The 144,179-nt window shown below is 39.0% G+C and overlaps 2 protein-coding genes across 2 annotated transcripts in view; both read right to left on the bottom strand.

Annotated features, from left to right (window-relative positions):
• The window catches only part of MTMR12 (myotubularin related protein 12), a 66,594-nt gene extending 20,794 nt beyond the window's left edge, over positions 1-45,800 (bottom strand). Inside the window, exons 1-8 of the mRNA XM_019737255.2 lie at positions 45,578-45,800; positions 20,636-20,696; positions 17,947-18,089; positions 16,926-16,998; positions 15,956-16,086; positions 14,590-14,683; positions 11,299-11,428; positions 4,299-4,374 (exon numbers count right to left, since the gene is read on the bottom strand). Of these exons, the coding sequence (XP_019592814.2) occupies positions 4,299-4,374; positions 11,299-11,428; positions 14,590-14,683; positions 15,956-16,086; positions 16,926-16,998; positions 17,947-18,089; positions 20,636-20,696; positions 45,578-45,658 (789 nt within the window). The 5' untranslated portion in view covers positions 45,659-45,800. The remainder of the gene's footprint in view (positions 1-4,298; positions 4,375-11,298; positions 11,429-14,589; positions 14,684-15,955; positions 16,087-16,925; positions 16,999-17,946; positions 18,090-20,635; positions 20,697-45,577) is intronic.
• Positions 45,801-63,256: 17,456 nt separating this feature from the next.
• On the bottom strand, positions 63,257-132,365 carry ZFR (zinc finger RNA binding protein). The gene is made up of 24 exons (XM_074329220.1): positions 132,210-132,365; positions 131,823-131,922; positions 131,201-131,284; positions 122,474-122,522; positions 118,687-118,791; positions 116,108-116,253; positions 114,851-114,941; positions 112,703-112,847; positions 110,543-110,761; positions 103,257-103,504; positions 100,093-100,284; positions 99,282-99,573; positions 97,362-97,555; positions 95,773-95,892; positions 94,786-94,928; positions 90,916-91,078; positions 89,817-90,022; positions 88,978-89,128; positions 87,281-87,422; positions 82,520-82,617; positions 81,564-81,659; positions 67,032-67,143; positions 66,828-66,925; positions 63,257-64,863 (listed from the first exon to the last, which is right to left on the bottom strand). The coding sequence occupies exons 1-24, from the start codon at positions 132,244-132,246 to the stop codon at positions 64,684-64,686; spliced, it is 3,411 nt and encodes a 1,136-aa protein (XP_074185321.1). The 5' UTR covers positions 132,247-132,365; the 3' UTR covers positions 63,257-64,683.
• Positions 132,366-144,179: the final 11,814 nt, after the last annotated feature.

Here is a 144,179-nt window from a genome sequence, read left to right as displayed (position 1 = left end):
ATGTTATAGTAAAATAAAACTGGGTCTTATATTAATTTTTGCGCCAAAAGATGCATTAGAGCTGATTGTCTGGCTAGGTCTTATTTTCGGGGAAACACGGTAGGTATATATAGTCATGGGATGTGGAGTACAACATATGGAAGCTAGTCAATGGTATTGTAACAACTATGTAAGATGTCAGAGGGGTAGTAGCTTGGAATGGGTGGGTCATCACTTTATGAGGGGTTTAAATGTTTTAACTATTACGTTCCTTTGTACACCTGAAACAAACTGGAAGAAAAAAAAAAAGGAAAACCAGCAAAATTCTTAGTCAAACAGACTTCTCATAGGAATTTAGCAAAAAGCACGTCTTCTCCTGCTGTAATATGTACAATTTCCATCTGGGAAAGGGCCACAGGGTTCTCAGTATGAATGACTTGCCAACAGAGAAGAATCGTAGTTCGTTGATCCTGTTTATCTAAAAAAGGGGGGAATTATTCATTATTTCATACATCTTACAGTGTCTCTCTTAATACAGCTAAAGACAGAGCTTTAGGGGAACATGTACAACTGGAGGCTAGAAAGCAGTGTAAGTAAAGAAAGGAACTACTAATGGGGTGAGAAGACCAAGAAAACACAGTGTTTTCCAAGCCAACACAGGAATTTAAAAGGCAAAAGAGGGAGACAGTCATCAGTGATGGTATGGAGAACTGGGGCCGTGAAGGCTGTGCCTGCTGGCGGTCAATCAGCAGAATGGAGGAGCAGAAGTCATGATGCAAGAAGAAAGGAGTCGGGGCCAGTAGAGAAAATCAGTAGACTCTTTAAATATGTTTGGCAGTGGAGGGAAGGAGAGCAAGACAGTAGTTTGACTCTTAAGGAAGGGCTTTTTCAGGTTAGCAGAGACTTTATTATGTCTTCAAAAGCAGAATACGCAGAAAGATACACGCGGAAGGGAGAAGACTGATGGAGGCAGGTTCCAGAGAGAGCAGGGCAGATGAGACCAAGAGCTCAGGCAGGGGCTTGGATTCAAGATGAAGGAAACAGGCACTCAGAAAGAAGGGGGTGGAAAAGAAGGAGGTCTTGAGGGAGGTCTTCTCACTTGCTTTCCAAGATCCCAGTAAAAGGGGAAAGAGTGTTCCTGAGAGTAAGAGAGCTAAAAATAACAAATTCAAGAGAATGAAAAGAATGTTTACAGCAGCTCCAAGGAAGAATGGTATCGGAACCAAGAGGAGTTACACAAATAATAGATTGCTGAGCAGAACAAAGACCCAACAAGGCAAGGCAACAGTTTTCATGTATCCCATCAAGTATGCTGTTCTGTTTAGTGTGAATAATCTAGAGCAATGTTCATTAGCCCCACAGTGAAAAAAGGTAAATACTCCGGGTCTGAGAACCGGTTGGAGGCCAAATCTAGAATGACAGCAAGAGCATGACTGAAATTATAAACAATGGAGGTTTCCCTGAAGACGAGTAAGTGAAGGCAGGAAAGAGAAGACTAGGTGAAAACTCAGGGTGAAAAACCACAGAGATAATGTTCTGGAATGAGATAGAGGTAATGGTTACACAACATTGTGAATATATTAAACGTCACTAGTCGTAAATTTTATGCATGTTGAGAGCTCTGTGTTCCCTGAGTAAATGCATAAATTCCATCTTTTAGTGTTTTTCTGCTGTCCATTTGTGCCAACTCCACTAATGACTCAGGACATAAAGGCCGATGACCTAATAAAGTGAGAACATGTTCCTACAATTTCTATCAAAGTTATGCTGCTGACTCATCACCTAGGTTTTAGAACATTTTCTACCTCTCAGCCCAAGGCCTGGCTAGAACACAGAATATCAAAATTCCATACGCTGCTGACAAAGAGGCAGCCTACACCCACATGTGTACACAATTCGTCTCTGTGTATTCTCGCAGAGCATACCCTCTTTTCCTAGATTCACCTATGAAAGACTGAAGGACGAAGACCCTCATTTTTATTCTTCTACAATAGCAATTCTCTAAATGCAGTCTACAGATGCAAAGAGGGGAACTTAATACCGTTTCGGGTATTCTAATAACACTAAGATGTAATTTGTCTTTTTCTCTGCATGGACAGTTGCACTGATGGTGCAGTACCCTGGTAGATGAAATTATGGGTGCTTCGGCACCAGTTAAGACACTGCTACCAAATAGCACTGGTGGCCACTGCATTCTTCACTGCCACACACTTGCAGAAAACACGTTCTGTTTCACCTGACAACATCCTTAATGGGGACTAAAAATTATTAATTGTATTAACCTTGACCATTACATGTCTTTTTAGTATTCTGTGTGATGGAATGGGAGGTAAGCACTGTGAAATACAATGTTTGTCTCAAGAAAAAGCACTTATGTGACTGAGTTTACTGAACTAGCTGGAATTGAAAGAATGACAGGCAAACTACAAGCATTCAGACTTTGGTAACTGGCAGATATTTATTCTCAAAAAAAATAATGAAGTGAGCCTATCACTTCAAGGAAAACAACTGAAAAGTTAGTGCCAATGATGAAAATTGAACTTTCAAGTAAAAATTAGAATTTTGGAAAACAAGTCTCGGCCTCTTTAGCTGGACAGCTTCCCAATATTTAAAGTCTTATCTGATGAGACAGGGGTGATGTTAATGAATGTTATTTTTATATTATATAAGGAAACATGTCAATATTTGGATGATCTATATTGTCTAGTGAACTAATATTTTCCAAATGACCAATGTATAATGTTATAAATCATGCATATTTTAAGATCTATTCAAAGAGAGACCAATGGATTTCAAGAGAATTAAGTTTGTTGATTATGTTTTCAGATTCCTTACTGCAATTAACCTTTATGAAACTATCACATCAATTTTTTCATGTACCATCAAAGAACAATATTCTCAATTATTGGAAAAGGCTATTAAATATTCCTCCCTTTCCCAAATACGTATCTGTGTGAGGCTGGTTTTTCTTCATGTACTTCAACTAAACCCCAACATACCATAACAGATTGAATGAAAGAAGCAGATAGGAGAGAATTCAGTCTTCTATTTTTAAAAATATAAAAACAGTGCTATTCTTTTTTTTTTTTTTTTGACAATATAGTTATTTTTCATAGAAATGTTATTTATGTTAACATGCAATGACTTTATTACTAAAATAAAAAAATTTTTTTATTAGTTTCCGGTGCACAAAACAATGTAATAGTTAGACATTTATCATTTATATCCCTCACACTGTGTCAACCTCCCTCAAAAATTTTTAATGGTTCAATTTTTAAAATGGCAAATACTAATAGATACAACCACATAAACACAAACTCTTTGAGATCCTCAATAATTTTTAACAGTGTGAAGAGTTCTGAGACCAGAAAATGTGACAACCACTGCTCTAACTCAATGGTTGCAAGCTGGTGGGACATGAGCCAACCTGGGTCCGAAGACATGTTTTTTTAAACGTTTGAATCAAATGCGTACATTTAGAAATCAGGAAAACTCACATAAAAATCCGTATCTCTGGCCGCTCCTAAGAAATCAGGACATCTGGCAAGACCAGGCCCAAATTTCCACATAGCACAAGCCTGCTAACCCCAAGGCGCAGCCCCCTCCCCACTCAACCAGACAGAGGGTCTCTGGTTCACTGAAAGGGCCATGCTCATTACTAGCTTGGCCTCCACATGATTCTGGGCATCTGACCCCCTGCACATCTCACCTCCCATACAGGAGTGAACTTTTTGGTGAATCAGCCATACACACAGCATAGCACTGATCTGTAATTCTCATTCCTCACTGAATTCCTGCAAGCTTGGCAACTCCCAACCACCCACTAGAAACTGGAGTAACTGCCAGTCTTGCTTTCTTTGATCAGTGACACATTAAATATGGCTCCCAACCCAGTCTATTCTGTGAAAACTCAGTAAGCTCTCCATGTTGTCTCTGGGAAAAAACACAACCACGCCCATTCAAAGATTAATGGTGCAGGCCTAAAAGAACCTTAAACCCTACTAGCTTTGGAGTGCTCGGCTCAGCCTCAAAATGATTTGGGGGTTAAATGAGGCTGGCTTTCAACACCAGACATACCTGAAATCCTCTTAAAGCTTTTTAAAGATGTCTCTGCTAAGAACCCCAGTGCCTCTGTGCAAACATCAGAACTCTGTCCCAGAAAGCCTCATGGCTAAGAGACTCCTCTAGGGAGTCCCTAAGATATTTTTGGATTACTCTTGGACTGGGGACAAACTCTTTAGTACCAAAGCCACGGGCTTTAAGTAGAACAATTTGCCAAGACGGGCCGATGAGCTGTTAGGGTTTCCAAATGCACTTACTGGTATGCCGTGACCCTGAAAGCGTGACACATTCTCTTCAGGAAGAGGATCAGGGACAACAAAGTATGCTGGCAACCTAGAAGGAAAAGATGTCATCAGTTTTAGTACTCGAGTTAATTCACTAAATATGAAAGCTCAACTTTAATGAACACAGGAAACTAAGTAGCATGGTAGGAAATGGACCATATTTCCCTGTTAAGAACCAGTGCAGATGAACTCTCTCTGGCCAAATTACTTGGGAATCCGAGTTCAAATCCTAGCCATGCCTCTGATTCTGTGTAACCGTAGGTAACTTACCCCACCTCTCTGGCTCTGTTCCCTCATCCGCAGAATGAGGAGACTGAAATATGTGATATCTAAAATTATATGAATTCCAAAATTGGGAGTGATCCTTCTCATCATATTGTAACAACATAAGCACTCGTGTTGCTTTCGGTCAGACTGATAGGAACACCAGCAATTATGACAACTACAGCCCACTTTATCAAGTGCTCTGACAACATTTAAGTGCTTATTGCATGCCATATTCTTCAAATACTTCACACGAATTATTCATTTAATCCTCCCAACAATACTATGAGGTGTGTACTATTATTGTTTTCACTTTACAGATGAAGAAACTAGACACAGCACTACTGAGGCCCTTCCCAGGGTACACAACTATTAAGTGGAGCTGGGCCTGACCCCAAGCAGTAAGACTTCAGTTTCTCCATGAGAAAATCTAGGTTCTAAAAATAACAAACCTGTTAAAAAGGGACATAAATAGGTTTTCAGAGTTGCAGAGATCGGAGATATGCTGGGACACCATCTCTTCCTGTAGTCAGCAGGTGCAGGTTTCTATTAATCTTAACCCACTTAAGTTCTATCACTGAGAAGCTGTAAAGATCTTTCACTTAAAGGGTTTGAAAATAAAGCCTCAAGGGAAATAAGAACGTGCTTATGGTGTAAGAACTACAATGAAAATAATCAGATGGTGTTTGTATGCGTGCTGCATATTTGAAGTAAATCTCTTACGTATTAGTCATGGGGAAAGATGAATTTTCCTCGTTGAAACGATCATAATTTGGATGCGATCGAGCCAATAGATCAAATCAATTCATAGGGGATGAAGCAACATTTTAAACACCAACATTTAAATAGCACATTGTGATCTGCTCATCAAAATCCAGACTGGGAAACTCAATCAGACAAATGGCCTGGTTTCTTCACATAAATTACAGAAATAACGATGGTGTGAGAATCTATAGATTAAGAAGAGACTTCAGAAACCTATCAATTGCAAGATCTCTCTCTCATTGAATCTTGATGAATGATAAAACAGATAAAAATATGAAAAGTAAATTGTTTTAACGATTTACATATAAAACAATGGGGGAATTTTGACACTGGATACTGAATGATATTAAGGGGCTAATGCTACATTTGAAAGTTTTAATAATGGTTTTATGTTTATAAAAAGAGTCCTTAATTCCTGGAGGTGTACACTGAAATATTTATGAATGAAATGTGAGGAGCTCTGGGATTATTTCAAAACAATCCAGAGGAAGAGCAGAGAAAGCAGGATGAGGCTTGAGTTAATAACTGTTGACGCGCGGTGATGGGGAAAGGGAATTCGTCATATTTACATTTCTTTTACATTGCTTGAAATTTTCCATTAGAAATACTTTCAAGGTAATTAGAAGAAAAAAGCTCCCATGATATTGTGATGTACATCCAGGTTTGGGAACCACTGGTCAAGGCTAAGATACCTCAAAAAGCATCAAAATGTAGAAGAGTTATTTGGCTTTGAGTTTTTGAAGTGCTGGGAGTATTTTCACATACGTCTGCTTGCGTGGGTAGGTGGTAAGACATGCCTTCTTTACGTGTTGTAACTGAAGTAAAAACCTCTTCACACATTAATGGCTCTCAAACTCAGGCTGCCCATTTAAATCACATGGGAGGACTTTATTAAAAACTCCAACTGTCCAGGCTCCATACCAGAACTATTAAATCTCAGGAGCTTAGAAGCTCTCTGGGTGTGCAACCAGCATGAAAGCTGTTGTTCTAGAATATCCTGCTACTCAAAGTATGCAGCAGCATCACCTGGCTGCCTAGAAGGAAAGCAGGTTCTCAAGCCCAACCCCACAACTACAGAATCAGAATCTGCATTTTAAGAAACTCCCCAGGTGACTTAGCTGAACAAGAAACTGAGAAGCACTGCTTAGGAATAGATGGCAACTTACAAACAGATCAGAGTTTCTCAGCCTTAACAAGCGAATCACCTGTGGGCTTTGTTTCAGTCAAGATTCCAGGCTCCTTCCCCAGAGGCTCACATGGGACGCAGTGTGTGATTTCTCTACAAAGCTGGGGTGGGGCCACGTTGCTTTAAAAAATTCACATGTCTTCCCTTACTAGTAAAGATGAAATATTTCACAATGTTGGTTAACCAGTTGATTTTCTTTTTATGTGTTTCAGCGAAGGGGTCAAAAATACATCAGAACCAAGTGCATCAGCGTATGTACCACGCAGTCACTCAAGGAGCTCGCAAAGATGGACAGGAGGGGAGTTGGGCACATCCTCTCCTGTCTCACTGAACTGAGGTGGCTCTAAGGAGTCTCTGTGTGAGACTCCCAATGTCTACAAGCAAGTAACCATCCCCCCTTAGACAGCAGTCATTTTAGTTACTTGAGTTCAGAATACAAAGTAAACAGTCCCTCCAAATACAAGACAACTTGATGCAAAGAAAGTTGTATGATCTACTCAGGGACAGCCTTAGTTAGGGTTAGGGAACCCCCAGAGCAACACCAGACTAGCAATTTCTTCCCGTAGCAGCATCAGTCAATTCCTAGGTTCCTCTGTTATACATCCTACAGGGTTAAGACCACCCCACGCCTTCACAGGGAGATGGGATGAGAGAAAGGCTTTTCAGGAGAAGGGACAGACTGTGGGACTGGAACAGCCAGGTCTGACCTTGGGGAAGGTGAAGTACAGTCAGTTTCTTATTCTTATCCAAACTGATTTGAGACCCCTCTAACTACTGATAGGGCTTTCATTCGTGTATTCATTCTGTCTCCTATTTACTGAGTCCCTCTTGAAACCAGGCACTGCACTTGGTTTTAAGGGTATAATGATGAATGGAAACAGTGTCCTTGACTCCCCAGAGCTGACAGGTGGCAGAAACAAACAATCAAATGCTGAGACAGAGAAAAATAAACTCACAATCGCAGGAAGTGCTGTGAAGAGAGGCATGTAGTGCAAGGAAAGCTCGCAGAAGGAGACCCGACCTAGTCTTGGGAAGGTTACCTGTAAGTGACACCTGAGCTGAGATCTGACAGATGAAGTGGAGGTAACTCACTGGTGCAGCTGGAAGCAAATGAGCATTCCAGACACGAGACTGCACAGCAGGACCTAGAGTGGGGGTCAGTGTGGCTAGAGGGGTATGTATACACAACGTTGGAGAGGCAGGCAGGAGTCAGACCATGAAGGCACTCAGCACTCATTCGGTTTTGTTCTATCTGCCAAGAGCAGCAGGGAACCACTGAATCAGGAGACAAGGGAATCAGATGATCCTTAGCGGATCCACACTGGACATGCTCTCTCGGCCCACTACGTAGAGAATGGATGCAGGGGGGCCAGAGTGGGTGGGGGAGTCCATGTAGGCAGCTACCATAATGGTCCAGCTGAGAAACAAAGCACAGCTTTTCCTGTATCACCCCCGAGAGACAGAAAAGCGTGGGAGTGGAAAGCTGGGCAAGTCCAAGGGGAGTGTGTCTGCACTGAGCCCTCTGAGCACGAAATCCTGCTAACGCTCCATTCTCCCCATTTTGACCACTAATTTTGAGCCCCTGCTATATTTTTGATGTGCTGACATCTATGCAACTATCGATGAATTTAATCAGTACGTGGCAGGATTTTTTCTAAACAATTCTGGGAATAGGCGTGCCTTCTATTAGTACCAAAATCACATTACAATCTATCACATCCTAGGAGCAGAGGTTTCTAACCGCTTTCTCAGTATGAGCTAGCTTTCCCTTTTCAAGCTTTGTGACTGTAAAATGGTAGGAGGAGCTGAGGGGGGGGCGGTGATACAACATTAGCCCTGCAGGCCCCTCCCCACTGTCACCCCAATTCCCGCTGCGACAGAAGGGCTAACCTTACAAATGTCTGAGACTGATAAACTTCAAAACTGATCTGCTGAAGAGGCCCGTGACAACCATGAATACAAAATGCTCTACAAAATACAGCAGCCCCATGAATCCCCACCGGATATATTCCAGACCCCCAGTGGATGCCTGAAACCACAGACAGTACGAAACCCTATATATACAATGTTTTTTCCTACATATACACACATACCTATGCCAAAGTTTAATTTAAAAATTAGACACAGAGAGAAATTAATAATAGAACAATTATAATAATATACTGTAATAAGAGTTATGTGAATGCAGTTTTTCTCTCTCAAAGTATCTTATTGTACTGTATCACCTTTTCACTTATAGGAAGCAGTTTAGGGTTTCTCTCTGGCATATCTGAATTGCCAGCATCGCTCCTCGTGCACTTCGAGGCCATTATTAAGTAAAATAAGTGCTTTTGAACAAAAGCACTGTGAGACCACGACAGTCGGTCTGAAAACCAAACAGCTACTCTACTCAGTGGGTGGGTGGCATCCACAGCAAGGACAAAGGGATAACTCGCGCCCCACGTGGGACGCAGTGTGCGATTTCATCACACTACTCAGAACAGCACCCAATTTAAAACTTAAGAATTGTTTAGTTCTGGAATTTTCCATTTAATACTTTTGGACTGCAGTTGACCGCAGGTAACCAAAAGCAGGGAAAGCAAAACCGCAGATAAGGGCAGACTACTAAACAAATTTTATGAAACTGTTAGCAGGATGCTCAGGAGTATGTTCCAAAATAGTAAGATTCACGTTTCTCAAAGAGGGTTGATTATGCAGAGTCATCTTTTAAAATGTAGGTCGGATCCCATGACGCCACTGCTCAAACTCCTCACTGAACTAGAAATTCTCCCGAAAGCCTCCCAGCCGGTTCCCATCCAGCTGCCCCTCTCCTCCCAGACCTCCCCTCCTGCCATTGCGCCCCTGGACTCCACACTGCCCCTCACTGCCAGACACGATTCCACCTCAGGGCCTTTGCTCCTGCTGCTCCTGCTGCCTGAGCAACGCTCCCCACCAATGCTCCCTAACCTCATGCCCGATCTATTTTTCTCCATAGCACTTATCACTTTTTTTGTGTGTACAAAAATACATATATTGTTCAACAGTTACATCATTACATTTCCTCAATAACATTTTCAGCAATAGTCTGGAATTTAAAACAAGTGTTTGCATTAATGATTCTTGCAAGCACCCTCATACCATCCCAGGGATGGAATTGGAATTCACTAAGGAAAGCAATTTGCCTAAGTCTCCATATCTAAAAAAACTAGTATTCATGGAAGATAAACTTAAAACATTAATAACTTAAATAAGATTAACATTACATAAGGCATCATGTTTCATACCAATAAACAAAATTCATGCTCTTTCAAAAGAGAATAAAATATTATCAGAGGGCATTTAGGGAAAGCTACAAGAAAATCAACTAGGTTCGGACTCCTGGGCTGTGGAGTGAGTGTTCAAGCTCTGGAGTTTGGGTTTTCTTGTCAAGGTGCTGCCTGGAATCTGGGACGCACGTCCTTCCGCTCGGGCTCAGCACAGACCTCCTTGGCCGGTTTGGTCCTAATGATCCAGGGCTTCTTTGGGACACTTGCTGCTGGCGATGCTTCTGAAGCTCGCCAACGTCTGCATTGGGATTCCTTACTGGGGAGCGTAGAGCAGAAGGTGACTGGGGGACTAAGTGCATGTGGCCGAGCCAGCACCTGGCCGCTGCGGTAGCAGGCACAGAAGGGTGCGGAGACCTTCATGTGGAGCGTGAGACGTGAGCGTCAGCGTGAGACTTCTCATTTCTGAGTTAGTCTCAGCCTCTGTGCCACGCTTACTACCTCTTGCTATCCTATAAATGCTCACTTATTCTATCATCTTCCCCCACTATAAAGACCGCTCCAGGAGGGCAGGGATTTCCAGGCTCTCGGTTTCCTGCTGTACCTTCAGTAGCTATGTGCCAGACACTGCCTGGCACATAGTAGGCACTCAAAAATTTTTACTGAATGAATAAATGAAATGAAGTGTCAGATAAAAGGGAAGCAAATACACGATATAAATTCAGAAATGGCTCTAAAAATTTTAGATTTAGATTACAGATACATTAATGGGAAAAAGACATAAATTCACTTTCGAATGTTTTAACTTTAAGGGTTTCTTAAAAAAGCATAGTGTCAATGTGGAGAAACGGGAACCCTCTTCTCCCTCTTCTACTGCTGAAGGAAATGTAAAATGGAATACTCGCTGTGGTAAACAGTCTGGCAGTTCCTCCAAAAGTTAAACGCAGACTTACTATATGGCCTAGCAATTCACTCCTGGGTATACACCCAAGAGAAATGAAAACATACATCCACACAAAACCCTGTGCCCAAATGTTCATCGCAGCATTATTCAAAAATAACCCAAAAGTCCATCAACTAATGAATGGATACATAAAATGCAGTATCTATACCACGGAATATTATTCAACAACAAAAAAGCATGAAATTCTGATGCCCGCTACCACACGGGTGAGCCTCAGCAACATTCTGCTAAGTGAAAGAAGCCAAGCATAAAGCCACGTGTTACATGCATCCATTTACATGAAATGGCCCGAATAGGCAAATCTAAAGGAACAAAGAGTAGATTAGTGGTTGCCGAGGGCGGGGCGTGTTGTGGGTACATGGGCAGAGACTACTAATGGGTATGGAGTTTCTTTTGGGGATGATGAGAATGTTCTAGAACTGACTGTGGTAATGGCTGCACAACTGTGAGAATACATATTAAAACACGGCACATTTCCAATGGGTGAGACATATGGCACGTGAATTCAATCCAACAAAGCCGTCTTCTTAAAGCACTGCACCGAAAGCTTACCTTTCGCAGACCTTGTAGCCTTCGTTGACCTTCACTGCTTTGTAATTCACGCTGCCTTTGGTCCGCTCTAATTCCCAGGACCAGTCCTCAAGTGTGTCGAACATTACGGTGTGGTTGTTGGGATCGGTGGCTAACGACATAAATTTAAACGACAATAAAATCTTGTCATGAAGAGCTGGAATTTTAAGGATGTAGAGGTGAACCCTCAGCCCCCAATGTCCTCTACTAAGCCCACTGGCATCCAAGCAGAATGAATTCACTGCTTCGTCCGAACCTTGTTCCTTTTTTTGTCATTAAGCCAAAATTATGACTGAGGCTCTGTCTTTTTATACTGGAGGAAAGGAGTTATTCTAGTTCCATTCCTTGCAAAAGTAATTATAGCTCCACTTTCAGTCATCTGACCATGAGATAATTTATATAACATAAAAAGAGAGGCACTAAAACTCAGGCTTAGCAAATACTAAAATATTATTTTTAGCCCTACCAATATGCACATAGGATGACAAACTCATTTAAATAGCATGTCAGATTCTTGAATGTGAGTCCTCTTTCGACATGAAGATAACACTACCAACAAGAGGATTTTCCAGTGTGACATCTGGTTACTGAAGGCCTTAAGCCAATCAGACAGCCATGGTGAGGGTCGGGTCTGCTAGCCAACGGCTGCCTCCCAGTGACGGGTACTTGGGCCCCTAACCCTGCCCTGCCTGGGGGAAACGCCTGCCCTTACAGCCCAACAGAGGTGTCCTCGGCCTTCTCCAAACCACAGCACTGCTTGCTGGGGTGACAGTAGTCTTGGGATGTGCACAAGCCACTGCATATCTAAAAACACAAATCTTCTGGGGAAAATAACGTGCTTGCTAAAACTTTCACCTGCTATTTTTAATATCACCAGATCACTGCACAAAGAATGAGAATAATGATAAAAACAGTAGTTAAACTTACACAGCACTTAGTATGTGCCAGGAACTGTTCTGAGCATATTATAATTATTAACTCAATCCTTATAACCCTGTAAGTTAGGTGACACTATTTCCTCCATTTTACAGATCTGGCACAGAAAGGTCAAGTAACTTGCACAAGGTCACAGAGCCAGGCAATGGCAGAACTGGAATTCAAACCTAGGAAGCTATAAAGGAAATTTCCATTAAGTAATAAATGCAAACAAAAAAATTTCCCCATGGACATATATAATACTCCAATTCAAGCATAGCAGATCATTTTCTTAGCAATGACAGATAGGTCTTCCCCTAAAGTTCCATTTTATAAGCATTTAGGACCTTTCAGCCAAAGCACACTTGTAAACTATTAAGCCTGGGAATAATTAAAGATGTTCAGATTACAAGGCACCAACCTCCACAAACTCCTACTCAATGAAAAAGTCAATTAGTCAATTCACATTTATCTGTTATAACCTTTAGTATCAGCAATCGGGGGGTAAGAGAAAAGAAGGATGGACTTAAAATAGCATAAAAGATGCTTCATATCCTAGGCCTTCTGGCACAAAAAGCCACCACAAGGTAATGAAACTGCCAGGTCAGTCAAGGTAAGGGGTTTGGCGCACACTGACATATGGCGGCCGGATGAGACCCTGTCCTACGCTGGGTCCACACCAAGAATCAGGATATAAAGAAGAGGCAGAGCTCCTAAAAATAGAGGATGGTTTCTCAAATGTCAGCCCAATAAGTGTTTACATAAATTATAGTAATCAACAAACTCGTATTTTGTATGTCTCATATCGCAACAAGCTGCTGTAAGCCAGCAGCCAGTTAATCAGCACTTGTACATCTAGCTACAGTGAAAAGATCTGTCACTCACAAAGACGAACTTACTGAATTAAGGAACAAATTTTATGTGCAGCCTAATAATAGCGCTAAGTATATTTTACATCAACATAATTCTCTCAACATAATCAGTCCTGAGTAACATGCAGTTACACTCTCAATTAACCCTCATTTAATGACTGCACCGTGTGTGTCATACATTTAGTAATTTATAATCTTCACCAGACTTCAAGGGAAGCATTAACACTATTGTTTTTAAAATGAGAAAACAGAGGCCCAAGATTTAAGTGCCATCCCCAGGACCACACACACAGCTACTAAGCAGCTGGGCAAGGATTTGAGGTGAGGTGGGACCCCGAAATTCATACCTTTTGTACTACATCACCATTGTTTGCAAAATGCAGCCTGCTGTCAGATATCCACATCTCTGCATGTGTTAATCCTCTACCTGAATTCTCCTCTGTGCCTACCAGACACTCCCACACCCTCCACAGCAGCTCGGCACAGCTGCGCCCTCTGACAGCCCTTCCTCTCCCAGCGTGGCCCGGACTTCCTCCTCCTGCTCCCATGGCCCCTTCCACCAGAGGACACATAACTCAGCTGCCTCTGTGTGACGTGATGCTCTAAGAGGCCCTGTTCCCCGCCATATCCCCACAGCGCCTGACCCACAGCAAGCATTCCACACGTGTCTACCAAATGAGCAGTTGGTGACAAAGCAACTCTGCATTCCAGAAAGCCTGATACATGCCATTAAACTAACATGCCACTTTCCTGACGAAAAGCACACAGCACACAGGATCACTAAACATCAACTTCATGTTAAGCGGAATGGGCAGAGCAAGGGAATAGACCGAGGAGAGATACCTAGAGAAGGAAGCAGACAGACATCTGTGGGAACCCTGTACAATGCCAGTCATTACTAACAGCTAATTCAGATGACCAAAGTTTCTTAGTTAAAAGATTGCTCTCTTTTGCAGCAAACTGAATGGAAAACATTTGGAATCCTAAGTTTGCTAATAATGTAGTTAGTTTTCTGATAATGTTCTCTTACGTACAACTGTTCCATTTCCCCCAAAATATTTGCTATAAAGCATGTTCTGGTTGTTTCTAGAATGCAAGACATTCTCTAGAGTCTTATGAAATAAAGTATATTAAAGTGGAAATAAGAACTCAGGGACAAATGGGGCTATTTTAAATTTGTCTCAATTTTGTTGCATAGTCTCACATTCCCAGTTATAATACATTACTTTCATCTTTCATAAGAAATAATCAAACCAATAATCCCTCACAAAAAGCAAACAAACCTAAAAGATAAGTTAAAGAAACAAAGATCACAGGGAATAAATATAGAAACCGTTTTCTCTAGAAACCTGAATGAGACACCCAAGAAAACCTGAGCAATTTCTAGGGAAGAGGAGAAAACCTCATGGATGGATTTTCTCCCACTACTTTCAGGTAGGAATTGGAAGGTCCGCCTACCCCCAGTTACAACCCAGAACACACTTACCTGTGTTGTTTTGTACAGCAGTTGCGTAGGAAAACAGAAACAATCGTTTAAGCAGTTTAGGAGCCAGGGTATGATGAATTATGCCACTGACAATCTAGAAAATAACCAAGCAATGGATACAGTCATGCTTTTGGCAGGAAAATGCTGAGTTGTCTAGGTTTTCAGTCATGCCAACAGGCTCCCCTGGGGCAGCACACTCACTCTCACTGGGGCCTGCATCTATGATGTCATCTCTCGGAATAATGCCAAATCAAGAAACGCTAACTCAACGCTGTGTCAGGTTTTCTAAGAGCTTTGAATTTCTAGGGAAATTTTTAAAACATAAGTCTAACTTCTCAAAAAACTAAGTGTTAAAAAAACTCAAGTGCTATATTCAGATACTCTAAAAATCTGACATTAAAGTTATACAACTGATATCAGATAAAAACCAAAACACTTAGCTATTCTGATCCACTTGTGGCCTTTACAACTTTCTTCTAGAAGATTAGAAAAAGAAATCAACCCATTGTGCTTTTTGTTTGAAGTTCCAAACAAAAGTATGTTTGGATACATGACAAAAATCATCATTCAAAATGAAGGTTCTGGCTCCTCAGGGAATTTTCCATGTCTACACCACTCTTCTGTTCAGAACAGAGCCTGGAGTCATGTTCATTATCCTAACTGAACTTCCACACTACCTGAAAGAACATCAAGGACCGGCTGGAAGTGTGCGTAACTCACTGTACCCAAAGACAACAGATGAACTGAACTCTCGCCAGGTCGCCCCTGATGTATACACGAGAGTGGCCATTTGAAATCTTCAATATCTCGGTAAGAGAAATCTTGGACGTCACAACGACCACGATAACCAGTTCACCAGTTATACAGCTCAATTTGCTGCAGCGACCAGGTTAAGTTTACTCAAGTGTCCAAAAGCACAGACTCATTTGGTGATTTGGCTTTGCCCATCTGACTCGTGTACCCCTCCTCCTTCCACACACTTCCGCTACCTCCCAGACATGAACTCATTCATCCAGGAGTTGGGAGGTCACGACTACTGCCTCTCGGAAAGGCTGTCAGAGGCAAGGGAAAAGGGTTATTCTAGCTGCTCCATCCTTCCCTTCCCCCACTGCCTCCTGCCCCTGGGTTACCACCTCCCAACCTGGAGAGGCTCCAGGAATAAAAACACTATGTACTGAAGGATAATACACAGGCATGCTTTACCAAATTCTCTCTCAATTCTAATCAAAGCATATGGGATTACAACCAATTTGAACTTTACAGAGTAAAAGGCTCCCCTTAACCTTCATGCAATGTAAGCAAAAAATGGAGTCAGTGGGGAAAACCTGATGGGAAATAAAACCTAAAAACACATGCAACTAGTTACCCTTTTGACTTCCTCTTCTTTTGTGTACCTCAGACAAAAGTGGAATACCCGGAGGTCTTTGCAATGGATGATGAGTTTCTCAGGGTATTTCTTCAGTTGTCCAAAGAGAGTTTTTTTTTTCTCATCAAACACTGCACATCAACAATGAAATCAGGGAGGGAAATTATGTTATAAAGCACAACAAACTAATGCTAAAGAAATAAGGCACACTGTTAACTCCTAAGCACACTTCTCGAAAGTGGGAAGAAAGGTGCTACCTTCTAAGTAACTGTCAGCAGGGGCCCTGGCTCTATGAGAACTGTCAGGGTTCTTCATTTCTCCGGAGAAAGCCCAAGACCAAAATGGACTGGCCATTGTCAGCAGAACTGATCCCACCAACCTGCAGAAAACCCCGCTCTGAAAGCTGACATTATAAAAAATGGACCGGAGACCACTAGGGACATGCTTTTGGGACAGTCAACTACTGGGTTTATGACTCGGGGCCCCTCCTGCCACCTCCCTCCCTGTCCTAGAGAGTGGACCATGCAGCACCTACTGATGTTAGGAACATCATAAATGACTACTGGATGATTTCTGAGCAAGCCCTGTCTACAAAAATAGAGAAGTAGAGCAGAGAGAGGCTTGAAAGCAGAAAAGACACCCAAGTGCAACACAAAAGACCTTTATCAGATTAGCCTTTAAAGTAAAACCTACAAGGCTAACACTGACAGCAAAAAGTATGATCAAAAGCTAATACATAATGGCAGGGTGGGGTAGCAAAAAGAACAGATTCCAAGTCTGAGTCCAAGGTCCTCCAGCTAAGTGACCCCAAACAAGCCACTTCATACCTCAATTATACCATCCACAAAACTGATCTAAACAAGATAAATATGTGAAGAAACTTTTGTAAACTATGAAAGCCCATAAAAACATTATCATTATCAGCTATACTTTCAAAAGCTGGCAACAGCCCGGGGAAAACAGTACTTACCTCCATAAATCTGGTCAACACAGTGGAGTGTAATATCATTTTCTCCTAGAATCTTGTTCTTAAATTGGATTTCCTAAAAGATTCAAAAGGAAACAACTGTGACTCCTTTCTATGCACTGTCAGACATTTACAGACAGAGCAAATCACCATCCTCCTCTTTCACATTAAGAAAAACAGGGAAATGCAGCCACATCCCTAGGAAAGGGATGACGAAATATGCAAGCCTGGTGGTCACCGGGGTTTCACACGCAGGCAGAACATGCCATTCCTGGCTGCTCCCAGGCAAACATACCAGGCCACTCACGAGGACTTTGGGAAGCGCTGGGAGGTGGCTGCAGGTTAAGATTTCTCCACACAAATGCAAGTAGGTAAGTGACAGTTAATGGAGGAAGAAAACACCAGGAAACTCAAGTTCCTGTAAATGCTGTCTTTGTCCAGGACTGGGAACCAGGCCACGACGCAGCCAGTGGCCAGCAGACCACGCTCTGAGATGGCAATGGTGCTGCTGTGTAAGAAGCAAGGGTGGGCCAGGCGGCTGGGTGCCCTCCAAGTGGGGTGGGCAGTTCTTTGCTCATTCTTCGTAAGTACAGATGAGTCTACAAGGACACCGGTACGCGGTGCAGAGCAAATATAAAGTAAATCCAAATTCAAGTGCTGCGTTCAGTTCCAGAACTGAACTCAGTTCCTGAATTTAAGAAGAGTTTAGTACGAGAAAACAGGGGGAACGAGTATATTTGGGAGATCTGATTCCAATGAATGATGTACACTGTGATGAAATACAGAAGAAAGACAGATGTCAAACGCAAGTCAGTGTGAGATGAGGCAAGGGTGGGAAATTTTAGGATGGTCTGACCACGGGAAGGAGACCCTGAAGGACAGACAGCAGACCAGTGGTGAGAAGGACGTCTGTCCTTTGGGTTTGTGTATGCTGGGGGTGGAGTAACAGAGAAGCGCGGGAAAAGGACACGGGGGCCACACTGTGCTGCCTCCCCAAACGCAGCCAAACGCAGCTCATACATACATCAGTATCCAGTGCAGATTCATCGTCACCCAGGAAAGCGATCTTGAAGTCTGTGCAGACAAGTTTCCCACAGATGCCACGCTGACAGGAATCTTCCTGGACATACTTCACCACTGTGTTGGCTTCACAAAGCAGCTGCTCACCTGGTCAAAACCGAAACAAGTCCTCCTTAGAGTCCGCAGGGAGCACACGCACGCACACAGTGAAAGCTTTCCCAGCTCTTCCACGTAAAGACCAACACAAAATATAGCAAGGCACCTCAGACGTTTACACGTTCCAACACGGGAGAAGCTGCAAAACTTAGGGGAGAAGATGAAGCAGAGTGCGGACCACAGGTCAGTGAAATCGAAATGTCTCAGATACACCTTCACACAGGGCATTTCTCTATTTTCTAACTGTGAATAACAGAAGTTTCCAAAGGGATGGAAATAATCTCAGCTACACTTGCAAGCAAAAGATCTGAGTGTTTTTATTACTTGGACCCAAGAAGATGCTCCACAGAAGTGATACCCTAAATGAGCAAAGCCCAAAAGGCTCACCAGCATGCTCTGCAACGCAGATCTCAAGCCCGCTTTCCGGTGAAAGTGGGCCATTTGTCACCCTGGCCACAGGGCTTTCAGGCAGCTTCCTCAGACACAGAGGTTGCAGCAGGACCACATTCATTCTGGCTCCACAGACAAGGATGGGAGGAAAAGGGAGGCCAGAGGGTTATGGGAAAAAAAGTGTTTCCTCTCTTTCTTAGTGGAGAGTATTTCCTCCCAGTGCGTCAGCTTTCCTGCTCTATCTGCAGGCACCCGGCCCACATGAGAAGCTGTGTTTCCTGAAGGTAGAGTACTCATCTTTACAGTCCAAATAATTAGGATTTAGAGATACATAAGCATTCTGTGCTCCTGGAAGTAGAGAAGCTCACGAGGGCTGGATGTCTGGGTGAAGGCACGGGAAAAAGGAGAATATGGGGGAAATAAAAAAACTAACTGTAAATACTTTGCAACAAAAAAGAAAAGGAATTTTCTTCTCCAACAGACAAACATCTTCCCCTCAGAATCTTCCTCTGGATATTTCCTTCAATGTCTTTAAAATTCTTTTTTGTTAGAAATTCATTTAGTCTAACCTTCAATATGTAAACAAAAAAGTTTTAGATACTAAGACTATCAAGGGACACATATTATGGTATGTTTTTCCATCTTCCAAGGAGTGAACTACTAAGGAAATGCTGGACGATGGCTCAGTCAGTAGGTCAGCCTCTAGAGAGACCACAAAGCTTGAAGAAAACAATGAAGTCAGAGCCTCATTAGGGTTTAAAATAGTCCCAGAAAAAGCGCCTCAGCTAAGTCCCAGGTGGAAGACATGTGAGCGAGGCTTCTGTGCTTTCAACTCCCAGTGTACAGCAGCTTTAACAGCCCATCTCTCCCCAGGAGCAGGCCAGGCCAGCGTCATCCGTCTGGGGTCGTGCTCTGGAGCTGGAAGTTGGTGTGCAGAGGCAACCACGGCAGCCAGGCGAGGCTGCAAGGCGTGGCATGCTGAGCAGCTGTTATCCACTCGTGTACAGAGTCCTGAGTGCCGGGGGCAGGAGCCAGAAAAGACCCTGGTCTAGTCTAGGAAACGGGCGCTCAGAACAGCGAAGTGTGAGCTCACAGCAGCACACCTAGAGGAGACCATCAGGTAATCCAGGGGACGGGAGAAGGTACACTAACACTAAGCCAAAAATAAAGTGAATTTCAGAATCTACAACCCAAGAAAAGGAAAGCACTAGGGAATACAGATTAAGGTTTAGGCCATTATTATAGGAAAAATCCTTGAAACTTAAAAACATTTTTAAAGAGTTACAGCATTCTGATATATTTCCCAAAGGTGGACCAGTCAGAAGCTTGCACATATTCATATCCTCCCAATAAAATGGAACAATATAAAAAGCACCAGAACGAAGTCCCAATTTTTTTGATAAAATGCTCCTTAAAAAAGCAAAACCAAAACTATTTGGGGTTAGAAAAAGCAAAGTGGAAGAAGAACTGAATGCACAGGAGAGCCCCACAAATGGGGAGGATACGCCACCAAGTAGTTTCTGTTTCTGAATTCAGAAATGATTAAGGCTTGATTTAAGCTATAGAGTCACTCTCCCCCATCTCAAAAATACCCCACCAATCCAGGCTCCTTGGTGATGCCCACAGAGCGCAGCCCTGGCAACCCTGGGATGGGGATGGTAAACCCCAGCACACCTGGCACTCATGCTCAAATGCACACACAACAGGCGAGGCCACCCACCAACGCGTGCCCAAGAGGCCCAAGCAGCTGCTCTAGCCAAGGGCAGCTACACTTGGGCAGCAGGAAGAGGCTGTGGGGTGTAGGGCTTTGTGGGGGACCCAGGATTTTCCTGAGGACTAGAATACTGGATGGGGCCAAGGAAAGCAACCTGAAGAAGGCCTCATTTGCTTGTGAAAGAGCTGAGAATTCCCCGAGTTTATTTTTATCAACTTGGGGAGGTGAAAAGAAAAATTCTTTGCGGAATGTTGTAATACTCGGACCCAGGTGTGTAATTACTGAACTAAAGACCTTGATATTTTGTCCAACTCATTACTCTTACATGCCGTCTGGTTGAAAACAAAGGTGTTTATATATAGTGATACTAGGGATGACAATTTATGATTGGCTTTGAGTTACACATGAGGTATGATGCTAACATGGCTGTTACCTGGCAACAAGTGAAGAGTTACTTCCTTCTCTGTAACTTCCTTTTCGTTTATGTGAATTTCCTAAAAGAGAAGAGCAAAGGGTAATATTTTTGTTTAAGGGCTCAAAATAAATTAAATCCGTACTTTCAGAATACACATGAAAACATCATATACCCACAGGAGTTTTTGGTTTATTTGACAAGCTATCTACTTTTTTAAAAAGTATTTTTAACTAATGTGTGGGGACAGAGCCCCAGAGAGTAGTTTACAGGCTCTTGGCCTCACGTGGAAAGGTGCTGGCTCAGCTGTGGCTGACTGGCTGTCGGCTGTGGCCGGTTAGCCGATTGGCCGCTGGTATAACTGCTGTGGCTACGGAGGAGAACCGAGGACTGCCGAGGAGCCGAGCAGAGCCGAGGAGGGCGGAAGAGAGGAGAGGAACAGAGTCGAGAGAGTGGAGGAGAGTCGTCGGTCGGTTGGCAGAAAAGTGGACAGCAGGTCACACGTCGTGTGAATCCAGCCTCCACTGAGACTATAATGGTATGACTCCCCTACCTATGGCTCCGTGGGTGTTCCTTTTTGGCCTCACCATGTCCTGTGTTCTTGTGTGGGGAGCGGGAGCTGAGACCACGCAGGCCACCCCACGTGACATCCTGACTGTGGGAAATTCTACAAGACACAACCCATTTGTCAACAAATAAAATTGGAATTTTTTTTGTTTTATATTTTGGCAGATGGTTCTCAACGGTATGAGTTTTCTGAAGTCAATTCAGAATGCAATACAGCATTAGAAGAAACGTGTATGTAAAGCAGAGGCAGGGAAAGGCTAGACAGCCCATCTTGAGGCTGAAGAACAAAGTCATGGCTGTTTCAGAGAACCCATTTTGAGCAAGGACTATTTTAGAGATGGCTATGATTTCCATTCCAATATGGAATCAAGTCTCTTTGAGTCAGTGCTTCTCAAACTGGGTGAGTGTCAGATTATCTGGGGAGCTATTATCTCTATAGACACTCGGGCCTGACCACACACCTATGGAATCAGAGTGTAGGGGATGCAGCTGGGCCTCGCGTTTTGATTCCGACACACTGCTCCAGGTTACGGAAGAGGTTACAGGCATACCCATCTTATTGTGCTCCACTTTATTGTACTTCACAGATGTTGCATTTTTTACAAATCAAAGGCAAGCCCTTCCACCAGCAAAAAGAGTAAGACTCACTTTATTGCGAAATTTGTTTTATCGTGGTGGTCTGGAACCAACCCCATGATATCGCTGAGGTATGCCTGTATTCTCACATGTATAAATACTACACATGTTTTGGTAATTTAGAAATTCTCACTGAGAGTTTTCATCATCTGTCTTTGGAAAAGAACTAAATTAAAGCACAATTATTTTTGACAGGTCTATCATTTTTCTCTGAGGGTAGAGCAAAGCTATTCATTAAATTCAATAAGCTGTTAGAAAACTCGAGCGATCATCTTGACTAGTGCTTGGAGTTCAGTTCAAACATTAAGCCAGCGTGGAGAAGACTACCCTACTGTTAGGTCCGCAGAAGTATCTATCATCTTCTGATGATAAAGAATTTATGCTGTCCAAAACCACCTACATCAATTCTTGACATGGTGAATGGAATTCTTTCTTTACATTCCATAAACAAAATAAGCAGGAGACAACTTTTAGGATAACGCCCCACCCAAAACTCCCTTTCCCCAGACAACCGTTCCCGTCCCTTCCCGCCCCCGTGTCCTGGAGTGAGCCGCCTGCTCCCCAACCACTGCACGGGAAACGGACAGCGGTCCCTCAAAGGGCTAATCATTTTATCTCCCCTAGTAATTTGGCTGGGGGGCTAAACTTAAACTACAGACTTGTAGATTTGGCCCCACTACAGGAAAGCAGGGGGAGCTGCTCCGCAGAGAATAAGACACGTGAAGAGGTGATGTGGAGATAAAAGCCCAAACCCCAGACACACTGTCACAGCCTGGACGCCCTGGCTTTCCAGGCGTTAGTGAGGCCCAGCCACACCTTTGGCCCACAGCTCCATAAATGACACCTGGACCTCTATAGTACATCCCCTTGTCATATTAGCTGCAGTGGGTTTCTGCTGATCGTCACCGCAGTGTCACTGACTTAGGTCAACTGCATTAACAACGGAAAGAGATGACTAGACTCATGTCACGTAACAAGTCGATGTACAATAATACACCCAGGGTCACAGGGTCAGGAACCTATGTCATAGCCACCACTTCACCGCTAAGTTGGCAAGGAAGAGTCAGATGCCAGAAGCAGGATCTACCACCTCTAGCATGTGGGTTTTAGGTGGGGTGAGGATGTGAGGCCCTCAAGCCATTAAGCCTCATAGGATTTTGCCATTATTGTGATTAACCCCCCTGGATGGCTTTCCTCAGCTGCTACGACCACGTCCATCCCCTGCACGACCTCTGGATATAGAGGCACATACCCACCTCCCACCTCCCACCTCCCACCTCCCACCACACACAACAAGCAGAAACTGACCAAAAAAACAAGAAGAAAAACCCCCCACATCATTCTTAACCTTGTCATTTCAAAACTAAGTCATGTATGTATTTGTAGATATATATACATATACATATACATATTTTTTTAAAGCAGAAGACGAGGAAGATAGTTGAGGTTTGTCCATGGAAAGGGAGAAGGAGATTTATAAGACACAAAGATAATGTAAATGAATCCCTACCAAGTGCCAGGGAAACAGGAGCTGGCAGTCCAGGGGGGAGAAAAGCTACTACCCACACCCCACACAATAATAGTACAATATGATGGATGCTATAATAAAGGCATTGATGCGGGGCTGCAACAGCACAAAAGAGGGTCCTAACTCGATGGGGGACCAACAGGAGGAAGGGGCGGAGAGACTCTAAGCAAATGCTTCTGGGGAAGTAGCTGGTAAGGAATGGGCAGGAGTTCAACAGATGGGTGAGCAGAGGGAACAGGAAAGGGAAGGTACAAACACACAGAGACAAGTAGTTCTGAAAGAAAAATGAGAAACACGGGTGGGCCTGAAGCGTTTGAAGCAGAGGAGTGCATGCAGCACACCCTATTCACTACCTCCAGTGAACGTCTTGCAGGAAAAAGCACAGGCGTGACCTAGGAGCCAGGCAGGCCTTAGCCTACAAACACATCCGGGGCGTCTTGGTCAAGTGTCCTGGCCTCAGTGTTCCCATCGAGAAGACTGGAATTAAGAGCCCTAGCTGGAAATGGGAAAAGATGATTCCTGGCGGCCCTCTCTCCACCATTCCAAGTCATTCTGTCACTGCACAGAACCATATTCTCCAAAGACGACTATCCATCTACTAGAGCATTTCTGGGAGAAAAAAGGAAAAGACTGGAGACCTTTCCCCACTCACTCTCATCTCTGTCAAATGCCCCAAAAGCTTACTATACATTTTTTATTGTAAAAGTACTGACTCCTCTTCTTCCCTAGAAAGTGGTAAAGAAGTTTTGATGTTGGCAACAAGTTGCTGACCAAAATTTGATCTGATAGAGACAATGGAAATCACACAAAGCAGCGAAGTCATCGAGGAGCCACGTATTTTATGAAGCATTCGGTGAATTTTAACATCGGAGGGGGATGCCAGAAAACCACCAAGATTCCTAACAGTGCTCAACTTCCTACTAAAATTGCCGCTATTCATCAGACTTCCTTCAGCATGCAGACAGGGAAAGGAGGTCAGAACAACACCGTAAGGCCCACATGGCTGCTGCTAACAAGCCAGAATCCAAGAAAAAGTATCCTACAGTAATCATCAAATGCACGTGAGCCCCTGCCTCAAATGCCACTACACAAATTAACACAAAACTTTATTAATCCAAAACACACATCACTCAGCAACCTTACCTATTTGAAACACTTGAAAATCTAAGTCAAAAAGACTTGTGAGCAATACAAACAGATGCGTCCAAGTTTGTGCACAGCAATCAAAGCCCTCCACAATCTCTGTCAGTCGCAGCTTCCACTTCACTGCATGCGTCTACAATAGCCAACATTCATTAAGCTTCTATTATGTGCCAGGTAAGTACCCTTCAGTAGTATCTCATTAATCCTCACAATTTTAGTAACTAGGATCATGTCCATTTTACAGATGCAGAAACTGAGGCTTACAGAGGTTCAGTGACTCTCCTTTTACAGGAAATAAGTCACTAACCAAGGGTTTGGCCCAAGTCCTAATGCCAGAGCTGACATTCTTCGCTGCTGGGTGGTAGTTCTAACAAACATGGTCTCCAGTTTCCTATTACAGTTATAACATCCACTGCCTACAATAGGAAACCAGTCTCCTATTACAAAACTGATTAGAACAAATGAGAAAAATTCCCTTCAGGGAATTATACGTCACTGTACAAGGATTTCCCACCACATATAGGACATAAGCATGTGAAAGCTCAAGGCAGCTAACACTCGTAAGAATCTGCTGAGAGGCTGAAAAGCAGCTGGGCATGTTAATCCCACTGGTTCTCAAGAAGTAAATTCTCTAGTTTCTCAGCAAGTTCACATTCAGGGTGCACATCTCCTCAATAGTGGTGGAGGTAGGGCACCTCAGGAAAGGCAGCAATGGGAAGGCCTGCCAGAAGACCACTGACCTTCAACAGGGTGGTGGTAGGGGTTTGCCTACAGTGAGGCTCTCTTAGGCCAAAATGCTCGTAAGTGTTCAATGCTACCAGCACTTTGAGTCAAAAACAGAAGTTATTCTCAGTTCAATGTAATCCAGACAAAGGGGCAAATTTCAAGAGGCAACATCCCTAAAATTGCCAAAATAGTCCCTTTTGATCGCATTTGGCACCAAAGTGCTAAAAGGATAAAACACAGACATTTTGTTTCTTCGTCTCTACTTCTCTAAAATTGACATTTATTTAATACTCGTTTTCTCCACTCAAATAGAAAATCTCAGGGAGAAAATGTATTTGCACCCACATGTTAGGTGGGAATCCATGTGTATCTTAGAACAAAATTTACCTTTTTTAAAGCAGAAAGTTGTATTTTCAATTCACAGTACTAATAATTTTTTGTTTTTCCCCTTGTTCCTCCAGACTTCTCTCTGTGCACATACTAAAAAGGAGAAATAATACAGACTTTCGTGTTACAGACCTAATCTAGCTCTGGTATCTACAGTCATTTAACCTGACTGAACTTTGGTTCCCTCCTGTATAAATGGAAACAATACTACCTAATATGAGAATCTGAAGAGATAACGTGTGTAAACACCTGGCAGGTGTATTCAGTAAATGAGAGTTGTTATAACTGTAAGACATAGCAGTACCCAGGCTGCACTTTGATTTCCGTTTTTTTCATTTTCTCCTCCTTTCCTTTGATAAGAAAACAATTCAAACATACTATTTAAGAGCTGCAATTATTCAAGATTCTGGCCCATGACCAGAATAATTTCTACTTCTCTCTTAATCCTGTTTCCCACACTAAATTAACCTAACTCTACTCAGAAGAGGCCTCTCAATTCTTCTTTTCTGTGGATCAGAAACTTCTGCGATTAACACCATGCAAGTTGGCCCTAATCCTAAGCCTTTGACTACACAGCAGTATCTGAATGATGGAAAAGAAACGGCATTTTTCTATTAATAGGATTTGTTTTCTACAAGCCCCCAGGGACTTAGGTCTGGTCATTCTGTGTCTTATCTTCTGCAATAGAAAGTACTTTCAACCCATTACAAGAGCAAAAGAGTAAACTTATGGCTCTCTTCAAGATCACCACATCCAGGCAGGGACTTTCCAGGCATGTCATGCAGTAGGAAGCGTCTCGACTGCCCATTTATTGGAAGTAGATTAAGTTGATGAAAGTTGGTAACCAATTAAGACTACTACTCAGCCATAAAAAAAATATGAAATACTGCCATATGTGACAATAAGGATGGACCTTGAGATTATGCTAAGTGAAATAAGTCAGATGGAAAAGGACAAGAACCATATGATTTCACTCCTATATGGGATATAAAACAAAAAGAAATAAGCAAACAAAAAAAACCAAACTCACCGATACACAACAGAATGGTGGTTACCAGAGGGGGAGGGGGATAATGCGAAGACTAAGCGGGTCAAGGGGGTCAAATATATGGTGATGGAAAGAGACTAGATTTCAGATGTGGAGCACGCAATGGAGTATACAGATGTTGTATCATAAAGGTGTACACTTGAAATTTAAATAACGTGATTAACCAGTGTTATCCCAATACATTTTTTTAAAAAGAACAAAAACCTATCAAGCACTTCAGCACTGGAATTTAAGGAGCCACACTCTAAAGAATCATCACTGTATCTATCTAATCCTTCTCTGGTTAACAGTTCAAAAAAAATCCTAAATGTACACCATCTAATTCTTACAGATAATTAACTGAGGGAAAAAATAAGTACCACCACCTCTACCATCAATCCCCTCACCCCAATCAAAATATACACTAGTCCTGAGTAAAGAAATAACCTAGAGGACTCCAATAAATGAGGGTATGCAAAGAGGAATCATAAAGAAATCCTCCCCTCAAAAACTGAATTTTTTCTTGTAATTTGGGAAGCTGTCTGGGTGGTGGGGAGGAGGTAAGGAGGACAGAACGTAAAGTGCTCATTGGCTACACCCTATGGTTCCTTCACCCCTATATTTTTAAAGTAGGTTTCGAACTCCACAATAAAAACAAAGAACAAATATGGAGATGATATTTCAGTGTTTTTGAGAAAGACTTGTAACATCTTTTGCTTATTGATCCCTGAGAACGAACATCGCTGAATGGAGGAGAAGGGAAGTGGTTACAACAAGGATACAGGAGCATCCACATCTGGAAGTGCTGAGTCTGGATATGGGTCATTAAAGCAGGTTACAGGACATGATGAAATTCCCATATGTATGAGGTGCGATCAAACAATATGGTGAATGTTTAAATTTTTAAAAATTCATTACAGTGAAAGACACATTGCCATTAATCCCCCTCTAAATACTCCCCCTTGCTTTGATCACATTTATCCCATCATTCTTGCCACTTCCTGAAGCAGTTCTGGAAGTCCTCTTTTGTGAGTGTCCTTAGTTGTGCTGTCGTGGCTGCCTCGATGTCCTGAATGATTTTGACTTTGGGGAAGAGCCAGAAGTCACCCGGTGCCAGATCCTGTGAATAAGGCGGATGAGGACACACCGTAATGTTTTTATTTGGCAGAAATTGCCATACCAGAAGCGATGTGTGACATGGAGCGTTGTCATGATGAAGGATGATTTACTGCACACTTTAAAACACACCTTCTCTCAACTGTAGCTCACGCCCAACTGACTGCACTGAACAAGTTGAAAACTCGTCACACACTGTTACTAAGGTGCAACATGCCACTTCCTGTATTGAAGATCCTGCTTTTCCGTTAGATGGCACTCGGCAGCAGCATTCACCATATTTTGTGGTCACAATGGGAAGGCTCCATGTCACACATCACTTCTTGTATAGCAATTTCTGTAAAATAAAAACATTAGTGGAAATGTAATGGCTGTGTGCGATGTCAGAGGGATAGTGGATGGGGGGAGGGGGGTTCACAGTGTGAGGGATATAAATGATAAACATCTAAGTATTGCTTTGTCTTGTGCACCTGAAACTAATAAAATTAAAAAAAAAAAATTTCTCTCTGAAAAACAAAACAAAACCATTATGGTGTGTCCTCATCCACCTTATTCACCAGATCTGGCACTGTGAGACTTCTGGTTCTTCCCCAAAGTCAAAATGACCATAAAAGGTAAATGTTTTGAATCGATTCAGGACACAGAGGCAGCCACGACAGCACAACTGAAGACACTCACAAAAGAGGACTTCCAGAACTGCTTCAGAAAGTGGCAAGAACGACGGGATAAATGTGTTCAAAGTGAGGGGGAGTATTTTGAGGGGAATTAATGGCAATGTGTCTTTCACTGTAATAATTTTTAAACATTCACCGTATTTTTTTAATCACAGTTCGTACATCCTAATATTCGTATTATCTCTAATACGAATGTGTTATACACATGTGTTCTGCATGTGTATAAGCTGTTGTCTTCATGGGCAAAGGTACTGGACGAGTGGTTAAAGACTGTCCAACACGACCTTTACAATCGGATGAGTAAATACAATCTCTTCCTTATCAGTATTACAATTTACTACATTGTGACTCAAGGGCCACTTGTGGACTGCAGAAATCACAAATGTCCAATCTATGAATGCCAAAGTGGGCACTTTGAGGGATCAGTCCTTACTGAGGTTGAGCAGTGAATAATGATAAACATTTCTTGAATCTTATGTGCCAGACATTGTTTAAAGGGCTTTATACTTATCAACTCATTTCATCCTTCAAAATCATTCAAAGGCTTAAAAAGCAAGCCTTTGAAGTAGGGTTATTATACACACTGTTATCTCCACTTTGCAGATAAAGACACCCAGCTAGTACATGAAGGTGGAAGCTGCGCCTGGTAGCTGGCTCACTCTGTTCTTACATGACGCCATACTACCTCTTACATGAACGAAGACACTACTTCCTATATACATTGAAGGAATAAGGAAAACCAGGACAGAAAGGTCAGTGAATGTATCTGCTAGACTCACCTGACACCAGGTCAAAACAAGCGTCCCTGAAAGTACCCAAGGAAAGCCTAAGAGTGCTGTGGAGAGGCAAAAGGAGGCTGAAGTGGAAAATGGGCACCAAAAAACACCTGACCCCAGGAGTAATGGCCCGCTGCATGAGGAAGAACTCTGGGGCTTCCTCAACACTAGCAGAAAGAGTTTCCTGCTATGACTGACTCACTGGGTCTTCTAAGGTGTGAGTCTCTGACTGTCACCCCAACCAACTCTCGTGAGTCCAATTCACCACACTCCAGCAAAGGCTCCAGCTGGGAGTAACACTGTCATGTACTGTGGGGGCTATTCTGTGCTTCCCTTTAAGAGCATGTTGTCTAGAGGTCATCTGAAGAGTCCCCTTTACACCTCCTTCTCTTTCATCCTCAGTATCCAGTCTATGACCAAATTCTATCAATATCACCTATTCAATATGTCTAGAATCCATGCCCCTTTCTTATCTCCACCTGTAGTCCAAGCTATTATCATCTCCCACCTGGACCACAATATCTTTCCAATCAGTCTACCTGCATCTGTCCTCTTTCTAATCTACTCTCCACCCTAAAGCGCCAGGGATCCTTCTGGAACACAGTGTGCTCTGGATTCCTGGAGGACAGAGACAATGGCTGAACATGGCCTGTGAGGCCCTCCACAGTTGGGCCCCTCATGACTTCTCCAATCTGGTCTTCCACCACCCGCTTCCTTAGTCTGCACACTGGCCACACTGGCCTGCTTTCACCCTCCCATACCTGCCATGTCCCTTCCCATCCTGAGTGGTTTCCACAGGAAGTTCTTTCTGCTCCGAATGCTTCTCTTTTCCCTCTTTGCCCTGTGAATTCTGTGTATCCATCGGAACTCAGGACAAGGGAAGTCTTCTCGGTTACCGGGTTCTTACAGCCCCATGTATGTACCTCTCCCTCCTAGCACTGGTCACAAATGCAATCTCACATCTGATTACGTAATTATTTAAGTCTATCACCCCATCAAGCTATGAACTCTTTGAAGGCAGGTCTTTTGTCACATTTTTGGCTCACCATATAGCCCCAGATCCAATACAGGCCTTGCACACAGTAAGGGCTCAAAAGATTTCATTGAATAATTAATTAACACTTTGTAAGCGGGCATTTTCCCACCAAATCGCGTCGTAACGCGGGGCTTTTTTGACATTTTCTCACCAAAATTAGACTTTCCGTAAAATATTCATATCTTTCGATCTATTTGATATTTTTCTATGAAACTTTCAGTGTTTTAGTTTAAAAAGAGGTCTCTATTTATTTACTTTGCAAAATTTTTGCCGGTTCCAACTAGAGGCGATATGATGAGTTTACTCATTTCCCACAAACAATGTGTTAATAATGACTTTAAATAGTGAGAAGTTTAAAAAAAAAAAAAAAGCCTCTAGCAGGGTGCAGAGAAACATGTGGGAGATTAAGATGCAATGTCAGGGCTTGGGCATTAATACGGTGACATCACCAAATGCTCTAATCAGACTGCAGTACTGGAGAAAGAGTGCATTCCATTACAGACTGTCATGCATGTGGTGTTAACCCAGAAAGACGAGCAGTCGGGAAGCCTGTCCAGTAAAAACCATAGGAGAACAACAGCCATTGATGGGCGTGGCATCATCCCAGGTTCTTGCAACCAATTCAACCAGTGTCCAGTGACAGCTGTTCTCTGGGGTGCTGGGAACTTCTCAAACTGTGCCCTGGTTTCAGTGGGGGCCCCCTTAAGCTTTTGCTCCTCCTAATCCACTATGCTTCAACTCTTACACTCCTAACCCAGCTGCCTAATCAGCAAATGGTGACAATCATACTTCTAGAAACTATGGAATGTGGAATAAATTCCTTACTGACTCCAATGAACTATCATGCTCTACGTGCAAGGATCAAAAGGTAGAAACGTATGGTTTCTTAATAATCAAGCAGAACTGGTTGTACTAGTTACGTAAACAGACTTTTCTCTGAAGACACCTGAAAACTAAGTCATTTGAAAGTGATGCAAATTTTCCACAAATGTGGCAGTTAAATATGGCCCATGTGCTTTGTGCGTACCTCTTGGGGCTCCATCTGAGTTTGGACAAAGCTTGTTATTATGGCACAAAAGAATAGCAAAGACTTCTGGCACCGGTCACGGACCGTCCAGGCTTTCGGTGGTGTTCCAGTGGCCGGAACTCAGCACAGCAACATGAACAGAAATGGAGAGTGGTTCTGCCCAAGTGGTGGAATCCGGGTTGAGGTTTCGTTAATGCCTTATTTCGACATTTACCCTAATGTTACAGTTATTCTTTGTTTGTTTTAATTTAAAAGGAGGATAAGGGCATGAATAACAAGTCTTCCAGTTTACCCCACAGATCAAAAGGAGCTACATCTGTTCACGCTCTCACTGTGGGTAGATAGCAACAATTCCCAGGGCCCCGCAGTGGCCACTGTCCCCGCCTTATCTAAGAACCTCACCAGAAGCATTCCCATTCTGGCAGAGTCTCAGCCGGACAAGATGTGAGAACTGCCACCCATTCTTCAGCAAGCTATGGGCAAAGGACACACACCTGCTGGAACCCACATTATACAGCTGGCCCAGCATGACGAGGTTGTCGATCTAGTCTCTTCTCAGAACTATGATTCTCAGAAGGAGTCCAAAGCACTGGGCTCCAATGCGTCAGACGGGTGAAATCAGTGACACAACACTCAAGGTGTCTGTCTGGTTACTCAAAGCTACAAGATGACCTAGCTCTAACATACACATAATATATAGTAATATAGTCAACAAACAGCTCCTGAATATCCTAAATACCAAATGCCAAGGATAAAAAGATGAATAAGAACTGACTTCTGCCCTCGAGTAGTGCAGACAGACGAATAAAAAATAATCATTGGGACACTGGGAATGATTACCGTGCAATAAATACTAGAAGCCTGCAAAAGATTGTATCTCTACACGTCTTCTCACTTCCCCCTCACAACTTCGTTAACCACCAGTACTGTTCTCGTTTCAGAGATGAGGGAAAGGAAGCTGACCAAGGGGGCCTCCCGCCCGTTTCCCTGACCGGTCACACTCTTCACTGCCACACACCCTGCCTGGCCCTGCTGCCCACACGCCCAACGCTGTCGCCTTCCTCCTGCCTTTCGCACACTCTGTCACTGGCTGAACTGTCATTCTTACGCACCTGCTCTACTCCAGCGCTGCAAACCTGGGAGTGAACACGACACAGAGCCCCACCTGCCCAGAGTGCACGGGAGTCTGAACACAGTATGAGCACTAACAATGAAGACGTGTGCAAAGTGCTACGCTAGGGGAAGGATGGGCTATGATGGGAACACAGCAGAAACACCTCACTACATTCAGAGAGGGTCACAGATGTCATTACCCTCAGGAAATGTCATTTATCCTGAGACCTGAAAATCAGCAGAAATGAGTTCCAGGTCAAATCACCCACACGCGCTCCGGATGCTCTTCCTCAAGTCTCCTTTCTAGGCAGGGTTCTCTGCCCTCCTCACAAGACCTCCCTGGATGAGCTCTGCCACTCGCACCATTGCCAACAATACATGCTGAGGACCCACAAACGGCTCTTCCCTCCGGATCTCTCCTCAGAGCTCCAGACCAGGACGCCCAAGCATCCTCCAGCCACCCGCACTGGAATGTCCCTCAGATCCTGCAAATTCACATTTCAAAGTCCACTCATCCCTCCCCCTGCACCTCACCAAATCTGCTCACCCACCTCTGGACCCTGGCTCGGTAGAGGGCCTGCCATCCACCCAGCTGGCCACGCCAAACACCCGGGAGCCATCTTAACTCCCCCGCCCTCCATGTGGTCTACTCCGCTCCTGTGACAGCCCCAGAACCCGTCCACGCTGCTGTCACCTCAGGCCACGACCACCTCTCACCTAATATGCTCCATGATTACAGGGGCACTGCTTCCGCCTCGCCCCCAGGGCACCCACTGTGCCCACCAATCCACTGTCCCCCAGTCCTGCTCATCCAACTCACTGTCCAAGCCACAGTCCACATAGCTTGAGTTCTCTGCAAAGCTCTCTTTGACCCAACCTCCCTCCTGGATTGTAATGATCGCTTACCGTATCTGTCTCCCCAACCAACGATGCCAACTGGGGGCTGACGCTGTTCCTTTATGTATTTTTAGCCTCAACTGCTAGCATTTAATTTCTGACGGATAGTAAATTGTCAATAAAAGTCTACTCAAAGAACATACAAATGAAAACATACAAAGAGACAAATAATTCTTGATCCTGGTAATATTGTTTAATCCTAAACATAATTCTTGAGATGAAAGAAACAGCTCTATTAAAAATTCCTACCTAAGTATATGACTACTGCCAGGTACTACTGAACTTTTGTCACACTCCTCCTGAGCTGGCTTTCTGAAATATACTCAGTTTCATCGATAGAGCGGGGCATATTCAAAGCCAGACTTTAAATCTGAAGCCTTATCATTGAGGATACAGACTAGAGACTAAATGATTCTATCACTGTCCAGTTCTAGGGAGCTAGAAATCAAAATGGGATTTGTTTCCTGGAACTGATTCCCAGGGCTGCTGGTTCCGTTCCCAGCCAGCGAGGGCTTTGCTCCCTTACAAGCCAGCCTAACTAGCAGGCTCGTTCCCCGCTCAGAGCACGGCCAGGTGCTGTCATCACAGCTGGCTTCTACTAACGAGACACTGTCTTTGGCAATTACAAGCAACAATTACTCTAAGCATAAGCTAAAAAAACAGTAGCTGAAGCCAGGGAAGCAGACATGCAGCAACAGGCAAACTGACAGCCTCTGTCTGGACTCACGGGACCACACCACAGACAGCCGTGCGGGTACCCGGTGTTTAAGGACTCTGCTATTTACTCAGCATGAAATCAGTTCTCAGCCATGATAAGTGCTCATTTCACAGGACTAGTTGGGAACTTTCAAGAGCATTTTGGACTAAGCATTTATAGCCCACAAAAATATATGTCTAACTTAAACACATAAACATATAATTTGCTAGAGGTTCTACTATGTCCACTTTCACATGTCCTATGTCATTTATCTTAACAACAATCCGTAAGGTATTTTTATCCCCACTTTACAGATGAGGCGAGCAAAGCTCCAAGAGGTTAAATAAGGTGCCTGTTATCACATAACTGAATTAGATGGTGACCAAACTCATTCTCAGTAGTGCTGACACCAAGTTTAATACCTTTGATTCTTTGTTTCTGTAAAAGCTTTATAAAGACATAATTCATATACCATACAATTCACCCATTTAAAGTGTACAATGCAATGGTTTTTAATATATCCCAAGAGTTGTACAACCATCACCACAATCAATTTTAGAACATTTTCATCACGCCTAAAAGAAACCCTGTACCTATTAGCGTTCAACCCCTCATTCTCCATATCTGCCCCCTCCCTACCTTTCTGTTGCCAGCCATCGGCAACTACCAATCTTAAACTTTTTCCTATTATAACATAATACACCAAGTGTCCTTTCCACTGTAACAAGTCTTCAGGAGAGAGAAAAAGGCAACAACCTTTGACAGTGCAGTACCGTAACATATGAGCAATACATGTCCGTCTAAATCCTTTACTTTCACATTTAAAATGCTTTTTTCTTTATATCAGATTTTTTCTTAAAGGAAGGAAGGAACTGCTCACTAAGACCCAAACTAAAGCCCTCACTGTTTTGACAGCTCATTTGTGAAGGGCAGTGAAAGTTATTATTCATCCACGTTTCTTAGCACGAATTGCTCTTACCAGGCATTCCGCAGGCCTTTAAATAATTCAAATGATTTGTCAGCCTCTACCTAGTAAGCACTCAAGCTAGAGAAGAAATGGTAAGACCCAAATACCAGTGCAAGTCTCACAACCTACAGATCTGAGCTCACCAAGTATTTAGCTGGCTCAATTCCAATCAAGAGAGTCTGCCCACTTGATGGAATAAGAAACTACCTGAGGAAGCAAAGGGCGGCCGGAGACCCATCACAGGGAACAAGTGGGCTTCAGGCATCCATGGACGTCACTGGTGACAGCTAAAGGGGATATTATAAGGCAAAAGCACCTCATGCCAAAGCTGACGGTTGGGGCATAGAAACCGAGAGTAGAGTCAGCACTTACACTTAAGGCCTAACACTGTTCTCAACCCCAATTCCCCAAATGACTCTGCAGAAGAAATCATAAAAGCCTCTGAATGGGCCTCCCTCCAGCTACTTTCTGGGGTCCCCTCCTGGGATGGTCCATGGCCACGGTTCTCTCTGTAGGCCACACTGAGTGGCACGACAGCCCTGCCCTCAAGGAGCTAATGGTTCTGTTGGAGGAAAAAGACCCACAGACATAGAGAATTATACACCAAGGAGAATAAATGCTCAATTGCATCACCAAGAACCAAGAGCTACAGATAGCCTGTATCACAGACAAAAACAAGGGAAAATGTCAGTGAGGAAAGACTTGAGTATGCGAAGAGGATGACGTGGCAAGAACCTTCAAGACTCTCGAGCCAGGTGCTTTTCAAACTGTCCTCCCAGCACCCTCTCTCTATATATTTGGGTTTTGTCTATGATTCCATGTGAAATAGCAGCTCTCAACAGGGGATGGAAGGAGAGGGCCTAGTTATCTGAAAGAGATGCAGAGTTCTCCTGCGGGTGCCCCCCCCACCCGTCTTCACCCCCTACGGCACACACACACGTCTAAAGCAGGACTTGAAACAGCATATTTTGAAAAAGATCTTCAAAGAACCCTGTTGTTTAATAAAAACAAATTTCTTGTGCAAAACAGGTTTAAAAACACTGGCCGAATCCAACTCTATAAATCAGGAAACGAGAGTGAAAGAGAGAAAGGGGCTCCCTCACAGCCGCACAGAAAAGAAATGGCCACAGCCCAGGCCTCCCAAATCCAGCTAATGCTCTTTCAACCAACCAGAAGCAGGCAGAATCTGCAGTGAGCCTGACAGAGTGTGGAGACTGGGACCAGTGGAAGGGGCAGGAGTGGAGGACTCACACAGGAAAACGACACGCGGGGGCTGCATGGCTGGGTGCGGCAGGAGTCGTGGCAGGTGGAGAGACCAGGTCAGCAGTTCCTGTCTGTGGTCCCAGGCATGACAGGAGACGAGGGCAGAGAGGGTGGCAATGGAAATGAAAGGAGGCAGACCACCACAGAGGCCCCGCCCACAAAGGTCACCCTGGGGACTGTGCCTGGTTTGCAGTATGGTGACTGGAGAAGGGGGGGCGCTGACAGGTCCTCCTGAAAGCCTCTGAGACGAGGAGCACAGAGAGGGAACTCCTAAGACAGCTCACTGAAAAAGAAAACTGCAAGAAGGGAGGCCCCCGGGAGGATGGGCAAGTGCCCAGAGTATGGCTCAGTCCCACAAGATGGACGAGCAGCACGGGCGCCCAGCTCCACACAGGCCCAGAGAGCGGACGGAAGAACAAGGCTGGGAGGGAACACAGCTGAAGTCTTGCCCCTATCAGGACCTGCACTGGTGGCCCACAGCACGCGCGCACGCACACACGCACCCCTACAGCTTCTGGGGAGGAGTAATAGCCACTACAATTAACACTTAGTGTTCATTATATGCCAGGTACTGTGTTAACAACTTTCCATGGATTGCCTCACTGAAGACGAACAATTTTATGGGCTAGATGCTATTATTTTTATTCCCATTTCACAAATCAGGAAACTGAGAATCAGAGAGTTAAATACTCAGGCCAAACCCACACAGTTAGCAAGTAGCAGAGCTCTGATTCCAAAGCCACGCTCTTAACCACCACATTACATTGAATGAGGTGGCACTGAGTTGTGTACAAATGCTGAGAGAAAGGTGTCAGGTGGCAGTTAGGGGCTGTCAGTCTTATAATTTCAGCTAACTGATGTGACTAACAGCAGCTGCAGAAACACATGGTGATGCCTTCTGCGCCTCCCCCGTGCCTCCTCCCTTCCTACCCCCCCCCCATACAAATACTAGGTCAACTGAATAGCTAGCGAGGAGCTAAAAGGCTTTGGAGCGGGAGCTTTTCCAAGATCTTGCAGCAACAGGAAGCAGGGGCAAAGGAGAAGGTGCCGATAGGCTCAAGAAGGGCCAGAGGGACCCAATGGTAAAGCAGCATTTGGAGAGGAAGAAACAATCCTGCGCGTCCACATCGCGCCCCAGGATTCCACGCCTCAGGGCTTCTCTCACTTGCTCCCCTGCGCACACACCTTATGTGAGGGATGCGGGGAGGTGCTCTGGCCACCAGGTCCCAACCCACCTTTGAGCCTTTCGAACTGTCCCTCCGGCCTGGCCTGTGGCTACATCATGCCCGTCCTCCCCACACCGGAGCCCACTTTAACGCCCCCTTTCCGAGTCCTGTGCAGTCTTCAAATGGGCTCTGCAGAGGCCCCTCCGCATGCAGAGAGCATCCTGTGCCCTCCTTCCCCATAAACAGGCAGCGCCCACCTCCGCGTGCGTTAGAGCCATCTGCTGACTTGCCGTCTCTCCAACATGTGAACCTCCTGAGTGCACAGACTGTTTTCTGCATTCCTAATTCAAACAGAGTGCTTAGCAATTCAAGTCATTATTCAGAATAACAGCATCCAGTTGTTGGGTATCCACCATATGTCAGGTCCTGAGCTAGGTATATGTGGTATTTCTTCTCATGCTCAAAAGAAGCCTGCAGGGCAGATGGTCATCCAACAACACTATATACAGGTGAGGAAAGAGGTCTCAGAGAGCTGATGTCACAATGGGAAATGGATCTCAAAGGATTAATACAAAACAGGAATTCCATCTTATGTCTGGAGAAAAGGTAGGAACAGAGTAAAATTTTCATCCAAAAAACTGGGTTCATCCCCTTCCAGGCATTCTTAGGAATTGTAAAACACACTCAGCAAAAACTAAAGCAAAAATAACCTAGCAGGCTCAGGACCACTGTCTGAATGAAACATGGGTTGGCAATCTGTCACAGGGAAAGGCAGACCTCAAAACATTGCACCATTATGGCCAGGGCCTGCTTTTCTTATGGTTGAAGGCCCTCCTTTCCCCAAAAGCAAACAACTGGGGGCTTAGATGCCACCTCTGAAAGGCTGCCCACTAGCCAGAGCGACAAGGAACAATGAAGGACAGGGGCACAGGCGGGGAAAGCAATGATGATGATGATGGTTTAGGAATAGTATTTACATATCAAATCAAAACAGCATGGTCTTGCAACTGCCTTTGAAATAGATAAAAAGACTATTGCTCCCAGAGGTAATTTGATTTTACTTACTCATATCTTAAGTAAACCATTGAACAGATGTGATAAATACACAAAATTTGACCTATGGTAGAGAGACTCGTTAGAAATGAGGGAAGAGGGGGAAAAATAAGTCTACAGCATGAAACTAGCAAAATGTCAAAGGCCAAATGTTAACAATGAAAAAAGTCAACTACTAAGTGTTCTCATTAGGTTGGAATTTTAAATATAATCAAATCATTCTCAATGTATAAAGGAACAAAGAAAAGAGGAAAAGACATTTTTAGAGATAGTGAAAAATATTCTAAGAAAGAGTTACCACACAGAGAACTTTCCTGGCATGATACCATGGCAACCACCACAACAACTAAATATTCCACTTTCATTAATACCTTAGCTGGGAAAGATTTGTGTACTCTAAGATTAAAGATTAAGCACTTTCTGAAACCATCCAAGTGGCTCTGATCCACAGCTTGTGAACAGTCAGCATGACAGCCGCATCTACTGAAGGCTGGCCACATGCCTAGAATTCTGCTAAGGACTTTGCATGCACAATCCAACTTAAGATTCATGAATGTTCACACATACCTATTAGATAAGACAGGTATTATTATCATTATTCTCATTTTTCAGGTAGAAATACAACTGGGGCTCACTTACAGCCAGCAAGAGAGCCACTGACACTTGTTTGCTTCCCCTAGAGCTGTGACTCTCAAAGTATGCCGAGGGGACTCAAAGAAGGGGGGCCCTGCGGTCCTTCCAGTTCTCCCACAGCTTCACTTCCTCCTGGCGTCCTGCTCCATTTTTTACCTCCCCTACCCTTTCCTCCCAAAGCAACAGAAGATTGGAGGTTGTAAGAATTATTCCACTTCAATCCTACCACCCAACCTATTTTAAAAGGTTTATTTTAAATGACTTCATTAAACTGTAAACCCACTGATCTCCTTATGGCCTCGAAAAGAATACATCAGAAGTCACACGTGTAAGATATATGAGAAACTGAGGGTGCTCCTCTGTTGGAACAACTCAAAGTATATGATCTATTGACATGGATGAGCAGTACTATCTTCAAACCTAACAACCACACTCGGGTTACAAATCTGTACACACCTGATTGAAACCATGTAAGATACACATACACACAGACAAAGCCTGGACCTACTGAAAAATAGAAATAATTGCTTTGGTTAGGGTAGCATAATAAGGATGACTATTTTTCTAACTTCTAAAGTCTGCAACTTTATTACATTGTCTTTATCGTAAAAATAGGGTATACATCTTCCATAGTGATAAAAAAATATTTGGCCCCCAAACATCGAGCTTTCTCTAAAGCATGCTGCCATAGAGGATGGTTTAACACGAAAGTAGTCCAAGGACATCAAACATCCTGTTGAGGATATTCAGAGAAGAATCTACAACTTTAAATTTCTAAGTACAGGTTTCCCACAGCCTAAGATTTTGATGGCAGCCCTGCTTTTAACATCGGAGACAGAGTACGGCACAGAAGAGCGTCTGGCTCTAACATGGAGGGTGTCGCGTGGCAGCTGTTTGATCAGGAAGTGTTGCTTGCCATAGCCTCACGACATCGCCTGATGCTCCAGCTGCAGAAGTTGTGTGGTGTCGGATATGACCCAGGGCGATGCCACAGGAAGCACATGATGCAGGAGAGAGAAAGCAGAAGCTTTGGACAGATCATCAGGCTAAAGCCACAGCTAAGAAAGTGATCATTTTAGGAAGACTTTTAATGTCCTTTAATAGCCTGTAAATCACTATCAATGACCTCTAAGCTCAAGGAGAAAATTCTGTCATTAAAACATCAGTTTGGAATGGAGAAAAAGATATACTCTTTAAAAACAAAAAAACAAAAAGTAGGGGCAGCCAGATAGCTCAGTTGGTAAGAACGCAAGCTCTGAATAACAGGGTTGCCGGTTCGATTCCCACATGGGCCAGTGAGCTGTGCCCTCCACAACTAGATAGAAGACAACGAGCTGCCACTGAGCTTCCGGAGGGGCAGCCAGGTGCCTCAGTTGATTAGAGCATGAACTCTTAACAACAAGGCTGCCAGTTCGATTCCCGCATGGGATGGTGAGCTGTGCCCTCCACAACTAGATAGAAGACAACGAGCTGCCACTGAGCTTCCGGAGGGGCAGCCAGGTGCCTCAGTTGATTAGAGCACGAACTCTTAACAACAAGGTTGCCAGTTCGATTCCCGCATCTGAGCTGCACCCTCCACAACTAGATTGAAGGACAATGACTTGGAGCTGATGGGGTCTGGAGAAACACATTGTCCCCAATAAAATTTATTTTAAAAAAAGGTAATAGATCTAGATTTTTGCTTTTAAAGGTATCTTTTATTGCTAGGACTGGGGAAATAGGACTGTTTTAGAATAAGACAATCCCTTCTTGTCATAGATCCATCAAAGTCATCAAAGTTAGTGGTCCAATCAGCAGTATCCCACCACTAAATAATCTCAATAATTTCACTCATTTTGAATCCCCAACATCTAGAATGGTTCCTGGTACTAGAAGATGCTGAGTCAGTATCTGCTGAATGAATGAACTGTATCTCCAAGGGTCCCCCATATCCGCTCATATCCTGGTGGATAATCTAACAAAAACCAAGAAAGAAACTGCTACTGGAGAATGCAAATGATAACACACTCTAGTGTGCAAAGGCCAACCATGGCTGTGAGCAAGTTTCACTACTAACACGTCCTGTATTCATAAACATAAGGGGAAGAGAATGGCCCTGGAATGAGACTGCCCTAGTTTAAATCCTGGCACAACGCTGAATAAAGACTTAGTTTCTCTGGGCCTCACTTGCCACATCTAAGCACACAAAAAGGGAGGTAATAGTATTAATAGTTGAAAGGATGAAATGAGATAAGCACCGTTCCTGGGACACTGAAGTGCCTAACAAAAATTAGTAATTATTCGGTCTTTAATTTTACTATATACCCACAGTCATAGCTGTGGGAAGACTATAGGATCACAGGTTCACCTCTCCCCACCAAAAGAAATGGCCTTAAATGAGGACTATGCAATTGAATGCATTTTTTCCCCTCGGGGATTAATGAAAAAAATAATTAGCTCTTAAGTCTGGATTTTTTTGGGACCCTTCTCAGTCTTTGTCTCTCTCTTCTTGCCTTTTCTTCCCACATCTTCATAAAACCTTTCCCAAGCTCCTGGGAACCTGGCTTAGCCACTGACACCTCTGGTTCTTAGGGGACAGTTATTAACTCCATTCTGCAATACTGCTGTGGTCCACTGCAGGACACTTAAGCCTGTGGGGCCCCATTTCCACAGCTGTATAACAGAGGAAGAGTACAGAGGTCAGTAGATTATCTTTAAATTCACTTCCAAACCTAAAACTCCACAAATAAGAAATTAACAACTATTATTACTACATTCAAGTAAAACACTTTAACTGCATTTGGAATACCACACAAATGTGGGCACAACTACAGCAGACTCTAAAAGCTGAATATTTCCTGGTCTTAGTTTCAGGGAACAAAACACAAGTACACTGAAGCTTTTATTGAACTCCCTTATCACAATGGAACGGACCCATTAAATCGGAACTTCCCCTTAGGACCACCTAATGGTCCTTTACTTACAAGCTTTCAGGTACAGACACTGAGCACCCCTAATCACTATAAATTATCAAACCAGTGCTTACAATTTCAAGTAACTGAGCAGAGAGCTGACAGTTTTGAAGAATCAGAATTGTCATCCAGCAACAGAACAGGTGATTAACTAGAAAACCATTTAACAATCATACTACTTTCTTTGGTTCTTTGTACTATCTAACATCTCCCCATCACACTGTATGTCTCTGTTGAGGAAAAGGGATCAAACTAAAATGATGTTACAGGTTAACAATTGTCATGGAAAGACATTTACAATATATACATTTCTGGTGAAAAGGCAGATTACAAAATAATATGATCAATAATATTAATCCCATCTTGGTAAAAAACATGCATATACCTACATACATATCTGATAGGATATACTACAAGTTGTTATTAAGCTTGTTAATTTTCCCGTAAAAAAGTTGTTTGCATATCTATATTTCTTATTTTTCTACACTGAACACTTACACCTCCTGAAATAATATTGCAAACAGCTATTTTATCTAACAAGAAAAATGGATCTGGTACCCAAACTATCACCAGATGCCTCCGTGAAGCAGAGCTCAGCACCCAGCAGTTCCCCAGCACAGAGGCCGAACTTCCTTTGCACCTTGTACCTTGGGGCTAAGCTGGAGTAGGGGTGCTGAGATGTTTTAGGTACCAGCCATCAGTTATAACCAAGATAGGCTCAGATCTCTCCATCCTGCGCACCTCAAGTTCCAGAGCCATTAGCTTCCCACTTACAGGCTTTACTGATTTGCATGTAACCCTCTGGGCAGAGTCTACAAAACTGACCAAAGGTCCTAAATTACAGTTCAGTATTTTAACGTTCACATTCATTGATTTAGGAAAATCAATGACAGAAGAGCCCAAGTTACTCTGGCAGAGGTCCAATTTTAAGAGTTAGAGCTAAGTACTACCCCTCATTTTAGGCTGTTGAATGCCAATCCTTTCTGATCACAAGAAAAAAAAAGAAGCCATCGTGTTTAAAAGCATAATTTTCAAATGCGTTATCCAGTTATAAGCACTTCTGTTTTTAACTCAAAGTGCTGACTCTGGATAGACTCTTTGGCATATTGAAGGCAGCCACTGTTGAACATTCCAAGAACTTTTCAGCCAAGATCAAATTCATCACTAAGGACAAGTATCACTCCATGGTAAGGTGTGAAGGCTGTTCTGACAGCTCAATGACCTACCAGCAAAAAGGAGTCTGAGAAACTGCAATTCCCAGCTAACAAAAGCAAAGTGTGCACAAAGAAGAAAGTGGTAAGAAGACATACACAAAAGGCAGTAAAGATGAAGGCAATATAAGGGAAAGGAGTAGAAACAGTGACAGTGTCCTAGGGAACCACTCCTACTGAGTGAGCAAGAAAAAGTCACCAGACCCAGTGCTCTCAGAGGTACATAAGCTGCACCTCAAAGCCACTCTCATGCATTTCCAATAATGTGATCTCTAACAAAAGCTATGTATGTATATGTACTTAAAAATCAAGTGCCTTCTCACCCCCTCATTCACTTATCTTTTAAAAACCATCCACAATTTAGCTCAGAGCCTTATCCTCTGCTACAAAATATTTTTGGAGACATATTACAACAAAGCATAGTGTTGGGATCAATTCATAAATTATATAAATGTCAAATCACTGCTATATACCTGAAACTAATACAAAATAATACTGAATGTCAAATGTAATTGAAAAATAAAAATTATATATAAGCATAGTGTCTACACAGCATTGTTTTATTGCAAGAAAACAAAACTGCCAACTATAAGGATCTGAAAAAATGTGACCACTTCAGGCTTATTTTGGATCTGAACCACTCCCCTTCCCTAATTATCCCTCAAAGAGAATACATCAGGCGCTGCGGGCAAAGAGGGAAAACAAGTCTAATTACAACATATGCACTTGATGGATGAAAAATTTGAACATTCTTGAACTCTGGCCACATTTCAGAAGACTTTCCACTTGTAGTTTAACCTCACGGAAGACGGAAGGTTACAGATCAGTTGTACTTCAACCAGGGCTCAATCAAACACACACACACACACACACACACAGAGAGAAACTGACCACAATACTTACCCATGCTACTACAAGGAAAACCAGCAGAAAATTCAAGATGACCCTGCCTCCTTATCAAGCATTTACAGAGGAAGAGGAAGTGGTTTATATGTTAAAATTAGGACTAACAATAAGACCCATTTCAAGAGTACTCTCAACTGGAGAAAACACACATTTTGAATTTGAAGATACATATGCAAAGGCTTCAGGCCCCAGATGATCTTTGAGCCGCATTTCCGATCAAAACCTCTCATCCGCAACCCCCCTGCCTTTGCTTTGCAGAGATGGGAAGACAGCTGAAGCAATGAGTTTGGTAGTGCTTCTGCACGTTGCTGATCAAAGTGTTGGGTAGAAAAACAGAAAACACGTTCAAGAATCCAAATGAGAATGCATCTGATCAGGCATTTGGACTGGGCGCTACTGATCGATCAAGAAGCCCTCAGCATGGCCTACAAGTTGTAACCTTTCCGCCTCCTCTCCTTTGACTGTCCCCATCACCTACTGGGCTTCCGAAGGGCTGGCTTCCTTGATGCTCCTGCAACACTCCCGACTCTTTCCTCTACCAGCACTCCTTTTCCCTCAGATCCTAAGCATTCTTCAAGTTTTAGATCAAATGCCATTGTTGCAAAGAGGAAGAAGGTGATACTTTTCCCCATGTTACTTATCACCTTCTAATATACCATATAATTTACTAATATCTATTTTATCTATTGTTTACTCCCTCTCTCAAACAAGCACCAGGAAAGCAGGGATAGTTGTGTTCACTGATGTATATCCCAAACGTTTAGAATAGTGCCTGGCACAGAGTTGGAGCTCAAAAAGTATTTTCTGAATGAATGAACAGTAAAACTCCAGGAAGAAAGCAAAAGGTAGAAAGAGTGAGGATGAGTGGGTGAAACGAAAGGGGGAAAAGCGACAGAGGAGAACTCATAAGGGAGAGGGTGAAGACTGGCCGCGGCCGGGTTTCTCCCTGCAGTGCTAATGGGAGGCGAGAGGCGGTGCACAGTATCCCGCCAGCGGCATCAAATAGCACTCTTAGCAGCAGGCAGCTGAGATAGGCGAGCTCTGAAGACTCACAGAAAAATTACAAGGGCAGGGCTGAGCAGACCCACCCGGGCGGCGGGCTCGAGGCAGGCCCTACGGGAGTCTGGACCACCCAGCCCTTCTCCCGCGGTGCCTAGAACCTCAGCTCCTCGACAAAGTACCCAGGGGCGTCTCGGGCCGCTGTACCTTCCCGGCTCGGGCCCCTTCACCTGGTCGCCAGCGAGCCGGGCCCTGCGCTAGGGCACCTGCCTGCCTGCGCCGGGGGTCCCCACCCTGGCCCACGGGAGGCCCCAGCGCGCCCTTGCTGGCCTCACCCCGCCCGGTTCCCCTCTCGCACACCGGCAGGAAGCGCCCGCGCTCTCTCCGCAGCGGGGAAGGGGCTCTCGGCGCCCCTAGCCCCCGCCGCTCCAGCCAGACGCACCGCCTGCGCAGCACCCGCTCACCTCCGGGCGCACGTACGACACGAAGGAAGGCTTGAGCGCCTTGGTGCCGCCGCCACCGCCGACTACCCCTTTCCCCAGCATACCACCGCCCTGGGAAGCAGCGACGCGCGGCAATAGAAGTGGTTAGTAGGACTCCAGCAGCGGCGGTAGCCACCAGCACTGGCGGCTGGGGCTCCGCCCATCCCCAGGCCCGCGACGGCCGCGGCGCCGCCCGCATCCGGCTCCGCGGCCAACACCACTCACACCGCCCAGGTCCGTAGGCCCCGCCCACTCCCCGCGAGTTGGAAGACTGCAGTCGGAGGCCACACCCCCTCAACTAGCTGCAGGCGAGTCTGACTGGCGGAGATTCGCCTTCCGTGATAGGTTCTACTTCACCCTCCTGCGGCAAAGCCCACCCCGCTGCATTCTCTGATTGGCCAGCAGCGCTGCCGGCAGAGCCCTCACGCCAAGCCCCTTCTTGCATGAACCTGGAAAGATGTTTCCTCTGACCAATCCAGAGAGCGTTCTCTCCGGACTCCTCGGCCATTGGATAACACGAATGTCTCCGTCGTCCAATGATCCTGCGGTCACTAAGTTAGGAGCAGTGGTTCGTAGCAGTCTATCTTTTCTCGTTGCTTGTGGTTTTGGAATAAAACTTCCCAAAAGTGTGGTGTATCGAATCTCTTGTCCCCGTATGAATTCCAAATCCACATTAATGACATTCAGGTTTAATATTTTTAAATGTAGACAAAATGAGACAAACCAAAAGGCACTTAGGAATAGGTTTGAATGTTTGATTATAAAGGGCATTGCGATCTCATTTTCCAAACTTTTTTGTTTGTTTCTTTGTGTTTTGAACAATATCAAAAGCCCTGAAGAAACCTCTTATCCTCTTTCCAAAGTTATCAATAAAAAACTTTTTTAGTGAAAATTGCAAGGCAAATTCATTTAAATAACATATCTGTCGCTAAAGCATTGTGTTAGACCCAAGTAAGACAGGAAACAGCTCTCAAAAAATTCAGTTTAATGGAAAACACTAATAAATATTTGCAATTAATTTTTCCTACAGTGTCAGGCACTGTGCTAAGCCTTAGTCTCATCAGGGACTTATCCTCTTCACTACCATGAGCCCCCATCACCACTGCCTCTCCCAGAGACACTCCAAATAAACAAAATCTAAGCGAAAATGAATATGCTTATATTTTTCAAACAGTATCAAGACAAGTCCTGTAGCCTTATTTCCAACTAGATTGCCATCGTTAAGACTCCAGTACATAAGCACTGGGGCCACTATGGATCTGCATTATCCCTGTTTTCAGGCGGGGAAAAAAAAAAACAGATGCAAGTAATCACTGATGGAGCTGGAATTCCAGTCCAGGTTTGTCTAATTCCAAAGCCCGAGTTCTTAACATTATATAAATTAGGACAGAGCACAGTGAAAGGGTGTCAATTCTATTTGTGAAGGCCAAGTCAAGCGTCACAAAGAAAGGAGGTGGTGGGCCGACCTGGTGGCTCAGGCAGTTGGAGCTCCTGGTGGAAGGCTGCGGGTTCTATTCCCACTTGGGCCAGTGGGCTCTCAACCACAAGGGTGCCGGTTCCTTTCCTCGATTCCTGCAAGGGATGGTGGGCTGCGCCCCCTGCAACTAACAACTGCAACTGGACCTGGAGCTGAGCTGCGCCCTCCACAACTAAGACTGAAAGGACAACAACTTGATTTGGAAAAAGTCCTGGAAGTACACACTGTTCCCCAATAAAGTCCTGTTCCCCTTCCCCAATAAAATAAAATAAAATAAAATAAAAACACACACAAAAAACCCACACCTTAGAATCTAAAAAAAAAAAAAGAAAGGAGGTGTTGAAGAATGAAGCTAAGCTATTTGTCAGGACTGAAAATACCACTTTATATTTCACAGCAGTTTTTACTTTTCAAAATGAAATGGCAGGGCAGATTTTTACACTCTGAGCAAATTTTTACTTCCTTATTTTTCAAAGGACTTTGAGTTTCCATGATCTTCCTCCATAGTCAGTATGTTAGCGTAGGTAACATACTATGACCAAGGCTGACTTGTTGGACATGCAGCTAGTGTCGACACACAGGGCCTGCTTGGGCTTTAGGGCTCTGCGGTTGTGGCCTTGAAATTCTGGATCATTTCATCTCTGAGTTTGTTTTTAAAGTGAAGTTTGATGGGATAATGGAACAAGCCCAGAAGTCTTGGAGCCTCAGCTCCTGCGCAGTCCCACTTCCCATCCTCTCCCCACCTCCTGTTGGATACGCACTATGCTCTGGCACCCTGGCCCTCCCCAGCCAAACCAAAGACTGCTGCCAACCTCCATCAGGGCAGCAGCCCAGCCTCATTGCCTGGGAGGGGTGAGGGAGGAGTCTCGTGTTCTGTCATTGCCATCCACCCCTCACCCCCATGGGTGCCTGGGCATTGCCTAGGAGAGGATGAGGGTCGGCCACAGTCCCCTGACCCATTTCTGTGTCTCTGGGTGGGGTAAGCAACCAACTTACACTAGGCTGGCAGTACCATGGCAACTGGCCAGGGCCTCTCACCCACCCCCATTCAGATACTGAGTGTGGCCAGATACTGACTCCAATCCCTTGGGGGTTGTCCATACCAGTGGGAAGGGGAATTGACTTCCCTGCCCCATGCTAGGACCCCACATTTTCATTTTGCACTGGGCCCTGCAAGTGCTGTAGCTGGCCCTGCCTACATACACCCTTTACCTGTGTCCTTGCACAGGTTACTTCATCTCTCTGTGCCTCTATTTCTATCTAGGATGCTAGGAGCAACAAAGGTAATTACCTCATGTGGTTGGGGATAGTTTTGAAGATTAAACGAGGTATCCAGCTGATGCCTGGTAGGCAGCAACAACTATTAGGTTGGTGCAAAAGTAATTGCGGTTTTTGCAACTGTTTTTAACCTTTTAAACTGCAATTACTTTTGCATCAACCTATTTAAATAGGTGCTGTCTGTCCTTCGTACAATCCGACCAAGCAGGACATAATTTACCCCTTTGCCCAGACTGTACAAAGAGAAGCAAAGCGACTTCTCTCAATAATCAACTGTGGGACTTCGCTAAACAAAGAGGTTTCATTTGTTTGTTTGTTTGTTTTATTTTTAACTTCTGGCCCAATCCTTGAACTAGAAATAATGGCTTTTACTTCTAAGCCACCACACCAAATTTCCCTCCCTTCAAACCATCCTGAGTTATAATAATTACTTTATCCTGCTCTTCAGTGTCCAGTTGGTTTGTAATGTGATGAATCTGGAAACTTAACACAACCACTGCATCCATATACTCTCAGAAAACTATAGCCAACAAGCGAGGAAAGTTTTTAAAGACTTAAAAGCTGGCTGCCTCCAGGGGCAATTTTGATTCAGTGATGAAAACTCACACCTTCTTTCAGGAGTGGTAAGGCAATGGAGACAGAGAATAAGTGAACATCTGTTTCTATCTTGCTCTTAAGATTCTCTCCAACTACTAGCATATTTTTACTTAATCTTTAGGGTGTGGATTCACATCTCCTTGGGAGAGTCTCTCCCAACTGATTGAAAAATTCCTGTCATGCTAAGGTCAAATGATTCTCCATCTATTAATAAACACAGATGGTAGCCCTTAGACTGTGAAATATCTTAATTTACACACAATAGTTTAAGGTCACTCTTTTCTCCTAATGCTGCCCTAAGCTTTCTTGGAGAATTATAAATAGGAACAAGTCGAATCTTAGCTCCCATAGAAACGAGTGCCAGACCAAACGCAGTGCCCTTTCTTCCCACAGGCAACTGAAACCCACAGCATACTCCCAGACAGGGAGAAACATTCCTCTGGCAGATAGCTAAGCCTCGCCATTTCCATGTCCTTCTCTTTGGAGTCACTTGAAGCAGCCTGCTGGGCATGTTAGTTATCTTTGTCCAAAAGGTGCCAGGTGCATAGTAGAAATTCAACAGATATTTGCACCTCAGTGAGTGAAATGGTGTTAGATGAAAAGCAGCCTGGGAAGCCGATTGCTTAGTAAGCAGGGGAAGCAAGAGTTCAAACTCTAGCATCCAGGTTAGAACCTGCACTTTTAAATCATGGCCGGTTAGCTCAGTTGGTTAGAGCGCTGTGCTCTTAACAAGGTTGCCAGTTCGATTCCCACATGGGCCAGTGTGAGCTGTGCCCTCCACAACTAGAGTGAAATAATAACTTGACTTGGAGCTGATGGGTCCTGGAAAAACACACTTAAAATAAATAAAAGTTTTTAAAAAATCACTCGGGTACAAACTAGGACCTGATTTTAAAATAAATAAATAAATAAATAAGTAAAAAATATACAGAAGGTACCAAACAAATATATACACATTTTAAGAAAGGAAAAAACTGTATTAAAATTATGCTGATGGTAACCACTTTGAGCACCTCTTGTAATTGCAGAAGTCAAATGTGACCTTGTATTCATCTTTTGTTATCAGTATTATATTGAGTATTACAATTTTAATAGTTTTTTTCTTTCTTAAAATGTGTATACACTTTTTTGGCACCCTCTGTATATTATTATATATAACATATTATGTAATGTATAATTATATATTCTTATTTATAATTCTAAATATGTAAAAATTATATATATATAACATATATATATGTATATAAAATAGTCAAGGACTAAAATGCGTGTGTTATTTAATGGTCACTTGCCGAACTTCAATTTTAGCCAATGGTCTGGATCTGAACACTTGCCCTCTTCTTCACTGGAAATAGAAAGTTCCTAAGCCTCTTGCTGCAACCACGGATCTTTCAACCCTCCTCTGAAGATGATGAAGAATAGACCTGGATTAAGAAGCATTTGGATTGTTCTCAATCTTGTGGTACCTTAATATGAGGACCTGCTGGGGACACTCAGCAATTGTAAACAAACACACCATCTAAACTGGTCTCGTGGTGGGGGTCTTGATGAGTCTCCTCCACATAATCTGTATTCTGTCTTCTTCAAAACACAAGTAAATGGCCTGGTTGGTTTATTCATTAAATAAAATTTTACCAATGGCCCGCTGTGACTCATCTTCCAACCTCTCCCAATAAGTCTGGAAGTTCTCGTGAGAAATGGTTCCTCTACAACCAACACTATTGAGTGCTACAGTATTAAATGAGATCTCATTTAACTAAGTGAGGACAGGAGAAACAGGGATTCTCATCATTACCCGGGGAGAGGGGTAAATTGATAGGGCAAGAGGGTGGACCACTTTGCAATATTTATCAAAAATTGTATCAGGAATTTTGCTTCTAAAAATTTATCCTGCAGATCCGCTTATACATATGAAATGCCATATGTGTGTCCAAACTTACTTGTTGTAGCAATTTTTGTAACACAGAAGATTGGAAACAGCCTAAATGTTCATCAATAGGGACATGCTGAACAAACTGTGGCACAGCCATAGAATGGGATACTACGCATCTGTAAAAAAGAATGAGAAAGTTCTTTAGGTAGAAGCTGTAACGTTCAGTGGTTAAAAGCAAATATTCTGGAGTTGGATTACCTGGGTTCAAATCCCGGTGCCACCAATTTCTAGATGTACAACCTTTAGGCATTTATCTTCTTGGACCTCGATTTTCTCGCCTATAGAAATGAGGGTTATGAAGTTTATAATGGCATCTACCTCATAAGATTGTTATGAGGATGAATTAAGTTAATACAGTGTTTAGAGTGTTGGTACATAAGGTATGAGAACCAAGGTATATTCAGTGATTAGAGCAAGGGGCCAAATGGTAGGCAGACGAGGCTATCATTTGTGTAAAAAAGAATGGAAATAAAGACTACGTATACCTAGCTCTTTATGTTTGCATACAACAAGCATTTTACAATAGATACAAAGGGAACTATGACATTAGCTGTTTTCAGAAGGGGGAACTGGATATTTGGAGGAAAGGTTGAAAGAAGAGTTTTTACTGTATACTTTTTTACCTTTGGATTTTGAACCATGAGAATTATTACCTAGTTCAACAATAAGTTAAAAATTAAACACACGCATGTACCTATATCATGTAGGTTTTTGTTGTTGTAGTTGTTAATTAAGGTTTTATTGAGCCAAAATGCTAGCCAAAACCCTGGTCTTGGGGCATGGTGTCAAAACTCCCAGCAGTATGGCTTAGGTAGAAGAGACAGGTCATGTAGTTCTGTTTTTTAATTGAGACAAAAGTCACACAACATAAGATTAGCCATTTTAAAGTGAACGATTAAAATACATTGGATTTTAATTTTAAAAACTAGAGTCTTTAACAAGACCTTGCCATTTCCTGTCTCTGCTTGTCTTGGCGTTGGTCCCCAAATCATCCGATTCATCGGGGTTTACTCCCAATGCCACCACCTCTTGGATATCTTCCTTAGAGACTGTTTGAACCAGTCTAGACCTCTTCTGAATTCCTCAGCATCCTGAATCTGTATGATGCCTTGGCCTGTGAACTTAAGTATGTCTTGGAATCACTGTAGTATGTCTACGTCTTCTTCCCTAGAGCTATGCCCTGAGCTCCCCACGGTCAAGGGAGGCCCTCCTGTGCATCTTGATATTCCCCATAGTAATGTCCTCGGTACTTTGACGGGATTATCAGATGGATGGAAAAGCTTCCAGACCTGACTGAACCATTGGACACGCCTGAACCCTCGAAGCCTCTGGGACGAGGAAACTGTGCCCTCTACAGGACTCTTTAAAAAGTGGTGAGCGAGGAAGTTGTTCTCAGCATAGGCTGGGTAGCTCTCTCAGCTCAGGAACAGGATAAAGGACAATGATAAAGGAGGAGGCTGGGACCCTTCCTTCCCTGTCCTCCTTCACCAGGCCTCCTCTGGGCACATTTACTGAGTCCACAACCACATGAAGCATGTGGTAAGCACTTGCCTTGAAGTAAGCCCAGAAGCTGTAGAACTACTCCCAGAGCTGGAAAAAAATTCATTTTGAAGAGCCAGGATGGGGAGTGGGGAAGTCACAAGGCCCAGAGAAGTAACACAACTAGTCCAAGGTCACAATGCTGGTCAGTGCCGTCCGGGGACCTATTTCTACAACACAATATGATTTCTGAACATGAATTCTAACCCACAGTGGTCTGACGCAGGCAACTTAATCTGGTTATTTGTGAGTTTTATCTTTGTCATTTCAAGTCTTTTAAGCCAGTCACAATCCATTGCAGAATTCCCTTCCGTGTTTGCTCCTATACTCTCTGGGCGGGTACAAAGCTCCAGCCAGGCCCGGGGTGGGCTGGGGCAAGGTGCCCGTCTCCCTGACTTGGTCGCATTGCTTGTCCTGTGTGTTCCTGGGCAGGGAAGATGCCAACTTGGGCCTGCAGTTACTCCATCCTGACCCTGTGCAGCTGGCTGCCATGGCGATTCCTCAGAGATGCAGCTAAGTCCTCATCCCTCGGCTGGTTTGTGCCCATTGCCTCTGCTGGGCAGCCTTCCAGCAGCACCTTGGCTCCCTCTCCTAACTACTTTCTAGGTCTTACTTGGGGACCATGGAAAACTGTGTAACGGTGTATCATTTGCAAACCCCTTGGGACACACAGAAGAGTCAAGGGGCTTTTGCAAGTTCTCCAGCACCTGGAAAGGCCACACTGCCATTTCAACTACTCTATGCCTAGGAGCAGGGGAGGGGAAGGAAGAGCATCAGCAGAGCTACCGCACTCCAAAAGACCATACAGGGTGTGAGACTCAGACCCACTCACCTCAGGTGCCCAAAATGAGAAGGCGTAAGCACCTGCTTCTAACTCTGCTTTCTGTCTCTGCCAATACAGCTCTCTCCCCAGCTCAGAGCCCTGGGGTGTGTGTGTGTGTGTGTGTGTGTGTGTGTGAGAGAGAGAGAGAGAGAGAGAGAGAGAGAGAGAGAGAGAGAGAGAGAGAAGAGGGTGTGTGAGTGTGTGTCTGGAGTGGGACGTAGAGTGGGAGGGAGGAACCAGCAGGCAGAAAAACCTGTTATTTTGGTTGGTTCTCCATTTCAAATTTCTCTTGACTCATTCCAGGATAATAGCAGTCAAGATCTGGTATCTGATTCAGAGATGACCTCCAGGAGAGAGGAATGAAAAAAGCTTGTTGATGTCTCAAATTATTAAGATTGACGTAACTTAATGCTTCACACGTCAGTCAATCATCTGAAGGCTGTGTGTCACAAAATAAAAATAATATGCTGTTCTTTCTTGAATTTTAACTGAGATCAAACATTAAGTTTAGATCTTAGCATTTCTGGTACTACAGAGCTGGTTGTGGAAAAGTGAGGGACCTGGAATCCAGGCTGCTAATTCTCTAATTGGAAGGAAGATGGCACTGAGAGAATCCTCTTCCTTCCAAGTTTTGTTTTGTTTTTCAATCGGGGAATATTGGGGAACAGTGTGTTTTTCCAGGACTCATCAGTCATTATCCTACAATCCATTTGTGGAGGGCGCAGCTCACCAGCCCATGTGGGAATCGAACTGGCACCCTGTTGTTCAGAACTCACACTCGAACCAACTGATCCATTCGGCCGCCCCTCTTCCTTCCAAGTTTTGCTGGGGCTGAATGTGGTTAGAAACTCTGGCACAACATGGAGAGGACACCTCTTTTCCACAGAGGAGGGCCAGTGGGGTTTGGGGCCTACTGGTGATCTTAGAGAGAAGGAGGAAGCTATTGCTGTAATAAGTGGGCGGAGAACCTTCCCAAAGAAAAACAGGCCAAGCATGCCTCCCCACTGGGATATTTGATCTTTGCTCAAAGTGCAGTCAGGACTGTTTTGAGCTTGGCTAACCCATTCCCACTCACTGAAAACCTGAAAGGCTTATTGTTCAGGTGGCTGTAAAAGAACATAGAGGTTGTGAAAGACCCACTGTTTTATGTTTGAAATAGTCTTCTGTCTCAAGGTTCAAATGTATTCAAAACTGTTTTTTAAAAATCCTTTTTATCCAAAAGGCAAAAAGAGAATGTAAGAAATGGAAATGGCTAAGCTGCAAAGAAACATCTCAATATTTTTTACAGAGTAACTTCCCTTGAGCACAGTTAATGATCAGCCATTTCCACATTCCCCTATTTCCCTCCAGAACACTGGAGTCTATTCACCATTCATTTACCTGATCTTTGGAACAGATTCTGAAGGCAGCCAAGTAAAGCACCAAACAAGCCAGTCTCAGACTTTGCAAATATCTTGAGCAGTTTTAAGAAGTCTGAAAAGAAGTATTATGGCTCAGCTCACCTGGGGGCCCAGAAAGAGAGGGGGGAAAAAAACCATTCGATCTCTCACCCAGCGTGAGACATCGACTGAAGAGAAAATATTAAGAGGAACTTAATCTGGCACCGCATAAGGTCAGAGAAGTTAACTGATTCATTTTTAGAAAGGAGTCTCTCGGCTTTGCTTTTTTCCTGGTCTCCTTGTAGGCCAGGGTAACACCTTCCCCCCTCCCCAGAGGAAAGGCTATGTCCTCTTGGTCAGAAACGGAGTGCCCCACATGGGCCTATGAGGCTGACCTCAGAGCGAGCAGTGCCAAGTACTAGGTTGGAGAGGTGAGAGCAAAGGGCAGGACCTAGCACCACAAGTGGCAGGATGGGAGGCTGGAAGACCAAGTTGGAGCTACAGTTTATGGCGCCCTAAATACCATGCTAAGGGTTTGGGAATTTACCCTTAGATAGTGGAGCTACTGGAGGGTTTCCACACTCTAATAGCAACACATGCCAAAGGGTAAATTTTTTTTTTCTTTTTAAAGAATATTATGTAGTAATTATTTAAGACTTAGTAAGTAATCATTTGTGTGGTAAAAGTTATTATAGAAACAGAGATTAGCAAACCTCCTAATCAAATATAAATAAAAGCCCCAAACTGAACATGCCATAATCATTCTACACAGAAGTAACCACTGGAAACATTTTGGAGGATATATATGTTTATATATATATATGCTCATGCATTAAAACAAAAAAGGGTCATACTTTGTGCATCGTTTTATAATCTGATTTTTTCATTAGACGTTATAAAGTAAATTGCTTCATGTGTTACGCTCCTGTATAGTTTTCACCTTTTTTCCAGACCCAGTATTCCTGATAGAGCTGACACCCTCTCATGGATAATGGGGGTTGAATAACGAGTGGTTTTTAAGGAGGGTGCACCCCGCCGCCTTTAGAATCATTGGTATATAATACTATTTAGGTAGTTGAGCTGTATTAAGTACTTTACTTACTGGATATTTCAATTATTTATAATCTTACACACTTCCCAATAATGCATCAGGAAATATATTTGAATTTATAGATTTGTATACTTATCTGATTAGATTTAATGCTTTAAGACAAAGTCTGAAGTTCAGGTGGTAGGTCAAAGGCTCTCTTTCTCTTTATCGGTATATATTTTTGTGTATTTAAAAAAAAAACAGTAAGGAAGATGATTCAGAAGCTGACTGAGCCAGTGCCCGTCTGCTTTTGCCTCTGAGATCTTGGTATTACTAGCTCGGACCTGATGATTTTCAATCTTTATAACCTTTGTCAATCTGTTGACAAAAAGTCTATTACTTTTTTTTTTTTAATTTGTGTTTATTTGATTACTAGTAAGGTTGAAAATTTGTTTTCATTTGGCTACCGGCCATCTATATTTTTTTGAGAATATGTACTTTCTTTTGAGAATTGTCCACCTTTGTACCCTTTTAAAGAAAGAAGTTTTTATCTTCTTATTATCACCAAAGTATTCCACGCTCATTATCAAATCATCTGAATTAGTTGAAAAAGTCATCCAGGATCTTGACACTTGAAACCCAGAGATAACAAATGTTAATAGTTTTGAGTTAAGACTTTTTGCGTGTGTGTGTGTGTGTGTATGTGTGTGTAGATGCATGTATTGCAAAAGTGGGCTCTTACACCGATACCGGTTTTATATACATTATTTGTGAACATCTCAGCATGCCAATAAATACATAGCTACATCAATATTTGTAATGATACACTATATTGATGTCCTATTTTTCCAATTCTTGACCATTTAGGTAGTAAATCTTTATGTCTATGTCCAATTCTTTTCTTAGTGGAATCAGATTCAAATGATTTGAACATCTCTATCAATGTCAACTCTTTGGTATATTATGTTGTAATGGTGTCCACAGTTACTTTTTAAAACTTTATCCTAGGATGATACTGTTAGTTTTATATTTTTAGTAGTAAAATTCATGGTTTGATTTTCATATATTGAACCACGCTTGCATTACGAAGATAAACTTCACTTGTTTGTGGTATGTTTTGGGGATCACGGTAGTGTTGGTCTCACAAAATAAGTTGGGGTTGAGCCCAGGAAAACAATTGTTATTATAAAATTATAAGTAACTTTATGGGGTCACTTACCCTAATCTCCTCCCTCTCCCCAATCTGCCCAGTATGTTCTAGTTCCCTGGGATGCCCCTTTTGAATCCTTTGATCCGATACCTGGGGCTTTGGTTACCACACTCTGCCATACTCTCCTGTGGCTGCACTCATGTTCCAGGCTAAGCAGTGATTCACCTCTGGAGGGAGAAATATGGCAAATTGTCAGTTTGATGATACTTCAGTTCTGGTCTTCTCCAATCTCTCTGCTACTAATTACATTTCAGGATCCTCATATTGCTGTTCTAAGCATTTTATCTAGATTTATTGTTGCATTCAGAGGGAGAAACAGGGAGGAGGGTGCTTACTTCATCTTACCCAGAACTGAAACTCATAAATTTGGTTTCAATTAATAATTTAGTTGCAGGTCCCTCTCCACTCCACCATATACTAAGCCCTCTCCTTTTCATCTCTTTTGATGTACACTAAGATTTCATAAAAACAAAATAATTAAGAACTTATACAATTAAGAATTTTGCCGGGCCGGCCTGGCGGCTCAGGTGGTTAGAGCTCCATGCTCCTAACTCCGAAGGCTGCTGGTTCGATTCCCACATGGGCCAGTGGGCTCTCAACCACAAGGTTGCCAGTTCAATTCCTTGAGTCCCGCAAGGGATGGTGGGCAGCACCCCCTGCAACTAAGGATTGAAAACAGCAACTGGACTTGGAGCTGAGCTGCGTCCTCCACAATGGGACAACAACTTGGATCTGAGGGGCTCTGGAGAAACACACTCTTCCCCAATATTCCCCAATAAAATTAAAAAAAAAAAAAAGAATTTTGCCATCTAGGAAACCTTATTTTCCTTTTAGGCTGTCTTCACTCTTTTCAACTCCCACAGCCTTTTCTTCGACCTGTTTCTCTTGGTCCAACTAAAGAGCAGACAGGAAGCCAGGCAAGCTGCTCCAATGTTACTATGAGACTTTCAGGAGGCACAGTTATTTCTCTACTCTGAAATAAGGGATTGCCTTAAAGCTGTAGCTTGTTTAAATTTTAGGCCTCTTTCCTGATTATTTCTCTTGCAACAATCAAAGAAGGAAATGCATCAAGTATTTACAACTGTCCTTTATATTAAATGTGGGTGACATCAAGTGTGCTAGTATATGGGAAACACATGCTCACAGAAGTGAAGAATTTGGAACTGAAAGTAATTTTAGAGATTTTCTGCCTCAGTTTAACACACTTTTCCTCATTGGAAGAATCCATAGGCAACATGGCCGGAACTGGAGATGTAATAAAACTAAATACCCACAGGGTCAGGCTGGTAGGCAAAACAGGGAGCCATAGAGGCTGCTGTGGTAAACTGTCCAGAAGAGGCTCTGTCTTTAAATTTATCCTCTAGACCAGGGGTATCCAAACTTTTTTCAACGTTTTTCACCAAGGGCCGTATGCAGTAAAATACACAAACAGCTGGGCCACTCATTCGAGGTGAAGTACATATTGCCTCACCTGGTTTATTTAAGTAAACTAAATATATTTTTGGAATTTGCTGCGGGTCAATAAAAAATGGATTGCGGGCCGCAGTTGGCCCATGGACCGCAGTTTGGACACCCTGCTCTAGAGGGAGTGCCCATTACTCTCAGCTTTAGATAATTTTTGTCACTTAGCAACACGTGCCCTGTATCATCAGTTCTTCCAATTTTTCAAGGTAAGTCAAATTGGGATTTTTGAGTGAAATCTTTAGTATTGGCTTAGAGTTGCTAATAGTGTGTGGGCCAAGTAAGACACAGCTAGCTATATATAGTATGTAAGATACCATTTCTGACTTCTGGTTGGTAAAAGTTAAAATGCAGAGCAAAGGAGATGGAATTTTTTTTCTCTCTTTAAACCACTGACCTATGAAAGAGATACAGCTTTGTAAGTTCTTTAGAATAAAGGGGGTAGGCCTTTGGAGACCAAAACTGGGATACTTAAAATCTATTTGCACCCCATGTCTTGAGCATTATAATTCTACAGAAAGAGGCTTGGCTAAAAAAACACACCTAGGTGGTACATGGCATAAAGGTTTAAAGCTCGGACTTTACATCAAGTCTTTAACTTTCTGATGATCTGACCCAATTCAAGACTATATCATTCAAATAATCTTTTCTTATAGCAAGTTACTTAACCTCAAACCCTGGTTTGCTCAGTGTAATAAATACCTACGATGTGGTGTTACGAGAATGAAATAATATATACTTTTTAACACAGTGATGTGGAATCGCTGGAAGGTCTTTTGAGAAGCAGTGACATGCTCAAACAGATAGTTTAGGAGGAATTATCTGGGGGTTGTAAGCTGAATAGTGTAGATACTGGGGGCAGAAAGAAAAAAAGCAAGACTGGAATTCTGAGAGACAGGACTTGGAAATAATTTTAACAAAGGGAGTATATAAAACTTGGAAAATGGATGAGATCATTAATAGCATTTGCATATACAGAAGGTGCCAATGACATCACCATAGAAAGTAAGTGTTATTTGGAAGCAGCAGCAGCAGAGAAGAAATGTTCACAGAGAGGTAGGAGGAAAAACCCCAGGAATTTCAGTGCCATGGAAAACAAGGGAAATGTTAAGGAGGTGTAGCAAAACCAGCACCCATTTTTCCAAAATCTTATTAATAAATCTTATTTTGGCTGTCATGAAATAATTATCAACTTTGAGGCAACTGGCCACTTGAGTTCTATTCAAATCTTTACTAGGTACATAGACTAATAGTATAATAGTGTTGTTGTTGTTTTTTTAACTTTTTTTAACCTTTATTTAAGTGTGTTTTTCAAGGACCCATCAGCTCCAAGTCACATAATTGTTTCAGTCTAGTTGTGGAGGGCGCAGCTCACAGTGGCCCATGTGGGGATCGAACCGGCAACCTTGCTGTTAAGAGCACTGCACTCTGACCAATTGAGCTAACCGGCCTCCCCAATAGTGTTTTATTTATTTATTTATTTATTTATTTATTTATTTATTTATTTATTTTCCCCCCAGGCCCCATACTGTTTTAAACTTGGAAAAATCCCATCATTTTATATCCTTTCATACGTAATGCCAGGACCTTAACCAAAATCTTAAAACAGGTCGTTTTAATTTTGAACATGGGCAACAACTTATTTGCAAAGTGACCTCCACCCATTTTATTGCTGCAGTTAACATTTATAAAAAGCTGTTTTTTCAATTGATAGTTGTTCCATAGCTATTTGTATTAGAAAATACTTATAATCTTTCCCACACCATCTCTTATCCCTCCTATGTGTTTCCAACTATATACACAGTATGGTTCTGAACAAATTCACTTCATTGGCCACTCTCTTTAGACTTATCACTTAAAAACTAATGCTCAGAACTAAACTGGGCATTCTTCCGTAAGCCATACTCCAGATATGGTGCGACTAATGCCAAGTGTAGGATAACTACATAAAGTAAAAACCCCTGGTCTGTGGGGAATACATTCCAAGACCCCCGTGGATGCCTGAAACAGAGGGTAGTTCTGAACCCTATATATGCTGTTTTTACCTATGTAAGTTTAATTTATAAATTAGGCACAGTAAGAGATTTAACAATAAAATAGACCAATTATAACAGTATACTATAATAAGTTATATGAATGTGGTCTTTCTCTGATAACCAATCTAACCTAGACAGCTACCAGGTGACTAACAGGTAGTGTATATACAGTGGATATGCTAGACAAAGGGTTATTCACATCCCAGGTGGGATGGAGTGGGATGGTATGAGATCTCATCCTGCTACTCAGAATGGCACAAAATTTAAAACTTACGATTTCGGGAATTTTCAAGGTAATATTTTTGGACCATGGTTGATCGTGGGTAACAAATGTGTAAAGTGAAAATGTGGATAAAGGGGTGAAGGAACTACTGTTCTCTTTTGGGTATCACTGAGATATAGGACACAAGCTCCTCTGTTAAAAGGGTCCCAATGCTATCACTAACGTTGCTTGTGTTAAGTAGGTTTTAACTTCCCTCCAACCCCCCACAATATGCACTAAAAAGCAGGCCTGCTTTTATCTGCATTTACATTGCACATTAAATTGCACTGAAATACAGCTCGCTGTTCTTAAACAGCTCATAGCAAAACTTGAGGTAAATTACAACATCCTGGACTTTTTCTCATCAGGAACCTGTCATACTGCATTATCCTGTGTGTCTTTAATATGGGGCCCATATAGATCCAAGCCATAGGTATGTTGTTTTCCCTTTCTACTTCTGAACTCTTTGATATTCATATTTTATATTAGGATAAAGTGAACATAGTAGCTTTGTATTTAATATGGAACCAGTTTAAATACTGTCCAAAAATATTATTCAGATTTTATTTTACATCTAATATTATTACACTAAACAAGATAAAGGCAGGCTAAAATTACCTAATTAATAAAATTTCTTAGGGCATGGGGATATGATGATTTGCTGAATATCCCAATTAATTTATTGCTTATATATTGTATGGCTGATAACACCTTTAATACTGACTTAAAAATACAATTTGGTTTTGGACTATAGAGTTATGGTCAGTGCTATAAAGCATGTCAAAGTATGATCCATGTACCACTTGCATCAGAAACACCTATAATTGAAGAAAAATCTAATTTGGTATGATCCTATAGTGCTTGGTAAAAATGCAGTTTCCTTTGTGGACTGACATGGAATAATTGCCAAGGCTCCAAAATACAGTAAATGGGAAAAAGGTGCGGTGCGGAACAATATGCACAGTATGCAGCCACCTGTGCGAAGCACAAGGCGTGCACATTCATGCTTCCAGACCACGTATGGAAGGACATACAAATGATAACAGTGCCTGCCTCTGGGATGGTGCCAAGGCAAGGGGAGGCAGCACACATTTTATGCCATATACTCCTTTATACCTTTTGACTTGTGTAACATGTATGAACCACCCATTCAAATGAATACCTAAGAGAAAGCCATCTTAAAAAGCACATTCTCAGGCTTATTCTGAATCCCCTCAGTCATAATCTTTGTAATTAGGGCTTAGAAAGCTTTTTCGAATGTTCCCCAGGCGATTCTCATAAAGTCAAATTTGAGAGCACTGCTATGACTGTTATCTATGACACTATAGTTTTCCCTTTATTGGAAAAAATTTTAATAATTAGCTGTAAAATTCAGTATTAAAAAAATGGTGGCTTCTTACAAGGAACTATTTATAACTTAAATTCACAACATATTGACAACAAAACAGCATGATCATGAAAAAGTTGATGTTTCTTGTCAATAAGCAGGAAAAAATAATTTAAAATGCTATTGACTTAAAAATATCATATATGTTTTGGTAGGCTGTTCATGCAATTTTGCATTTTTAATTCTAGCTTATTCAAAGAAATAGAAAAAAACAATAGTGGTGAAGACGAAATTCTAATTTGGAATGCATTATATAATTGAGGGTGGGATAGAGAAATCAATTTTATTTGGGTTATCATTAAATTACTGTAACATAAGCATGCACTAATAACAGGGAAAGCCAGCCCGAGATGCAAAGAATACCACATAATTAGTTGCCAAAACAAGTGGTTCAAGAATGCATTAGAGGAGGCTGATAACCAATGCTGCTTGACTAAAGTTTGTATTTTTCTTTAAAAATCGTCAAGAAGATACTAAAGAATGTTCAATCCATGTTATTTCATATAATATGGTTAATGTGAGTCTAGCCACAGCTATGTAAACAATTAGGCCATGCAAAAAAAAAAAAAAAATACCGAAATAATTATTTTAGTAAATAATTTAAATGGCACCAATTGTGTATCTGGATGAAGACATCCAAACCAAAAATTTAAAACATGCAACAAAAGCATTTTTAGAACATAATTCCAAGATGAAGGGAGCAGTATGGCAAATGCTGAGCATAAACTTTGAAACCCCTCAATTTCAACTCTATCACTTAAATTGATGTGTAATCTTTAGTTTGCCACTTTGGGCTTCAATTTTCTCATCTGAAAAATAAGAAATATAGCACCTTCACTTATTGTTATGATAGTTTTAAACGGGAAAACATGAAAAGACCAAACAAGCATGGTGTCTGTCATTAGTGTGTGACAAATTTCAGTTATTTTCTTCTCTCTTAAGATAACTCTGAAAACTCCAAAAATTTATTCAAGAGTAAAATGAGACCCAAAAAATGAAATTTTTAAAAAAGAAAAAGGCTTGCCCAATCTACAAAGATAATATGTGAAAAACTTGAAAGAAAAACCCAAGTCTCCTGTTCTTGTACCCCCATGGTCTTCTACAGTCTCCTGGTTCTATAAGAGACCGGAGGAAGCTTCTGACCCAAGAAAAAAATTGAACCAATATGGTACTGAATTACAAAATTTTCTGGAAATTATGGGCTAAGGCAACAAACACTTGTCAGGAAAAACAAGATGTAAGTACCCAATACATTTGAATATGGTTTTACTGAAGCATAAGTCATTTCAAAGCAAAAGCAGTTTATGATGTCAATTCTAACATATAATACATTTAAGTCATTATATGAACTTAAGTTTTTATTTGTGTATTTCACTGTAGTGCTGACAACAAAATGACATCTGTGTACCAGAGCATACATACATCAACAGTAAGATGTAACTTTTCATTACACCACTGCTAGGATATTTAGCTTTTTGTAGGACACATAAGCATTTAAGATGGCCACACCAAATAATTGTTTTTTTCCCCTTAGATAATCTTAATTTTTTATCAGTAATACTTTATCAACCAAACTGTTAATAGAACTGTAAATTATCTGGGTAATGGGGTGTGGGGGTAGAGGGGGGAGGAATCATTCAACTGTGTTATATATAATAGTCGCTGGAGTAATCTCACACATACCAATAAGGAACTGTCATCATAATTAAGGGCTAGTTACTGTTGTTAGTTGCACAACAATAAAGTTCTTTTCAAAATATTGGTTAGCCCACTTATAGTATGAAAAATGCCCTTTCCACTTACGCAGAAGAAAAAATATTCAGAAAGTTATTTTTGGCCTTGCTATGTCAAAAAGTCAACTGTACAAAGATCTACGTGTCAAACCTAAAATTATAATTTTAAAAGTCTATTAAAAACAAAAATGTCATGCATTTTTATTATTAATTATGCAGAGGCTTTAAAACTGTTGCAAGACCATATAGTATATATTAGCTTTTATACTGCTAATGCACAACTAACAGCAAACTTGATTAGATTAACAGAAATCTGTCTTAATTACACCTTTATATATCACACTAGAGAAACAAATGCCACAAGATCTGCAGAAACATTCAGTTCTGAGCACTTAAATGGCAGGATAACCTTTTGTGTTGTAATCCATCACATATAGAATAACAAAACAAAAGGAAAAAATTCTGCAGTCTCACGTTACAAAAAAACGTACTGCTGTAAAATATTAAGAAGGGGTAAAGGTATCATCTATAACACAAAGAAATAACTAGTGTCAAAGAACAAACAAAACCTCTAAATAAAAATCTCAAAATACACATAGCAACTGAAGCACAAATACTGCATTAAATACAGTAAAGATATTTAATAAGACTAGTTAATAAAAGACACAAAAATAGGGGGAACTAGGATAACCAGTAAATAAAACCAAAATAATGGGAAAAACATCTGAACCAGTTTTCCCATAGTTGGAGCACAATTCTTTTGGGGGTGTCTTTCCATTCATATAACACCTAACACTGTACATTAAGATTTTAATGACATAGAAAAACTTGGTTCTTCCATGAAATTCTTGATAAATTTTTCAAAGTAGACATTATCATGAATGAAAAACAGCCAACAAATGGGCATCTGTTGGTTTTAACACTGTAGATTTACAGAAACTTTTTAAAAGTTATCGTAATCTTTTTTGTCTTTTTTCCCCTCAGCTTCAAATCCATCAACTCCATCGCTATCCCTTCTTCGTTTCCTGTTGTTGTGGATGTTAAAACGCTGGCTCATTTGGGGTAATGGATCCATGCCTAGAACTTTGTGTATCTGGCGGAATGCAAGGAGCCTCAACGCAAACTGCAACAAAGAGTCAGAAGTTAAGAGTTAATTTAAAAAATAAAAAATTTAGTATTATGTTCGTTAAAAAAAACAATCTGAAATAATATACAGCAAAAGAAAAGTGTCAACTTATTCAGTGAACCCCTTTTTGGGTCATAGTCACATATTTCCCCATTTGCACACACTCACTCAATCACCCAGATTTACAAAAGGAGAATCATACTTCAACTTGTTAATTTCATGAACTAAGGAAAATTTTCACTACATGGCTATGTATACACAGTCACAAGATCTCACGGAATCTCGAAACCAGAGGGACTTGAGGCACTATTCCTCAAATTTCTGGGAATATACACCCTTTAAACTAATTCAAGGAGATTTCATTATAGTTATTTGGTTAAATGGCAACTTTAACTATACGATATAACCCTCAATGTAACTGTTTATTTTTTGAAATGATTTCTGTACCACCCTGACAATCACTAATCTACCATTCTGTCTCTGTAAATTTTCCTACTATGAATATTTCATATAAATGGAATCATATGGCTTTTTGTGTCTGGCTTCTTTCACTCAGTATAAAGTTTTCAATGTTCATCCATATTGTAGCACGTATCGGTACTTCATTTCTTTTAATGGCTGAATAATATTCTACTGTGTGGATATACTATAGTTGTTTACCCATTCACCAACTGATGAACATCTGGGATGTTTCCACTTTTTGGCAATTATGCATAATGTTGCTATGAAGATTTATGTACAAGTTTTTGTGTGGACATGTTTTCAGTTCTCTTGGGTATGTATTCATGCACGTAGGAGTCAAACTGTTTTCCAAAGTGGCACTGTTTAGACTATTTTTAACTCCTCTTTATTTTTTGTCAGATGAGATAGTACATTTAACACATTTCTGGAAACAAAAAGGTAAAGCTATGGGAGTCTTAGATTGATTTTTTCATTCATTCATTCAGTTCACATATTTTTTCCTTTTCCATGATTCTTCTTCAAACAGGATTGATAAATAATAGTGATTGTGATAATAGCTAACATAAAGATGAATACTGAGGCAGGTAATAGGAACAAAAATGATTCATTTGAACTATGGTGTTGGAGGGAGAGCTCTACGGATACCCTGGACCACCAGAAAGACTAAATAAGCGGGTTCTAGAGCAAATTAAGCCTAAAACATCATTGGAGGCAAAAATGACAAAACTGAAGCTGTCCTACTTAGGGCACATCATGAAAAGGCAGGCTTCTTAGGAAAAGACAATAATACTGGGGAAAAACATAGAAGGCAGCAGGAAAAGAGGAAGACCAAATATGAGATGGACTGACTCCATAAAAGAAGCCCTAGGCATGAATCTGCAGAGCTGAGCAGGGCTGCTGAGGACAGGACACGGTGGACATCACTCATTCACAGGGTCGCCAGGAGTTGGAGCCAACCCAATAGTACATGATACACACATTAAAGTTCCACATGTGAATTCATTCAATCCTTCCAACAATCCTGCTTGAGACAAAAAACTGCTTTTATCCCCATTTTATAGATGAGATGGCAGAGCTGGAATTCAAACCCAAGGTGTCTTGACTCCAGAGCCCACACTTTTAATTACCTCATTAGATGGCGTTCCCAGTGGCAGGAAAAGGTAAACTATAACAATAATTCCACAAACTACACATCACATCACATCACAACACTTCTGTACAACCGGAGGACATAGTTTCTCTACTGATCTTGATATGTATGCTGCTGCATTTTTATATTTACGTAATACACTTAACTAGACACACATAGTTAAAATAATAAAATTTAAGGGTATATCAGGGAAATCTAGTTTAAATTATAATCCCTTCTAAGGGCTTACTTACTAAAGCAGCAGCAGAATGAATACTACACAGTATTTCTTCTAAAAGACAGTTATAAAAAAACAAAACCTTATGGGTGGTGACCCACCAAAGCTTTGGGATTAGGAACACACAGGTACCTGTGCACTGGATGTGATGTCTTCACGCTGCTGGTCAGTCATTGTTGCCAAGGTGTCAAAGGGATCCTTCTCACAAGGATCCAGAAGTCCAGGACTACCTACAGCAATCACCATAGTGAGAATAAAATTAGCTTTTTGTCAAAGAAAGAAGAGTTCTTATTCAATTATCAAATATACAAACATTAAAACTGAAGTAAAACTTACCTTTAAGAATAATCCCTGAAGAAATGCATTCAAAAACTCTTCTCAGTGCATCTCCAGGGCTCTGAGGACTAGAAGCACTACTAATTGCTTTCTCTACCAGTAACTCCATAGCCTAAAAATAAAAACGTAAGAAAATGTGTTTAACAGTTTACAGACCAAAGGAATTATCCATTTGCAAACACTTAGAATGACAAACTACTTAATGAAAATTAAAAATTTTAAAGACTTAAAAAGTTACATAGAACAAATCACAAAAACAAAAAAAAATACATTACAATACAAAAACCATCAAAATTAAATAAGTAATGAAAACAAAACTCATAAGGCAATATGTAATTCAGATTTTTAAAAGATTTTACAATTTATAATAAAGAAAAATGTAAAGTAGATTAATAAGTTTTTAAAACTATTTTTATTGTTATCCTTTACTGTTAAAATACGAGTCTTTAAAATTCTTTAGCTATTTAGAGCTAATATACATTTGTTCTTTAATACCTACAGACTGATGATACTAAGGAGTTAGAGCAGATCAATCTTATACTAAGAAGACTTTTTTATTTTTATTTTACAAACAATGTATATTATCTAAATTTTCATTTAATGCACAACTGAACTTCTATTATCCCTAAGGAAAATACATATTATGCTTTCACAATGAATAAAAGACAAAAGTAAAAGCACAGATTTAGATAGCAGCCTACCCAGGAAGTATTTTGAAGGGTGTATTAGAAAATTTGCTTTCATACAGATTTTTAAAATTGAGACATAATCCCCATGACAAGATTCACTCTTTTAAAGTATACAACTCAGTGGTCTTTAATACACTTACAAAGTTGTTCAATCATAAACACTCTCTAATACCAGAATACTTTCATCACTCCCAAAAGAAACTCCATACCCATTAGTAGTCATTCTCCATTCTCCCTTTCCTTTAATCCCTGGCAACCACTAAATCACTTTCTATTCCTATAGATTTACCTATTCTGGATATTTCATACAAATGAAACCATGTAAAATGTGACTTTTGGTGTCTGGCTTCCTTCACTTAGGGTTCACCCATGTTGTAGCTTTTAACTTAAATAAAATCACCAATAACAATTCCAAGGAAGTAAACAGATTGGAACTACAGTGAAATCCTTAAAATGATACTGAGGCTGAAAATACCTTAGTGAGAATCCAATTTTTAGTTGTGTGCTTAAAAAGCTCATAAATTTAATCAGGGAGAAAAACTATGTCAAGTTATTCACTCCTAGGCCATTACTCAAATCTTTTCACTAAGAATTCTATAAAGTTTCGACACAGGAATATTGCAGTCCCACACAAATTAGGAATAAGTTTTAAGAGAGACGGGAATTTAAAGAGACAGTGCACATTAACAACAGTAAAATATGACAACTGGCAGCATGAGAGATTGAAATAAAATTGAAAATAATGTTCATGGTGATAAATGTAAATCACAACTAAAAAAATTAAGAGGTTCAGTTTATCCAGTTTAATAATGCAGAAGATGTCAAGATTTTTGAAGGATTTTCATTGAAAATTTTCAGTATTTTAAGGAATCAGCTGTAGTTTTCCAGACATCTCTATGAGTGTGCAATAAATTTCTTTTTTTTCTATCTATCTATCTATCTATTTATTTATTTATTTATTTATTTATTTATTTATTTTTTAATTAAATTTATTGGGGTGACAATTGTTAGTAAAATTACATAGATTTCAGGTGTACAATTCTGTATTACATCATCTATAAATCCCATTGTTTGTTCATCACCCAGAGTCAGTTCTCCTTCCATCACCATATATTCGATCCCCCTTACCCTCATCTCCCACCCCCCACCCCCCGCCCACAATAAATTTCTATTTCAAACAAATCAAGTATTATTTTAGGATGTCCGACAGAATGTGAAATTCTGAAAGATAAGTTGAATGTCACATATTTTAAACCTCTTTGCCTAGCATAAATGGCCAGCAAGTAGTAAATACTTAATATGTTTATGAAACAGAAAACTTTTGGAAACAATGTGAAAATAATCCTACTGATAAAAGAAGTCAAGAATAACAAGCAAATTACTTACTGATGTTAGGCTTAAAATACCAAACATAAAATATGCAACTTTCCAAACTTTTACTTAGTACCTTTAGAAAATATTAAGGGAAAAACAAGTATTAAATAATCACCTATAATCTGTATGTCAAGATAGAGAATGTTTCAAGTAATTCAAACCTTTCTCAAAAATTGCTTGTTGACTGGCCTAAGAAGTGGGAATTCGTGATTTATACTTGCATATAAAGGTAGAAACTAATTAAAAACCAAGAAAGAAATGATTTACTTATGAAAAACAAAAAGACAATGTATTTAAACACAATGAAACTAAGTCAAGTATCTGACTTCTAGGTCAGATCATCTCCTGTGAAAGCAAGCAATTTAAAAATGTTAATTTTCTACAGAACATGGCTATTCTTCAATAGATGTCTACAGTTTGTGGCTTTCCTAAGCAATAGAAGTGGAATACATGTGATTTATAAACTCTAAAATGTATGAATTCATAAGTAAAAGGACAATATGAAAGATGAACAGAATCAAATTAGGGAAATGATAAGTAACTATAATATAAAGGATCTTGGTAGCTAAAGTTATTTAAAGAGAAAAATTCTCTACATTAAATAATCTGAAATCAATGATTGTAGTATTTGCTTTAAAAAAGTCAGGAAGCATATTATCTTCCCCATCTCTAGTAATATTAATAACAATAATGCTAGTTACAAAATGGCAGGTACCATGCTAAGCACTTTAAATGCATTTAATTTTCATAACTAGACGCTATTAAGCCACAATTTTAAAGATTAAAAAGAAAACTTACAGAGGTTAAGTAGTTGTCCAAAGTTATACAGCTAGAAGATGAAAAGATTATGATTTGAACCCAGGTCTGTGACTCAAAATCCTTTTTTTTTTTTAACTACAACTGTATCTCAATAAATATTTTTTTTATCAATGGGTGATCAAGACAGGTAACAACTAATTTCCTTGGATATTAGTTTCTAGCTCTGGCAGAGGTCAAGGGCCATATTTTAAAAAACACCTGTGAGATTGTGGTAACACAGATACTTTCATTTGGTGTTGAGTGTAAATTGGTAAAACCTTTTTTAGTATACAACTGGCAAGCTCAAAGGCACATACCACCAATGCCAGCACTAAAGATTTACTATAGGATTACTATACTTAAATAAAAACAGAAAATTTATTCAGTGCAGATGTTTATCTGTAATGGACTGGAAACAATGGAAATATCTAACACTAGGAATTCTGGTTAAATAATAGCAATAGTAGCATGGTTAAATAACAATAACAGTAGCAGTTACCCTTTTCACCATTGTAACTGAGTGCTTATTATATACTAAGCACTGTTCTGAGCCTTTACACACATTAATCAATTTTAATCATCACGATCACCTTTCGGAGACAGATGTAATTCCCATTTTATAAAGATGTTTATGTTATTAAAATAGGATTTTATGAATACAATTACAAGCAATTGTATATACAAAAGCCAATTCTATATTCCAATTGATAGAGTAATATTGATACATGCACGACAGACTTCCATTCCTAAATCCATTTGCAAGATGTTACAATTTTGTATTATACTTATGCACAGCACCTTATTTCATACTTAACAATTCTTAATAAAAACTGTGAAGAGTTTACTCACAGCTACTGGTGATTTAGCAGTGAGTGTGCACTTTAGGTTGTTTTGTTAAGTGGTAGCTAAGTGCTGAGTTATTATTTTTAAGCTAAAGTGAATGATGATATATTCAAAAGTATAAGTTGCTGATTCTAAGAAATATCAGTTCTTTGCCCGGAGATGTCAGTGTCCTATCATTTAAAAACTCTTTATTAGTGAGTTTTAAAAGTGATTTTCTTACTACAAGCCACCACCACTAAAATCTAAATTTTTTGCATCTATCTAAAATACTCTTGAAAATCCAATAACATATGTGCAAAGAAATGTTAAATCACACATTTCAACTGCTGTTTGAACAGAAAGTATAATTACGGCATTTCTCTCAGCTTCTTTGGGAGCAGTCCTTTTACATTTGACAGATCATTCTTTTTAAAAATATAAGCGAGGCAAAATTCACGTAACATAAAATTAACTATTTTAAAGTAAATAATTCAGTGGTATTTAGTACATTCACTATGTTTTGCAATCACCACCTCTATCTAGTCCAAAATGTTTCCATCATTTCAAAGTAAAGCCCCTTACCCATTAAACAGTTTGTTCCCACATTCTATCCTTCCCCAAGCCTATGGCAACCACCAATCTGTAGTAGGTCTTTATGTGTATTCTGGATATTTCATACCAATGCAATCATATAATGTGTGACCTTTTGTGTCTGGCTTCATTCACATGTTTGAGAGGTTCATCCACGTTGTCACGGATCATTCTTTTGTGTAAAATATTCCTCACCCTAATATATATTAACTACATACCTTTTTGTAAATTACAGCAGGTATAGCATTCTAGAGGTTTAGGTACCATATAGCAATTCTGATGCCAGACTAACCTTACAATAGAACTTTGTATTTTCTTTACCCAACACTATAGATTCAGGACAAAAGAAAAACTAATTTGAAGGCAGAGTACCATTTTCAATACTCATCGCAGTGGTAAAGGAAGAGCTTAAAAGCAGGCATTGTTAAAGACATTCAAACTAAGTAACTCGAATGCTAAATAAAATTGAAAATAATAAAGCTTCTAAGAATTTCAAATTTCTTTTAAGGAAATCAAGAAGAAAAGTTAGTCTCTGCTTAAGGTGATAGTTAAAAACCAAATCTCAAGATCTCTTGCCCCCAAAACATGATAATGATTAAGAAATATGTTATGGGGCAGCCAGTTAGCTCAGTTGGTTACAGCGTGGTGCTCTTAACAATAAGGTTGCCAGTTCGATCCCCACATGGGCCATTGTGAGCTGTTGCCCTTCACAACTAGATTAAAACAAATACTTGACTTGGAGCTGATGAGTGGGTCCTGGAAAAACACTTGAAATAAATAAAAGTTAAAAAAAAAAAATGTTACAACACACACTACTGTCAACCAATCAAAACTGAAATTAACTTCAACAAAACAGAGGAAAAGGCCAGTGAAAGAACATTTCCAAGAAACTAAGTAGCTTGGCAAACTCTCCATGTAGCTCTTATATTGGCTTTCTAGAAAGAATATGGAGGTGGGGGTTGGCAGGTGAATGAAAAAATCCAAAAAATTTCACCAGTAACCTGCCAATTTGGAGAAGTGGAACAAGTCAAGTTGCAAATAGTCCCAAGAAAAGATATTTTCCTAATTGTAAAAACCCCTTCTGACCATCTTCCATCTCATCAGAGAAAGGTAAAGTAATAGAATTCACCATAATAGAGACCCTTTGTGGAAGTGAGGAAGGGAAGAGCAAAAGAATCCTAATTATCCACATCTAATTATGTCTAACAATAAATAGACATTTGGATAACATGTAGATAAAAATAAGGTAAGATCTTCCAAAGGAGAGGTAGAGATAAATATCAAAGATGGCTGTGAACTCTCAACACAAGGTCCCAAAGTGGCTTCACATAGCCAAAACTCCTTCTTGGTTCAGGGAATTGTAAGCTGTTCCTGAAAAGGAGATGACAAACAGACTCAGAAAACAAATACAGCAGATTCTGCATAGGCAAATGCTCCATGAGCCCATCCTGGGTTTGAAACCTAAAGCCTAAAGGTGTGCTGTGCTCAGAGTAGCACAGCACATCTGATCAAGACACAGAAGAAAGCACAGCCCATGTCTATAACAAGGCTGCATGCAGCCAAACCCTATTCCTTTTCATAAGCAATCCTCAAGGTAGAGCTCACAGGTGAACAAAAAAGGAGAGGTATTTAAAAATGTGACAATTCTTGTTTGGATGTCTCGGCACGTAAAGCTGATATTGTGAACTGAAGACGCTAAGCACTAACGAGATGAAAAAAACAAAAACAAACCAGGCATGACATCTTTGTATTTGCGTGGAAAACAGCATGAAAAAAATCTATTCTCTACGGGCTTTGAGTGATAATTATAGTTAATTCTATTAGGTTAGTGCAAAAGTAATTGCAGTTTAAAAGGTTAGAAATAATTGCAAAAACCGCAATTACTTTTGCACCAACCTAATAGTTCATTGCTTGTAACAAGTGCACTGCTGCTGCAAAATATTGATGGGGAGGCTGTACATGGCAGAGGGGATGTGGGAACTCTATGTAATTTCTGCTCAATTTTGCTGTGAACCAAAAACTGCACAAAAAATAACTATTAAAAAATAATAATAATCTACTCTTGAAGAACCTTAATTTAATGGAGATGTAATCTGCTAACATTTTGAGTTATAAGACAACTTGATGCATAAAAGTAGACAATAAAATTAAGAGCTCAAAGGTGAGATGAAAAGATTACAAAGCTAATAAAGAAAATTGAAATGCAAAATAACACTATTATAGAACTAATGAATTTATTATAAGTAGCACAGAGGATTAGGACATAGTGGAAAATCAAGTTACTGCCAGAGACAATAACAGGGTACGCAACAATAAAGAGAACAAAGATTAAAATAGTCACAAAGACAATAGCTATGCAGGACAAAGAGAATCCAAGATAAGAATAATTGGTGTCCCTAAAATAGAGAATGACATTAGACATAATTAATCAAACTGAAAGAAAAATCAAATCTGTAGGACAAAAGAACATAAAGATTTCAATGAAATGCTTATATCCAGGACGGCCCAGTGGCTCAGGTGATTGAAGCACTGCTCCTAAAGCCAAGGTTGCCAGTTCGATTCCCACATGGGCCAGTGAGCTACGCCCTCTACAGCTAAGATTGTGAACAACAGCTTATGAACAACAGCGCTCCCTGGAGCTGGGCTGCCATGAGCAGCTGGAGGTTGGCCTGAGCTGCTGCAGGATGCTGTGTGCTGCCATGAGCGACTGGCTGCTGTGAGCTGCTGTGAGCAGCCAACCGACAACTGGCGACTGATTGCCTCAGCCGGGGGAGCGCAAAGCTCACAATACCAGCATGGGCTAGGGAGCTGTGGCCTACACGCTAGATTGAGAAACAATGGCTTGAATGGAGAGTGGAGGTGGAAGAAAGGGGGGAAGCAATAGAATCCAAGTCATAATCTGATTAAAGTTACTGAAATTCGAGGATAAACAAGGAATTCTTTCAACAGCCTAAGTAAAGGCAAAATAATTAGGCTGGACTTAAGACTTTGCAATACTCAATGCCTGATGATAATGTATTGATAGCAATATTTGAAATTAAGAGGGAAAAACTATGACCCAACAATGTGTTTCTCATTAAAGTAATGTCAATTGGCAGATTCTCAAACATAAAAGAAATTCAAGAAACTTAAACACTTTTTGATAAAAACTACCTGATGACAAAATACAGTCAATCAAGAAATGAATAGGAGGGACCGGCCCGGTGGCTCAGGCGGTTGGAGCTCCATGCTTCTAACTCCGAAGGCTGTCGGTATGATTCCCACATGGGCCAGTGGGCTCTCAACCACAAGGTTTCAAGTTCGACTCCTCGACTCCCACAAGGGATGGTGGGCTCTGCCCCCTTCAACTAAAATTGAACAAGGCACCTTGAGCTGAGCTGCCTCTGAGCTCCCGGATGGCTCAGCTGGTTGAAGCGCGCCCTCTCAACTACAAGGTTGCCGGTTTGACTCCCACAAGGGATGGTGGGCTGCGCCCCCTGCAACAAACAACGGAAACTGGACCTGGAGCTGAACGGCACCCTCCACAACTAAGATTGAAAGGACAACAACTTGACTTGGAAAAAGTCCTGGAAGTATGCACTGTTCCCCAATAAAGTCCTGTTCCTTTCCCAATAAAATCTTAAAAAAAAAAAAAAAAGAAATGAATAGGAGAAACCCCAGTAAAAAACCTAGTGGTTTTAAAAATCTGGAACATAAACAATCATAGGAAATAACACTACATAAGGTAAATGTAGTTACTTTTATACGTAAAGTAAAGGTAGTTACTTTTACACTTTTAAGGGCTTAAAAAAGTGTAAGTGTATAAATTCCCTCCTTTTCTAAAGTGGAATCAGCATATAAATAAACCAAGAAACAAGTTTAAATACATTATTGCTTATTTAAAAGAAACAAATGAAACAAATGAAAGAAGAAACAACAAAAAGCCCAAAGGAGGAAGGAAGGGGTGTAGGAAGAAGTGATAATTTTCTCCGCTTTTATAGATGAGAGATTGACAGACATTATCTAAAATTGTTAAACAAATAGATAAAAGATAATATCACATAAAATTAGAAGGATAGCTAATTGCCTAAATCAGAAGGAAAACATTCATAAGAACAAGAAAAGGAAAAAGATAAGAATTACAGCAAAAGACAGAAGAAAACAAACGAAACATGAACAGAATCACACCAGAAAAATGCTAACAAAAAGAAAGGTAGAGTTTCAATATTAATAAGTGAACAATTCTTATTAACTCATGGCAGACAGTATTAAATGAGGGGTCCTTTATAATGGCAAAGGGTTCAGATTCACAACATAACCATCTTAAGTGTTTATGTCCAAAATATCACTGCAACAAAACAATAAAGCGGAAACGGTAAGAAATGTAAGAGAAATTAACAGAAATACAATAGAGTAGCAGATTTTAATTCATTTTGGTCAGTCCATATTCAGATGTAGTACACAAAAAATATTTAAGGAAAGAATATAGAAGGTACGAACAGAATGACTGATGAACTTGAACTAAGATGTATATATTGTACACTGTTGAGAACACATCTTTTAAGTGTCTGGTTTATAAAAATTGTACATATTACTGGACCACAAAGAAAAAGTTTAAATAAAAAAAAACTGCAAATAGAATACATTTATTAGATGACAATGCTATAAAAACTTTGTTTTTTTTTTACAGAAACAAAAGCCACCCTCCTTCAATCATGTAGACTTTAAAAATTTCCTCAAAACTACTCTTGGCTTAAGCAATAATATTAATATAAATTTCAGATAGCATGGAAAATAAACAGAAAAATATTACATACATGGCCAAAAATCTGTGTTCAGCTTTAAATTACAGCTTTAACACCTCTACATAATTAAAGTGTGAGTGAATGAAATAAGTAACTCAAGAAGAGTGTAGAAGAACAATAAAAATAAACCCAAGGAAAACAAATCAGAAATTAATGAATTATTAAAGAGGAAAATGGTAGATATGACAGATAAATCTAAAGGGCTGATTCTTTGGGGTGAAGGGGAAAAAAATAGATAAACCACTGCCTAAAGTTTATTATAGAAGTACCAAATACTAGGAGTAATTTTAAAATTCAAAACACTGACGTCTTGGTGTGTTTCCAACTACTGAAATACTGGTGTACTTTATATGTACATGATTTCAAAGATCAGCTAGCGATTGCCCTCCCTGACTCTCCCATCACTACCCTGCAATGGCCTATGCCCCCAAATTCCTTTCTCCTGTGCATCCTTTCTTTCCCACTCGGCTCTTACAGCTCTGTACCTTCAAAGGCGAGAGTGCCCTCTGAAGTTGATCGCTCTTTCTGATGAGAGGAAAAATAAGGTGTAGGGCAGAGCAAGGCCATCTGCAAGTGGTGGACCTCCAGACTCCAGGAGTGGCCTTGAAGGAGTGGCCTGAGAGTCCATTCTCATACGTATTGAAGCTTGGGCTTAGTAAAACAGAAAAAGCATCAAAGGGCACCTGGGATGAGGGGACTGAAGTTCAAGGAAGCAGGAAGTAAAATGATGATACAGAATGCTTACTTCTATAAATTTTTAAAATTTGAAGTTATGATGCTTGTGTATTTTTATATTTCAATCTACTGAGAATTTGGTAAGTTCTGATCACAAATAAATACTGAACACACCATTTGTCATTTTGCTTTCATATGGGTACTGCTATTACTGGGTAGTCTAATCGATCAATCAAACAAGGAAAAATTGAAAGCAAAAAAGGTAGTAATAAAGATGCTACCAGATACAAGAACAAAAATTCCAAACTCTGTAACATTATTATAGAGTTAGTGCATTATAGATTCAAAATCTGACAAAGGAGACAAACAAAACTACAAAATAATTATTTTATGTCACTGCAAAAGTCCTAAATAGACTATCAGCAAACAAACTTAACAGTTCATTTAAAATTATTCTCGTATACTATATGAGAGTCATTCCTGGAATGCAAAGGTAGTTCAATATGAGAACACTTACTTGTGTAATACACAATATTAACAGATTAAAGAAAAAATTTACTATAAATTTATGTCAATACTTTGAAAAATTATGTGATAAAGTTCAATTTCCATTCCTGATTCAAAATTACTTAGTAAACCAGGAAAAGACTGATACTTCTAACATGACAAGGAAGTAAATATCTCGAATAAAATGCTATATATCACTTTACACCATAGAAGCCTTTTCAATACAATTAGGAACATAACATGGAAGGGATAGCATTATTTCTTTTATTCTATATTTATTATAGAAGTACCAAGTAAATTAGAAAAAATAAAAAGGAAAAATATTGGGAAGAAGGCAAAATATCACTTGTAGATATGATTCAAAGACTAGAAAACCTAAGAGAATCACACGAAAAAACTTATTACAAATAAAAAAATGCAATCAGGTGTTGGGTTACAAAATTAATATCCAAAGTTAACAGCTTTTATATACATAAACAATAACCAGAAGATAGAATGTGAGGAAAAATAACTCTAAAAGATAAAATACTTAGGAACAAAAAAACCAAAACCACTTAACATGCACAGAAGATATTCAAATCTAAATAGGTACATAAATTTCAATAAGGACATTCCATAATCTTGGCTAAGAAGAGTTAGTACTGTAATTATCAAGTGATGCCAGTCCCCAAATTAACCTGCTGACTCAATGCAGTACTACACAGAAACCATCAAGAGAACTTTGGAGAAACTGAACGAAATGGTTGTCCAGTTCACTTGGAAAAACAAACATATGAGAAAAGCCAAAATAATTCTTGTGTGTTTATAACAGGGGGAAGAGAATGGAGAGAGGGCATGAGATGAACAATCAGAACTTTAAAAACACTATGAAGCTTCAATAATCAAGAGATTAGTTCGAGAGAAGAAAATGGGCTGAGGAATAAAAAGACAATCACAGAAAACAGGCCCACAAAAAAAGGAGCTTTGGTTTATGACAGGGTTTCTCAACCTCAATGCTACTGGTGACCAGTTTTGACAACTATATAAAAATGTCTCCAGACATTGTCAAATATCCCGTAGCAGGTAAAATTGCCCCTGGTTTATGATAACGATATTTCAAACTGGGGGTTGGGAGAACAGACAATCATTATTAAATTATTAAATGGTACTGAAATAATTGTCAGTTGGTCTGGTAAAACATATAGCTGGATCCAACTTTAATCAATTAATAATTTTTAAATTAATTGTATAAGCAATAGATGCATATTTTATCCTGGAAAAAACCAAACATTATATAGATCTCTATCCTAAGAATCCCTTTTACTCACTCATCAGAGACAACCACTATTGTTAAGTTGGAAAATATCCTCCTAGGAACTTTTGCTAGGTATTAAAAAAGATATATGCACCTGTAGAAAATAAAAATTTGATGGGGGAAAAAAAACCTCTAGAAGAACGCATGTGTGAACGGATTTACAACCAAAAATACAAGAGGATTTTGTAAGTAGGATACAAAATCATAAAAGATAAATGAGTTAGAATTTGTAAAAATTTTTAAACTTTTATATAGCAAAAATTATTATAGAGTTGAGAAGCAAAACAGCATGGTATTGGCAGAAAAACAGAAACACAGACCAAGGGAATAGAACTGAAAACCCAGAAATAAACCCACATAAATATAGGCAGATAATTTTTGACAGAGGAGCCAAAATTACACCAGGGAGAACAGACAGCCTCTTCGATAAATGTTGCTGGGAGACTTGGAAAGTCACATGCCAAAGAATGAAACTAGACTGTTATCTGTCACCATGTACCAAAATTAACTCAAAATGGATCAAAGACCTAAACATAAGACCTGAAACAATAAACTGCAAAGAAGAAAGCATAGGTACTAAACTTATGGACTTTGGGATCAAAGAGGATTTTAGGAAATTGACCTCAAAGGCAAGGGAAGTAAAAGCTAAAACAAATGAATGGGACTATATCAAACTAAAAAGCTTCTGCACAGCAAAAGAAACCATCGAAAAAATAAAGAGGCAACCAACTGAATGGGAGAAGATTTTTGCAAACAACGCCTCCGATAAGGGGCTCATATCCAAAATATATAAGGAACTCACACAACCCAACACCAAAAAAACCCAAAAATCCAATTAAAAAATGGGCAGAGGACCTGAACAGACATTTCTCCAAAGGACATACAGATGGCCAATAGACATATGAAAAGATGCTCAACATCACTAATCATCAGAGAAATGCAAATAAAAAACACAATGAGATATCACCTCAAACCAGTTAGAATGGCTATCATCAACAAGACAAACAATAACAAGTGTTGGAGAGGCTGTGGAGAAAAAGGAACCTTCATAAACTGTTGGTGGGAACGCAGATTAGATGCAGTTGCTATGCAAGGCAGCGTGGAGGTTCCTCAAAAAATTAAGAATAGAAGTACCATATGACCAGCAATCCCTCTCCTGGGTATCTATCCAAAAAATCTGAAAACATTTGGCCATAAAGATATATGTGCTCCGATGTTCATTACAGCTTTATTTACAGTGGCCAAGACATGGAAATCACCAAAGTGCCCTTTGACAGAGGATTGGATAAAGAAGACGTGGCATATATACACAGTGGAATATTATTCTGCTGTAAGAAAAGATGAAATAGTGCCATTTGTGACAACACGGATGGATCTTGGGATTATTACGCTAAGTGAAGTTAAGTCAAAAAGTAGAGAATCATATGATTTCACTGGTATGTGGGATATAAAACTGAAAGCAACAAAGGAATAAGACAAAAACTGATAGACACAGACAACAGTTTAGTGGTTACCAGAGGGTAGGGGAATGGGTGGGAGCGTGGGGGTGGTAGATGAGGGTAAATGGGATCAAATACATGGTGATGGAAGGAGAACTAACTCTGGGTGGTGAACACACAATGTGATATATAGATGATGTATTACAGAATTGTACACTTGAAACCTATGTAACTTTACTAACCATTGCCACCCCAATAAACTTTAATTAGGAAAAAAAAGAAAAAAAATCAGAAAAAGTAATTTTCAATACAGATAAAGGCTAATTTCTGATAGAAAGAGTATAAATTATTAAGAAAATGATGAGTAACAAACAACTGGCAGTTAAAAGAGAAAAATAATTGCAAATGCCAGCAATTACTAAAAAAAAAAAAAAAAAATTAAAAAATGAGACACACTTTTTTACTTATATTGTTAAGAAATGTGATGGTATCCCACAGTTAGTGAGGGTGTGAAGGAAAAGGCTCACTCCTATAGTTTTTGGAAGTTTTAAATAATCCAACTTTCTGGTGCACAATTAATTAGCACATGTTCTTTGACCTTGTCCCAGCCTTAGTATAAGACTCACAAAAGTTTGTCAACAATATGAAGATTTAATAGCAAAACACTGCAAACACCACCAATGTCCATCGAATAGATAGATAGCAGTTAAAATATGGCATGTCAATACAAAGGGAATACCATGTAGTCAATGCAGAGAAAGAGGGAGACCTGACTGTGCCCTTCTCAAAGAGCTCCAGAGATGCCTTTTGTTAAGAAAGATGCAAATAATGTAAATAGCGTGATCACTCCTGTGTTTAAAAAAAAAAGAAAAGAAAAAGACTTTAGGTAACCCTAGCTAGTCAATTCTCACTAACCCAACCCAACTCTGGAATCCTAAGTTCAATTATAATAATTCTTTATCTGAATTTGTGTTCTTCAGGAACCAAAACAGTTCAAAGATCAAACGGATACTTGTACATATATTAAAAATATATATGTACATGCGTGCCTCTTTTTTCCTGGAAGAAATCAAAACAAACTGTTGATATAATTCATCTTTAAATAAGAATTTCACTTCTTATTTTGTGTTTCTGCATTATTTGAATTTCCCATCTTTATGCATTATTTTAAAATAGTGTATTATTTCTGAATTTTAAAAATTCTTAACCTTATCTATTATTTTTAAATGTCAACAGACCCTTGTAAAGAGAGATTAATAGTTCATTTTTAGTCATTGTACTTCTATGTATGTAAAAGCCAATTACCAGTTATTTTTTAAAATATTAAACACTGTAAGAACAAAAAAAGGAGAGGAAAATACAAAAAGAAACATTAAGTGCAACTGTTTAAATAATAAATTCTCAGAAAATTAAAAACTCTAAGATCCCCAGGATTTCTCACTAGAAGAGGAAAGAAACTGTATTTAGGAAATGAAAATAAAGTTCATAATTAAGTATGAGACGGCAGAAATATTTCCCAAATGTTTATTTTTCACACCATACAGTTAGGTACTACTCACCCAGCTTGGAAAATCAGACCAAGTTGGAACTCGCTGACAGAGGTCCCGGAGGATGCGTATGATAATCACACAGGACTGCAGACCATTAGCTCTAGCCTTGAGAGCAACACAAAAACCAACTGAATTACTCTTAGAAATATTGACAATATCCCTTGATGAAAAAAAGTCAAAATACCACTGTTCAATGGAAGCTCAGATAAAAATAAAACAAAAATAACCACACTTATAATTGGATTAATGAGCTGCCATTTACAGCAATATTTTATGCCAGGGTTAGTATTTAAAAGCTGGTATTTTAGGTCAAAGTAAACAGATTATACAAGAATAATATTTCTTGATCCCCTGTGGACCTTGACCTGTGTTCATTTAAATCAGTAAACTTAAAAAAAAATCTGCCTACATTAGAAATAAAAGAAAAAGTAAAGAGCTAAAAAGTTTGTCTAGGGACTGAGAGGTTAAGGAAATCTGTTTGGTTTCCCTTCTGTGCCTTTGCATGATTGCAAAGTCACTAAACCAAACAGCTGCTTCCTCACCTTTCACTCCCTACACTTATTAACTTAGAGAAAGAGGGGGGAAAAATCTTAAAACTATACACAAAGCTTTAAACACATATTCCATTATTTAAAGCAAAGTTAATCTGCAGCCTTATGGAATACAATATATGTACAAAAACATGTGATGTTCCTAAAGAAGTCAACTGTAATAGTCACTAAAAATAAAAATAAAAAAACCCAAACTACAAAACACCCCCAAAACCTAAGTTTATTGTCAAATGAATAGTAACTGCAATATGCAGATCTTCAAACTCGGCTCTCTATGTTAACATGTTTTCTGAAATTTAATTTAAAATAGTGTTGCTTGGGCAATGTTTTGAAATGTTTAAACACAGTTAAACATGTTGTACTGAACTACTCTCTCATAAGGCTACAATAAAAAAGTAAAATGATGTTCCGAACCTGGAACCACTTAGCGTGGCGTAGAGCAGCCAGAGCGTCAAGGCATTTTTGCCTGTCCAAGACGTCCGGTGGGTCTTTCACCATACCCGAGGTTACATCTAAAATGGATTGAATTGGCAAAATGCAGTGAGGAATGGGTGTTTGACCAGGTGAGCAAGACACTTCCTTAAAGTAGCATCAGTGTCACATGAGCCATTTGAGAGTTTATCAGCACTTGAATGCACCCAGGGAATCATTTTCAACAAATTTACATAATCCAATGACAATTAAAAGGAAAATTAAACTCAATTTAGAAGTATACTCATTTCTGCAAATATGAACCCTACCCGCCAAAATCCAATCAGAAGGAAGGATTACTGGACACAACGCACCAGCACAAAGATGACAGGACAAGAGGGAACACAAAAATCCACCTTAATAAATGAGAATGTAAAATAAATTATTGAGTTTGTTCAGTATTCTAAATGGTCATAGGTTATTCTGGGGCTACGAATTATATACAAGGAATTAATGATAAATATGGAATGACAATACAGTAATAATCACGGAAAAAATAAAGAGCCCAAAATAGGCATTTCTAAGAGTTCACTACTTTCTCTTTCACAGGGGGATTTTAGCTGTAAGGGAATATAAAATGCCCTTTAAAATCCAAAGTTCCCATAAAGTGTTCCAAAGAATAACTGGAGGGGAGCAATGGGTAGCGTAGAAAAGGGCAGTAGGAACTAGCATGGTTAAACAGAGTAAGTATAGAAATAGAAGAGGTGCAGTAAGCAGATGCTTTGATGATAATATGTAAGGTCTAATGTTATAGTAACAACTGATTTTAATCAATTATTGTTTTTAAACATAAATGAGCTACATAAAACTTGAGAAGAAAATCTGAACTTAAACCAGGACAAGAGGTTAACTTTACATTCATAAAAGTAGTTGGAGGGCCAACTTTGTATTCTTCTAAACATCTCTCTAAAATGTGTGTAAATGTAATAGCAAATTTGCTAATCAGTTATTCACAAGTAAATAGCAATTAAGTCAATGTAATTCACAGCTCTTGGTGATTTTAACAGTATAAATATTTTCTAAATATAGGGAAACTATATACCAGGCAACTAATCTATTGTATTTAACACTCTTCTGGCTAAAGAGCACCAAAATTATGGGGCATTTAGGATATTATTTAATAAATCATTGAGGGCACCAAATGAATATTTGAGGGAAAAAGAAGAAAAAAGTATATGATAAAAAAAATCTTAAAGATGATTTTATTTTAAGAGTAGTACTGCAACTCTGAGTAAGGTACTTGACTGTATATTTTATATGAGCATTCAGAAATCTTAAGAGATACTTGTCTTTATTTTGAGTAGATAACATACAAAAAAGCGTATTTTAAAGTGACAAAGAATTCCATCCAGTCTGAGCTTTCTATTATTAGTTCTTACTCCTCAAAAAATCAGATAAACACAGATTTTTCAGAAGACTTTAGAAGGGAGATTTACAAGATAATCAAAGAACGCTATGTGGTATTCTGAGAATAAACATTAAGAGGAATCTGGATACTAAAAAGAAACTATCAAGACAAAAATATCAGTAGTTTTTAAAAAGTAATAATCTCAAAACCTGCAAGAGCAGCTACCGAATCCAAAAACATACTCAACAGAAGAAATGGGCTATTCTGAGGTAAGAGAAAGGAACACAGGAAAGCACAGCTCACTACGGAAGTAAAAGAGAAAGGGAAAAAAACAAAAAAACCACTCCCCAAAGCAGGGCTACAGAACATGCTGAAGGACCCTCTTTTTCCATGTCCCTATTTACTGACATTATTTGCTAAAAGCTAGAATGCAAATAGGTGACAATGTGCAATCTCTTTCTAAAAGTTTCTGAATTTCTAATGTTAATTCAGAATGTTATAGTTTCCTCCAATAGTTCCTCATATAGTTTCCTCCAAGAAAAATGTCTTTTTGCACACAAGCATTCATGACTTTGGAAATTTTAATTAATGACAGAATTTCAAAGACGCCAAGACACCTATTGCAATTTAAAAACAAATTAAGAGCTATAAGTAGAAAATTTCTGTTAAATTTAGAGTGTGGATTTTTGCACCCATTTTATAGTTTGAGTGGATTAACCCCTTAGATTATTGTACTAAAATCATACTTGTTGCCTAATACCCAGTTAAAACAAAACAAAAAGCAGTTAATTTCTTTTACAAAAAAGCAAATTCTTACCCTACATGAATGTATTTAATACACTTTAAGGGGTTAATCACCAGTTAGAAGACATGCTGTGTCCACACTATTTTATGATTAAAAGTTAATGGGAATATATTAATTTAAATTAACACGGTTATGTAAAATATATAATCCACCCAACCATTTAAAAACTAGTGTGAACACTGCTCAATTCTAGAAGAGACAAAGACAAAACAAACAAAACAGCCACACAAAGGACAATAAATGCCAGGCTCTGCATCCAAAATCCTTTCTTAATCAAATGGCAGGTGTGACACTGAGCTTTTGAAAACCTTGGTCAAAAATCCTTCCGATGTCTTGGCAGCAACCCCTGACAGGAATCAATCCCCTCTGCTAGAAGGCTTTGGACCGGGCCTGATAAGCTACAGGTGGAAAAAAACACACATAATACTTGACTTGCTGCAGAAAACACTCTGTAGCAAGGGTTAGAGCATTTTGAACATTTCAAGCTTCAAGTCAATTAAATATTTACTTAATATTTAACTGTCAAACACAGTACCGTAAAATAGATCTATCATGTGTTTAACAGTTATTTGGGCAATTTAATCACTTCCTTAAAATCATGTTTGGTATTAAATAGGACCATTAAGCACTAAAGAGGCTACCACACTACGCACAGTCACAAGTCTTGTAATTTACAATTGCTCTTCCGGCAAAGCCTTCCTCACCCCCTGTACTAACTCCCCAAAGCAAGCTATAGGCTTTAAATGATTTTAAGACACAGAGCATTGGGAGCTGCAGTGAGAGAGAATACATACCATTATTCTGCAGCAAGAAAGAAGCAATCTTCATAATGAAGCTAAAGACATGGTTTACTGCAGTCATCTGCAGCAAAGTACACTCGTATCAATGTTTCTACACTTTTTGCACATCCAACTTTTCAGCTCAGTGTCTTGGAAGTAAAATCTTTCAATTTTGGACTGATCATTTCTCTCACCATAATATTTATGAAATTCAGAACAATAATTCTAAATCAAGTCTGGGTCAGACAAAAATATAATTTTGTTTCCTTTAGAAGGGATAGGTTATCAAACACTCTACTAAAATATGATACAATTAACTTTTGCAACATAAAAAAATGACTTGATACTGCACAAATTAAACTAAGCCTAAATATAATTGGACAAAATGTGCTCTGAAATAAAGTTAAATGCTTATACAAGTATAATTTCATCTTATACAAGTATAATTTCATCTTAAGTATAGCAACTTTTTATTTATAATATATATTAGAAGATTTTTTTCGAATCCTAAAGTCAATATGCTGCGTATGAATTGATCAGATTGACTCAGGAGCTGTTTGTCCAGCAATATCCATCACCAGACCTTAAGTGGAAACTCGTGTTCATATAAAAGACCCTTTATCCAAAACCCATTTATTTTTAAGATGAAAAGCTTATACAACATAAAGACCTGATATGGTATACAAAGTATGCAAAATTAGACATGTCTCCCAATGACCACATTTTTGATAAAGTGTTCTTTTCCTGGGTTGTAGAAAGCCCAGTATCTTAAAAAATTGCATTGCTGTAAGCAAACAAATTTAAAGTGACAGTAACTGAGAGCCTACTGATGCTATTTTAAACAAATTTTAATATTCAATATATAGTATTCTTTTCTTCTTTATATCACAAATAAATATTATATAACTCCATAATCAACAAGTTAAGATGTACAAAACAACATGAAAGGAAACAAAGTAAATTTTATCTGACCCATAAAACAACAGAACCAATATATGGCAGACACTGACCATGCTTTTTGGCTTATAAGCTTTTGAAGCTTTGAAAATGTTACAGAATAGTCCCTAAAGCAACATTGCTGGCACCAGCAGGATTTCATATTCTACAATTGTAAAGAAGTTTAAAAACCCTGAATTGTACTATAACTCACTACCTCTACACCATTTATTTTTCAGTATCTCTAGTATCACATTGGGCTCAAATACCCAAATACATGCATTAGGATGGTCTGTGTTTATGAAAGCGCTCCAAACCAAAGAGCAACCTCAGAGAACTAGAAATATTTACCATAAGACAAGCCAAATCCATGCATGATTACATATATAACAATGCCTCTTAAAATATAACTTATGAGTATTTAACCAATTTTATTTCTGCAACTCTTGCCTTTTTTGTAAGACAAGAACTTCTTAATATAAATTAAATTTGTGGCCCCTTACTAGCAACTTTTAATTTTTTCATGTGTCGACTATGCCAGTAAGAATAATTTTGAACTTTTTATTTTTTCCAGAAATCTGAGGTTAGCAAGAAAAGAAAAAAAATCAAGAAAATCAGTAATACCACGAGTGTTTTATAATCAAAGTCCAGTACTAAAAAGAGCATTTACTTTCTGGGAAATGATCTTAAGCAAAACTGGTTGCTATATAAGTCAAATCCATCAAATTCTTATGTAATGCCAGCATGTTGCCTTCTAGGGCTTAATGCCATCTTAAAGAGTAGGTAAATGAAAAAAAAAGTTAATAGAAAAGTAGAATGTTTAATGGCTTTCCAACCTCCTTCCCTCATGTTCTCTTCTCGAATAATTGGAGATGTCAGGGTGATAGTGACTTGCATTTTGGGTTCCACACATGAATTCAAAATTATTGCGGCTTCAGACACAGCACATTTTATGTCATACTTCTCAGGACTTATAACCTATGTAATGAAGAGTACAAGAAGTTACTTGGACCTTTTACATTATCAAACAAAGCAGTTTCATTATGGCTCTTTCATTTTCTCACTACCCCAACCATTTTATAAGGACTAGGTCATATACTACTTCCTCTGAGAACCCTTGCAATAAATGCAAGTATTATTAAACTCTGGCTCCACCTTCTTTTTAGAATTCTTTGAACTCCCCTACATCTGTTTCTGTAAAATGGGGACAGCAATTCTATCTAACCTATTGGATTGTTGCAGGATTAAGTAAATCAACTATATAAAGCAATTAAAACAGTGCTTGGTACATACATAGTAAGTACTATATAAACGTTAACTACGATGATGATAAAGAATTAATTCTATTTCTCTTGCTTATCCACTTGTATAATCAAGTATGTACTGATTTGGAAAGAGCATTCTGCTGTTAGCTTAACTGTTAATTAGTTAGGATATAATAGTTCCTGCTGTGCAGTTTTACCAAGTACCACAACTAGGATCAAGATGTTCCTTATAAATTACATAATTCTTTCAAAGTCCTCAAAACTTTTCTCCCTCCTCAGAGGGTAGGAAGTAGACACACGATGCCAGTTCTGCTAGCTCCTGCTGGCTGGTAAAAAGACTCATCCACAGTTAAGAAACTTCCTATCTGGAACAATGGTAATACAAAGCAAACAACAGTGAGTGTCAGAGTTGTCAGAGCTTAATTGAGTTCAATAGTGTGTGCTTCACCATCCCTTTTGTTACTGTTGCTCTGCTGTGGTCAGCTACTATTTATTCTAACTCAGTGCTGTAGAATACACATTACCAGTGAAATGTCTATTCCTAGATTTAGAATAGAATACCTAAATAAATAACAAGGTTTTGAAATGACTTTTATACATTAAATTGTCCAAGGAATCTTTATTTTAAATTTCAGTTTGAGATTCTGACAAGCTAATATATAAAACTTTTTAAAATTTAAACTTGGAAAAACTGCTTTTACAGGACTGAAAAAGGATATTCTATTAACTATGCATTACCATGATTTGCTAATTGGACACTGGAGAAGTTAATTCTTACCATTATAACATGTAGAAAACTGAAAATAATCACAATCAAACTGGGGAAATTTGAATCAGCAAGACTATTTCATTAACTACACTTTCTTAAAAACATGTATTCAACTAAATACGCAAGAGGTTCATGAAATTTAAAATTTTTAAACTTGCTATACATGGGCTTTGTTTTAAAAAAAAAATCACTTTCTGTTCTGAATTGCCTTCCCTCTGATGATTCAAATCTCGGAAAAAGAACAGGAAGAGGACATGCAATTTTACATTTTGAAACAAATTAGCAAGATGGCTTCATGCCAAATATAAGCACTATAAAATCTAAAAGATAAAGTAGAAAATAGCTCTACCAATTTGCACAATCAAGGAAAAAAACTCAATATGGAAAGTCAAGCCAAAATTTTAAAGGTTGGCTTAGGTTTAGGCTTTAGCACAGTTAGTTCTGCCAGAAACTTTTGAACCAGACAAGGGGTGAAAATGAACATTTCCATAATACTTACAGCAAGTTGTTTGGGTAGGTTTTCTGCAATACGGCTTAATAATGTCTTTGAAGGTTTCTCTGAACACAGCAAAACAAGGTTGACATTTCTATCTCCTCGGAGAAGTAATCCTTTTGCCAATACTCCCACTCGCAAAACTCCTTTTAAAGCTCTGCAGTAAAATCAAATCAAATTATGACATTTCTCAACGAGAATCAAGATAATCTCTAAACACAATAGTAAATTACTTTTATATTATTAATTTTTCATCAACGAGAGTATAAAAACATTCAATATATTTAGAAGTATCCTTCATTTAGATAAGAAATATGGATAAATCAATCAATCAAGAGCTAAGTTCTCACAGGGGCAACTGAAAAGCAAATATTAATGTTTATGTGTCACACTTTACAAATTAAAATGACTCACTTCTAATATAATACAAAAATGTTTCCAAATAAGGGGAGCACGAAATGTTATAGATCATAATGTAAAACTTGATATGAAAGATGCTACTGAAAGATGCTACTGACACTTGGACTTTATCTTTTATGGTCAATACATTAAGAGAAAAAAATTGTTACAACAAAGACTGAATGTCGAACAGATTTAACAAATAAATAAAAACTGAGTATCAGCTGAAAGCAATTAGAAGACTACAAAAGCAGCTTTGAAAACAGGCTCAAAATAGTTTTATATAAATTTAAATAATGCAGTTGAATACATTAAATACCTAGCACAAGCATAAGACATGTAGACTAACACTAGAGAGGCTTCACTTTGTAACTTTTACTTGAAGTGTAGGAAGTCCATGTAAGGCAAAGCAAAAACATACAAAGTAGATAACCCTGAAAACACACCTGTCTTTACCTCCCTCTTTCTTATCATCTCCCTCTTTGCTCTTACTCTTCTCATGTTCAGACAAACTGTCTGAAACAAGTTTTAAAGCACGTTCAGTAATAGAAACAATCTTCTGAACTGCCTGTAATTCCTCTTCAGTTGGATAAATAGTTGCATGTTTTGTCATTACATAACGGTCATCAGATGAGTCAGGACGACGTAAGGGCTAGAGAAAAAAAAAAGTACTTCATTAAAAAAAAAAAGTTTCCTGAGCAAAAATAAACTATTATTTTTTAACTATACATATTTTTGTTGTATCTTTTCAATAACAAAGTCAATTATGGAAAATGTCCCTTTAAAACTATCTTCTCCTTTATTCCATTTCAGTACAAACAAAAATGCAAACTGGAAACTTAGACCACCAAGTGCGTATGTATATATGTATATACGTGTATATATACATTGTCTCAAAACATGTACAATTGTAATACACACCATTAAAAGTTACGGAAGTATTTTTTAGTCAACTATAAAAACCAGTAATTCTGAAACTTTTTTTGCTTTTTAATAAAATGTTTTGAAGATGATTGTTCTGTGTTAAGACAAATGAGAAATGAGGAATGCTATTTTCTAAGTGCTCTCTAGAAAACCAACCAACCAACCAACCAAATTCTCTTGTTTTCCATAGTCTGAACTTCTATAAAATGTTCCTCACACCCCAGGTGTCTCTTCTTTTACCCAGCTTCTACAGAACACAAACTTTAAGATGCAGATCTTTCCTACAGTTTTCCTAATTCACCAGCTGTGGTGCTACTACCCGTCCTCTACTCAACTCAGTAGTAGTAGGTTTTAGATGGCCACAATTTGAAGAAGGAAAAAAGATTCTAAACCACTAATAATGGAAAAAATAACTATGGGCTAGGTCTTATTTTCGGAGAAACATGGTACACACGAAGACAGGAGCTAAGAACCTATATTAAAAAGAGGAAAAATTCAAAATCAGATGAAAAAGTTATATTGAGATTACAAAAGTCTAAGGATTAGTCCCTCAAACTGTTATCTTCTAATATTGAGCCAGTCTTCCAGTTTTGCCCCCACATAAACAAACTGGACACTCACTGCAGGCCCCTGTGGCTGAGGAGGCATGCCTGGTCGGACTCCCAGAAGGCCCAATGGACCCGGGGGACCATGAGGATAACCACCATCAGGCATTCGGCGACGATCATCCCAGTGATGCTGTTCTTCCTCCATTCTTCTCCAGTACATGTCCTCTTCGTAACGTCTGAAAACACACAATGACATTAGAAGCCTATAAGAAAAATACAACCCAAGAACTTACTTCAATAATGACATAAAGATTTTTCAAAAAAAGGCCCCAAATCAGCCTGACATGTTGCTTTTTTCCCTACTGTACCTGGTTTCCCTTATTTGCTTTCATCTAGAAGTAAATGCAAGTGAATGCAAGTGGAAAGAGAAGGTGTGACTACAAAGAGGAAAGCAAAACAAAATTTCATAGTCTGAGTTCAGTTGAAAGAATAAGCATCTGGAATCTGAGAGTTCCTTCCAACCTCTCTTTTAAGGAAGAGATTAACTTAAACACCTACTACCTAAAGTGGCCAGACACATAATGTATGTTGGTGTACGACTATGACCCGAAGTACACATTAAGGAATTTCTTCGTGTCTCCAAAAAAATGTGCTCTCTCCTATTTTTTCCTTAGTGAGAACCTTTTAGGACTACCGTTAATTTCCCCATTTATGACACAGGCAGACACAAAGACTTTTCTCCAGTATGAGCAACAACAATGCAAGACAGTGATAAATGGCAACTCACATTTTGTCTCATTCTTGGAAAACTATACTAAGGGTGATGGAGACTATGGTCAAGTAGAAAGTACAAGTTCTGGCTAGAGACAACAGTTGCACCTCAGCTTCTATTAATCATTGCCATTAAAATACAGGTTGTAATTCCAAGATCCTCAGGATTTTAATTTATATCTCTTTAATGTTGGCCTTTAAATGTTGGATCAGATTGAAAAATACTACGTATACCAAATAAAACACCCATGGGATGAACTTGGACTGTGGGCAGCTAGTGCGGACTCTGCTTTACCAGTCAACATGTTCACACTCTAACTTCTTTTCACCATCTCATATTCTCTACGTTCTACTCTTTCAGCTTCAAAGTAGGACACCAGTAACTCTCAAGGGAAATCATATCTCTAAAGCAAATTTCTGTAGCAATAAGGTTTTTCTAAACAAATCTATTTAATACAAAACATAAGAAGTAGCACTGTGGAAACTACCAATTTTGTCAGGTTGGGAATAAGCAGTGCCTTTTAGGTCATCCAACTCTAGAGATGTACAGAACCACTCTTCTATGTTGTTTAGGCCTTGAGAGAAAACGAACAAAAACAACTTGAAGACTCTTGAAAACCATCTTCATTCTAGTTTCCAATAGTTTACTGTTATTATTAAATGTGTTTAAGTTAAATTAAGGGCAGGGACCTTTATCCACTGTTTACCAATTCACACTCATTGCCTAATACTTCCTGACACATGGTAGGTACTTAATAAGTATTTGATATATCAGTGAACGAGAAAATAACTGCTTAGTTTAGGTATAGAGAAGAATTTCCAATGCATTAATTACAAAGGCAGAAACTTCACAAAGAACGTGACTAATAGGTTTAAATACATTTTTTAAAATTGACACATAAATAACAGCAACAACTATTTAAAAGTAACACGTCAATAATGGCTTATTAACTACAACATATAAGAAGTATCTGTATGAATCAACGATAGGTAAGTAAGAAAATGAATAGGCAATTTACCACAGAAGAAATGTAAGCGGTCAAACATGAAACAAAAATTCAATTTGCCAGTCATAAAACAATTCAAATTGAAACAAAAACGGCTTCCACATTTCACTCTCTCATTGGCAGGGATATTAATAAGTTATAGCAGTGGTTCTCAAAGTATGGTCCAGGAACCTCAGGTGTTTCCCAAAACCCCTTCAGGAGGTCCATAACATCAAAATTACTTTCATAATATTAATACATTATTTGCCTTTTCCACTCTCATTCTTTTATGAGTGTAAAATGGAGTTATCCAGAGGCAAATGTGGTATAACATATTGAACACAGAAGCAGACATGAGAATTATGCTGCCTTCTCTTAAGCCAGATAAAGAGATTTGCAAAAATACGAAACGTCATTCTCACCAGTTATTTTATAGTTAATTTTCACATATTTATTAAATATATGTAACACTTCAATATTCTAATTGTTAAATATTTAACTATATTTTAAAACAAAGCTAAAATGTCATTTTAAAATGAATTCATAAATACTTAAACTTCTCAGTTTTAATTTCTAATACAGTAAATCTTGACAGCTATAACCCACATAAGCAAAAGCTCTTTGAAGTCTTCCAATTATTGAGTATGAAGGGTCTTAACACCACAAAAATAATTTTTTTTTAAAATATAAATTTTTAAATTTTATTTTATTGGGGAATATTGGGGAACAGTGTGTTTCTCCAGGGCCCATCAGCTCCAAGTCGTTGTCCCTCAATCTAGTTGTGGAGGGTGCAGCTCAGCTCCAAGTCCAGTCGCCATTTTCTATCTTTCATTGCAGGGGGCGCAGCCCAGCATCCCATTGGGAACCGAACCGGCAAGTTTGTTGAGAGCTCGCGCTCTAACCAACTGCGCCATCTGGCTGCCCCCGACACCAAAAAGTTTTAAGAACCACTGAGTTATAGTATTCAGTAGGCTGACGTATGGGTATTTTTGCATCAAACATTTCCATTCCTTGATTTTACTATTAGCAACTAGTCATGATTTACGCAGTAATATAGACTCAAGAATGGTCAATGTAATTATAGTAGGAAAATACTGGAAACAACCTAAATACCAAACAATATGGAGCTGATTATAAAGAATATCTTACCTTGGCACAAGAGAATACTCTGCTGCCATGAAAAAAAAATTTATTGGCTTAATTTTTTAAAAAGTTGGTATGCAAATGAAAAAAGTGGATTGTAAAACGTGTACATTGTGCTTCTGTTCATAGTTTTGAAATTATATTTTAAAACTGGTACATAAATACAGCAGCAGTATTCACAATATCCCCCAAGTGAAAACAACAAATGTCCATTAATTAATGAATGAACAAAATGTGGTACATCCATATAATAGAATACTGTTCAGCCATAAAAAGGAATGAAATACTGATAAATACAATAACATGCATGAACCTTGAAAACATAATGCTAAGTGAAAGTAGCCAGACACAAATTGTCTGATTCCACATATTGTATGATTCCATTTAAATGAAATCTCCAGAATAGGTAAATCTACAGAGACAGAAAGTATATTAGTGGTTGCCTGGGGTAGAGGAAGAGGTTAGGGGGAAAAGAGGCAGTGACTGTTAATGGGTTCGTGGTTTCTTTTAGGGGTAATGAAAATGTTCTAAAATTGTGGTGATGGTTCCACAACTCTGAATGTATGTGAACTGTACCACTTGAAGATATGTCAGTTACATCAATAACACTGAACATACCTCTGGAAGACGTTTTCTCATTTTTCCTTCCCTGTAGCCTACGTAATTAAGTTTCTTTTTAAAAAAAACACTAAAATGTCTATAATCTACCAAATCTTATACTCAGTGTATTTTTATCATGTAACCAAATGTTCTACTTTACATGTTTTAAACTGAGGCATTTATTTATAATATTAAACTACTTCTTCATATATTTAACATATATACCGTTTAGCCACATAATTCCTAATACCAAGGTCATGGTCAAATACTGGAATAGCTAAGAACTTAATTTAATGAATTTCTTTTCTAGACCTAGAAAATTCCTGAAAAGTGAAAATTAAAAGTACATTAAATAAATCTGGATTGCTTTGAATGGGAGTCACATTCTCAGAATAGCTAAGTTTTTTATTTATTACCATGCTACTAAAAGTTAAAGATATTACCTCATTTCCATTCTCCAGCGTTCTTCTTCTTCTCGTCTTCGCCAATACTCCTCTTTCTGCATTTGTTTCCTCATTTCTCTTCTTGAATTTTTCTTCCGAATACTGGGCTTTACTTCCACTTGCAAATCTGGATTGACTTTTTTCTGTTTACATAGACAACATATTTAAAAAACTAGTATCCCTACCAACAATCTACATTTTTAAAATCATAAAATCCCAAATTTTCTTTTATCATAGGCTTTTAGTTGCAAATTTCCTATTATGTAAGAGTGCAGTCAGTATATAAGTTGAACCAGAGGAAAGATTCAGAATACACTAATAAATATTCTTTTTTTCCTCTCACCTCAAAAATTCTTAATTGTCCAAATTTCAAACTGCATACTTAGTGCGTAAAAAGTACATATTAAGGCTGGACAACAGAAAAGATCCTTAGGGGACCAATGGATAGTTAATTTTCCTTCATTTTTTGGTAAATAGATGATTCAAAATGTCTGAGTGTGGGGGTTAAAAGTTTCTTTCCATAGAAATGTATTGCCCTTTAACAGACTATTTTAATTTTTATGACCTGTGTTTACAAGAGAAAACATGAATCTGGTACATTAATCAAGCCTAATTAAAAACTTTACACACAATGTAACACTTGAAGTGTTTTCAATGAAGAATTCCTCATCTCAAAATTCATTTTTGTGGGAATCTACCAAGATAAAGTAGGGTGAATGGGGACCTGACGTTTCTTTACATGATTATACTTGATCCAAGCATTGTTACAGCACTGAAAATGATGGAATATGGTTATATTCTTATCTCAGTATAACAAACTAATCAGTAGAAACCAAATATCTGAATCTAAATGAGGCAGGACTTGCTAATTTTAGAGTGGGAGTTCATGGACTGGGTGAGTTATGTTTAGATGTTTTGTTTTGCATCTAGAATGTTCCAAACTGTTTTAAAAAGAAGGAAAAAAGACAGTTGAAGTTTTTAACTCACTTTATATTGAAGTCTGTGTCTTCGTCCTTTTAAGTGCATCTCCTTAGCATTGGGATCATTAAAGCTGCACTCACATAATTTACAATGGAATCGAATTACTTTTCCTTCATCATTTCGTACCTTGGTGGGGAGGGGGGGAGAAGAATCAAAGAATCATAATAGGAATATTCCAGTTGAAGATTTCATTCCTATACCCTCCCAGATTCTCTGATAAAGAAATGTTCTGAAAAGTTACAATTTGAAGTGAGAAAAAGAGGCAAAGTATACACTTTTTTAAAAGGCTAATCTATAGAAACAAACTAAATGTTAGAAGTTTTAACTCTTGCATGCAAGGTGTATAACCGTGTATTTGCTTTTGCAATTAACTTTAATTTTAATATTTTTATCTATATGTAAACATTTAAATGCAATTGGATACCTTAAATTGTCTAATAGACAGTTACAGAATACCAGGTAGTGTTGCTGGAGATAAAGAAAACTAAAGGCATTATTTTGGTATACAAATTTCTACAAAGTTCAAAATTTTATACATGTAACTTTATGGAAAACCAATGTCAATTTTTTCTGACTGTACAATGTCAGGAAGACAAGTAGACTAGAATGTTATTAAGAAGTCTATGATGGACACCAAGTTCAAATTGTCTGTGCAAGCTTTAAAGACTGGTTCTAAACACAGTTATCTGAAATTTATGATTACTTAATTAACCAATGTCCTTGGAGATTAAGGTGTTCTGGCTGAATACATTTTTTTTTAGATAACCAAATCTTACTCTTTTAAGAACTACAGTTTTAAATTAAAATTGTATGTGAACACTTACAAACTACATAACCCAACTTTCCATTTCATAAACAAAGAACTCAATATAACCTGATGCAGAAAAGGATGAAGGACACATATTTACCAAATATCCACTACATGCTAGGTACTGTGCTAGGTACTTTATTTCATCTACTCTTCACAACTTCGTTAGGGAACATCCAAATTTTACAGATGTGGACACTGAAGTTCAGAGAACTTGTATGTTCTACAATAAGGGTAAAAAGTAGTGCTATATCACTGTTAGTCTTTCTAACAGCAAATATTTATATCAAGACTCTTTGGTGCTCCCCCACTCCTCCATTTACTGAGTTTACGTTACCTAAGCAGCTTGGGAAACATAAACAGGATCTTTTAAATGAGCAACCTTCATTTTACACATGAAACTGATTGTTCAGAAAGAGAAATATTGGCTCTCTTTGTCAAAATTTTTGCTGCTCACAATTTTTTTACATTTCATGTTCAGGATAGTTGAAAGATATATTACAAGAATGCCTATTATATAAATGGAAAGTTACTGTACACCACAGTGATGGTGTTAGCAGGGAAAGAGGTAAATTAACAAAAAAAACTGTGCAGTCACTTAGGCAAGCTTAAAGGGCAGCTTTTAAAAAACCCTTAAAACGATCTCTTAGATATTCCTTCATAAGTAAACTAAATCTAAAATATAACTGAACACAATTTCATTTTACATGTAAAGCATGCTTACAGCAAACTGACACATTTCTTCCCTCTATCTAACTTTAAAGCGAAGGTATTATTAAATCAATACCTCTTCCACATAATCGTGGCCCACTGGCTGCACGTCACTCTGCAAAGCAGCAAGAGATGCAGGTGTAACCGGTTCTGACACTGTGTCTGGCTTTACTTCTGGAATCTGCACAGAAGTGACAGGAGTGCTTTTAACACATTCGGTTCCTTTTAAGTCTTCTGTTTTATTTCCTGTTGATTGAAGTTTATTACCACCTAGAAAAGCATAAAAGAATAACAGTAATTTTAACTTTCTTTTTGTATAAATATATAACCTAATGCAACAAAAACTGCAGATAAAGTTCTTATGTTTTCTACCAACAGTCAAACTCCTGCTTCACATACAATAGATCAGAAATGTGAAGAACCACATAGAGCACTTGGCTATTTTAGCCTATTAATGTCGTGTCTGAATTTTTCCCTCTCTACCACCCAACAATCCTCCCTGTCTCCACATGGTTGTCATAAGATCAAGTACCGAAAAGTGAACAGCAAGTACCTGAAAAGATCGGGTCTAAGTCTAAATCATGCTCGTACTCCTAGTTCTTTGCCAAGGAACTGGGCAATGTTACTGCATTCTGAGTGTAGCTGATTGAGAGGCACCAACAATTAAGGAGAAACACAAGCAATTATAATACAATGTGGTAAGTGCCGTAATAAGTATGAGTAGAGTATTGTGGGAATGTAAAGCAAAGGAGCCACTACCATTTAACCTGATCCAATAAGGAAAGGCTCTACCAAGGGTGTGATACTTGAGCTGAGCTTTGAAAGAAGAGCAACAACTATGAACTGGCCAGGCAGAAAGAAGAGAATGATGTCTAGACAGAAAGAATGGCAAGTACAAAACAGCACAACAACATGGGAGTTAAGAGTACAGTAAAATTCCAGGAAGATTCAGTAATTCAGAATGAATTCCTACTTAGGTAAGCGAAGACATGAAGCAACGGTCAGACCGCCAAAGGCCTTGCATGACATAATTAAGGAACATAAAGAGTTTTTTCCTATATGCAAGGGGAAGGTCACTGAAAAATTTTTAATAAGACTAAGACAACTTGATACGTATTTTTACAAAAATGACTTTGATAACTGTTGGGAAGACTGGATGCAACAAGAGAAAACTCTGAAGAAGAGACTTTGAAGGCCTAAAAACAAGGCAGTGGCTATGAAAAAAATTTTTTTGGGGGAGGGGGTGTAGAAATATTGTGACAGAAATGACTAGGTACACAAGTGTACCAGAGAATACCAAACTATGTCTCTAGAACTCAGATGGGGATTTTGAGTTTGCCCATAAGATTTTAAAGTCACTGCACACATTTGAATGGAAGAGACCACTCATGAATACAGGCTGAACAAAGACGAGAACAGAATAAAAACCTTAGGAACACTACCATTTTATGAACATGAAGGCAGGAGAACCAATAGAGATACCTGAGAAAGGGGTGGGTGGACAGATAATAGAGAGATAGAGATGTATCGTAAGCTTTAAGGTATAAAAGTCAATTGAGTCAAATGTTAGAGCTGTCAACAGAATGAAACTGAAAACTGGCCACTGGATTTGGCAATTAGGTGTCTGATGACTCCTGAAAGCAGTTTCAGAAAAGGGTATAGTAGAAATACTGTAACAGACTGGATAGGAAATATAGAAGTAGAGAAAATAAGAATTAGGTTAGCAGCTTGAGAGGATAATCACAATGGGGAAATGTCTTTTTTAAATTTAAGACTACAAAAGAAAAAAGGTATACCTGCATGGCTGAAGGGAAGAGAAAGAAACCATTAGAGGACTAAAAATTCAAGGAAAAAATACAAATGTGATTCAATGAGGTCCCAGAGAAGAAGGGAAAAGATGGGTACAAGAGCATAAGCTGAAGAGTTAGTCCTGGACTAGAAGAGAAATATCACTTTGATGAAGTTAGGAGGAATACAGAGAAGCTTCAGTACTTGCCAACAAAGTTTATTTTGGGTGTAGATGTCTTCTTGGCAGCCATATTTGTAGGCACTGCTGATACTTTAGTGTTGGATGTACTATTAAGAGACGAGTTTCCTGTAGTTGTAAGACCTTTCACTGAAGAAGTTGCAATTGATGAAGTATTCACAGTACAATTGCTTGCTGCAATGCTTGAAGGAGAGGCAGTTGGTTTTGAAGCAGACACAGCTGTTGAAGAAGTAGCTTGGCTAACAACGTTTGGTTCCGTTGAAGGAATGGGTTTACCAAGTTTTGTATGTAATTTAACCACCTACAAAATAAAAGCAGATTTATTTGTCAGGAAATTCAGTGTAGATTTTTAATTCTAAGAGACATTATAAAACAAAAATCTGAACTATATTTTCCTTTGTTGTATTTTTTGTTATATATACTTCATACACAAAACTCACTACTTTCAAAATAATTTCTGTGAAGCAGATATGGATATATATTGCATCCACTACTGGGTGAGGAAATTAAGGCAGAAACACGAAATGACTTGGCCACATGCATAGCAGCCTAGACTTAAGCATGACAAAAAGAAGAAAATAATCATACAACAAATTTCCAATTGGTAGAATAAATGATCTAGTTCAATTCAAAGAAAGGGCATCAGTCGTTCCCTCTTTAAGCAATGACTATTTGAAGTCACCTTTATGTATAAACAAGGCTTAAAATGCACTCAAAGTTTTAAGTTTTGGAGTCAGTTTTACTCAACACCCCCCACCCCAATTGAAAAAGTAAAAGAAAACAGAGTAAGACATAAGGGTGCGTGGGAAAAAACACCTACTTTCTGATGCTTAGCACCACGAATGTGGGCAGCATATGCATCTGCTCCTGTACAAGACACATCGCAGAGCTCACAACGTAGCTGATTTTGAGTCCCACGGGTAGAGTTGTTGCTGCTGCTGGTATTTTGTGAGGCTTTCAGTGCAGCTTCTTTTTTTTTATGTTTCTGTCCTTCTAAATGTTCTTTGTAAGTCTGTTTCAAACAAAAAATATAAATGTTGTTTTACTAGTTTTCTATCTATATCATTTGAAAAGTATTCAAAGTCTCAAATCTAATACTCATTTAAAAATGAGCACTAAACAATTTTATAAGCAGCTGAACAAAAAAGCACGTGGATTCCCTACATACGTGATATATGTGTGGTTCTTTATACCTTGTTTACCAAGAATACATTTGTCTAACACTTTAATTTACAAAGGACTTTCATACATAGCCATAATATCAACATAAGGTAACCTCTTTCAATTTCAAGAATTTGCCTTTACTGCTTATGTATAATGTTGGATACAGAACAGACAGCAATCTCACTCCGTGAAGAAATTACTTAACTATACGAACAAGATGAGGAGGGAAAATATATCTACATCATGAGAAGGAATAAAGTTACTCTATGGTAACAAGACTCTTCACAAACAGGTGTTTATTTAGAAAACTGACTTTTCTTTCTTTCTTTCCTTCCTTCCTTTCCTTCCTTTCCTTCCTTTCTTTTTTTTAAGGAGAGCACAGCTCACAGTGGCCCATGCGGGGATCAAACATGCAAACTTTGGTGTTATTAGCACCATGCCCTAACCAACTGAACTAATGGGCCACCGCAAAACTGACTTTTCTGACTCAGAATGCACATTCACATAGAATTCTTGCCACCCTAACAAATGCCTATTTAAAATACCACAGCCAAAATTGTATATAACTTCATGGAAAATTCTTATTATTTTAATACTAGCCAACAAAATAGTGCGATAATATATTAAAAATTGTTTTGAATGCAGAAAATTGAAGAAGGAAGATTTATTAAAATGAGAAGTTAATATGGACTGTTGGATAGTTTGTTTCTTCTTGAGTGGGGCCAAATAGTCTCATTCATGTTTTATTTTTCAAATTGTTTTTAAGACAGACATAGGACTAGGCTAAAATCGTATATTCATCATAGCATTTCAGAGCTAGGTGGAACTTTAGAGATTACCCAAAATAGTGATTTTCTAATTTTTAAACAAGAGAATGCTTTCTATAAATATTATGCACAAATAAAGAAAATTGTTCTGTTTTTGAAACAAAAAAGGGACACCTAAGATCCAGCCTTTTTATTTTTCTCTCATTACCTGTGGCAGCCTGAAGAGGCTCCATGAAGCAGTTTAAGTCTCAATTATTTAGGACAAGTCCCTATTATAGAAGTAAGGAAACAAAAGCCAAAGAAGTTAAGGTCTCTGACTTATCCAAGGACACAGTTGGTGGCAGAGCCAAGATTGGAACCATGGCCCCAGCCCCTTAAATCTGAACCAAAGTACTCTGCCGCCTATGGCCACACCTACACTCTATCACACAATCTCACTATGTTTCTCTAAGGCTCATTAACCCCTTAAAGCACTGCCTCTGACTTGCAGAAGTACCTTGGCCTGTTCTTGTGTAGCCATCTAGACACCCTCAAATCACTGGTAAGCCGTACAAACACTCATTCTAAATGCTATTGTCAACCTATCTCCCGAGACCAATGTTCTATCCTTCGATATAGGTACGACATGGTTAATACATCTCTTACGCTTACATTTGTCACTCAGCCTCATCCCCCCAAACAGCTATAATAGAGTAGTAGGATACACTCCTCAAATACTAAGACCAACATCTTTTTTCCCTTTCATGTTTAATCCCATCATTATAAATATTATGGTTGGAGGATGCCCCCTCTCCTCCAACCATGTAATCACAACAAAACCATTTCTTATCCAAATTATGGAGAAAAAAGGTTTTATATAACTAGCCACGTATATTAAAATATTCCCTAAATTGATATAATTCAGGTAATGCTGATAACTGAAAACACCCCTAAAATTCAGTATTAGAAAGTAGACAGAACTTATCTAGTAAATGAAAAAGAACATACACAGATGGGGCAGGGGTAGGAGACAGATGTAACTGGAAGAAACTACTAGAGAATCAAAATCTGGTCTTTTCAAATAATATGCCCTTTATCTGCCAGACTGCTTTATCAATTTTTTATGTAAAAACTATATAATCTTAAAGAAAACTATTAACAAACAAAGTTGGGATGGGAGTGAACTCATCAGATTTTATAAACAGATTCATGCCACAATCACATATTTTAAGGTGCGGCAACCAGGAAAAAAGCAAAAAAACAAAAAAGAATAAAGGTTCTACATGCTTCATTAGTTGATATTTTTTAAGAGACTCTTTTCTACACCTTTCTTGTTCCCCATATTCCTAGTCCCTCATGGAGATTATATAGAAATAAGTAATATTCTATAAAGCACGTATTAATACAAAAGTCAGTCTCATTAGAAATGTTATCCTGAAAATTGTAGATTAAAAGGCCTTATTTTAAGGATTTTTAAAACTCCACAAAAACAATTTTCTTCAACTACTTATATGCTCCAAAAAATAATACATTTGACAAAATCATCCCATCTTTAACGCAAATATGTAAACTGAATTACCTCTATGGTCATCCTTTTTTGGCTGTAAAATTCTATTCACATACTCAAAATGGACCTTGAATAAGAGCTAAAGAAATAATTAACGAACTGTCTTAAGTTGAAGAATTTTGTGTAAAGGCTTTACAAAGCAAGTTGAAGGTATTAAAAAATACATAAAGATTCAATCCTTACCCCAAATCCCAAATAATGTAAATATAAAACGTTTAAGCTAAATTAAAGTATTAATAAAAAGCAAAGTATCCTTCCTGAAAAAGGCTCAATTTATTCATTTTTCATTTATATTCAATCATTTTTACAGTTTTGTAATACAGTTCTTATGTTTCAATACAAATACTTTTAAAACTAGCCATTTAGCAAAATACATATGCGTCAGCTAAAAGCTAACAGAAAGGAAAATGTTAACCTTCTTTGTAGGCACAAGAGAATACACCAGCCATATTTAACTACCAAAAATAACCATTGAAAACTCATGGTAAAACATACAACATAAGTTACCTGTGGTCCAGCACAGCTGATCTTACAAACATCACAATAGTGAATCTGGGGTGGTTTGGGAGGCTGTTTTGGTTTCAGTTGTTTATTTTGGAATGGTGCTTTTTTAGTGAAGGTGGTCCCTGTCCAGGCAGCTGTTGCAGCAGCAGCAGCAGCTGCCGCCGCCGCCTGCTTCTGTTGCTGCTGCTGCTGTTGGTAATAGGAGGATGCAGCTGAATACACTGCTGCTTCATAACCTGAATAAGACGTACCTTACAAAGAAAATCAAATAAAGATTATGTTATATAACTATAAAAGGCCAGGTTAAATGTTAAGAATTTAAATTCAATAAATTCTACTCATAAAAGTAGGTTTACATGTGCATCTTTACAAACAATGTATATCTCAGAAAACCTAGAAAACATCTTCCTTTTATATAAGTCAACCAACAAGTATTTACTCAACACATGCCAAGTGTTATGCAGGTATAAAGAAAGTATAAGATTTGATCCTTGTCTTCAAGAAGCTTATAGCTCAGTTGGAAGGATGTGACAGAGTATTTGGTAAACTTATGTGGCTACAGAAACTGTTAATATTTCCCCAAACAGAATTCCTCTGAATATAATTTGGGAGGTGTTGGATTTGAAGAAGGGTCTGAACTAGGATACTAGATGGGAAAAAAAATAAACTCATGAAAGTTAAGATTTCACATGCTTGGTGGCCAGGAAGATAAAAGATATAAAAGAAGAGGAAAACACACAAAGATGACACCAAAATTTTGAATTCCAGTGACTGACTGATGGGTTGTGCATCTGAAAAAAGTAAGGCGCTGATAGAAGCTGGTTTAGAGTGGCCAGGTGAATAAAGCTCAGTAGAAGTCTGTGATACGGAATTGAGGTTCAGATGAATTTATAGGACAACAGATAAAAGATTTTGGAATTAAGAATCAAATACATTGGGTTTCATCTTCCAAAAGATGAAAAAGCACTGTATTTTCTGGTTACATGTATGGATTCCATCCATTTCTATTGTTTATAGTCTCTAATGAACAAGCACATTAAGCTAGTAGTTGCTGACATAATTTGTATTTTTTTTATGTTCAGTGATTTATAGATTTAGAGATCTGTAGTTTTAAATTTGACAAAATTGCTGATTTTATTTCTAAATCTACCTAAAAACTGGGAAACGTACCCATTCTAAACTAAGATCTCTGGAAATTTCACGGACTCTCTATTTATCATATTCCAATAAGATGTCTATTTTTCCCTCAAGTGGAAATGAGTGGGCAAAGAGTCATGTAAGGTCCAAAACAGATTCCTAATTGCCAGGATAGCACAGAACTACTTAAGGAAAACTGAACTTTTTCATCTCACAAACGCAGACTGCTATGCTGAAAAGTAAACACTAATGACCCACCAACTCCAATATACCTGCACAGAGAGAAGAAAACGGAATTGGAAAGGTGAGAGTTAAAATGCATGGGAAATCATAATCACATGAATCTGAAACTGGACATTTTCAGAAGAGAGAGTAGTTGGGCAACTTCCAAGAAAAGCATTCCTATACTTCTTTGGCAGGTTATTAAATTTTGTAAATTCTTATAGATACGAAAACAGAAGGTGTGATAAAAAAAAATCTAAAAATCAAAGTAGGAAGTAGGTAAACATACCAATAATAAACAGATAAAAGACCATCAGAAAACAATTGATATAATTGATCAAAAGAAAAATTCTATAGATTATTAAACTGTTTAATGTGTTGATTCTACCAAAGTCCCCTATTACTAATGAATGTGATAAAAGAGCCTAATTAAGCTCACAGCCAAATGCTTTCAGATTTATAGGCAGAAACATGTCCATTTTAAATTTCGCTCTTTAAAATACCATAAAATTGTCCAATTAAAAGTAATAAAGCTGGGCCGGCCCGGTGGCTCAGGTGGTTAGAGTTCCATGCTCCTAACTCCGAAGGCTGCCGGTTCGATTCCCACATGGGACAGTGGGCTCTCAACCACAAGGTTGCCGGTTTGGCTGCTCGAGTCCCGCAAGGGATGGTGGGCTCTGCCCCCTGCAACTGGGATTGAGCACGACACCTTGAGCTGGGTTGCCTCCCGAATGGCTCAGTTGGTTGGAGCGCGGGCTCTCAACCACAAGGTTGCCAGTTCGATTCCTCAACTCCCGCAAGGGATGGTGGGCAGCGCCCCCTGCAACTATGATTGAACATGGCACCTTGAGCTGAGCTGCTGCTGAGCTCCCAGATGGCTCAGTTGGTTGGAGTGCGTCCTCTCAACCACAAGGTTGCCGGTTCAACTCCCGCAAGGGATGGTGGGCTGCGCCCCCTGCAACTAGAAAACGGCAACTGGACCTGGAGCTGAGCTGCGCCCTCCACAACTAAGATTGAAAGGACAACAACTTGACTTGGAAAAAAGACCTGGAAGTACACACTGTTCCCCAATAAAGTCCTGTTCCCCTTCCCCAATAAAACCTTTTAAAAAATAAATAAAAAATAAAGCTACTTTTACATCATTACCAGTTAGGACCACGAGTTTTATATGAAATCTTTAAAATATAGACATTTCCCAAATGACTAGTTGTTCCATATAGAATCTGTAAAAATGCCACTTAAATATACATTCATGAAAAAAAAAAAAATACATTCATGAGTTATATATCAAGAAAACAAAGTAAAATAAGATCAACAGCATCCTATAATGGATGACCAGGAATTTTAGTTGTTTTTTTTTTTCTTTTTTGAGAATCCACAATACAGACACAGGAAGACTCAGAACATATCTTTAAGGCAGGTATTACTACTTTGCAGATGAGAAAACTGAGGCTAAGAGATTGTGAGGTCCCTTAAACACTGAGTTATTTAAAGTGCAAATCACCAGGTTAAGCTTAATTTTTATAAATAATCTCCTCCATTTGCACACATGTAGTCTAATAAAACTAGCAAGCTTAACTATAGCTTACTACTTATTATAGTTTTTAAAATGTCTAAGCATGCACTGAAAGGTGGGCTAACAATTCTGGAACTCTGTTAAAGAACATCTTTAAATCTCCTGTCGACTAGTAACAAAATGTACATTTCTTGTAAAAGCACTGTGGCAAAACAAATACAAGGCTGTGTCTCTAAGTAAAAGCCCAATTTTTGAACGCTAAAATAATTTCACTTCAAAAGTACTTTTATTAAAAATGTTTGTCAATTATTAGTAAGGCACATAATTAAAATAGTCAAAATATAATTTTTAAATTTACATTATCAGCAACAAAAACATACCATTTCACCAGTAAATCCATCATGCTACAAGTTACCATTTAGTATGTACCAATATTCTAGAACTCATTTTAATGAGATAAAAAGAATAGCTAACCTAAGTTGTAGTTGATATAAAATTGCAGATATAGAACATAGACACCCTAAAAATGATCTCTCTGGATGGCAATTTCACACTGTGTATCACGTATTCTTTAACTAATACATACCCTTTAATGTAACAATTCCAAAAATAGGAATTTGTCCTAGGAAAACAATTGGCAAACACACAAATCTTTACATACAAGAATTATTTTACCCAGTATTCTTTCTAGTTTTTCCCTAGTATGAAACTAAATGTTTCAAAATAGGAACTTTAAAATATATTACCTCCATACAACAATATATTATGTAGCCATTAAAAACCATGTATTTCTAAGCATAGATCTAGGTTTCTAAATACCACTGCCATTTAAGAAACCATGGCTCCTTTGTAAAATGACTAATTGTTAGTCGAGGGCAGGAAAATCTCCAAGTGTATCTGTAATAGCTTACTGTGCCAGAAAGGAGAGAAACACTCAAAGACTAATGATGCCAAGACGAAAAGACTCAGGAGCTGGTTTGAAAAGAATCCCTTTGGTCAAATTTGGGATAATGTGTGCCTCAAAAAGACAAAAAGGGAGTAATGGATTATACTGTGTTGAATAAAAAAGAATGAGCCCATAGTAACACTAAAAGAGAGGAGGGTGGGGACACATTTTAGAGAAGAATGCCTAAGAATCAACATAAAGGATTCTACAACCACCACTGTAAATACTTGATTCAGTTAAGTGATTTTCAAAGGATCTAACACCATAAAGTGAAAGGTAGCTGGGCACAGGCCCACAAATTTCTTGGTTAGTTACAAAAAGAAAAAGGTATCTTTACAAGGGAGAGATCTGGTAGTTACCACTTTAACAGTGATTATACTTGATATCATCAATAACAAATAAACTGACATTTATTATGTGCTCCTGGTATGGTAAAATGGAAAAGTTTTCTTAGACAATTTAACTAATAAGCTGCCAGAATCTAAGCATAATGAAATCAGGTAAATCCAGATTGTGGGACATTCTACAACTGGCTTGAACTCTTAAAAAAAGTCAAGGTCACAAAACAGAAGACAAAAATAGGGGATTATCATACATTAAAAGAAACTGACATAATACAACCAAACACAATCCATGATCCTTGACTGGATCTTGAATATAAAACAAAGTACAAACACACAGAAAGCCTAGCCATAAAAGACATCTGTGGAAAACTGAAGAAATTTATTAGATAATATCCATCTTCAATTCCTTTTTAAGATATCTGCATTGTGGCTATGTAAAAGAATGCCCTTATTCTTAGAAATACATGCTGAAAAATTCTGGGCAAAAAGCATGTCATCTGCAACTTTTATATATAACTGACCCATTAGAAAATACGTTTTAAGAGGAGATATAAAGTAAATGTGACAAAATATTAATAACTTGTGAATGTAGGTAATGGTATATGGGCATTTGTACTATTTTTTCAACTTTTCTGCAGAATTAAAATTTTCTAAACTAAAAAGTTGGAGAAAACTATTAATCAAAGGAATGATATATCTTTATATTTAGTGACACGAAAGGACATTCACAATAAGTAGTTTATACAAGGTGTGATCAAACAATATGGTGAATGTTTAAATTTTTTAAAAACTTATTACAGTAAAAGACACATTGCCATTAATCCCCCCTCAAAATACTCCCCCTTGCTTCAAACACATTTATTCTAATGTTCTTACCACTTTCTGAAGCAGTTCTGGAAGTCCTCTTCCGTGAGTGTCTTTAGTTGCGCTGTTGTGGCTGCCTCGATGTCCTGAACCATTTTGACTTTGGGGAGAAGCCCGAAGTTGCACGGTGCCAGATCATGTGAATAAGGTGGATGAGGACACACCGTAATGTTTTTACTTGACAGTAATTGCCATACCAGAAGCGGTATGTGCCACGGAGTGTTGTCATGATGGAGGATGATTTACGGCACACTTTAAAAAACACCTCTCAACCGTAGCTCACACCCAACTGACTGCACTTAACAAGTTGAAACTTGTCACACACTATTACTAAGGTTCGGCTCACTGCTTCCCGTATTGAAGATCCTTGACTTTCCACTGGATGGCACTTGGCAGTAGCAGTCACTGTATTTTGTGATCACAACAGAAAGGCTCTGTGTCACACATGGCTTCTGGTATGGCAACTTCTGTCAAATAAAAACACTACAGTGTGTCCTCATCCATCTTATTCACCGGATCTGGCACCGTGCAACTTCTGGCTTTTCCCCAAAGTCAAAATGACCATGAAAGGTAAACATTTTGAATCGATTCAGGACATCGAGGCAGCCACGACAGCACAACTAAAGACGTTTATGAAAGAGGACTTCGAGAACTGCTTCAGAAAGTGGCAAGATCGATGGGATTAAGTGTGCTAGAAGCGAGGGAGAGTATTTTCAGAGGGATTAATAGCAATGTGTCTTTTACTGTAATAAATTTTTTAATTTAAACATTCACTTATTTTTGGTCACACATTGTAGTATGCATAAGACAAATTCATTTTTATAAAGAAACCATGCTATCCCCATGGAAGAAAAGTATACAAAGACATGCACTAAAATGTTAATGGCAGTTAGTGTCTAGGGGTAGATGTCCAGTGATTTTTTTTTCTCCAGTTTCTAGTTTTAAAATAACGACATATTATTCATGTAATAAAGCAGTATATAAAGAAAGGATACTATTGTACTCATTATTTTGAAGCTAATGTGGACACTAAAAAAATGTGTCCTCAGATTTCATTGAAATAACTCCATTACAGTTATTAATTGGTTAATCAGATCAACAGAAGCAGAAAAGTTATATCCGGGCAATGCTGAACAACAGATCTAGGAATAACAACACCTCCAATTCATTTCCACGTGGTTGTCAGTTAACTTACAAATCTGCTCTCATTTTTCCCTTTTTCATAAGATCTCTTGGCATTCTTTCTGCCCACAAGATAAAGACATACACAGCAGACAGCAAGGCTTTTTTCACACTGACATTTCCATCCTCATCTCCTGATATTTATCCCCTCTGTCCTGTATTCCAGCCACAATGAACTCTTGTTCCCAAATACTCCGTGCCTGTCTAATTCACCATTGTATCCCTAGCACCCAGCACAACATTCGCATAGGGCAAGAGACAAAAAAATCTCAAGAAATTAAAAAATATTTTTTTAATTCAGTAGCTAGGCTTCTAACACTCAAGCTACAGGTAAGAATTGGAATTGCTCATGTCACCTTAAATCCTCCATGGAACAAGATAAGGTATTAAGGAATAAATAAAATGCAAAACCACATAGTAGTATAAGACCAGTGTCTACAAAAAAGTAAAGTGTGATTTCAATCACTGGAATACTGGAGGTACCTCAGCTGGAAATTAGCAAAAGCACTGGACACAGTAAGAATGTTTTAGTGATTATACTTGTCCAGGAAAAATGTACGATTATTTAAGGAAAATAAAACTACTCTGTATTTCCGAGATGTGTTATATAACCATCATCTTATGGATGTTTACAAATATGCTACTCAATATTTTCCAGATTACTTATTCCTGATAATAAATATGAAGAAACAGCCCTTCAAGGGCTGAAATAAAACAATATAATTTGTCAGTGGTATTCCCTTGTTAACCTTGAGTTTTCAAATTCACTTGGAAAAGTCAGAAATAAAATAGAATAGAATACTAGTAGAATACTGTCGTTTTATCTTATTGCAATGCTAGGCCTAAGACTGATGACTAGCTTTCAAATGTCCAATAGAGCATTTCACGTTCTACTAAAATTTTCTGGCTTAAAGAGAAAACAAAAAACCCCATGCAACTTATGATCCATTTGTCACATGATGCACATGTATTAAGGCCTATCAATTAATTCAATTCTTTCTACTGGGAGGAAAATCAAGGTAGTTTCTAGCAAGTCTCTAATTTCTTTATTCATTTAAACACTGTTTATCAGTCTTACCAGAATAAGTAACTGCCGTGGTACTGTAAGTAGCACTCTGGGTATAGGATGGCACCACAGTAGCTGCAGCTGCTACTGGCTGTACGGTGGAAGATACAGGATAAATGGAGAAAGTAGTAGTAGCTGGACTTGGTGTGGCTGGTTTTATGGCTGTCACTTGTCGAGTTTGCTGGGCTTGTGTATACTGAGTTGCACCTTGGCTATAACCTGCCTTGGGAGCTAAATGGGGAAAGAGACATCAGAAAATTAGAAGGGTGAACCATTTATAGCACTCACGTTATTGTGGTGGTCTGGACCCAAACTCGCAATATCTCCAAGGCATGTCTATAGCTATTGCACCCAACATCCTGGAAAATTACAAAAATAGGTATAAACATTAACTATAAATCTGATGCCAGCAATTTCTTCTTGGCAAAAGGGGTAAAATTCTTATTACGAACTGAGCAAAATATAACATTTACATAAATTAATTTATTATCCTATCCCAGATGCTTTCCACTTATTTCCTAAATGGTACTTTGTAAAACTTACATCTAACTGAAATACCGGTACTACTTAAAAGAGGTATTAATAAAGGAAATTTTCAGAAAATGTGTGTGTGTGTCTGTGTGTATTTAGGCTAGTCAGTCTACTTGAGAGTTAGGCTTCATATTGGGAACAGTAGACAGAAACTCAAAGTATATATTCCAATTCACCATAAAAATTTCAATGTTTCATTATATGGGACTTATTCACATATTAGTCATCACATTTTATGGATTTATCCACAGTGAACTTCAATATAATTCCAACTCACAAGGTACTACTGACTTAATTCTTCAAATATCAATAGGCTGAGTAGAGTTGTTCTTAAATGGCTACCGCTAATGTCTTTCTGTTGCCTTTGACCATATTCAAAACGAATGTATACTTTAAGAATCTTATGAGCCTTTTTATTAATCATTGAATTAATAATCACTTATTAATGAACATTAGAGCATATAAATGTAATTCCTGAGAAAGCCCCAAATATCAGGGAGCCGAACTCATCTTATGCTCAATTAAGTAAAGGTAGCTTAAAGAATTGCACTTAAGAGTTTATAAAACTTTATGAAATTTTACCCACACAATACACAGATGAGGACAAAATTTTAAAAGAGGAAATAATGTCCAAGACCTAAGTGACTTACAAAGTTACATAGGCAATGTCAGAACTCAGACTAAATCAAGCTGACTCTTACATAATTCAATCTAAGCACAATCTACCCTTGATAATTAACTAGGAAGTTCACTATAGATTGCTGTACTCAAAAATCATTAGAGATGAGACTAAAGGAAAAGTCAGAGTCATTATAATTCAAAATACTTTTAAACCTCTTTTAAAGAACACATAAAATCTTAGAACTAGAAGTACCCTAGTGTGATCTGCGTCAACTGTCTCATTTACAAATAAGAGAACAGAGATAAAAAGAGGTAAAAATCACTTGCCCATATTAGTGGTAAAGTCAGTACTAGAAGTCAATCCTATTCTTTCCTACCTTACGGTTCTACTCACTCTCCCAATGGTCCTTCAAAAATAATTAAAATAAAGGAGTTGCCTACTTTTCAAAACCCAGAGAGCTTTGTTTTAAAAGTCCTCAACTAAATCTTTATGAAAAAATCCATCTTTTAAAGATTACAAATATGTACAACTGTTTGCAAACAAAACACTTCCTACCTTTGAACCAACTATAATATTGGTGACTGGTTGCAGAACCAATTGTCATTACAAATCAGAGGAAGATGATTTAAAAATACGGGCCCACAAAAGGTCTCCATTGGCCATAAAGGCAGCCCTATGTTCTGGGCATTTCTGGAAAAGATACTACGGTGGCCTGAAGCTATCACAACTTCTTTTGTACGACTTATTTCAGCAGGAAGAGAACTGTAAGCTAAAGACCAGAAATGAAATACATTTCTACAAGAGCAAGGTATGATTACGAATTGCTTCCATGGCCTTCTCTTTGGGATGGGACGCAAAGGCATTCTAGCAGAGAAAGGGAAGGACATGGCTAGAACCTGCCTCTCAAGGTAATATAACAAACTCAGTAAGTTTAGATGGACCCAAAAGCATACCTTCATTAAAAACACCCTGAATAATATATTCAATAGTTTACAACCATGTATATTAATAAGACCCACCTGTCTGATAGTAGGTTTCAGCAACAGAAGGCTGAGGCTGGGCAGCAGCAGCTACAGCAGCAGCAGTTGCTGTTGGCTGCTGATAGTACTGCTTACTGTCATAAGCTACAGCAGGAGCTGTGGATCTTACATACGAGTACGAGTCCTAAGGAAAGGAAATGAAAGAAAATCTCACTATGAATGACGAGGCAAAGAAACCCCGCACACACACACTTTTACTATATAAAAGTATAATAAAACAAGAAATAAATATATACCTAGACCCAGACATAAGAGTCAAAATCAATACAAAGGAGATTTATTTTTTGGACTTCAGTAAATAAGGTCAAAACCATTTCAAGCAGAACGTTTAACTTTTATAATCAGAAAAATCACCAAAACATTTTAAAATAGTGCTTTTTAAAAAATTTAATTTTATTTAAAAAATCAGTGAGTTTTTCCTTAAAGTAAATCCCATGTTAAAGAAGACCTGTATGTTCTAAGCTTTGTGATTGTTCCAGCTTTCTTTTCATCCTTCCTTATTTACTACTATCATTAACAATGATGAGAAGGAGCTTCCAGATGGAGGAAAAGGGAACAGAGGTTCCGGGGAGAAGGAATACTATATAGAAATCTCCAAAGCAGTGAAGATCAAGGTGAGTTGGGTCAATTCTGGCACTGCATAAGTGAGGAGGGGTGGGGAAGTAGGCAGGTGGAAAGCCTGAAGAAGCAGATAGGGCCCAAAAAATGGACTTCATGCACCCTGTTAAAAACGATGGAATTTATTATGTCTATAGACATAATGAAAACAATCACATATCAAAAGGAAATCAGAGACATGGATGGACCTAGAGAACATTATGTTAAGTGAAATAAGTCAGACAGAGAAAGACAAATACCATATGATCTCACTTATATGTGGAATCTAAAGAAAAGAATAAGTGAATGAACTAATCAGAAACAGTTTTGGAGACATGGAGGAAAAACTAGGGTTGCTAGAGGGGCGGGGGGGGGTGGGGATAAGGGGAAGGTGAGAGGTTTAGAAAATAGTCGGTAACCACAAGATGGCCACAAGGTTTTGAAAATTAATTTGGGGAATGTAATCAATAATGTAAAGATATTATAGGGTATCCGATGGACATGTGTCCCATTTGGGAGACCACCTCAGGGATGATGTAGATGCCTGATCTCTGCACTGTACACCTGAAGCTGAACAATAGTGAATGACAACTATAATTTTATATAAATATATATATATGTATGTATATTTATATATTTGTATGTATATTGTTACAGGAAGCGGAGTACAGCATTAGGAATAGAGACAGTGGAAATGTACTGGCTCTGTGCGTTGTCAGAGGGATAGTGGATGGGGGAGGGGGGTTCACACAGTGTGAGGGATATAAATGATAAATGTCTAAGTTTTGCTTTGTCTTGTGCACCTGAAACTAATAAAATTTAAAAAAAAAGGGTAAAGGGAATTAAGAGGTACAAATTTCCAGTTATAAAATAAATAAGTCACAGGAATGTAATGTACAGTATAAGGAAGAGAGTCAATAATATCCTAATAATTCTATACGGTGACATATGGTTACCAGATTTATCATGGTGATCACTTTGTAAGGTATATAAATGTCAAATCATTACCTTGTACACCTGAAACTATAATAATATAACATTATATGTCAACTATGCTTTAACAAAAAAAAAAAAAAAAAAAAAAAAAAAAAGTGAAACAATGCCCCTCATCTCACTATTTTTTGGGACATAGCAAAATAGTTATTTTTCATAAAGATATTTTTGGTTAACATGTAGTGGTTTTATTATTATTTTTAAATGTCAACAGACCCTTGTAAAGAGAGATTAATAGTTCATTTTTAGTCATTGTACTTCTATGTATGTAAAAGCCAATTACCAGTTATTTTTTAAAATATTAAACACTGTAAGAACAAAAAAAGGAGAGGAAAATACAAAAAGAAACATTAAGTGCAACTGTTTAAATAATAAATTCTCAGAAAATTAAAAACTCTAAGATCCCCAGGATTTCTCACTAGAAGAGGAAAGAAACTGTATTTAGGAAATGAAAATAAAGTTCATAATTAAGTATGAGACGGCAGAAATATTTCCCAAATGTTTATTTTTCACACCATACAGTTAGGTACTACTCACCCAGCTTGGAAAATCAGACCAAGTTGGAACTCGCTGACAGAGGTCCCGGAGGATGCGTATGATAATCACACAGGACTGCAGACCATTAGCTCTAGCCTTGAGAGCAACACAAAAACCAACTGAATTACTCTTAGAAATATTGACAATATCCCTTGATGAAAAAAAGTCAAAATACCACTGTTCAATGGAAGCTCAGATAAAAATAAAACAAAAATAACCACACTTATAATTGGATTAATGAGCTGCCATTTACAGCAATATTTTATGCCAGGGTTAGTATTTAAAAGCTGGTATGCAAATGAAAAAGTGGATTGTAAAGCGTGTACATTGTGCTTCTGTTCATAGTTTTGAAATTATATTTTAAAACTGGTACATAAATACAGCAGCAGTATTCACAATATCCCCCAAGTGAAAACAACAAATGTCCATTAATTAATGAATGAACAAAATGTGGTACATCCATATAATAGAATACTGTTCAGCCATAAAAAGGAATGAAATACTGATAAATACAATAACATGCATGAACCTTGAAAACATAATGCTAAGTGAAAGTAGCCAGACACAAATTGTCTGATTCCACATATTGTATGATTCCATTTAAATGAAATCTCCAGAATAGGTAAATCTACAGAGACAGAAAGTATATTAGTGGTTGCCTGGGGTAGAGGAAGAGGTTAGGGGGAAAAGAGGCAGTGACTGTTAATGGGTTCGTGGTTTCTTTTAGGGGTAATGAAAATGTTCTAAAATTGTGGTGATGGTTCCACAACTCTGAATGTATGTGAACTGTACCACTTGAAGATGTCAGTTACATCAATAACACTAAACATACCTCTGGAAGACGTTTTCTCATTTTTCCTTCCCTGTAGCCTACGTAATTAAGTTTCTTTTCAAAAAAAACACTAAAATGTCTATAATCTACCAAATCTTATACTCAGTGTATTTTTATCATGTAACCAAATGTTCTACTTTACATGTTTTAAACTGAGGCATTTATTTATAATATTAAACTACTTCTTCATATATTTAACATATATACCGTTTAGCCACATAATTCCTAATACCAAGGTCATGGTCAAATACTGGAATAGCTAAGAACTTAATTTAATGAATTTCTTTTCTAGACCTAGAAAATTCCTGAAAAGTGAAAATTAAAAGTACATTAAATAAATCTGGATTGCTTTGAATGGGAGTCACATTCTCAGAATAGCTAAGTTTTTTATTTATTACCATGCTACTAAAAGTTAAAGATATTACCTCATTTCCATTCTCCAGCGTTCTTCTTCTTCTCGTCTTCGCCAATACTCCTCTTTCTGCATTTGTTTCCTCATTTTCTCTTCTTGAATTTTTCTTGCGCGAATACTGGGCTTTACTTCCACTTGCAAATCTGGATTGACTTTTTTCTGTTTACATAGACAACATATTTAAAAAACTAGTATCCCTACCAACAATCTACATTTTTAAAATCATAAAATCCCAAATTTTCTTTTATCATAGGCTTTTAGTTGCAAATTTCCTATTATGTAAGAGTGCAGTCAGTATATAAGTTGAACCAGAGGAAAGATTCAGAATACACTAATAAATATTCTTTTTTTCCTCTCACCTCAAAAATTCTTAATTGTCCAAATTTCAAACTGCATACTTAGTGCGTAAAAAGTACATATTAAGGCTGGACAACAGAAAAGATCCTTAGGGGACCAATGGATAGTTAATTTTCCTTCATTTTTTGGTAAATAGATGATTCAAAATGTCTGAGTGTGGGGGTTAAAAGTTTCTTTCCATAGAAATGTATTGCCCTTTAACAGACTATTTTAATTTTTATGACCTGTGTTTACAAGAGAAAACATGAATCTGGTACATTAATCAAGCCTAATTAAAAACTTTACACAATGTAACACTTGAAGTGTTTTCAATGAAGAATTCCTCATCTCAAAATTCATTTTTGTGGGAATCTACCAAGATAAAGTAGGGTGAATGGGGACCTGACGTTTCTTTACATGATTATACTTGATCCAAGCATTGTTACAGCACTGAAAATGATGGAATATGGTTATATTCTTATCTCAGTATAACAAACTAATCAGTAGAAACCAAATATCTGAATCTAAATGAGGCAGGACTTGCTAATTTTAGAGTGGGAGTTCATGGACTGGGTGAGTTATGTTTAGATGTTTTGTTTTGCATCTAGAATGTTCCAAACTGTTTTAAAAAGAAGGAAAAAAAAGACAGTTGAAGTTTTTAACTCACTTTATATTGAAGTCTGTGTCTTCGTCCTTTTAAGTGCATCTCCTTAGCATTGGGATCATTAAAGCTGCACTCACATAATTTACAATGGAATCGAATTACTTTTCCTTCATCATTTCGTACCTTGGTGGGGAGGGGGGGAGAAGAATCAAAGAATCATAATAGGAATATTCCAGTTGAAGATTTCATTCCTATACCCTCCCAGATTCTCTGATAAAGAAATGTTCTGAAAAGTTACAATTTGAAGTGAGAAAAAGAGGCAAAGTATACACTTTTTTAAAAGGCTAATCTATAGAAACAAACTAAATGTTAGAAGTTTTAACTCTTGCATGCAAGGTGTATAACCGTGTATTTGCTTTTGCAATTAACTTTAATTTTAATATTTTTATCTATATGTAAACATTTAAATGCAATTGGATACCTTAAATTGTCTAATAGACAGTTACAGAATACCAGGTAGTGTTGCTGGAGATAAAGAAAACTAAAGGCATTATTTTGGTATACAAATTTCTACAAAGTTCAAAATTTTATACATGTAACTTTATGGAAAACCAATGTCAATTTTTTCTGACTGTACAATGTCAGGAAGACAAGTAGACTAGAATGTTATTAAGAAGTCTATGATGGACACCAAGTTCAAATTGTCTGTGCAAGCTTTAAAGACTGGTTCTAAACACAGTTATCTGAAATTTATGATTACTTAATTAACCAATGTCCTTGGAGATTAAGGTGTTCTGGCTGAATACATTTTTTTTTAGATAACCAAATCTTACTCTTTTAAGAACTACAGTTTTAAATTAAAATTGTATGTGAACACTTACAAACTACATAACCCAACTTTCCATTTCATAAACAAAGAACTCAATATAACCTGATGCAGAAAAAGATGAAGGACACATATTTACCAAATATCCACTACATGCTAGGTACTGTGCTAGGTACTTTATTTCATCTACTCTTCACAACTTCGTTAGGGAACATCCAAATTTTACAGATGTGGACACTGAAGTTCAGAGAACTTGTATGTTCTACAATAAGGGTAAAAAGTAGTGCTATATCACTGTTAGTCTTTCTAACAGCAAATATTTATATCAAGACTCTTTGGTGCTCCCCCACTCCTCCATTTACTGAGTTTACGTTACCTAAGCAGCTTGGGAAACATAAACAGGATCTTTTAAATGAGCAACCTTCATTTTACACATGAAACTGATTGTTCAGAAAGAGAAATATTGGCTCTCTTTGTCAAAATTTTTGCTGCTCACAATTTTTTTACATTTCATGTTCAGGATAGTTGAAAGATATATTACAAGAATGCCTATTATATAAATGGAAAGTTACTGTACACCACAGTGATGGTGTTAGCAGGGAAAGAGGTAAATTAACAAAAAAAACTGTGCAGTCACTTAGGCAAGCTTAAAGGGCAGCTTTTAAAAAACCCTTAAAACGATCTCTTAGATATTCCTTCATAAGTAAACTAAATCTAAAATATAACTGAACACAATTTCATTTTACATGTAAAGCATGCTTACAGCAAACTGACACATTTCTTCCCTCTATCTAACTTTAAAGCGAAGGTATTATTAAATCAATACCTCTTCCACATAATCGTGGCCCACTGGCTGCACGTCACTCTGCAAAGCAGCAAGAGATGCAGGTGTAACCGGTTCTGACACTGTGTCTGGCTTTACTTCTGGAATCTGCACAGAAGTGACAGGAGTGCTTTTAACACATTCGGTTCCTTTTAAGTCTTCTGTTTTATTTCCTGTTGATTGAAGTTTATTACCACCTAGAAAAGCATAAAAGAATAACAGTAATTTTAACTTTCTTTTTGTATAAATATATAACCTAATGCAACAAAAACTGCAGATAAAGTTCTTATGTTTTCTACCAACAGTCAAACTCCTGCTTCACATACAATAGATCAGAAATGTGAAGAACCACATAGAGCACTTGGCTATTTTAGCCTATTAATGTCGTGTCTGAATTTTTCCCTCTCTACCACCCAACAATCCTCCCTGTCTCCACATGGTTGTCATAAGATCAAGTACCGAAAAGTGAACAGCAAGTACCTGAAAAGATCGGGTCTAAGTCTAAATCATGCTCGTACTCCTAGTTCTTTGCCAAGGAACTGGGCAATGTTACTGCATTCTGAGTGTAGCTGATTGAGAGGCACCAACAATTAAGGAGAAACACAAGCAATTATAATACAATGTGGTAAGTGCCGTAATAAGTATGAGTAGAGTATTGTGGGAATGTAAAGCAAAGGAGCCACTACCATTTAACCTGATCCAATAAGGAAAGGCTCTACCAAGGGTGTGATACTTGAGCTGAGCTTTGAAAGAAGAGCAACAACTATGAACTGGCCAGGCAGAAAGAAGAGAATGATGTCTAGACAGAAAGAATGGCAAGTACAAAACAGCACAACAACATGGGAGTTAAGAGTACAGTAAAATTCCAGGAAGATTCAGTAATTCAGAATGAATTCCTACTTAGGTAAGCGAAGACATGAAGCAACGGTCAGACCGCCAAAGGCCTTGCATGACATAATTAAGGAACATAAAGAGTTTTTTCCTATATGCAAGGGGAAGGTCACTGAAAAATTTTTAATAAGACTAAGACAACTTGATACGTATTTTTACAAAAATGACTTTGATAACTGTTGGGAAGACTGGATGCAACAAGAGAAAACTCTGAAGAAGAGACTTTGAAGGCCTAAAAACAAGGCAGTGGCTATGAAAAAAATTTTTTGGGGGGAGGGGGTGTAGAAATATTGTGATAGAAATGACTAGGTACACAAGTGTACCAGAGAATACCAAACTATGTCTCTAGAACTCAGATGGGGATTTTGAGTTTGCCCATAAGATTTTAAAGTCACTGCACACATTTGAATGGAAGAGACCACTCATGAATACAGGCTGAACAAAGACGAGAACAGAATAAAAACCTTAGGAACACTACCATTTTATGAACATGAAGGCAGGAGAACCAATAGAGATACCTGAGAAAGGGGTGGGTGGACAGATAATAGAGAGATAGAGACGTATCGTAAGCTTTAAGGTATAAAAGTCAACTGAGTCAAATGTTAGAGCTGTCAACAGAATGAAACTGAAAACTGGCCACTGGATTTGGCAATTAGGTGTTTGATGACTCCTGAAAGCAGTTTCAGAAAAGGGTATAGTAGAAATACTGTAACAGACTGGATAGGAAATATAGAAGTAGAGAAAATAAGAATTAGGTTAGCAGCTTGAGAGGATAATCACAATGGGGAAATGTCTTTTTTAAATTTAAGACTACAAAAGAAAAAGGTATCTTTACAAGGGAGAGATCTGGTAGTTACCACTTTAACAGTGATTATACTTGATATCATCAATAACAAATAAACTGACATTTATTATGTGCTCCTGGTATGGTAAAATGGAAAAGTTTTCTTAGACAATTTAACTAATAAGCTGCCAGAATCTAAGCATAATGAAATCAAGTAAATCCAGATTGTGGGACATTCTACAACTGGCTTGAACTCTTAAAAAAAGTCAAGGTCACAAAACAGAAGACAAAAATAGGGGATTATCATACATTAAAAGAAACTGACATAATACAACCAAACACAATCCATGATCCTTGACTGGATCTTGAATATAAAACAAAGTACAAACACACAGAAAGCCTAGCCATAAAAGACATCTGTGGAAAACTGAAGAAATTTATTAGATAATATCCATCTTCAATTCCTTTTTAAGATATCTGCATTGTGGCTATGTAAAAGAATGCCCTTATTCTTAGAAATACATGCTGAAAAATTCTGGGCAAAAAGCATGTCATCTGCAACTTTTATATATAACTGACCCATTAGAAAATACGTTTTAAGAGGAGATATAAAGTAAATGTGACAAAATATTAATAACTTGTGAATGTAGGTAATGGTATATGGGCATTTGTACTATTTTTTCAACTTTTCTGCAGAATTAAAATTTTCTAAACTAAAAAGTTGGAGAAAACTATTAATCAAAGGAATGATATATCTTTATATTTAGTGACACGAAAGGACATTCACAATAAGTAGTTTATACAAGGTGTGATCAAACAATATGGTGAATGTTTAAATTTTTTAAAAACTTATTACAGTAAAAGACACATTGCCATTAATCCCCCCTCAAAATACTCCCCCTTGCTTCAAACACATTTATTCTAATGTTCTTACCACTTTCTGAAGCAGTTCTGGAAGTCCTCTTCCGTGAGTGTCTTTAGTTGCGCTGTTGTGGCTGCCTCGATGTCCTGAACCATTTTGACTTTGGGGAGAAGCCCGAAGTTGCACGGTGCCAGATCATGTGAATAAGGTGGATGAGGACACACCGTAATGTTTTTACTTGACAGTAATTGCCATACCAGAAGCGGTATGTGCCACGGAGTGTTGTCATGATGGAGGATGATTTACGGCACACTTTAAAAAACACCTCTCAACCGTAGCTCACACCCAACTGACTGCACTTAACAAGTTGAAACTTGTCACACACTATTACTAAGGTTCGGCTCACTGCTTCCGTATTGAAGACCCTTGACTTTCCACTGGATGGCACTTGGCAGTAGCAGTCACTGTATTTTGTGATCACAACAGAAAGGCTCTGTGTCACACATGGCTTCTGGTATGGCTACTTCTGTCAAATAAAAACACTACAGTGTGTCCTCATCCATCTTATTCACGGATCTGGCACCGTGCAACTTCTGGCTTTTCCCCAAAGTCAAAATGACCATGAAAGGTAAACATTTTGAATCGATTCAGGACATCGAGGCAGCCACGACAGCACAACTAAAGACGTTTATGAAAGAGGACTTCGAGAACTGCTTCAGAAAGTGGCAAGATCGATGGGATTAAGTGTGCTCGAAGCGAGGGAGAGTATTTTCAGGGGGATTAATAGCAATGTGTCTTTTACTGTAATAAATTTTTTAATTTAAACATTCACTTATTTTTGGTCACACATTGTAGTATGCATAAGACAAATTCATTTTTATAAAGAAACCATGCTATCCCCATGGAAGAAAAGTATACAAAGACATGCACTAAAATGTTAATGGCAGTTAGTGTCTAGGGGTAGATGTCCAGTGATTTTTTTTTCTCCAGTTTCTAGTTTTAAAATAACGACATATTATTCATGTAATAAAGCAGTATATAAAGAAAGGATACTATTGTACTCATTATTTTGAAGCTAATGTGGACACTAAAAAAATGTGTCCTCAGATTTCATTGAAATAACTCCATTACAGTTATTAATTGGTTAATCAGATCAACAGAAGCAGAAAAGTTATATCCGCGCAATGCTGAACAACAGATCTAGGAATAACAACACCTCCAATTCATTTCCACGTGGTTGTCAGTTAACTTACAAATCTGCTCTCATTTTTCCCTTTTTCATAAGATCTCTTGGCATTCTTTCTGCCCACAAGATAAAGACATACACAGCAGACAGCAAGGCTTTTTTCACACTGACATTTCCATCCTCATCTCCTGATATTTATCCCCTCTGTCCTGTATTCCAGCCACAATGAACTCTTGTTCCCAAATACTCCGTGCCTGTCTAATTCACCATTGTATCCCTAGCACCCAGCACAACATTCGGCATAGGGCAAGAGACAAAAAAAAATCTCAAGAAATTAAAAAATATTTTTTTAATTCAGTAGCTAGGCTTCTAACACTCAAGCTACAGGTAAGAATTGGAATTGCTCATGTCACCTTAAATCCTCCATGGAACAAGATAAGGTATTAAGGAATAAATAAAATGCAAAACCACATAGTAGTATAAGACCAGTGTCTACAAAAAAGTAAAGTGTGATTTCAATCACTGGAATACTGGAGGTACCTCAGCTGGAAATTAGCAAAAGCACTGGACACAGTAAGAATGTTTTAGTGATTATACTTGTCCAGGAAAAATGTACGATTATTTAAGGAAAATAAAACTACTCTGTATTTCCGAGATGTGTTATATAACCATCATCTTATGGATGTTTACAAATATGCTACTCAATATTTTCCAGATTACTTATTCCTGATAATAAATTTAAATTCAAGTTCGATTTCTTTTTAAAAACTAAACACAATAATCAATCCTACAATTTCTACTAACTCACTAATTAGACTGGCAGACTAGAGCAGAAAAGGGTGGTTAAATGTCATATGAAAACTGTTACTAATGGGCATGTTTAATTATGCCTTTGCTTTATTGTGCTCCACAGATGCTGGATTTTTTTTTTTACAAAAAAAAGGCAAGACTCTTCACCAGCAAAATTATGACTTGCTTTATTGTGGTGCATTGGAACTGAACCAGCAGTATCTCCAAGGTATGCCTGTAGTTTTCTTGGGATTTTTAAACTCTCAGTATACCAAGAAAAAATAGCCATTACTATTTACCATCTGGGTCCACTGTAGCTTTTCCATTTATTGTATTTTTTAAGTTATTTGACAAATAAGTTACATAAGAATGAGGGATAATGACAAACAACTATTAAAAATGTTTAATTAGTAAATCCAGATTTTTATTCCATATTGTCCTGGTTTTTAAAGTACGCGTAGACACACCCACAAGATGAACCATATTCTCAGAATATAACTGCTCATCAACTGTTACTGGATTACTGTGGTATTACAGTGTTTGTGTTCAAGTGACCCTTATTTTACTTAATAATGGCTCCACAGTACAAGAGCTGTGATGCTGGCAATTCGGATATGCCAAAGAGAAGCCCTAAACTGCTTCCTTCAAGTGAAAAAATGCAAGTTCTTGACTTAAAAAGAAAAAAAGTTTGTACGCCAAGGTTGCTAAGATCCTGGGTAGAATGAGTCTTCTGTGCAACTGTGAAGAAGGAAAAAGAAATCCATGCTAGTTTTGCTGTCACCCTCAAGCTGCAGAAGTGACAGCCACAGTGAGTGATAACTGTTTAGGATGGAAAAGACATTAAATTGTGGGTGAAAGACATGAACATAAAACATGTTTCAAATGATGGTAACGTGTTGTGCCAGAAAGCACTGAGCCTACAGTAGTCCCTCCTTACCCACAGGGAATTCGTTTCAAGACCCCCAGTGGATGCCTAAAACCGTGGATGGTACCAAACCCTGTATTTACTGTTTTTTCCTATACATACCTACGATAAAGTTTAATTTATAAATTACGCACAATGAGATATTAACAATAACTGATAATAAAATAGAACAATCATAACAAAATAAAGGTTACTTGAACACAAGCACTGTACTAAGTGACTAATAGGCAGGCAGCATATATAGCGTGGATATATGATGGACAAAGGGATGATCCACAGCCCAGGTGGGACAGAGCAGAACGGTGCAAATTTTTATCACATTACTCAGAATAGTGTGCAATTTAAAACTTATGAACTATTTCTGGAATTTTCCATTTAATATTTTCAGACTGTGGTTGACCACAAATAGCAAAATTGTGGATACGGGGGAACTACTGTACAGACTTCAGCAAGGTTAAGTATGTATAGGAGAAAACATAGTATATATAAGGGAGGACTACTGCATATATCTTTTCCCAGAAATAAAAAATTTAAAAATTTATTTTCATTTAATTGATCTTCAGAGTGTTTCCCTTCCCAATAGTTTAACTTCATTTGACCTCTAGGACCCTCAAGAATTAAACACTAAATTAAACTTAAAAATTTTAAGCAAAATTTTATTCTAGTCTTTCTGTAGCTCCAAATGATCTGAATCTAATTTTCCTCTAACAGTTACCCATTAAAATTACAACAATAATTTGATAATGATCAAACCCTTAACCTAATCTCTCTAAAGCGTTAACATTGATGACTACCTCTGTCCTTTTGCTTATTACACTACGTTCTCCCAGCTCTCTGCCCACTCAGTATTTGTTTCTCTGGCCCTACCTCACACACAGGTATTACCCAAGTTTATAACCATGGCTCTATTTTTTTCTATTTGTCTTTCATTCAAAAAATGTTTACTAATGTTTGATGTATGCCAGGAACTGTCCTTTATGTGGTTTCAATCACACTTACAGCTACAATGCTGGATCACCACCACATGGATAATATCCAGATTTATACTACCAACCCTTATCCCTTTTCTGAGCTCCATTTCCAACTGTCTACTGGATATATTATTAACATCAATGGGGATGTAATATATCAGGGACCGTTCTGAGCACATTACAAATATTACCTCATTGGATTCTCAAAACAATGCAATAGAGACTGTAGAGGATTCCCAGGATGCTGATAATGTTCTGTGTATGACATTTCATAAATGTATACTCATTATTAAAGGTGCAGTTCTTATACATATACTTCAACAAAAAATTATTTTAAAATCTCAATTGCATGAGATACGAATTAGTTTTATTTCTAGTTTATAGATGAAGAAACTGAAGTACCAAGAGGCTGTTTGCCCAAGGTCACATGGCAGGTATTAGAGGGAACCAGGATTCAGCTGAGGTTGGCTAACTTCAGAGTCCATCTACTCTCAATCACATAAACTATTGTCTAAAATGACCTTCCCTCGATTTTCAGCATGAAAGACCATGAAGTCGACTTCAAATTCCTTCAGAATCCTCAATTCACCATTTATTTCACTAAAACTCACTTACGATTGTTATCATGGCATAGTTATCTGTATCTGTCCCCACTCATCCCCCAGAAGTGTAAACTCCTTGAAAGCAGGAACTGTGCATATTGATGTTCATTAAATATCATGTGAGTTACTCCCTACAAACATATTTTAATATATTACACAAGACTAATATTAAAACAAAAAAAGCCCAATGTTATTTCATTAATTTGTGCTCTAAAAGTATGAATTAAGAGCTGCACTGCAAACAGCTTTCATAAAACACTGAGAAATGCCATACTCAGAACAATACCCTCATTCTGATGAGTGGTGCCAAGAACAACTCACGGACAAGCACAGTAAGTACACTCCTCACCTTTAATAATGTACCTAAGTGATTCTAACATACTTTGTCAATTACTATAAGCCCATGAACTGTCTTCTGATGAACCTGATGGCATATTTCTGAATAATAACAGGCTGATTTGCTTTTGACAAATGCTTCTATTTAAACAGCTATACATTCGAATCTCACTGCCCATAAGCATATGTCTATCTCTGGGGTCTCTATTTTAATCCACTGATCTACTTGTCTATTCTTGTACCAATATCACAGTTTCCTATTTAATCAAGTTTGGGTACCTGATAATACAAGACCTTCCTTATCATACCTTACAAATGGTCATGACTGCCTTTCATGACAAATACTCTCTGCAGTATCAACATAAGAATCTCTTTTAGAGGGGATAATTGATAACTTGATGGCACTGATTTTTTTCACTCAATGAACACAGCTCATCTTCATTTATTTACGTCTTCTTTTATGGCCTTTATATCCAAATGTATTTTTTTCTTAGTGTTTTGCATATCTCATTTGTTTTATTTCTACTTACTTAATTGATTATGTGGCTAAATATAAAAAAAATCTTACCTGACACTGATACTGAGCCTTAACCAATCAATATTCAAGTACCCACTTTTAAAGCATTTTACTTTGGTATGATGAAGCTCTATATATTAAGTATATGATAAACATCAATTAAGGAGTGCTTTAAAAACCCTTAGAGTATTATTCAAATCTCTGTACAAAATTAGCAGTGGTAAAATGCCTACTGAAAATCAAGCACTAGGCTAGGAAGTTTTATAATCTCCACCTCAAGTTAGGTGACGAAACTTAGTTTCAGAAAGGTTAAGTAACTTGGCCAAGTGACTGAAGGGATGGATAGTGCTGGTTTTCAAATCCCAAGTCCGACTAGCTCCAAATTCACGCTCTTTTCGTTATAGTACATTGTAAGGCAGTTTGCAAAAGCATAGTCAAGCATACACCTTAGACATACTATACAGGGATATTCTGGCTCATCCCACTCTTAAAGCTATTAATAACATATACAGGAAATATCATTAATGTAAAAGCAGCAATCTTTCTGTAAAGAAAATTTTCATTATTTCAAACTCAAGCATGCAATATGAATCCTAGGATCTCTGATTCAACAATGGAAGAGCTGATATAATTAGCTGTTGCAGTAAATTTTTTTGTAGTTAGTAAATTTCCATCACTATGACTGCTTTCAAAAACCTGTTCACCTGGTTTTTTCACCTTCTCAGTTAGTGATTACTCCTTTTCTACCTTACTAGAATTACTTTTGTTCTTTCCTTCAAGACACAATATTCTTAACACTGTTAAAAAAGAGAAGGAAAAAAAGGAAAATTTCACCAGCTAATCAGCCTACCCAACTTATCGTGGTGATGTGAAGAGATACTTATCCTTTAGGAACAGACTGTCCTAAAGACATCTCAAAAATCATGCGATGAGATGCTTTCTGACTAACAGACAATTTAAACTAATGTCCAGAAAACAGTGAAACCCCACTTAAACATTTATCATTTAATAAACATTTGCTAATAAGACTCTAAGAATATGGGGGCAAAGTAATTACTTTGCACCTTTCTTTATATAATCTCTCAAGTCTTCAAATTAAATAAACACTGGATATAAAAAGTTGTCAAATGATTCTTTTAAATAACTGAATGATTATTTTAAATTGATGGTAGAATAACATTCAGATATCAATGATACACTAAGAATTATATACAGGACAAAGAAAATTAATTTAAACACAAGTTAGAGATTTAGGTTATCCAGGTAACAAAGTAACTTGACTAGATAGAAAGATCAAGGAACTGGTATGTCCAAGGCTTTTCCAAATAAGGGAAACTGGCTGTTTAAAACTTTCAAAGAAACGGTTATATTCTATTAATAGTGGACACAATGGGGATTACTTTATTTTATATTACATATATGAGGTGTGATAAAAAAATACAGTGTTTCAATTTTTTTAAAATGTATTACAGTGAAAGATACATTGCCATTAATTCCCCTCAAAATACTCCCCCTTGCTTTGAATGCACTTATCCTAAAGTCCTCTTTCATAAGTGTCTTTAGTTACACTGTCGTGGGTGCCTCAATGTCCTGAACTGATTCAAAACCTTCTTCTTTTCGTGGTTATTTTGAGTTTGGGGACAAGCCAGAAGTTGCCTGGTGCCAGATCCAGAGCTGGTGAATAAGTGGATGAGGACACACCATAATGCTTTTATTTGACAGAAACTGGCATACCAGAAGCAAAGTGTGACACGGAGCGCTGTCATGATGGAGGATGAAGACACTCATGAAAGGAGACTTCCAGAACTGCTTCAGAAAGTGGTTAAGAACATTAGAATAAATGTGTTTGAAGCAAGGGGGAGTATTTTAAGGAGGATTAATGGAAATGTGTTTTACTGTAATAAATATTTTTTAAACAGTCACTATATTTTGTGATCACACCTCATACATGTATTTGTACATACCATAAATCCCCTTCAAAAACTGAAGAACTCCTATGACAACTTCTGTCTCATTGCCAGTGAGTGGTCATGATTTTTATCCTACAAAACTATTAATTAGAAAGTTTTTCTATTAAGAATGATCTTTCTTCATTCTTTGCTACCCTAAGTCCTTATAACTATTAAAATATTTTTTCAAGATTTATTATAAAATTAGACTTGTCTACTTAAAAGTCTGTCTTCTCAAACAAAAAAGGTACTCTACTGAAGTAAGTTCCAACCAAGTTCTCTTTCTGCCATAAAGCCATCCCTATTTTTTCACCATGCTTTGTCCTACATACCAAATTAATACTCTATCAGAAACACATACAAATACTTAAAAAAAAAATTTTTTTTTATTTCTTCATTTTCTAAGGCTGGAAAAAAGCAAATGAAAGGTCAGAAAATGAAAAGATTACATTTGCAAGAGTGGCAAATGGCATAACAGGTTTATTTACTTGCCTTAAAAAATTACACAAAGCAGGAGGAAAAACTCAGTAGCTGATGGAACATGCAGCAAAAGGATTGACTAAATGCTTACCACAAAAATGTTTAATATGCATTATATAAATGAAAAACTTGGTTTAGCTAGGAGTTATTAGTAGCAGAACTTAGAAGATCTCTATAAATTATCTTTAGTATGCCATTATGAATCTCAAATATTAACAAGCAATAAAGAAGTCTAAGCTTAAAATAAATTTAATCCAGTATCTTACATAGCAGCCCTAGCCAAGGAAACTAAGAACCTTAATTAAATCTAGACTTAATACGTAATTAGAATAGTTACTTTCAGTTATCTGTATTCAATGACAGTGGAAGCAACTATTCACAGCATCCATATGTAAATGCTTAAGATTTTCCTGAGTTTGCATCCTTCAAATTAAAAAAAATATATATATATTTTTTTGGTAAAGTAAGCCTTAGTCTTCCATGTCTAAAAGTTAATTATAACAATTTCTAGACAGGAAAAAATTAGCATAACTGCATTTTCTGCATATGCTTTTATTATTAAAGTTATTTGCTCATTTTCCTTAAGCAAAAGTATTAGCTTTACTGGCCCGGATTTCTTCCCATTAAAAGCAAACAATTTCCATGTACTGTGTTTATATACAAAGGCAGAGCATCTTCGTTTTGCCGATATATGCATAAGTAACATCAAAAGATTAGTCTTTTCTCACTAGCCACACACAAAACAAGCAATAACTGAATTGTTATAGTTCACTGAAACTTGATGAGATTTGAAGCCAAAGAAAAATTAGGTACAGACGTTCTTTAATAGTTTTCTATATTGGGATAAAATACACACATGCCACTATTTTATCAAAAAATAATTAAGTATCTTTAAAATGGTACTGACTCCCCTCATTTCTATCTGTAGATTAGCTTGGAAAAATATTTCAAAACTGCCACAAAGAACAAACCCATTACATTTTCAGTTAAAAATCCAAAAAGCTATCCCTCTGCCATTGTAACAAAAAAATACTGGGTAAAACAAGTAAAAATTTTAATGGTTAAATACAGCCTTGTCTAGATCACAAAGTACTTGGTAGCACTGGATTTATGGCAGATGCTGATTAGCTATCTCACTTGCCAGAAAAAAAAGGCGTAATTTTTTTCTCTATGAAAATTATTAGCCCTAAAAGGTTTTAACAAAGTAGTTGAGACTTTTTAGTTGTTTAATCATCAAAACTTGTAAGCAAAGGATTTGTTAATGTTGCAAATCCCAATATTTTGCCCCAATTATTTGTCATCTCAGCCCTTTTTCTGGAATATAAATCTCAAGATAAGAGACTTGTTAAAAAAAATCTGCATGCAACCAAGGCATACAATACTTAGTAAAATACCAATTTCATCAATAAAACCCACATTTGTACATTTTAACATCTCTTAACATCAATGAGGTCTTTAAGCATTGTGTCGTTTTAATTGATAGCAATTTTTTGTGATACATAAAATGATACCCCTTACAATAAACAGCATCTTAGAATCTCATGAAATGGCAACTTTCTCAGAATTACAAATTTTAACCCAAAAATATAGCTGAGCATTTCATTTTATAGCTGAGGAAAACGAAAGTCCAAATAAGTGATGTCTTAACGTCATAAAATCAACACCATGAGCTACTGGAACCCAGGTCCCGATTCCCAATGATGCCCTTTTCCATTACACAACCCGCTGCCTGAAGTGAATGAGATGAAAAAACTCCCTGGGTTTAACAAATGGCTAGTGTATCTAATACAGATATCTAATATAATACGTCTCTCTATAAAAAGCGTTATCACTTAGGAGCCCTGTACACTTTCGGCTTGAATCTGAAGAGACTGTCTCAGACTGATTCAAAAGTAACAATGACAACAACAAAAATCTAGTGGTTTTTTTTTTTCTTTTGATAAACTACAAACACTGAATTAGAGCTTCCCTTAAGGTAGGGATTTCATGAGGTGCATTACAGTAACTCAGTACAGTCTCACTTGCACTTTTTTTTCCCCCCAGGGGAAAGACCGGCTCTGGGGAATTATTGGCCCACCTGGAGCCTAAACGCAATAGCTAGAACTTGGCTGTGGACACATTTATCAGCACTAGAAACTTCGCACATCTTTCCTAGTCTACCAACTATACAATTCACAGGTGGTTGGTATGTTTACATCGCTCCTTGGAAGGAAAACTAAAGGAACCCAATGGCTGTAGTGACACCCGCGGTTTGTTTGCAGGGCTCGGGTAGAGGGCCAGGGGAAGTCACAGGACGGAGGAAAAGGTACCTAAGAAAAACCACACGTTATGTGGGCTCAGGGAGCTCCGGAAGCGGGAGCAGCAGGCGAAGACTGGCGCAAGGGAGGGGTCGCGGAAGACGCCCGCACGGCCCTGCTAATCGGCACTCCCCTTCGCCCACCCTCTCTGTGCCCAAGTGGAAGGGAGATCATCAGAGGTGGGGACGGGGCAGGCGGGGGCGGAGACTGGGGGCGAGATCGGAGCCTCGGCCTCGGCTCCCTCCCTCGGCTTGCCGGGCGGGGGTGGCGGCCGCGCTCCCAGGCCGCGGGAGGCCATTTTAGCTGCGGGGCCGCCGAAAGCCCCAGCTGCCCTCCACGTCCCCAATCCTCGACCGTGTCTCGTCCCGCCCCCATTGGGGGCCGCTCCCCGCCGCGGGCCGGGCGGGGTGGGGAGAGGCCGCGAGGCCAGGCCAGCCGCGAACCCGGGTTCCCGGCCGCTGGGCTGGGGCCCGTGCGGGGGCGTCGTGTCCGCGGGATCCGGGCGGAGGAGCGAGCAGGGGGAGAGAAGGGAGAGGGCGGGAGCCGTTACCTATACTGGGCCGCAGCCGCCGCCGCCGCCGCCCCGCTGTGGGTGAATCCAAAGTAGTTGCCGGTCGCCATTTTGGCATCTTCCCCCAGCCGGCTGGGCACTGCGGCGGGCACGGAGAGTCGGGTCCCATGGCGGGAGAAGAGGCGCAGAGGGGCAGAGACACCAAGGGAGGGAAAGGGAGAGAAAGAGGCGCTGTGAGAAGCCGCTCTCGCCCGGCCCGCGGCCGCGCCGCCTCCCCCTCCCGCCTCGCACTCTCTCACTCACTCGCACGCCCGGGTGGCGGCCGCCGCCTCCTCCCCGGAGCCAGCCCCAACCCCCGCGCCTCCCCACTGCCCTGGGCCGGGGAAGGAGCTGGGCAGGGACCTCGGTGGGGCACATTATACTCACCATAGGTGAAAGAAACTACAGGGCATATGGGAATCATGGGCTCGGGCTGCTGCTGCTGAACTCTGAACTCTCACCCGCTGCCTCCCTCCTCTGCCCCGCTCCTCCTCAGCGGAGAACAGACCGCTGCCTCCCCCTGCACTGCGCAGGCGCCCCCGCGCTCGGCACCCTGGGAGCTGTAGTCCTCGCCGCCTTCGGGGCTCCCTCTTCGGGGCCTCGGCCGAGGGGGGTTAGGGGGCGCCCGCGGAGGAAGGCAGGCCTCACCTCCTCCAGAGTGGTAGTGACTGACGAGCGATCCGGGCGATAGAGGAGCGTGCGGGGAGCGCCTCGCCCGACCGAGAGTGACGAGAGAGAGTGACGTCTATTAGCCTCTTCTTACTTTTCACTCTTCTTTCACTTCTGCGTGTGCATTTGTTCTCTACCTTTCATCCCTCTCGCCTGTGCGCTTTTCATCAGAATTTGAGTTGGGCTCATTTGGATTCTTCCTTATTTCCCACATTCCCACTTTTTGTCCTTCGCCTCTAAATTGGGGAGGAAAAGACGGAGAGGACGAAGAGAGAAAAAGAATGGCAAATGTGCTAGTACTATGTTGGATTGCAAGCACAACCCCAAACACCCCTCCCGAGCACACCTCTTACTGTGCCCTCCCCCCACCTTCAGCCACTCCTTGAATCTTTCAACGTATATTGAGCACCTCACAAAGTATCAGGCTAGGTACTGGAGATACAGCAGTGAACAAAATAAAATTCCTGCTCACATGGAATGTAGTTTCTGTGAAAGGGCCATGGTGTCCGACAATAACCAAATAAATCGTATGTTGGGTGGTGATTACAGCTTTAAAAATTAAAGCAGGTTAAAGAAGAGTGGAGTGAGGTGCTATTTGTGTAGGGTGTGGATAGGGTGACCACTTGAAGGAAGTGAGGGACAATCTCAGTACCGTGTTTCCCCGAAAATAAGACCTAGCTGGACCATCAGCTCTAATGCGTCTTCTGGAGCAAAAATTAATATAAGATGGGGTCTTCAATAATATAAAATAAGACTGGGTCTTATATTAATTTTTGCTCCAAAAGATGCATTAGAGCTGATGGTCCAGCTAGGTCTATTTTCGGGGAAACAAGGTAGTTACCAGGGAGGAAGGACAAGCAAGTGGAGGGTCTTAAAGCAGGAGAATTCAAGAGCAGCAGGGAAGTTAGCCTGGCTGGAATTGAGTGATAGGGAGATGGGATCAGAAGGCTCTGTAGTAAAGTTTCCAGATCTTTCGTTTTTAAGGACAGAATGATATTCTTCCCCCGTGTATTTCTTTCTTCCCTCTGCTTTCTCACAGTTTTCTCTTTGCTTCTGGTTCATTTCCAACCATTCTCTCTCTTCTTGCAGTCCGTCTTCTGATTGACTATTTTCTCCTACCTTACCTCTTTCCTGCCTACCATGCATAAGTGCTGCATTTCACCTCTTCCTCACCTTCTCCATGGCTATCCCCCAGGCCCTCTGCTACTGGTTTCTCCTCAATGTTGGATATGAGCATTAGAAAGAAATGCAAAGGGTGAATCAGAACCCACTCATGAAGTTTAGGGCTTTATCCCACTTTCTTATGCCAGAGCAGAAACAATACCTCAGTTCCTATTTGTGCCAAGCTTGCTCCCCCACACCTCCTACAGAGGTACAAGTTCTAAGAACTTGTCTGATTTATTCTCTTATTCATTAAAAGAAAAAGAAAATGTAGAACATTTAAGTAAAATCAGTGTTGTTGTTTTTGAGAATACTGAGGTTTCCCCAGGCAAAAGTTATCTGTGCCACAAGTGTGTTTTTACGAAAAAAAATATCTCCAATACATAGGGTATTAGAATTGCATTTAAAGGTAATTTGCCTTGAACTTCATGGAGCAATCAAACCTTCAAGGCACTGACTGTCATTGCTTTGATAAACTTGCACTATTAGTTACTAGGCTATTGAAGAAAACTAGAGGAGAAATGGTGTTAATCACCTGCCTAAGAAGATTCTTTTTAGGCCAATTTTATGCTTGTTTGCTTGGTAGGGCTTTAGAGGATGGAAGAGGCTGCCGGCACACCCCCAATGAGCAGGCAGATAACTAGAAAGAGAGAGGCGTGCCACTTCACTTTGGTAACTGTTTTTAGAGATCAGAGTAGGTGTGGCAGCAGTGAAAATTATTGACGACAGAGCTCTTCTCAAAGAGGGAACCTTTAGGTAGCGCCTCAATTTACCCCTGACTTGGGCTTATTTAAGGAAGGAGTTTGGGAATTAATTTGGAATCAAGAAGACTTGGGTTCTTCTCCTAGGTGTTAAGAGGTCGGGTGACCTGGGCACGTTATTTAAAATTTTCAAGACTGTGTAATAGGAATAACAGTATCTTCCTCACAGGACTGTTGTGGGGGTTAAATGAGATAGCAGTTCTGTAAAACAACACTGAACACAAGGTATTTCTGTAAAAAGAACTCGGCTGGATTATTGCAAATCTCTTTAAAATCTACTTTCTAGTAAGTGAATGCACTGTGCAGGTTATTCACCTAAAACCAAAAAGTGGATGGCTCTGCCCTGGAAGGGTCTATGCCCCAGTGTACCCAGTCTAGGCAACATAGCAATATGCAATCATCTGGACCAACTACAGAAGGTAGGAGACTTGACTGGAAGCAGCCAGTTATAATATCTATCATCCTTTGTGTCCAGCAATGGTTGGCATGCGAATACAAAAAATTACATTTAACAATCATTTACCACACTTCAGCTAGAGTGACAGGTTCAAAATGCAAATCTGATCAAACCCTTCAAACCCTTCTGTGCTTCCCCTCCCTCTTAGGATAAAGCAAACTCATCTATGTGGCCTGCAAAGCCCTGTGTGGTCTGGCCTACCCGCCTTTTCAGCCTCTTGCTCCTTATTGTCTCCATTCCAACTACCTTGGCTTCCTGTTTGCCATGCATGCACCCTCTCACCACAAGGCTTTGTATGTTTTCCCTGCCTAGAATGTTCTTCCACTCTTCTTCTAGTTGACTTTCATGCTTCAAGATCGCCACTCAACTTGTCCTCAGCCTTCCCTGACACCCTTGATCAGTTAATTTAATTTTATTTATTTAGATTTTATTTATTTATTTATTTATTTATATTTTTATTGGAGAAGAGAAACAGGACTTTATTGGGGAACAGTGTGTACTTCCAGGACTTTTCCAAGTCAAGTTATCCTTCCAATCTTAGTTGTGGACGGCGCAGCTCAGCTCCTGGTCCAGGGTCCAGTTGCTGTTGTTAGTTGCAGGGGGCACAGCCCACCATCCCTTGCGGGAGTCCAACCGGCAACCTTGTGGTTGAGAGCCGGCGCTCCAACCAACTGAGCCATCTGGCCATCCATTTGCTGAGCGGCAGCTCATTGACTTCATTCTAGTTGAGGAGGGCACAGCTCGCTGGCCCATGTGGGAATCGAACTGGCAGCCTGGTTGCCCAGAGCTTGCACTCTACCCAACTGAGCCACCCGTTTGGCCCTCAGTCAATTTTATTATGCTCTCAGAGCACCAGGCATCTCCCCTTAGTTGTTTTTGTCACAGTTGCAATCACACTTATTGTGTAGTTATTTGATTAATAAATATGTTTAAAAAAAAACAGGCCAAAATGGAGTCACTGTTGCTAAGCCACGTCACCAAACCAAGAAAACTAACTTAATAACTAACCTAATTGCAGTTTTAGTCTCCCCCAGGAGTGAAATTTTAAACCAATCAGTCTGGAATTTCCTGACCAACACTAATGAGGTAATCTGCCTAAGACTCCTACCTAAGAGGAGGTGTCCTTGTCTGAAACAATCCACTCTTTTAACTTCTTAGTCCCACCCTCTTTCTGTCAATAAAAAACCTTCTATTGTGTACAACTCATGGGAGTGCTCTTCTAGTTGCTAGACGGAAGGCTGCCTGCTTCATGAATCATTTAATAAAACCAATTAGATCTTCAAATTTACTCAGTTGAATTTTCTTTAACATATATTTCCCCTATGAAACTACAGCTTGATGAAGGCAGGGTGCCTGGTGATAGGCTCCCAGTAAGTACTTATTTAGTGATGAACCAGGTTGTGCACAGTTTAATCTCTCTTTGATGATTCGGGCACTTATTGTGCCTCAGAGTCATTAGGAACCGCACAAGGCATCTGAGGGCAAATGAGGAAATGTTAATTGGTAGACTGTCAACCACAGGGTGGAGCTAACCTGAGAAAGCCTGCCCCTAAGCACACCTTTGAGTCAAGGCCTTGGCATCCTGAAAAGCCTTGTTAAAATGCAAACATGGCGCCCAGAAAAGATAACCTAAAAACTGCTCTTTACCAAGAGGAGTATGGCATGGTAAGGGTATAGACTCTGAAGCTGGACCCACTTGGCTTCCACTCTTAGCTCCATCACTCACTGCTGTGTCACCTCTCCGTGCCTCCTTCTCCTCTGTAAATAGAGGTGATAAAAGTAGTACCTACAGCAGGGGGTTGTTGGCAGGGCTTCACAACCTCCTAGATGTAAAGCTTCCAGATCAGTGCTGGGCTCCTTGTAAGCACTGTGTGAGGGTGGCCGTTATTCTAACCACCACTGATTCTTACCACAATCAGAAAATGAGCCAAAGGATGGGGATATTTTTTGTGGGGGAAAGGGAAGATCAAGCCTGCGAGAGCATAAAATGGAGGTACCTGGGTAGGGAGGGGCAGCATGGAGATTCACAGGGAGGTATGTAAAGAGAGGCAAGGGACAAACTGCTGCGGCTTCCGTGTTGGCCAGGAACCTCCTGGGAGGGAGCAAGGAGGCTAGTCACCAAGACCAAGGAGAGGAGCCTGCGTTTGCCAGTGTTGTTGACAAAGAGCCCAGAGGCTGTTTTTTTGAAAATTTTAATGTGCTGCCATGTAAGCACTTGTCTTCATTCTTCATTACTTAGAAACTCTTTCATATCTCTACAAAGTATTGTCACCATGATTTCTAAAGGGCAGACTATACTAGGCACTTGAAAAAATTGAAATGTTAGAGACTCTCTAAATTCAGTGTTTTTCCCAACTTTCCCATGATAAAAATCACCTAGGGATTCTTCCAATAATACAAATTTCTAGATCCCATTGCAGTCCCACTAAATTGAAATCCCAGGGCCTATGGCCTGGGAAATCACATATTGAACAAGTCCCCTCACATGATTCTTATTAGTAGGGAAGTTTGGGGACATTGGGCCCAGTCTCATCATTCTAAGGATGAGGATGCTGAAGCCCAGATAAGTTGAGTAAGTTATCAAGGATACCTCTGTGCCTATGCTTGCATAAGCACAGGCTGCTTCTGGAGGAATTGTGCTTTTCTTTGGGGATGGGACCCAGAGGACTGGAAATCTAAGAGGTGAAAGAGACTTTATTTTTTCATTATATGCCCTTTTGTGATGGTTGGAAAAGAAGTTTTCCCCGTATAATGAATTAATTTTTCAATTAAAAACCTACTTATAAGTAAATCTGATTTACATACCTCCTGGAAATACAGTCATTTGTACATGGGCTCCCTGCACTCCCACCTACCTTGCATCTGCTTTCTAGCTGTCAGACATCCCCCTCGCTTCCCTTTCTTCTGCCTACTCCAGACTCCTCCACCTGTGCATCCAGCCCCAAGTTACTCCAGCAGCTCAGCCAGGCGCGAGGTCAGGAGCATTTGAACAACTGCTTCTCTGCCTGGAGGGCCTTGGAGTTGCATCCTCCCCAGGAGATGCTGAGGGAGCCTCAGAGCCCCAGAGATTGCTGGGCTTAGCTGTGACTCAGCCAACGCCTTTCTTGCAGCACTTGCCAGCGGTGCCCCTAAGCAGCGCTTAACCTCGAGTACTTTCAGAAAGAACTCTGCTGAGGTGGCCACATCTTAACACCACGCAGGCAAGATTCTGTGTAAGGTGGAGTTCGCAGGATATATTTAAACATCTAAACATGAAAGTGTAGAGCAAGTGGAACTGCCATAACTTCAGTGAGTGTGCCAATCCACTTTGGAAAACTGTTAAAAAAATTAAAGCTCGACAAATGCATACTTACTACCCAGCAATACTCCTCCTATGAATACCTACAGATATATGTATATATATATATAGATATATAGATATATATATATATATTTACTAAAAGATATGTACAAGAATATTCATAGGGGGCGGCTGGATGGCTCAGTTGGTTAGAGCAGGAGCTCTCAACAACAAGGTTACCAGTTCAATTCCCACATGGATGGTGGGCTGCACCCCCTACAACTAAAGATTGAAAATGGTGACTGGACTTGGAGCTGAGCTGCGCCCTCCACAACTAGATTGAAGGACAGCTACTTGGAGCCGATGGACCCTGGAGAAACACACTGTCCCTGAATATTCCCCAATAAAATAAAATAATAAACCCAGAATATTCATAGGAACAACTAGTCAAATAATCCAGAATTGAAAACTACCCAAATATTCATCAATAGTCAAATGGGTAAGATAAATTCTGTTATCGTTATAAAATAGAATATGATCAGCCATGAGAGTGAATGAATTATTGATACATGCAGCAGCATAGATGGTTCTCACAAATATAACTTTGAGAGGGAAAAAAAAGCCAGACATAAATAAGTTTATATGAAGACATTTACATAAAGTTTTTTCTCTTTATTTCTTTCCAGCTTTATTGAAATATAATTGACATATTATGTTATATAAGTATACAACATGATGATTTGATACACATATATATGGTGAAATGTTTACCACAACAAAGTTAGTCAGCACATCCATCACCTCACATAATTATAAATTTTTACATGAAGTTTTCATTAAAAACAGGCAAAATTGATAGTGCGTGGGAAGTGACTGGAAAAGAGTATGAGGGGGAGTTCTGTAGAGCTGGTAATGTGAGGGTCCATCAGAGAAGATGGGTAATTTACAAAACTTTAACTTATAAACATAAGTTGGGTATCAAATGGGTAATTTATAAAAATCCATTGAGTGATCCACTTATGATTTGTCCATTTTTCTGTATGTATGTTTATTCCATGTAAGTTTACTTAAAAAATTAGTCCCCATAGAGGAGTGGTTCTCCACTTTATCAAACACAAATGTCCTCCTTTTGCAACAAATGTGTTCTAACACTCTCTGTACTCTCCTGAAATGAAAGTTGTAGATAATTTTACATGTTACATGTATAAATAAAAATTTTTCTTTTAAAATAAAATTTTAATTTTATAATAAAAAAAAATCAATATAGTGCCTTTGTTGAAGTATACAGAAAAAAGGAGAGGAAAAAAGCCTTATAATAAAATAATGTGTATTTCAGTGTATCAATGTTTGGTCACGACTACTCTAGAAGACATAAAGTGACTGCATCAGGTGCTTGTACCTAGTATGACAATCTCCAGGATTGTAACAGATGCAAGTGCAGATGGCATCAGGTAACATACTAGCTAATTACTAGGACACTGGTGATGTGATTTTCTGAAATAGTAAACAATCTGTGCTATAAAGTCTTAAACAGGACACAGTACAACCACCCTTCCATTTGTGCAACGATGACATTCCTTTCAAATGTTAAAACTATGCAAAAATAATTTGTGTGTGTATGTCAAAACCCACTTAGATTCTAGGCTTAGATTATTATAAACATGCTTTACATATACATGAATGTCCAATTTGATATTATAAAGTCATGTAGGATGTGAGACAATTCACTGTCATACAGAGCTATCTTGTGCATTGCAGGATGTCTAACATAAGTGGACCCTGACCATTAAATGCCAGAGGTGTCATTGCAACAATCACAAACTTCCAAACTTTCCCCAGGGGGCAGTGTCACTTTGGTCAAGAGGCATCTGTGTAGAGGATAACTTCTAGGCTGTGCATCTTGAATGTTCTCATTCATGAAACCCTTGGAGATCTACATGCATCAAAGTAATTTGATGGCATAACAATTTGAATAAATTCTCTCAGCCCTTCAAGTCTTCTCCACTCATTGCACTGCAGATCTGTCCCAAATTAGGCTCTCTGGAGTCCCAGATTAATGAAGTGATTACTGTGATGTGCTGTGATTACTACCTCCGGTTAAATGTCCATCAGAGGGGATGCATAATGTTCCTGGACAAACAAGTGAAAATTATGCCTGTAATTTCAAGCTGTATCCCTACCTCTGCTCTGCAAGCTCCACTCCTTTTATAAGTAAGACTCCTCAGATGTTCCAGAGCAGAGGGCTCCCTTGATTTGTCAGCCTGTATGATCAAGGGTTGCACGAATCCATGCTGGGCAATCTTGACGACTGAATACTGAAGACCTTGTACCTCCTCTTCTGTTAAGCAGTATAGCTAATATTTGAGTGAGTATTTTATGCCAGGTAAATAACACTTCACAGGTGTTATTTCATTTTATTCTCACAACAACCCTATTAGGTAGTTACTATCATTATCCCTGGGTTTTGATGGGGAAGGAAACTGAGGCACAGAGAGTTTAAGTAACATTCTCAAGGTCACATAGTTAATACGCTTTAAGAGCCAGGATTTGAACCCAGTCATCTGATTCCAAAGCTGCTCTTAACCATTATGTTATTCTGCTCCCCAAGGGGGGAGAACACCCTTTTGCCAAAAGATCTGTACTTTGGGCATAGAGAAATAGTACAACCTTCCATTACCTAAATGCCTTTTGGAATTCAGCCTGCCTGGGGAGAAGCCTGGTGGCATCCTACATCAGTGATATTACATTCGGCTTCAAACAACAAAAAGCTGACTAATAAATCTGAACAATAAGGAAATTTATTGCTTATTCAAAACAAAGTCCCAGGGTTGGTTAAGTGGCTCAATAATATCATTAAGCACACTTGTATTACTATTAGCTTATCTTCCTTGTATATGTTATCTCCTGGCCACAAGATGGCCGCTGCTGCTCCAACTGCGCAAGACGAAGGGGGCAAAAGAAAAAGGATTTTGTAATGGCTTTTTATCCCTACCAAACTTTCTTTTGCATCTCATTGGCTGTGCTGATTGACATACCCACCCCTGAACCGGTTATTGGAAAAGGGGCATGGCATTACAATGGTTGCCTTAGACAAATCATTAGTCATCCCCTGGCGTTCTGTTGCCACCCATTACGAAATCAGGATTTTGCTGGGAAAGAAAGGGAATGGCTGTTATATTATCTTGCTAGAGCTAAACAACAGAAAACTGGAGACTAGAAAGTCCAATATCAAGGTCCAGCAAGTTTCAATTTCTGGTGAGGACTCTCTCCCTGTTTGAAGACAGCTGCCACTTGCGATGTGCTCACATGGCCTTTCCTCAAGGTGTGTGCTGGGAGAGGGAGACAGTGAGAAAGAGAGAAAAAGAGAGAGAGCAGCTCTCTGGTGTCTCTTTTTAGAAAGGCACTAACCCCATCATGAAGGCCCCACCCTCATGACCTCACCTAACTTTAATTACATTTCAAAGGCCTCATTTTCAAACACCATCACATTGGTGGGGTAAGGACTTCAAGGTACGAATTTTGGAGGGGACACAAACATTCAGTCTATAACTGCTGCTAAGTAGACAATAAACAATATCTGCCATTCCTGCTCTATGGGGTGATTAGGTGGTCCCAGCACGGGTAACAGCCTGGGGATCATGTTTTTTGCAGGGGACACCGAAGATGTGATTATAGTACTCTCACTAGCAGTGAATCATATGTCTCTAGCTAGTTGGGCCTCACACATTCTACCTCACAGACCTCCAGAGCTTGAGACTCCTAGTTGATGGGCTCTGTCCAAAGCATCATGGGGTAGGCCAAATGGGTGTGGAGCATTGCTTCTGTCATAACAAGACCTGGTTTATCCCAAAGAGTCCAGAATCTATGAAGAAGCCTATTGGCAGTTTCCTGAATACTTCACGCATGCAGTATTTGTTTGCCCATGGCAAGTGTCTCTACCACAGACAACTTCATGGCCATCCATGCTGCCTGATTTCTAGGCATGGGCTAAGAATGGGTATTTCTAGTCTCCTGCATAAAGGAAGTAACATTTCACCAATAGTAATCTGCTTAATTCCTCCTTTGAGATACTCCAAAGTTCTCCATTTCTACCACCTTCAACCCAGGTAGCTAGACCTGAGCCATCCACTTCTTTGGGGGTGTAAAAATTAGAGATCTTTGATTGCAAACAATAGAAACCAAGCCTGGGTGAAGCAATTAATATGGGACTTTAGAAGAGGTTATAGAAAGTTTACATATTTAACAGGAAGGCTCGAATCAGGCTTGGAATTAGGCAGGCACAAAGTCAGCGCTGGAGGGTAAGAAAGCAGGAACAGTCTGGAGAGATCACTGCCTAAAGAATGAAAACCAACCGTTTTCAATTCAGTTCTCTGCAGAACATTCAAACTAGAGCCAGGATCAATTTTAGATGGATTGCAAATTTAAATGTGAAAGAAAAATCAATAAAGCCCTTATAGGAAAACAGACAAGAGCTCCTTTGGGCCAGAAAGGGCAGGGCAGGGTGTCAGAGTGAAGCCAGACTTGTAGAGCAAGACTGGGAAATGGAGGCAGAGCCCAGGGACTTGAAGGTGGGACATGACTGTGGCTGAGGAGTTTGCGAAGCTCAAGCACAGCAGATACCAGGCCCACAGCAGCCACATAAGGATTCCAGATCCCTTCTATGGTGGCTCGGGTGTTTCCAATGCACCTCCCTTCTTGGCCAGGGTCAGCTCAGCCTGCTGGGAAAGGGCCTCGGGACCCACAGCTGAGCAGGGATGGGCAGGGACTCATGCATCACCTCTCCCAGCGAAGGTGTTCGATTGGCTCAGGACGAAGGACAAGGAACCAGCCTGAGGCCTCAACCTGTGGAAACCCAGTGTTCCCAGGGAAGCTCTCTGAGAGAGTGTAGCACACAGCTCCAAAGTCCAGAGGTTGAAATTCAGGGCCACTGGTGACCTCAACAGTGTGATAGAGCAATGGAAGCAGAGGCTGCACGCTTTGCATATGTTTCAGTAAAGAAACAGCTATTACTTTTGTGCCAGGCCTGTTAAAGCACTTTACATGTGCCATCTCATTTAATCCTAATAATTCTATCATGTACGTAAGTTGCTATTATTCTCTTCATGTTACAGATGAGGAAACAGGCTCAGAAAGTTTAAGGCACTTGCCCCAGGTCACATAGCTATTTAAAGAGGCAGAGCTGGGATGTAAATGTTGACTCCAGAGATGCTTAAACACTGCACCCTATAATGTCTTTTGTGTAATCTGGGCTGGTAAATATAGACTCCAAAGCAGACTCTTTGAGCAAGGACTGGCAACCAGAATGCATCAGAAGTCAAGGAGACATGCATGCGTACTCCAAGCTTGAGAACCAGAGAGCCAAAAGGGGCAGAGAGCATGGGGGAGTATCAGAGAGTCTGGGTGTGAGCATGTGACGCTGCTGAGGAATGACTCTGCACAGCTTTCCTTTACCTTGCCCCTCCCTTTTGAAGGGCTCCCAAAGTGGTTCTTAAAGGTGTATGTGGGACTTCTGACATCAGGTTGTTAAAGAGAATCTTGAGTTCCTTCAGAATTTTACAAGGGAACTTGCCCAGCAGCAAATCCTGCTGCTTTGAGATGTTTTACATACACGTGAACTTCTTCAACACCAGCGTCTCCTCTTGGTAAGAGTAGACAAGGGTTCTTATTTGCCTGTAGGACTGTGTACATATTCCTTACCCTGGCCTGAGAACCAGTAGAGCTGATGGTGTAAGTTCCAGTCAAAAAGCAAGCAGGCTTGAGACTCAAGAGGATCCAATGTTTCAGTGAGTCAAAAGGCTGGACAAAGACCAATGTCCCAGCTCAGGCAATCAGGCAAAAGGAGTTCCCTTTTAGTTGAGGAAGGATCAGTCTTTGTTCTATTCAGGCTTTCAACTGATTGGATGAGGCCCACCCACATGAGGGAGGGCAATCTGTCTGACTCAGTCTACTGATTCAAATGTTAATCTCATTCAAAAACTCTATCACAGACATACCCAGAATCAGGTTTGACCAAAAGTTTGGGCACCCGA

Source organism: Rhinolophus sinicus, linkage group LG03 (genome assembly GCF_036562045.2).
Source record: "Rhinolophus sinicus isolate RSC01 linkage group LG03, ASM3656204v1, whole genome shotgun sequence".
Lineage (NCBI taxonomy): Eukaryota > Metazoa > Chordata > Mammalia > Chiroptera > Rhinolophidae > Rhinolophus > Rhinolophus sinicus.
Note: the sequence above shows the minus strand (reverse complement) of the source record. Positions and strands in the feature narration are given on the sequence as shown.

What these genes read in the sequence shown, in the direction of transcription:
- ZFR (XM_074329220.1), bottom strand. Translation starts at nt 132,246, where the DNA reads ATGATTCCCATATGCCCTGTAGTTTCTTTCACCTATG. An exon ending in GTGGTGCTAAGCATCAGAAA is followed by an intron (nt 99,574 to 100,092) that starts GTAGGTGTTTTT and finishes TTTATTTTGTAG; the next exon opens with GTGGTTAAATTACATACAAA. An exon ending in AGAGAACATGAGGGAAGGAG is followed by an intron (nt 82,618 to 87,280) that starts GTTGGAAAGCCA and finishes AATCCATTTTAG; the next exon opens with ATGTAACCTCGGGTATGGTG.